This window comes from Poeciliopsis prolifica, unplaced genomic scaffold, assembly GCF_027474105.1.
Source record: "Poeciliopsis prolifica strain line A6 unplaced genomic scaffold, Auburn_PproV2 SCAFFOLD009, whole genome shotgun sequence".
Classification (NCBI taxonomy): Eukaryota; Metazoa; Chordata; class Actinopteri; order Cyprinodontiformes; family Poeciliidae; genus Poeciliopsis; species Poeciliopsis prolifica.
This window is the reverse complement of record NW_026562384.1, coordinates 11529238-11667833: the sequence shown is the minus strand read 5'-3', so window position 1 is coordinate 11667833 and position 138596 is coordinate 11529238. Positions and strand designations below refer to the sequence as shown.

General features: G+C 37.6%; 2 protein-coding genes across 11 annotated transcripts; one reads left to right on the top strand and one right to left on the bottom strand.

Annotated features, from left to right (window-relative positions):
• Nucleotides 1–18022: 18022 nt before the first annotated feature.
• LOC129362977 (dedicator of cytokinesis protein 2-like) lies at nt 18023–130544 on the top strand. Of its 2 annotated transcripts, XM_055034832.1 has the most exons (52): nt 18023–18236; nt 21933–22010; nt 33625–33708; nt 34897–34937; nt 35048–35103; nt 35186–35282; nt 35373–35521; nt 35740–35875; nt 37077–37234; nt 38654–38735; nt 38912–39047; nt 39733–39808; nt 40042–40118; nt 41816–42066; nt 42307–42405; nt 42563–42635; nt 42927–43030; nt 46422–46620; nt 48318–48415; nt 48519–48608; nt 48865–48965; nt 50489–50623; nt 52491–52599; nt 52919–52989; nt 54743–54849; nt 68913–69055; nt 74584–74679; nt 105766–105864; nt 105951–106045; nt 108220–108298; nt 108407–108507; nt 108788–108846; nt 109803–109951; nt 110191–110276; nt 110480–110636; nt 113880–113920; nt 116558–116648; nt 117276–117386; nt 117908–117997; nt 119411–119515; nt 119717–119858; nt 121435–121516; nt 121671–121755; nt 122102–122188; nt 122977–123153; nt 124133–124216; nt 124315–124452; nt 125525–125652; nt 127969–128173; nt 128326–128431; nt 128977–129125; nt 129491–130544. In XM_055034832.1, the coding sequence occupies exons 1-52, from the start codon at nt 18101–18103 to the stop codon at nt 129551–129553; spliced, it is 5691 nt and encodes a 1896-aa protein (XP_054890807.1). In that variant the 5' UTR covers nt 18023–18100; the 3' UTR covers nt 129554–130544. The 2 variants fall into 2 exon arrangements, with proteins under 2 accessions (XP_054890807.1, XP_054890808.1); XM_055034833.1 differs by lacking the exons at nt 18023–18236; nt 21933–22010 and adding an exon at nt 32198–32423.
• On the bottom strand, nt 68931–126883 carry LOC129363018 (uncharacterized). Of its 9 annotated transcripts, XM_055034911.1 has the most exons (10): nt 126795–126883; nt 120450–120514; nt 115460–115555; nt 115230–115350; nt 108595–108666; nt 85555–85768; nt 83891–85465; nt 81364–81438; nt 76754–76974; nt 75119–76577 (listed from the first exon to the last, which is right to left on the bottom strand). In XM_055034911.1, exons 7-9 carry the CDS (start codon nt 85429–85431, stop codon nt 76791–76793), a joined length of 1800 nt encoding a protein of 599 aa, XP_054890886.1. In that variant the 5' UTR covers nt 85432–85465; nt 85555–85768; nt 108595–108666; nt 115230–115350; nt 115460–115555; nt 120450–120514; nt 126795–126883; the 3' UTR covers nt 75119–76577; nt 76754–76790. The 9 variants fall into 9 exon arrangements, 6 of the variants coding, with proteins under 6 accessions (XP_054890884.1, XP_054890886.1, XP_054890883.1 ...); XM_055034909.1 differs by lacking the exon at nt 75119–76577 and adding an exon at nt 68931–69037 and having other exon boundaries at nt 83891–85768; XM_055034908.1 differs by having other exon boundaries at nt 83891–85768.
• Nucleotides 130545–138596: the final 8052 nt, after the last annotated feature.

The window sequence follows — 138596 nt, the reverse complement described above, 5'->3', positions numbered from 1 at the left end:
AAAAACAAAACTACTCGGAACAACAGTATGGAAACGCAGATCCTATTATGTAAACTGGGTTTACAGTTCTGACACTCTGAACGATTAGAAACCTGGTTTTGCTTTTTTATTTATTTTTTAAGTAAATAAACATGCGAGGGAAGGCGATCACAATCAGTAGGTCGCCAGAGGCTGATGATCTACAGCTGGTGTTACTGAGAGAGAGGAAGCAAACCTGGAACCACAGAGCAAAATGAGACACTTCAAATGGACGAAAACGTGTAAAAACCAGACAAAAAAAAAAAAAAAAAAAAAAAAACTGTAAGAAAAAACGGGACTCCAAAGTGTTTTGTCCAATATGATGGACAACACAATGTCGTCCAGCTCTGTGTTACAATAAGAGTAAAAATCGACAACAAATACATTGGATTGATGTTAAGAAAAATATCACAAATCCTCCACGTAAATTAGTCTGTATTTTCCACGATTTATGATATTAGAGGTGACTGATTTTCATATGCAGCGGTCAAAGGTGTGATAATAACATATTTCAAATCCAAACGTATTAATTTTTTATACATACGTGTTTATTTATTTTTTAGGTTTATTTATCTGCGGAAATTGCCTTTAGGATGAATTTGCCTTCACCTGAAGGATTATTGTACGTGACCACAGACCAGGCGTCCCGTTCAGTGAAGAGGATTGGTGTTGATGATCTGTAACAATCCAGAGATGTCGAAATGTTTTGTTTCACCTCACAGCCCCACGTCCTGACACCTTATATGGATTTATTAACAGTGGGGAGAGTGCCAAGTCCGGAAAAGCCCCAAAAGTACATTCGGCGTTAAGCCGGTCTTCAGGTCATCTTGTTCAGAGCAAAAATATTTAGTTTCTAAAAAAGCCGCAGACCGCACGAACAATTGCAGAGACATCAATCCTCCGTTCTAGTTTTTTCTTCCTTTCTTTCCAGAGGCAATATAAAAGCTGACACCCTGATTCCGAAAGTCCAAAAAAGAAGCGACAACAAAAGAGTGAAAGAGTGCGATTTGTTTGAGAAATTACCACTTGATCTGCATAATCGGGGGGTTCGGGGCTGCGGCTCGGCACCCGGGGGCTGCGTTTTTATTGCGCGTCTCCTCGCCGTTATCAATTTCAGCGGAGCGCCTGACTTTTTAAAAGGAGGGGACGAGGCCGGCTGCCTCTGAATAATGAATGACACGCTTTTATATTGTCGCTAAAGTGCCCGTGATGTTACAATATGAAAAGGCAGCGGTAAGTAATAGTGCATTTAAGGGGGATGTAGTGTATTATTATGATGTAAAAGAGAAGGCGGGAGAGGGAGACGAGCGGAGAGCGGCACCGGGAGAAAGGCGGAGATTGTTTTATTACAATAAGAGGAGATGAGTTTGCCTCGCAGCGAAATGGGGACCAGTTAATGAAACTTTACCGCAGCTAACGATTCCCCCCTCCCCTCGCTCTAAAAACCTGCCCTTATGAAATATTTAAACTATTTAATATAGGTAGTATTAAGCTGAAAGACACTTGCGTCGGCCATATGACAGCATTTACAAAGCTGTGATTTTTTAATTTTTCTAACTTGGGCAAACAAAGCTTTATACCGTCCAGCTTCCCTTCAACTCTTCCAGCAAAAGTCGTATAAATCTGCTTAAAAGCGCGACAGGAAACAGGGATTTTACTCGTTTCTCCGTCTTTTCTCACGGAGACTCGAGCCCGTCTTTAATGGGTGGGACGACCAGCCCTCGGTGAAGGAGGGATAGTGTTTCATATTGACATGCTCAGTGGGATTGTTGGATGAGGAGAGAGCAACGGGATCCCCCATCAGGGACCGGACAGGACTATCATCATCATCATCATCATCATCATCGTCATCATCATCATCATCATCATCATCATCATCATCAGAGGCGGTTCTTGCATGAATGCCACCCTGGTCACCAACTCCCCCGAAACACATGAACTTCCCTCTCAAACAGTATTTGAAGGGGGTTGGGGGGGTGATAAGTTAAGATGTAGTTTATGTAACTTTTGAAAAAACTTTAGGAACAAAAAAAATATATAATTATTTGCTGGTGAAATGTTTCCCAAGAATTACCATTTGTTTGATGTTTTTTTTTTTTTTTCGATCTCAATGTGTTAATGTCAAAAAGATACAGGAATAACTTTTTTTGTGGGTTTTATAGAACAAGTGATAGTTATAAAAAAAATATACAAACCACATTTAATGTCTTAAGATTTATTTCTGCATAGAATGGATCAGTTTAGTACAATCGTCATTAAATGTTTCCAAGATTAACAAATGTTATCCAGCGTTCAGCTATATTTTACATTGAGCAAAGCAACGTGGAAGTTGTGTCAAGGCGGGGGATGGGTGCTCTTGCTTCCTCACTGACGAGCAACTAAGTAAAAGAAAACCCACATTGTGTGCAATTGATGTATTTCCTTTTAAAATGGTGCCCTGAGAGAGCTTTATCACCCATATCAAAAACCAACACAGTTCATCAAGTATCTTCCCTGGGCTGCTACTGAAAGACTGGTGTGCTGCTCCGCATGCATGGACACAATTCATCTGACAGACCGTTAAAAGGCAGAAGAAAAAAGAAAAAACACCTAAAATGTCACCGTAAATGTCACTTATTTTGCCTGGAAGATATTAAAGGATTTTAATTACCAGATATGAAGGTTACAGTCCCTAAAGAGTCTCTTTATTGGAGGAGATATATTTTATTCCTCTCTAAAGGACAGATGACAGCAAAAGTTTAGCGCTCAATATGTTGCAGCAGCTTATTGTAAAAACAGATTATTTATTTATTTATTTATTTATTTATTTATTTTTAAATTGTTGGGTCTTTGCACATATTCACATTCAAATATTCCCTGATGGGTATTTGTTTCACTTCACATTGCATTCTGGCTGCTCATGAGGAAGAATATGCTTCTTCTCTGCGTGAGAGCATAGACCATGTTCATCTGTCTGATGGTTGAATGCATGGCTGCCTCTTCACGCTGGTTAAAAGTCATGGAGGGAGGGAGAAGAGGAAGACAGCAAAAAAAAAAAAAGGAAGTACAGTCAACCACACAGAGGTAAATTATAGGGATGGACGAAAGCAGAATCGGGGTGGCTGAGTCTGGGATGTGAAGGAAAGAGTTAAAGCATTACTGATGATCATTTAGGGATGATGATAATTGAACACATGGTTTGAGTTTGGACACAAGGATTCCCCTCAGAATTGTCTCTTCCTATTTGTGGACGAGTTAACCTTTGTGTTATCGGGCTGTGAGTGCTAAGTAAAAGTTTTTCTGCTTTTCAGTCATCGATCCGACACAGAAAAGCATTCGCAGATATCCTGCTGACAAAATGACTGATGTAATCAATTAGTTTGTTATTGCTTTAATTGCATATGAGTGATTTATCTCTGAGAGAGGGCTTTGGAGGCAGGGTTTGTGTTTAAGAGCAGCTGATTACTCCCGAACGCCCCAGTCATGGAGCTAATGTGTTAATTCATTACTGCTTGTAGTCAGCTGCATTGTGTCAGAGCTGCAAGCCCCGTCTCCCCTCTGCTTGTGTCCTCCCCACTTCATAAAAGGCGATTATGCTGCATGTTGCCCATTCTCTCCTGCCTCTTGACCTCCTCACCCCTCCTGTTGCCTTGCCTGCAGGGTGCTCATGCAGGGGAGTGAGGGGGGAGGAGCGGAGGACCAGCTGCTACCAGCTACGATGCTCTGGTGCCTGGCAGAGAAACCTACTCCAGTCTCCTGCTTTGCTGGGCCTTCTGGCCCCTAAGGGTTAGATTTTTTTTCTCTTTTTTTTTGAGGCGGAGGGGGGAGTCTCATGCCACCAGCTCCACCTGTCTTGCCCCAGGCACAGTGCGACCGATTAGGCACACAGATACACACAGTACCACGCTTTTCAAAAACCAGCTGACTTCAAATATGTCATTAACTGTGGTTTGATCCAGAGTCTTAATCTTAAAGGTCACAAAAGCTGCACAAGCCAAGCAGAAATGCATCATTTAGACTTATGCACAGTGCTTTGCAACAGTTTTTGTGCCCCTAAAGCAAATTTTACACTTAGTAAACACAAAAAATTTAACTGCAGCTTATTTTATTTCGATTTTATGGAACACATCAATATGAAGTAGCGTATGATTGTACAGCAGAAGCAAAATATACATATTTTTTAAATAAAGATGTAAAAATTTGGTTTGCATTCATATTCAGCATCCACTGTCTTTGACAACCCTGCATAAACTTCAGAGTGAGTGATTGCCATTAGACATCACCTGAGTTGACCTATGTGTAATTCAATTTAATTATAAATACAGCAATTCTGTGAAAGCCTCTGAGTTTGTTTATATTTTTAGAATGTAAGGCTATACTTACATGACACAGATACTTAGAAACCACGAGCGCCGCCAGGAAATTTGGGCCTTCTGACAAAAATTAAATTGGACCCCCACACAGCTGCTGTTACAATTTTTTGAGTCTATCTGACCCATAAAAAGCGACACAATTTTAAAGGCTTGCAACTGCCTGCTTTCTGATAACAAGCCAATATTTACTGCTCATTAATTTAACCTCCAACAGTCCGCATACAGTATGCAAGTACGTTGCTTACATTTTTTCTATTAGTTTTAGATTACTGAAATCCCCTTGTGCAACAGTCAAAAGCAATGAGCAAAATACACATGAAGCAATCTATATTTCTCAAAATGGTATGAAGTTGCATTTTATTCAAGCTGCAGCATAGAACTTTAATAAAAAATATGTTTTCTCCATATTTGTTGAAGCTGTCACCATGTCACCAGGCTATGCTAGCCGCAGCATAGCGCAGAGCGAGGGGGAGGAAGGATGAGCAGCCGCACGAGATTGTGATTGACAGCGCTCCAACTCTCCTGCCACTGATTGGTTGTTTCGAACACTTTGAGGAAATGTATTTTTCAGTTTACCCACCTCTTTTGGAGAAAAACTGAGTTACAAATTGACACTCTTGCATTTTTCTGTCTCTTCCTCTCTCTATTTTACATTTTTTTTGAATACCTAATTTTCTTTTTTTTCTTAGCAGCATAGTAACAGCCACAGTGGTTCGTGTTTTCTAGTGACTGTTGCTGAACACCGTCACCGTAAATCTCTCCAAGCTGGAACCATTTTATGCAGATCCAGGGAGGTTCAGGGCAAATACGGATGTGTGTTTTTTGGTCTGGGAGTGAGATCGTTACATTTTTACTGCTAAAAACAATCTTCGAAAACACAATATGATTAATTTTGTAATTGACAGGGCCCCAATTTATTTTTAAATTTCTATAAACAAAAAAAATAAATAAATAAATTGTGGAGGGCCCCCTGTTGTTCAGGGGCCCTTTGAATTGTCATAACACCCAAACCCCCTGCCCTCCTAAACGACGCCCCTGCTGGAAACTGTAGGTATTTTTTCTGATGTTTGGGGGAAATCAACATCTTGATTCAGCTGTGGCTTTGTCATGCCAGGCCACTAGATGGCGCTGTGGGTGTTGTGGAACGCACACGAGCATTAGCTTCCACCTCGGTAACCCGTCTCCTTCGCCCCTGGACGACGTGCTCATTTAACACTTATATTTTTTCATCAGAAGTTGTGCTAAACCGAATAAGTTTTGCAGCACAACTAAAGAATATTTTACCTGCCTGTGCATGCGTAAAATAAACCCGGCAGCCGTGCGTGCTGCTGCAAACGAGCAGCTGGATTGCAACAGACATGCTACGCTTTAAATGAAGAGCATCTTGTGAACGGGGCTAAAGTGTACATAATTTGAAACAGACAAGCTGGGCAAGGAGAGCGTCAATGAGAGAATCAACCCATTACATTCTCTGGAGGAGATGCAGTAAATTCCAGCTCAGGTGGGACAATCTCTTGCTATTATATGTACAAAACCATAGATAATGGAAAACTTTGCATACATTCTGTGTTTGTTTTTGAACCATCAGGATCTACCATACAGTCATGAACAGTTTTTAGTATTGTCTTGTAGATTTGTATTGTTGCTGTAGGTATGCACAGTCAGTGTGGTCACATAAATCTGGGATCCCCATGAATATCAAATCTGCTTGTAAACATGGGTTAGCAGGCTGGTACCAATAACTATTGTGACAATAGAGAGTATTAGAAGGTATGAATTAGTCCTAATTGTCCAGATCAATCTAAACATTGATTGGTGGTGGAGGGATCATGCTATGGTACTTTTCATTGTTTTGCTTCTACATCACAAATATGTACTGTTTTGTGTTGAACTGTGACATAAAATCCTAGAAAATACATTGAAGCTCGAGGCCATAATGTGACAAAATGTGAACTGTTTGGGGATACGAACACTTTTGCGAGGCCGTGTATATAAACTGATTTTCTGCGCACACTAAGCCGCTGCTCCCACACACAGGAATACTCAGAGGCGCTTTGCTGAGAGGCGTGAAAGAGCGAGAGCTAAGTGAGGCCACTCCAGAGTGCTATTCTCTATATTGATTTCCCATTATCAGACCCTTAGTCCCTGTGGAGTCATTAGTGCCGGGATCAAACAGACAGACAGAGAAGGAGACTAATACCAGTCACTTACAGCAGCACAGGGAGATCACCTTACCTCCCTCCGGGCTGGAAGGCCAGAGAGGAGCAGAGGATGAGAGGAAACGAGTAAGGGAGAGAGTGGGGGCTAGTGGACGGACGAGTGCAATGGGCCAACAGATGGAGACGGCAATGTGTAGAAGGAGAGGAAGAGGAAAGAGGTGGGGTTTAACCGAGGAACAGTCTTGGACAAATGGTAGGCAGACTTTGATCACTTTATTTGGCGGAAGTATCTTCTATCTGCTCTTGTTTTAGCCAAGCCAACTAAAACGGTTTGTAGTTGGCTCGAACCAAAAGTTTTCTATGTCTTCAATCCCAGACTCTTAGACAGTGCAGCCAATATACTGGCTGAAGCTCCTTTCTGTCAATAATTTTACAGTAAAGATGCAATGATGAATGGTTTTCATGTCGCCAGCAGCTGTCCCCTCACCAGAGAGACGCTTAAAAAAATAGAAAGCGCAAAAGACGAATATGAAAAGTGAGATACTCATTTCGGTCCCTTCCGTCATAATTTCTGCGGATGTATTTATCCTCCAAGGACTTGATGGCAACAATGAATTTGTAGTTTGAATCAACACCATCAATCTTGTTCACTTCTGCCTGCCAGCGAGCTCTGAAAGCGCCGGTCCACACACCGAAACACAGACTGATACACGCACACACGTGTATACACACACACACACACACAGCTCAGATGGGGGGTGACCCTGGCCTGACCCCCCTGCTGACCCCCAATCTGTTCCCCAACCTCACACCATGAGAGACTGAGGCACACTGGGACAAAGCTCAAAGACGCACACGTACACAGTTTGGCATCCAGTGCGGTGTGTTGATCTGATGGATATCTCCTCAGACAGTGCAGCATGAGATTGTGCATGTGTCTAAGTGTGTGTAGCCTCTGCCCCCTCCTACTGGTGTTAATTGATTCTTGGTGTGCTTTGCTGATTGGTGTGAGGACCCCTAGAGGCGGGCCCAGTCTCCACCAGTGGCCCCCCTCCCCATTTGAGTAGCACCTTAGGCTCACACACCCGCTACACAGTACACACCACACAAACATACAATATGCTATATTTCTAAATATACATGCTGTTTGTCTACACGGTCCTCATGCACATGTGTTGATCATACCAGTAAGAAGTGGTGATCATACCAGTAAGAAGTGGAAACACACACATACATACACTCATGTCTTTGAGGGGGTTTTCACACTCTGGTAAAGAGGAAGCTGGCTGGCATACACGAGCAGATTGTGGCTCAAAGGAGATGATCTGCACAGAGAAAATGGGCATCTTAGAGGTGATTCATGAACAGCAAAGGTGGATGAGCATAGGTGTGTGTGTGTGTGTGTGTGAGTGTGTATGGGAGAAAGAGAGGGAGCGAGCCAAGAAGACAGTAAGAGAGATGAATCTCTGGTTATTAATTTCCAGCCGCGGCCCCTGGGTGAGATGTTAATATAGGGCTGATTGTGACTAATTTCTTATTAATTGCCATCAGCGATTACACAGTGGCCAGTAATGTGGCTAATTTGTTGAAATGAATTTGGTTTTCTGAGGCATTTTAATTGCTGCAGGTGGGCAGCACGCTCTGCTCGCTGTCACTTTTGATTTTCAACAGGAAACTTTTGAAGGCATGCAGCTGCTGCTGTGTGAGTACCATGTGATTTATGCAGCATAGTTTTAGTACGTATTATTAGTCATACTGACAAAGCACAAGGAAATACATTCTTAGTTTTGTCTTCAAACTAAATGACATCAAACATAGAAAGATGCTTTAGTTCAGTATTTTCTGAAATAAACATGTATTCATTGTCTTCTTAACTGAGATTGGGTTGCTGGGCTAACAGATCTATGAAGGAAACCCAGATGTGTCTCTCCCCATCGACACCATCAATCTGGGGAACCTGAAGGCATTTCCAGGGCAAAAAGGATTGCTAATCACACCAGTGGGCTCCAGAAACAGAAATTAGAAAACACCTGGCCTGAGATCTCCCCCCAGAGGGACGAGCCTAGAAAACCTCCAAAGGGAGGCGCCTAGAAAGCTTCCTGAACCCTCCAAGCTGACTTCTTTCAATCCGAAGAACCAGCGACTCTACTTCCAAGTCCCTTGAGTCATGAGCTTCTCATCTTATCTCTAAGTCTGACTCCAGCAGTCTGTGGAAGAAGCTAATTTCTCCTGCTTGTTCTTTTGATTGTGATTCATATCTTATGAGGGTCGGATTACTTGAACACTGGTAAATTGAGAGCGTTTGTTGGTGCCTTAGCTCTGTTTTGTAAGTTTGAGGAATCCTCTAATTTTCTTCTGCAGCTATTTGGGGATACCTAAACACTTCCTCTCACAAAAGCATAACGGAGTAATATTGTGGAGTGTCAGAAATAGCAGGAGCTTCTTAAAGAGACAGAGGTCAGTTTCAAGGCATCACATTTGGTTAAATGTTTATTATACAGTGTTTTTATAAAAGCTGAAGGTAACGTAGCTAATTGATAATGCTATAAAATGTCACTATGCGTCTGAAAAATACATAATGCTGCCCCTATAAATAGAAATTGTTTTGTTACATAGCTGAACGTAATGGCTAAAGGATGCCGAACAATATAAAGTTTTTTATTCAACATGACAACATATGTCATACAGCTTACATTTTAATTATGGTGACATTATTTATATGAATGCTCCAGTTAGCTTTTCACAGACCCTGGACACTGTTCATTGCAGACTATTGAGATTTATTACAGGATGTAAAATCCTTACCCAGTGTTGCACTCATTCTCTCTGTGAACTCTCCTTACTGTCCACATTCAGACCATTGGATTTTTATGTTTTCAGTTATAAATCAGCTATGGTTTTCTATCACTGTATCAAATTTTCTACATGACACATAAAGAGAGTAACAGTGGTCTCTGCTCACACACTTTTATTGCATTCCTTCAGAACATACAGAACTTAGGGGAAAAGACATTTTCTTATAATGTTCCTTCTACTTTGGACAAACTACAAGACCTGAATCTGGGCAGCTTACTTTAACGGATGAGTTTTAAACATGTAATAGGAGAATTGGATGGCTGCTTCTGTTCTTAATGTTTTATTAACACTGAATTATGTTTTCTTTTTTGGTTTTAATTATTGATTACATGAATGGTAATGACCATGTTATGTTTTAACATGTATATATGTTGTGTACACGTATATATAAAACACATCGCTCTTGGAGAACTTACTTCCTAAAAAGATTTATTTGTTACATAAAGTTGAAGTAAGTAAGACAATAGGACTAAATGTCAAATATATGGAATCATGAAGCAATGCAAATAGCAGTTTGTTGCACCTCAGATTTTTGAGTTACATGAATTCGTTAATAGATAGGAGTCACTCATGAAAGAATACATTTTTATAAACACTTTAGTTTTCTCTTATTCTGTATTGTCATATTGGTGCATTGACCTTTGATGAACATTAGTTTGCACACACTTTAAGACAATTGACTAAGCAGCCTTTTAAAAGTAAGTAATCCATAGATATTTTTATGAGAAATTGTAAATTACGTGAGTATTCAGCTTACATGGTCAGGGAGAATATCAAATTTTCAGCTTCAGCTGAAAAAATTATTTGAGATAATTAAGAGCATTCAGAAAGTTTGCTGCTTCAAGTTCATCTGTGATTAGAGTTGAGACAGAGGTGTAGTCAAATGAAGCGAGACCAAGTTGTTTTGGCTACAAATAACAGGATTATATATGAGACAGAAAAATCTAGGCACTTAATCCCAAGAAAAGTTGGAAACATCATCCTTTTGGACTCCTTTAGTGTTCATGGAAATTTACGAAACTGACAAATACCACGGTGAAAATTTCAATAATTTGTTTTGTAACTTCAAACTCAATTTCAAAAATAATCATCAGATTAGTTTTTTAGATAAATAACTCAAACTTTGCCTGTCTCAGAAACGAGACCAGTGCAGAAACGTAACTAGAAAAACCAGTCCCGCGCTCTGAGATTAATGTGCATGATGACTGAATGTAAACTTTCTTGTCTGTGCAAGTGCAATCGTTTCTCCTTTTCTATTTGATGACATACATGCAAACAAATCCTCGCAGCATCATTGTAAATGGCCCTGATATCTTATTCATCAGGTTTATTCGTCCTCCTCCTGCCGTATTTCTTCACACGTTCACAATCATTACTGCTGGGATTGGCGGTGGGGGTTCGGGGTACATTTAAGTTGTTGTCTTTGTTTGTTGAATGTTTATAGCTTCCGTTAGCACAGTCTCAACGACCACTGAGGAACCAGTAGATACAAAATCCAAATCCTCCCATAAAAGAGGAGATGCCCTCTGGGCAGCCATAGCTCATAGTTGGCCTGATTTAGTGGCAGCCAGGAATCCAGGCTTGAATAAAGACAGAGAGAGCGAGGGCAGAGTGGGAGAGATAGAGGAAAAGATAGCTCCCTGCGTGATAAATAGCCCCGGCTCCCTCTATTGCATTAGCCGTCCAGGCCGATAGATTGCGAGCCCAATAGACCCAGACGTATGCGATTGGTTTCTCATATAAAAGTTGCATATTAAATTCCTCCACAGGACTGTGCCCCCCAAGCATGAAGGAGGGATGGGAGAGATGGGAGTTAAAAAAGCAGAAAGTGGTGAAAGAAATGGAAGAGCAAGAAAAAGGCTTTTTATGAGAGATGAAGCGAAGGCAGACTTGGGGAAGCCTGAGAAGAAGAGGGAAAGCTAATGGCAGCAGGAAAGTAGTTTGATGGTGGAAAAGACAAATGGTGATGTCATGTATTTAATAAGTCCGTGGATATTGGGCGATGAGTGCGACCGTACGTCCATTTAATCAGTATTGCCTCCGAATGAAGATTTCTCTCCTGTTTTGTACACGCCCTCTCTTCCCTCTGTACTCAGCCTTCCTCCACATGCTAACGACCCCTTTAATTGTTTCCAAGCTCATTAAGATGCTGCTGTTTTAATAGTAATTAATCCGTCATTTGCCTACATGCAAACACAGGCCACTGAGGTTTGTTCATTGCTGTTTCAATACACTGATAATGCAGTGGATGATTCAAAGCAGATAATATCCTGCTAATTTAGCTCATCACTGTTAATTGGTTGTTAAGTGCCTTTAATTACCAGGCAGGCTTTGGGATTTGGGTGTGCAGAAAGACAGCGTTCGCTGCGATTGTCCCTGCCCGCCTAATGAATCTTGAGTGAACTTTGGAAAGTGAAACAAATGACCGAAGAGGATACACACTCTGACCCTGTTTTCTCTTTCATATAGGCTGATTTCTCTCCTCTTTCCTTCTCCTTTGTCCTCCTGTCCCTTCCTCCATCTCCTTTTCTCTCTCCATCTCTTCCTCCAGATATTATTAACTCATTAAGTTTTTTTCATTATTTTTAATAAAAGATGAGTTATGGCTTTAGCCTCACTGTGGCAGCACACCACACCCCTCCTCTCTCCCTTTCCTCTTCAACCATTTACTCCCTTCCCTCTCTGCTCCTCCCCATCCTCCTCCCACCCCCAAGTCCCTCCACGTTTGTGCCTCGTCTCTCGGCCATGTTGCACGCCGTCTCTCTGATGCGTTTGACCCCTGAACTGCGGCTTCTGACCTCGACGCTGCCTCTTGCAACCTTTCGTCCATCTCCTTCACTTTCGCCACAGCTACACCCGTCTATCAATCATCTCTCTTTCTCATAGTGCTGAGCAGTCTTTAGATGGCATTCATAAGATTTATGATTCATGATCCGCTCTGTTTGTGTGTGTGAGAGAGCGAGCGTGTGTGTTTGAAGAGAGAGATAGTGGAAAGAAAAGGGGATAAAGCGAAAGACAGACTAGAGATAGGAAAAAAGTGTCTTGTCGATGACACAGAATAATGACAATATCCATGATTGATAGCCTATCTGGAGCGAGTCGGGTGTGTGCGTGCTTTTTGTGCCTTTGTATGTATGCGTATGCTGCTGTGTTTGCTCTACATTCATTGGATGTTAAAGAAGCAGTGATGAATGGTTTTCATGGGGTTTGAGATGTCAGTGGTCACAGGAAAAGGGTGTCAAGTGACCAGGACTGTCAAGGGACAGGGTATTATTTTTCTTGCAAAAGAAGGAGAAGAAGAAACCTGAATCAATTTGTGGCAAATAAGAGCAGTTAACCAGCGTCCACTTGTCTTGTCCTCCATACTACCAGCAAAATTAGATTAAAAAATCTTTTTAAAGGCTCTTATTACATTTGGCTTTGGCTGTTTTGCTGCTAATAAATACTCACACTCCTCGCATCGATGGAAAGAGTTGTGTATAGTAATCATTCTTCCTTACCCCTCCGAGCATTATTTTGGTGTGAGCATTTAAGGAGAAAATCAACAGTTACTGTGCAAGCGAAAGCTGCAAAAGAGGTTCCTGCAGGCTCTGCACCAGAACCAAGTAAAACAGTTTTATTTTTTAATACAATTTTCTGTTTTGGTCGATAACGAATATATGTGACATCAATACTTAAATATTTGCACCCAAATAAATCCAGGTATGATATGAGACCAAGACTCTTTAGAACGAGAAAACATCCTACCTGCATGTTTTTCTAACACATTTGAATATATGAATATTTATTATTGGAAAAAACAATACAAAGCTAAATAGAATTCCTTTTTGCAAAGTTCTGTAACTGACTATAAAAACAAAAAATTTTATAGAACATTTTGTAGTTGTAAGGAATAACTCAGGACACCCTCACAATCATTCTTTTATATAGACTAAAATTACGCTCAAACAGATGCTGATGTGCATGGTCAGAACATTGCTAGTCAGCATTTTGAAGGGGATTTAATATTTTAATATTTAGACTTTTTGTTTGATAGTGAACACCACAGTGAAACAGTCGATAGTGAGTGAAGGACGTTTTAAATAACTTCCAACATAGCCAGGCCTGGTGATTCAACCAGGTTCAATGTCAAAGCAGACTGCAGGATGCAGCAAGATGTCCTGAAAACCCTACAATTTCATTAAGGCACATAACAGCAGACTCTTGGAATGACCAATATGAAAGTGCATGCCTGTACAATCACAGTGATTGTTCAGGCAGACTTTACTTGCATTGCCTCACAGAATGCAAGTAAAGTCTGTCACATCAGCCATCTAGAGACCACTTCAGGATTGGAAATGGATGTTTTAAATAGTCTCCAATCAAATCTACATCCATTCTTCAATTGCAAAGAAAACACAGGGCATCAAGTTCTGAACTGAATGCTGCTAAGATGTCACACAAAAAGTGACGTTTATCCAGTTTATGTTTATCTGTTTACAAGTCTGCTGGAACTCCAACTCTGAGAGAGATCCTATTTTATGTTTCATTTTTTTATATTTGTAGAATATATTTTAGTTTGGCAATCTGGAAGTGACATTCATTTCATGTTTACAGTAATCTTTATGTTCACACAATGTCTTGGCACCTGAAATTTTAATATTGGCTGTGTGTGTGATAGAATTGTATGTGTGTGCATGCGACATTTATTTTAGGTTATTTTGCCTTTCCTTTTGAAAGCTGTTTTTATACTAGTGCAATAAAATAAATCATCATCTATATGAACAATAATTAAAGAAATATTGTGTCCTAAAATCTAGAATAAAAAAATAATCACCTGTATTAAAAAAGGTTTTTTATCTTAAATGTCAAATTTGAGTGTTTTTTAAGATTAGTTTCTTGAAATATGCTCACATAAAACTAGTAATATAAAATACATGATCTTTTACAGTATATGTTATTGTATGTCTCCAAACAGTTCCTCAAAGGAAATAAGTTACTGCTTATGTGACATTTTCAAGTAACATTTTCAGATGATATGCTATTTCTGTCACTCAAGTTCTAAGCAAATACATTATGCTCAACATCCTGCATTACCATCAAACAGAGTATTTCAGAAATTTCTTCTTTCTTCGTTGTGCCTTATATATTTATTTTTCATTACTTGTTATTTAACAGGAAAAGGCGTGTACTAATTTTTTTCACTGGTAGTGTTTATATTTCAATTCTATGCATACATTTGTCAACTTTGTACAATAGTAGGAACAAGAATGTGTGAGTGTTGGTTATAATTTCACAAAATGAGCACATTACACACATTGCATGCTACAGATTGAAATCACGGGCCAATTTACTGAAAGTCTCTTCATTCCTTTTCCTTTCTTATTGGGTGATTTTCATAGAACATGCAGTTCTTGATAAATTTCTCTTTCCCAAACACTCTTTCTAAGTTCAAGATGCGGTGCGTCATGAACTTAGGATGAAAAATGTCCACTAGTTAATGAATGTGGTGATCCATAAACTGGTGCCATTTGTTCCTGCAGAGCTTCAGTACTTTCTGTTTGCCTTCCCGCTGTGAGAACACGTTGATTCTTACTGATGAGGTCTGGAGTTGTTGAGGTCTTGGGTTCTCTTGTGGTGGTGTTGAATCCTAAAGGAAAAAGACAATAAAAAGGTTTCTCTATTCATAGTAATGTACCACAAAAAAGATGAAAATAAAATAGAAGCTATCAAAATAGAAGCATCATTAAACAACCTAATTTCTCTGTGAACCATGTATTTCCACTGAGTCATGGCAGTGCTCAAAACATTCAGGATGTATTTGATTTATATATAAATCTAGGTTCAAACATAACAGCTGAAAGAAGCATATTGTGTGAGGAATTGTGCTAATGCTGAAATGGTCATTAGTTTAGAGGAGTCAGTGTCCATGATAAACCATTTGAATTAGTATTAACGCTTCACAGACTATTGCAGAGTATATATAGTTTATTTTTTGCATAAAGCCTCAACATCAAATGTGACTCTAAAGACATATTTGACTTTAACAGCCATTGCTTCAGAGCAAAAAATAAGTCAAGGCTACTGACTCTACATAGCTGTAACTAATACCTTGAAACTGATAGAGCAACTCAAAGTAATGCATACTTCCAAACTGAAAGACACAACTAAAAACCTGAATACTCTGCTTTACATATTTATTCAGACTGGAAGAGTCAATACTTTGTAGAATGTGAGGAGTGGATTTGTAAAACCACCTTCTGAAAGATTGATCTGCTGTGGAGCTTTGTACTGTGATGGTAAGAAAAAGAAGTAAATCAAAAACCAAAGTTCTCAACTTAAAGGCCTATTGTCATTCATTCATTCATTCATTCATTCATTCATTCATTCATTCATTCATTCATTCATTCATTCATTCATTCATTCATTCATTCATTTCAACACTCACCTAGAGTCCTGAGATATGAATCATAATCAAAAGTACCATGATGTTCAAGTACCTGAACACTGAAATGAACTCCTCACTATTAGGTGAGGAACTGTTAGGGCAAGAACTGGTTCTGTAAAGGGTTTGGACATCTGTTCAGGATGACTCTCTTTAAAAACATGACCCACTAGGACAATACCCTCGGGCTAATCCAAATTTTACTGGAGAGACAATATATCCATTCTGGGTTGGGAATGACTTGGGATCACACAGAATAAGGTAGAGAATGCCACGAAGAGAAGGGATATCTGGATTTTTCTACTGGACCTGTATAACCAGTCATCTCATATCAATAAATAAAAAAGAATGGAGGTTATGTGTAAACTATTTGATTTCCTCTTTACAATTGCCAACTATGTGTTAATCTGTCACATACAATTCCAATTAAAGGTTTTTATTGTGACAAAACAGAATAATGAACAATAGTTATAGAAACTAATTATAGCTGTACTTATTTGCTTTCTCCAAACTTTTCATAAAATCTTTGCAGGGGGAATAAAAACAAGCAGTAAAACTGGATAATAAGTGCTGAAAGCAAATTTTCTTGGCCTAATAAGCATATTGCCATATGGCCTAGTGCACTGTGGATGACACAGCAAGGATCTGTGTCACAGTTCATTTGTTCTGGGCAAGATATGGCCTGTGGGGGCTATAGTGATGTCAGTATGTGCCATATATCTACTTACATGTGGCATTATGGTTGGTTCTGCTGTGGCATTGAATATGTGGGGGGTTGTAGCGTCTCCGTCCATCTTCGTCTGTCTGTTGCGCTTTTTCCTCAGGCTGACTGATGCTGGATCAGGGGTGTACAATGGGCTCAGCACGGCACTGGCTCACTGAATATAAAGGGATGACACGTTCACATAGAAAGCTAAATTAACTTTGTGTTTTACAGAATGGTAGAATAACTCATAAAATAGAGCCAATCTTATTGTTTCAGTACGCCCCCCCCCCAATTGAGGGCCTCTTTAATGCATGACAGATGCATTAAACATTATAGGATGTCAATCATGAACTAAGAGTTGAAGTTTAATGTAAATACACAAAGTTCCAAAAGCCAAAAAACAAATTACCCCTGATTGCCACTGACATCTGTGGTAGCTGTGCCATTTGTAGGCTGAGTGGTTGGAGCACTTCCTCTGCTGCTCACGTCCTGAAGCATGACATTTTGAGATGTTATTGCTTCTGTACAGGAGGCAGAGCTGTGACCACACAGCAGTGTCACCTCTGTGAGCTGCTTTCGGGCTAAGAATTGAAAGAGGAAAGGCAAAAATAATTGTAGGAGAAAAACATGCTAAAACAAACACTGCATAATCTGACTAAAGATGATGCTATTAGCCAAATTTAAGAGCTTCGAAGCAGCTGCATCACCTGCTGTAAAAGTGGGAGAAGATTGCTGACTTCTCCAGTCATTGTATGTAGGGAAACGGCATTTCAGTAGATGAGCATAAGCTGACCTGAAGTCTTTGTTTAAGGCTCCGTAGATGACAGGGTTGAGGGCTGAGTTGGCATACCCCAACCACAAAACAATAGGAAATTCTGGTACTATGCCAGGGTCTGGATGCTCCTTGAGACCTAGCACTGTGAATAATATGAAATAAGGCAACCAACAGACAACAAAAGCTCCAATCACAGCTGCCAATGTCAGTGTGGCTTTGTGGTCTCGCAGTGCCACAGCTGTCACACCAGAAACCAGGGTAGTACTTGTGGAGGGGCTGTTCCTGCAGTTATAGCTGGTGATGCAAATAGGTCGGGCACTGATAATTCGCTTGGCCTGTGCCCGAGCAATGCGAAGAATTTGAAGATAGATCCAGCACATAGCCAGCAGAGGCAAATAGAAGGTGAGAAGAGAGTCTGTGAGTACATAAGGCCTGTTCAGCTCAAAACGACATCTCCTCTCAGAAGCCCAGGGCCCGTGATTCTGCACCGTCCCGTTAACAGTGTTCCAGCCCATCTGGATTGGCAAGAAAGACACAGCCACTGACACTGTCCAGACACTCACCAACGCTATAGCAACTCTCCATGGCAACACCAGAGAGGCGTATCTCAGAGGCCTGGTCACTGCCAGGTACCGGTCCACGCTAATGGTGAGCAGTGTTAGGATAGAGGCCGTGCACAGCATGACATCCATGGAGATGTAGAAGTTGCAGAAAACTGGGCCAAAGGGCCACTCATCACTGAGCTGGAGGAGAGCAGAGAATGGGAGGACCAAGAGGCCGAGCAGGAGGTCTGTCACAGCCAGTGACACAATGAAGCAGTTAGTGAGGCAGCGGAGGCGTCGTGAGGCGCAGACAGCTAGACACACCAGCACATTACCACCCACAGTCAGGAGGATGAGGAGGGACAGGATGACACCCAGCATCACTTTTGACAACATTATTACTGGTGCGTCACTGGAGACAACGGAAAGTTTCTGCTGTTGAAGCTGATTGTGAACCCCAGTTTTATGCTGTGTCTTTTACTTCAATGGAAAATGCTCACTCTTTAGGAAGTACAGGGACATATACTAGAAGTTTCAAGTTGACAATGTAATTTTAAAATCTTTTGTTGATGCTTCTTAGGTCCCTTTTTAAAAAAGATCTTCCAAGCATGCTGTCCTTTCAGCTTTGGCTGTCCACGAACATGTTTATTTCCCAGAAAAACACCTAAAGAATCTAATGCATGATATCCTCTTTTTTTCCAAAAACTTTCATCCCAGAGTAAAGCCGGGTAGTCAGCTTTCCCTTCTGGACAAACACTGGAAGGTGCAACCTTTTTCCTTCTGTTGGCTAGTTGTCAGCGTTGCCTTTAATGCCATTTTCTGCAGCTGTAGTGACACCTAGTGGACAAAGATGATAAGTACAGTTAGCAAGAGAGGTTTCTTTGAATCTTGTTCCATTATCAAATGCAAATTACATGGCAATTTTTCCCACTGAGCTATATAATTTTCTGGATTAAAAAAGCCTATCAAATATTAATTTATAGTAATCTGTGAAGGATGTTACACATCTGCATTTAAATTACATTGAAAACATGAAAACTCAACAAAACTAATGCATTTATAGAATGTAACATATTAAAGTTTGACATGCTGAAGAAAAATCAATTTTACAGCAATCAGTGAGCCATGTGGTCTGCAGGAGGTAGATACTTGATTACCTCTAATGAGAAAGCTTGGCTAATCAAATATGAAGGGCTCATGGTAAAAAAATAAAAAAATAAAATATCAGACACCACAATCAACTGGAAGCAAAAAAACATGATCAAACTCCAGAGAAGGCATAGATTGTCACATACTAGAAGTATTGATAGAGTCATCAGAATGGCTTTTAAATAAGAAAAAAAAAAAACAAGATTGTTATAAAAAATATGTGGAGGCATATTTACACACATTCAGTCATTCAGTACTAGTGTGCATTGAAATCACAGAATTCACAGAGTTTTTCTCACATATATATTTATATATAAAAAATAAAAGACTGTGTCCTTTAAATGCAAATGAAGCCAGGAACAGGTGTTGATAACAGATGAGTTGTGTTCACTTGTGTTTCCAAGTTGTATTACATTTAATCATTGAGCGCTATGCGTGTAAGCATTCAGTGACGCTCGGTCGACATAGTGGTTATTGAGAATTTGATTAAATATGAAAATTTAGATGAAGTGGGGAGTGTGTATGGACATGCTGTGTATATGGACAAAATTTAACCTTAGAATATATCAACCTTGCTCATGACAAAACATTTTTTATTTATAGATGTGGTTTCTCAATAATCTTGTACCACAACGTAAAAAATTATTGGGATTGTTAAAATGCATTCAGGCTCATACAGTTTTGTATATTCATCCAACTCATATCCTAGCTGCTTTGTAAGCACTGTAAATAGTGCTTACTGTATACAGGGGCTTCTCTGTAAACAGTGCTTACAGAGAAGCCCCCTATAGGCAATTAGCTACTGCATGAGCAGGTTTCTTCACCTAAACTTGAATAGCAGCTATACTTTTTAATGCAAGTTTTGTACTTTGCAGTTCTCTTTTGATAATCTTTATGGACTCCATGTTGTTTTTTTCATCCTACCTTATAAATAATTTAATTTGTCCTGATCATTCATCACTGATTGACCCTTGCGGCAATTCTTGAATCCACGTTAAGGTCGGATTCAAGAATTTTCTCTGGACAAACCTGCTTATCTTTTTATCTTTCCATGTTTTGTCATAAGAGTATAAAAACCTCTATTTCTGGGATAGCAGTATTTTATTTATTTATTTATGTTGCATTTTTTGTTCACAGTTGTCATGTCATTGTTGAACCTGAACTACACAGGTTGGAATAAGGGAGGAAAACAGTCTTTTGCTATGGTGACATCAAATTACTGTGGAACCACAAAAATGATATTATTTGGCTTCCTACATGCCTAGTTTGATTGCTTCAATTTAGTCTTGCTGTTCTTTCAATATGTTGAATAGAATAGAATAGAATTCAACTAAGTAATGACCAAATCATGAGCAGGCTGGCAGATTAGAAAGTAATAGCTATGGGTGGTTTAATCAACTACTTTTTTAACTTCTTGTATGAGCTTCAGCTGTACTGCAATACTAATGCCAGCTTGTGTGTAACAGGGTTGTAACAGTGACTCTCAACATGTTTTCTAATTCATTAAATTGTCTATACATTGTTTTGTTAGTATCTATAATATCCATCACTTCAGTCAGTGAGATGTGGTCTTTGCTGACTGCTAGTTGTTTTATGTTCTCTGCATGTGTGCTCCTGATGCTATGTGGTCCTATTGGCATCAATCAAAAAAAAAAAACTCCCTGCCATGACATTAATCAACCGCTCTTTCCCTTCAGTATTTGTTCATCTCTTCTGGTCATTAGGAGTTGATTGATTGTGTTAGATGTTTTTTTCATTAATGTTAGCTAAAAATGTCACACTTGAACACAAGTAGAATTTGAAATATGCCTAAGATTGAAAAGTAAGCATTTACCTTCCCTCATTATTCTGTAAATATAAATACAATTTTATGCCAAGTTGTGGTATCAATAGACTCTTATTAATTCCACTTAAAACATGCATTTTTTACCACATTTTAGGGAGTCATAAGATTAGTGATGGCTGATTGACCTATTACTACAAATAAACATAACCTACAGTCATTTGCCACTTCCTAAGTCTCCTTGGTAGTATCAGATTAGACCTTTTTTTTGTACTTTAGAAATGTCCCAAATTGTTTTAGCATAGAAAGATCAAGATATTGGAGAGTGTACTCAGAGATTTTGGTCCATTTTATTATGAAAGCACCACAAATATATTCTATTTCAGCACATCCCAAAACTTTTGTATTGTTTTGAGATCTGGTGACTGTAGAGGAGGTGAGTGAGCTTGTTGTGATGGTCAAAAAACTTGCTTCTAGATGATTTGAGCTTTGTGACAAGGTCATTAGAAGATGGGTAATAAAGGTGTGGTCATAAAGGGATAGACATGATTAGCAGCAATGCCTGAATTTCCCCACTGTGGAACAATACAAGATAGTTTAGTGGCTGTGGTTTTAAACCAGGGCTCAGTTTGGATTAAAGGGTCTGAAGAAATTATCACCATACAACACTAAAGTCATCCTGAACTGTTTGATGCCATAAAGGATCAACCTAAGTTTTCATCATCACCAATGAAATCCAGGTTCATTGGACCAGGAAATGTTTTTATCTGTTAATATCCATTTTTATAAACCTGTTTGAACTGTAGCTTTAATATAAATTCAAATAAATTCAGTTCACCTTATTTACATTATAACATTGTAACAGGAGCACAGAGAAGGCTGCATATAGTTTAGTATTTTCACCTTTGTTAAATTTCAGTGCTAGATGAGCAAGGATATTTAATCTGTGCCTGGGAGAATATCTTTGAGTCAGTGATTGGTGGATAAGCTCTCTTTCTCTTGTTTGAATATGTATGTAGGTTTGGTACAGACAAAAGAGATGGACACCGACTTCCTGTCACGACAAGATGAAAGAGGTTTAGACATGATTAAAGTATCATCTCAACTGTATGACTGTACTGCCTTACAGAAATCTGAACTCTTCTAATCTTTGTCTTTTTCTGACCAGTTGGAGCATTTGAACATCTTCCAGAGCAAACACTGATCGTCCAGCAGCCCACCAGAGCTTTAAGAGGGGCTTGCAAATGTAAGTAATGACGGGGACATTTTATCTGGGAGGATCAAAGACTTACGAGGCACATTTCAACAGTTTTCATCATCAAAATGTTTCTTTCACTGTGAGCCCATTTTCAAAGTTTATGTCTTCAACATCACACACAAATAGCTCCTCAATTATCCAAGTTTAGAATACTGTGTAAGATACTTCAAGTATCTTACACAATAATATAACAGGGTCATATTATAATATTGAATAAGGTGCACTATGTGTTTCTTACTTTCTTCTCATTCACCATTTTTATGTTGGTAAGTACATTTTCTGCCATGTTTTTAATCCAGTTAAGATTTATTTTAATATTCTATCTCAACCAGACTCCCATCTGAATATGATGAGTCCAAGTCTAAAAGAGGGTAACAAATATCTTGCTTTTGTTATATTCAGTGATATACTCCTGTCAGACTTACTTCATTAAAAATAAAATCAAGTGACTCATGCTGAGACAATGTCTTTGCGCTGAAAAAAGGCAAAATGAGAAAAACTGATCGCTTATTTACGCTTGGCTATTTTAAACCTGACAATCTGATGTTTCTCATGAATGTCTTATTATTGTTGTCCCTCACAGCAAACAGCCACAACTGTCACTCCGTCTTTGTAATCACATTCAGGCTCACATGGTCACGATGGTCCAGATGGACACTCTCGCACGACCAGTACCATATGTTTGGTTAATGGGTTTTAAGGACAGTAAGAGGCTTGAAATAAGTGCTCTGTTTTTCAGGAAACACAAAGGCTGCGTTGCTTTCAGAGGTTTCCTGAGGAAGACTGTTTCATGTTTTTGCATGACAAAAAGATATCTTTGTGATTGTAGTTGTAAGATGTTCTCTGTGGTCTGACAGCTGAAATTGTTTCCTGGGTGTTTTTCCCTATGGAATCAAAGTTTTGTTTCAGCTGTCAATAATTGTCAAAGGTGTACACTTTTTCCCAAATCAATCTTTCACATGCAGTAGCATGATGTATCACCATCATTGACCATGTTCCTTTAATGGTTACACTCATCAATTACTTAAGGATATAATGTTCAAAATGGAGAAGAATCTCAAAAAATAACGTGAAATTTTAAAGCACATTTTTTATAATTACTATTTAACAGCTTCCTTTGCTTTTTGTCTATCCTCCAAAAAAGAAAGATGAAAATGAGCCCAGTAGGTTTCATTCGGCTTTATGGATACCCCTGCTGCTCAGAACATCTCTGGTGAAAAAGAGACCAATTTTGTGTAAGATTAAAGGCAAGCTTGAAAAAGAAGCAGCAAAAAGAAACAAAAGTCTGCAGCAGTGACGCTTTAGATCATATAATCCGAAACTGGAGTAATGAGGTTATTTATTACTCAGATTGGATCCGTTGCTTAAATTTTGGGATCATGCATCCCAGGTGTACATCCTTTGACTCTTTATGCTTTTAGCTTATTTTACAAGCCTGATTGGGTTTTATGAAATGAGTATTGAAGCAGTATCTTGTCTCTTTAGCTCAAAACTTTATCAAATGAGTCCTATCTTCTCTCACAAGTGTAGAGTAATTTGTCTGAACATGTTTATGTTGAATTAAGAAAATGGAAGTTAATTTCACACTTCGCTGATATGTCAGTCGATTGGGAAATGAACTTTTCAATTCCACTCAGACTCAAAAAACAGGAAAACAACTTTTAAACTATTCACTATACAATTAAATTTTCTGAAGACAATGTGATTGCTTCAAACTGTACTCAAAATGAAATAGTTTCTGCCATATTTGCATATTAAAATGTTCACACGGTAGTTTACTTTTGGTTATGAGAGGTAAGCTGCAAATATGGGTTCATATAAATCAAGATTTAACAGCTGTAAGACTGAAAAAGTTATTATGAAACTTACTGCACTTTAGCTATACAAAAGTATAGATAATATAGAGTTCTAAGAAACAGAAGTGGCTTTAGGTAATCAAATATTAGCTTAAGTTCTTATTGTAATGCTGCTTGTATAGGTCTATAAATTATGAAACCATGTGGTTTATCAGATAAACTATTTATTTATCCAAATGCATTTCAACATAAAACCAAACATCATGTTCCTTTTTCTCATTTGCTTCTATAAACTGGCCTTCTGCTGCGTTGTGTGTGCTACTGTTACAGAGTGTGTGTGAACGCGTGTGCTTGTCTATGTGCCCACATCTGTCTGCTTGTCTTTTCTTGAGTCTCTGGCGTAGAAAGAAAAATGTCTGGGATGGTGGGTTGCTTAGTAACCATTGTGTGTTTTGCCCAGTGTGAACTCTGGAAGTGTGAAATTGAAACACGTTGAGCAACGCGTGTTTTATCGGAGACCAAGAGGGGGAATCTAACAAATGAAATATTCATGCACACCAACAGCATGTATTTGTCGCACACACAGATGCGCTAACGAGTTCAGAGCAGGTAGGGATAATTGATTGGCTTCAGAGTGTCAGTCTTACTGCACTTTGATTATTGTAGTAATGAAGAAAGCTTCCACAAAAGCTTCCCGCATAAGGACTTTTAGTAAAATATGAATGGAGAAAAAAAAAACAGATTAAGCTTCAACCTTTCTCTTCTTACTGCACTTTAGCTATACAAAAGTATAGATAATACATGTTGTATGATCATACAAATCTGTATGTTTTTGCTGCCTTTTTTAAAGAGATGCTTCCTCTAAAGAGCTCAGCTCAACACATTACACTCTGACCGTGTCACGACACTAAACCACATCCTCCCAACATTTGACTGGTTCACTGCAGAGTCACATATCTTTCTGAGACGGGTTTAGTCTCCACTTTCAGACATGTAATTCACTTTCAGTATCTATGCTGCAATAAATACTCAATCAGGACATTCGAAGAATGTTGACATGGTAAGGTTCCAAATCAGACAAACCAAAAGAAGAACAGCAGCCTAGTGGTTTACTAACCTGTTCTCATATTGGCCACCTGACACAAACAGCAATTCATGTTCTGATGTTCAGTTCTGAAGGTTCCCCTTTTGTGTAATGTGTCATACATGTGCTTTCCTAAAAGGTATTTGAACCTTTGAGCTCATGTTTTCCCAAACCTTATTGAGTTAGTATGTAACTAAAAACTATGGAAACATTTAATATGTCTAAAAAAGGGGATAAAGGAACAACAGTCCAGCATGGTAAACGGTTTATTAAGCATCTGTTATTTGAATATTGGTAAAAATGTTGGGAACTGAATTCAGAGATCCAGTCTGCTCAACCCACTTTGTCGTTTTATTGCTTCACATAATTGACAATCACAAATTAACAAAGCATTTAAGATTTGAATGAATAGCAAAAGGGTTGCTCTGCCTTTTCATTTTCCCGTCTGTTTATTTGTATTTGCTCCACCTTCTTGTTCTTCTATCTTTCATAGATGCTTGCAATACATTATGCTTCTATGTGTACATTTTGTAAAAATCATCCAGAGATTAAAAGTCAGCCCATCTCCTAAGAAGTTTAAAACTTGTTTTTTCCCTTCAATAGCTTCATTACAAGAATATACAGACTGAATGTTGTAATTATCTCATCAAACCACCCTCTTTTGTGCATGTCTATTTTTAGTTCTCTTCTGTGTAATTCAAATTTGTACACATAATACTTTGAAAAAGGCTGACAAAACAAGATAAATAAAATCATTAAAATAAACCCAAGCTATAAAATAAAACAGAAACCTTGTTTTACTGGTGTGGCATTTTCACACCAGTTTCACAAATGGAAATCTGTGAATCTAAATTCACATCACATCATTTTCTCAAAGACACCTTTAGGTTTTTTGAAGTGAAATATTCTTAAAAAAAAAAAAAGAAATTGTGTTTTGATTTGAGTATTCCTGAGAATACTCAAATCTAACCACAGACTCTGACCTTTGTCTGCATCTGCATTTGAATACAAATAAAAATGGGAAGCCTGCTGAATCTCAGCAAGTGAAGAAAGAAAAAAATTTAAGCTTTTGTTTTTGTGGATACAATTTAGGAAATAATAAAAACGACATATCACAGATTATTATTGGAATCAGTTGTAAAATTATTGCAGTACATTTATGTGAATTAGAAAATAAAATAATGAAAAAAGCATCCTGATGCTGTTGTACAAATGAGGAAAGGCTGAGAAACAGAAAAGCAATAGCAGGACAGTCCTGCCCTCCATCCGGCTGTTCAAATCTGACAACACATTGTGCATAAACCAATCGACAAGCATGAATGTTTCTACTCACCTCGGGGCTGCTTTTCCCTCACTGTGCTGAGACTCCTGCTACTCAGTTGCTCTCCCAGAGAGAACCACAGTGTGTCTCATGGAGAGTGTGTGTAATGGGGGCTTGAGAGAGAGAGAGAGAGAGAGAGAGAGAGAGAGCGAGGAGCAAAAAAGTGCCAGGAAGGATCCTTGAATAATCCTCTCTTTCTCTGTGTAACTTTCGCTCTGATTTTGCTCTATTGTTCAGATTTTACACATCTCCTCGGATAATTTGCTTTGGCTAGGCTTGAAATAGCTTACTCATTTTTCCTGCCATTTCTTCAAACCTGCTTGTGCAAGCTCCAACAATTAAGCAGGGTCTCTTTGACTATAGGCTCCTTACTATTTTTATCTTTTAATTCAGGCAATTTGCTATTTTCAAGTTCTAATTTAGGTGCTGGGGAGCTGAGGTCTTTGGATTTACATGAGTAATATCTTTCCCCTCATGTCTTATAACACATATAAGTGCACTGTAAGCTGGAACAATTGTAAAGAATTTGGGACATATCTTTGAAAATCAGTCACAGTTCCAAGGTAGTGATGTTAGCAATAGAAAGGTCCTTTTCCTGAACCTTTCAATCTATTTTTCATGCGCTGACGCTAGTGTTGTGACGTGCCTCCTTTTTTCTTTTCTTTTCAAAGACGATTCATCTTCAGACCTCAAGGCAAAGTTATCATTTCTCTTTTTATTGCCTTTGTCCATTTTTCTCACTTTTTTCTTATCATTCCACCAGAATGAATTCAAGCTGAACAAAAAATGTCTAGTTTGAATCCAACCCCTTTCTGTTCGTGGTCTTGTTCAGATCTTAGCTGAAGGTGAATTAATTAATGCTTTCTCTCTTTTTTTGTCACCCGCGTCTCTATGCCTTTATCGTTCCGTCAGTCCATCTCTGCCAATTTCTGGAAGTTTAGCTTTTCTGTGCTCCTTGAGACTTCTCCTGTGAGTCTTAATAACAAGGTTTTAGTTTTGTTCTGCTGCAAAACCCTGAGAGATAGCCTATCTTTACCTCACATTTCTTTATTCTCAAATACTCAGAGGTTTTCCTACAACTACCAGGTTTCTCTCTCCCTTTCAGAGGTTTTTCTGGAGTTACCCTGCAGCATTCATAATGATATCATCATGAGTGTCGAATCCATAGTGAGTTGCTATATGTGACGAGAAGAGCACCTTTGATATATCAAACTGTGACATACATATGCTGCATCTGTAAGGGTGTTTGTGACTTCTTTTTGGGATATTCTCTGCTGTGAAGGGTTTTTCTTTATAGAGTATCAGTATAGACTATAGGAGAACAAACAAGAAAAAAATGAAAGTGTAGGAGTAAGAAGAAAGAAAATATAGTGAACAGACTAAGAAACAGAATATTTTGGAAGTATTTGTTCGCAAAAATAGTTAAAGTGGTCCCAGAAGAACGTCCACTTTCTATGTCAGAGACTTGCAAACATATCCACATCTTCCCACGTCACAGGCACAAAGCTCAGTTTAATATATACAGATTTTATGCAAAAGACCAACATCCAGTTTGACGAACACCGAAGTGAAAGGAAGTAATGCATATTCAAAAAAAAACAAAAACAAATTTTGCAGAAGAAAATCTAAAAAGTAAGGCCTTTGTCATGGAGAAGTGCTTATTTTGTTGTAGAAACAGCAAGTGTTTTGGGGGTATATAGTTTCACCCAGCTTTTCTTTTCGTCAATGTTTTTATAGATTTTGAACAACATTTGAACATCTCCTATTCACAATCTAAGCTATTTTTACAAGTTATTTTACATTTAAGATAGAACCTAAACACAGTTTTGAAGGTTTAATAAACCATTAAATTTGTACTTCTGCTGCTTTTTATTGGTGAGTGCATGTGAATGTATTGGAGTAGTGGATGCCACAAAAAGAAAGTCTTACAAAATGCCATAACTCTCACAGTTTCTTCCACCTGAGCTATGGATCTTTGTAGGGAATCTTTAGAGTTACCTGGGACTTTGTGGCTGTTCCTGTGATCAGTTCTCCCCTTACCTGGCTGGCCTCCTTAGATTAGGTCTGTCTTGGTCGGTGTGCAGTTCTACTATTCTTTTTTCTGTTTTAATCAACTGTGTAGTGTTATCTGAGAGATTGAAAGCCAAACTTCTCTGCAGCTCTATGTCTGTTTATTTCTTGATCTTCATAATGCCATTTGTTCACTAACAAACCTCAGACACATTCACAGCACTTGATTTATGTTAAACTGATGTTATATTACATATTGATGAACTCCATTAATAATTTTATATTGGACAGTTGTGTGCTTCTTTCTATTGTATGTTAAAATTTTAAATGTGAAACATTTTGAAAAGACATGCATGATTATTCATACTTATGAATGACTTTGTGTTAGTCTCCCTCATAAAATCCCAATAAAATGCTTTAGTTTCAGGGTGTAACATTACAAAATGTCAACAAGTCCAAATAATATGAAGACATTTATTAGGCAAGGTTTTTTTTTTTTTTTTTAAAAAACATAATAAGGCTTTATAAAGCAAAAAAGGATTGATGGCTCCTAAAGAAAGGTTAAGATTATGGTTTCATTTATTTTCTTTTTGCCCTCTTTTCAGTATAAGCCTCAAGCAGAAAGATGATGACAATAATAGCTGTTTTAAAGGAAAGCTCTTCAATATTTCTTTTATATTTTATGAGAAAAATAACTGTTTAGTTTCTATTCATTGCTCTATATAAAAAGTGCAAAATTAACTTTTTTGGGCAAATCTAATTAAATCCATAGATGTTGTTCATAATAAGTCAAATAGAATGAGACAGATATATTTCCAAATATAAATATAAAAAAGTTTTTATATATTCCAGCAACTGTGGTGTCAAGGATGCTCTCCGAATGGGATGGTTCCCTTGGTAACATGAACTGAAGGGGTTCAGAGAAGATACATTTTAGATGAAGGAGCCTTTTCTTTGAAATCTCAGAAATGTATTTGAGCTTCATAAATAATTCCCACAACAAGCAAAATTAGAACCAAGCTAAACTTTCATCTTAGATCCATGCTGCCCAAGACATTGATGTCTAAGCATGGAAACTGAATCTTACTTTAGAAATGATTCTTCATGCTGAAGAGACGCCTCCGTGCATAAATCTTAAATGAAGACAGTGTGCGGTGAACAGGGTTACTAACAGTTAAAGCTTATGCATTTCCAGTCTGCGTTAGAAGGTGTTTTTTCTTATATGTATTTTAATTATTTTTGGTTTAACCTATTCAAATGTACCATCGACACTCTGAATGAAATTAAATGTGCAGCAAAAAACTGTGGCAGACAAAAGAAAACAAATAATAGGCTTGTTTGTAAGAAGAAAACATCTACATTTTATTTTGTGAAAGGTTCCATATTAAAAAATAAATTAGTATGGCCCATTTGGATGTAACGAAAGAATACTATTAATAAGATTTGGAGTTAGTTGTTTTGCTGATTACATAATCTTGCAGATCTGTTTTACTCATTAATGAAAGTTAATTTTGTAATCATTTCATGTACAAAGCTATCATAAAGAAAATATTCTCAAAAAGAAAAAGTAGCTCAGTTTAAATATTTCCATTTTGTTTTTACTTCTGACAGAATTAGTGAGTTAGTTTGAGCTTGAGAAGTGTTTGCAGGTTGGTGTGTGTGTCTTGTCTCATTCCACGGTGTGAAAAGCAGATTCAGTCTCCACAGCTGAAACTCAACACTCATCAGAAGGACCCTGGTTATTTAGCATGTCCAGTTCCCTAGTTATTCCTTCAACAATAACAAAAATTAGAGCTGTTGTAAAAGTATATTTTAGTAATATAATTTAGTATATTTAGTAATCTAATATTTTTACAGTTATCCAAGGATTTGGATATCTCTCTCTCGCTCTCTCTCGGGCCCATTCATACTGTCTGCTCCAGATCCGTGGCGACCTGATTCCGACACCACAAAATCTGTCGTAGTCCAACCATCGCACTGCAAACTTAAACAATCCTGATTTCTCCCCGAGACCCTCACAAAACGCTGCACAATTCAACACCACACTGCTAGCTCTACACAACTCATTGGTGGAAGTAAGAGCGCTTCCCACCATAAATAAACATCCGGCCGGAACACGGGCCGCTACATAATAAAGCATAATTTAACGAAGCTTCGAGTCAGATAGAGTTTCCTCGAGAAATTTTAACTGTCGAAGTACTCGAATCATTCGAGGAATCATTTCAGCCCTAAAATAAATAAAACATAGGTTCTTCTTTAGATGTCAGTTTTCTGTGCTTCTGTAACGTGGTCCCTTGCTTCGAGGGTTTGTGTGGAGATATTCTGTTCAGTTCCTTTAATCTTTCTTCTTTTTCCTCTCTTAGCCCTCTTGGTGACATGTTTCCTGTTTTCCTGACACTTCCCTCACTTCACTCACCTGCCTGTCCACCCTCCAATATGTCACTGCAACTCAGCGCCAACCTGGAAGACAAACATACTCCACCATAAATCAATCTCCTACCAACCTCAGTCTCTTTGGATAAACTCACCTCCATCTTGGGCATCAAACTTTTCATTAGTAAGACACTGTTTCTATTCACTTCTGATCATCACCCAACTATTTTAATATCAATAAATATTAATCACATACCTCTCTCCTGCTAGTGCCATCCTAGAATCTGGTGCCAAACCTTGAAGAGTCATATCCTTGAATATATTTTGTCATAAACTATTAAATCACCTCCTGTTGTCTTTACTTGTTGTTTTCACAGAAGTCTTAAGTTTTAAATATAAAATAGTGTGCATCTCAGTTCTTGCACACACCTCATCCACTTTGATAATTGCAATTCATTTGGTTGTTTAGGGACATTGTCTATGTAGAAGACCCTTTTGCATTTGATATAAGCTGGAAAGTTAAAGTTAGTCAGACGTCAATATTTCCACATAATATTCTGTCAATGCCATGCATTTGCTAAAGTGCACCAGTGTCAGCCAAACACCCCGAAACATGACGCTTCACTTCCCCATGGGGTGATTTTTTTTTTCAAGCTTCCAATCCTCCCCTTTTTCCTCTGAATGTATTAATGATCATGGTGAACCAATTTGTTTTGGTTTCATAAGGCCACAGTCTCCAAACACCAAGGTCTTTGTCTCTGCAAGCATGTAAAAACCGAAATCGATCTTTTTTTCTAGCGCTTTTGCTGTGTAAGCAACCCAAGGTTTCTTCTTTTCTGGGGTTATTTTTGTCCCAGGATGTAGGAGTCATTTCACTGTGTTTCATCACCTGTAGTCAACATCTTCAAAGGCCTTTTGCTTTTCTTTCTGGGTTTGATGCATACATTTCACAACTAAACCCTTTCATCTTTGGAATCCTGAGGAAGGCTGGGTATTTCCATTTTGTTTATAATTGTTTAAACAAATTAGAGTCACCTTTAGGCATCTGGTATTGGTAAAGGACGAACACGACTTGTTTCTCAATTCTCTACCTGAATATTGAATGCTCTAAAAGGAAAGAGTACGTTTGAGTTGTCGCTTTAGAAAACATCCGGAGATTTGCATCTGCTTTTTGAAGACTGTTGTGAAAATCTCTCATTATTCTGGCATTTATCAAATAGAGTTAATTTTATAACACTAACTTCTCCAGTAAGTGAAAATACATGCTTTTTGTTTAGTTCATGTAAACTTTAACTTAACTGTACTTCCGAATATGAGCTGGATCTACTTGTATCGTAGGATTTATTGAGGTTACATGTGTTTTTTGCAATACTTAAATAAATAAATAATTTAAATGGGCTGTACTGAGTATGCTCTTTTGGGATAATAACCTGGCACTGTTTATCTTTTAATACAGTTGACATCAATGCTATTTTTAACTCTTTGGTAACTGAGCCTGGTTGATGATGTTACAGTCAGTCTAAATTAGCTATCTGGAGGCACTGCATAAACCTGGGTGTGACTCCACCTTGTATTCTACCACTTCCTCTTAACCACTCAGAGGCAGGAAGCGAGAAGAGACAGAAGAGGAAGAAAGTCTAAAGGGGTAGGGCCTGCTGCTTTCAGTTAAACTACAAAAAATGTGAAAGAGAGAAGTTTCGAAGAGAGATTAAAAAGGAATAGAATCAAGCAACATTTATGAAAGTTGTTCTTGTGGAGCAGACTACATGAAATCATGGCTCCTTGGACAAGGACTACAACAGAGCGGTATGGTGTAGGTAAGTCAAAATAAGGTCCTCAATTTGAAGTTTCTCTGCGTGTGTGTGTGCGTGCGCAAACTTTGCAGGTACATTTTGATGTACAGACTTATTGTTTTACTGAAAACTGCATTGTCCAAAGAAAACAAATTTCTGTTTAGTGAATATGCTGGTGCTTAATGCTTCAGAGGTCTTCAGAGTTCAACATCCTATTCGACTCCAACCTTAAAATTTGACAACTTGCATAATCTACAACATTGACCTCCAGTTAAACTTAAACCGGAGTTGCAACAGAAGGGCAATGCTTTTGAGAAGAAAAATAATCTTTGCTTGGCACATAATGCAGCAGAAAAATGAATTCTGGGAAATTGTAATTGTAGCTTGAAGGAAGACAGCAAACATGATCTCAGTACGGTTTAATATGGCGGCTCTTATCACACTGTTTCCATTAGATATGCAATGATGCTAAAAACTTGTCAAGGACACAGATTTTTTTTTACCTCAACTGGACTGAAGTGACTAAAAATGAAAATATTTTTGCTGCCGTTACATTGATGTATTAATTAATAATATTTATGTCGTCAGAGGAGACGGTTAAACCTTTCACTAACCCGGTAGTGCACCTTTTAGCCCAATACTAACAATGAAAGTAACATTGAATGATGGAAAGCTTTGAGAGTACGGTTGCTGCAGCATTGAATGTACAAAAAAAAGTTGGTCTACTTCGTTTGTGAGTCGAGAACACAGGAAGTGGTGCTATAAGGAAGGAAGTTTATATGAATTTAAAGTTGCAAAAGCTGAAATGTGCATCAAAAGTTAATGTGGAAGGAATGCTGACCATATGTTCCAACACAGAGCTAGCATATTTTAATTGTATGCAGATTAGATTATAGTAAAATACATTATACGCAGCCTGGGAGGGAAGCTAATGCTAATGCTATGCATTAGCACGTTTAAGTCTTGCACATCCTCAAACACATGTTGAGCAGTTGCTTACAAAGACTGAATCTGAAACTGACATGATTGCATTGTATTGGAATTAATTCAACTTATTTTATTCTGTGCACATAAAGTGAAAATCATTTTTCTTGTGAAGTACCAGAAGATGCTCTTGTTGTGGATTTGAACTGAACTGTAACTAAATGTTTCTCCTTTGGGCAATTTGGTATATCGTTTCTTCAGACAACATTACCATTCATGACTGTAATTATTTTGTTTTTAGTTAAATGGAACTTTGTTGGCAAAGGGGAGAAGCAGCTGTCCCTGGAAGTAGGAGACACAGTGCACATCCAGGAGGTCTGTGATGGTGAGTGCTGTTACTACTGCTCCTGTCCAGTCATGTTTTACATTTGTTTTTGTTTTTTTATTGCCTGTTAAAAGTATTCATTAATAATAAAAAATATTGCTCTAAAGTAGTTATATCCAACTCCAGCCCTTGAGATTTAACATCATTCAACATGTAACTCTCCAGGACTGGATTTGGGCACCCCTGGTCTAAAGCATGTTTGTTCCTTTTTAACACCTAAATATAGTTTGTAAGAACTATATTACGATAAAACTAAAATATCTATTGGCAATTAAAAACAAATGTCATAGCATGTAAGCAGCCGATACTAATATGGCAAAAATTCACATTTTCTCTCACGGTGTGTAAACAGTTTAATTAGGACTCAAAGATTTGAATGCAGAATATTGCAGAGCAATAAAGTTATTTAACACTTAGTCTTATTACATACAGGAAGACATCAATAGGATAGACGTTAAAAAGCACACATGACATATTGATGAGAAAAATGAAAGTCAGGAAGATTCTGTGTTATTTAATTACAGCCTCTAGAGTTAGTGAAACAGATCAATAGTTTCTAATGTGTTCTAAACTTTAATGGTATACCAGTCTGTCACATAGCTGATCATTATGATATTATCAATTAAATGCCTTTTCCCAGATAAGAAAAGCAACACCATTATTCAGCTTTTTGGCAATGTGATGATTTTGAACGGTAATTACTTTATAAAAATCTGATGTTTTGGTCGGTTGTATCATATTAATCCTGTTGGAAGCATCTAATAGACATGGATTTTCTGGTAGTAGTTTGCGATGTTTGCTGATAGTCAAGTATTTTTATAAATTATAGACATAAACAATCATTAAATTCTCACTTACATTTACATTTTATGGTATTTCTTTTGGTAAATTACACTGTATTTCAACTGAGCAATATATATTTTTTTCTGATAAAGGTGCAATATATTGGGGATATATTTTTCTCAGGATATGGCTCCATTTTCTTCCCAGAAAAAATTTGGACACAAAATGACCAAAACTGAAAATATATAAAAAGGTCCCAAATATCTAAACACTAGAAAACCACAGAGGGAATGGCTACTTTCATGCTCTTATTTTGGTACAAATAAAAACAAAAACCGGAAACTGAGAACACGCTATATATTGTTTTTTATGCAGTTTTATGATGATATTTCGATTGTCTTTCAGGGTGGTACAGAGGATACCTGACAAGAAACAAAGCCCAAAAGGTAAGCCTTGTGCATCTTAGCTACATAATTTACAGTAACACACTTGTTGACATTGAAAACTTTCACTGACTTCCTACTTTTGTGTGTCTGTCTTATATTTCCCACTCCAGGGAGTTTTCCCTTCAAGTTTTGTCCATCTGAAGGAGGTCAACATTGAAAAACGAGGGTGGGTGGATTTGACAGATCTCTTGTTAAACTTAGAGATGTTTACATGTGTATCTAATGTGCCTTTGTTTGTGAAACTTTAGAGATGAGGAAATTGTGACACCTGCTGAGATGCCTTTGGTGAAAGAGGTGACCACCACACTGAGAGAGTGGGGCACCATATGGAAGCAGCTGTTTGTGGTAAAGAAAACCAACAACAAACTTTTACAGTTGTAGTTTTCTTGTCTTTGTTTAGTTTCAACAACATTTTTTTTTCCCTGTCTGTTTTAGAATAACAAGCAGGGATGTGTGAAGCAGGTCCAGAGGCTGATGTGGGACTTGATGGAGTGGCGTTCCCAGCTCCTGTCTGGGACTCTGCCCAGCGATGAATTTAAGGAGCTCAAGCAAAAAGTTACTTCTAAGATTGATTATGGCAACAAGTGCGTCTACACTGATAATCATTATAGTTAACTTGTGTTTTATCCCAGCTTTTACAGAATCTGTGAAAGGTGTCTGTTCGTCTTTTGGTCTTATCTCCTAATTACTCTTTTTGTTCCTGCACATCCATTTTCTCTACAACTAACTGCCTTCCTTTGTAAAACTACTTTCTTCACCTTCCATCGAATCCACCTTCCTGCTCTTCCTTTTTTCAATGAAGGATCCTTGAGCTGGACCTGGTTGTTCGAGACGAGGACGGGAACATCTTGGACCCTGAGCAGGCTAATGTCATCAGCCTCTTCAGAGCGCACGAGGAGGCCACAGCCAAAATCAATGAACGCATCAAAGAAGAGCAGGTAGAGAGCAGAACGTGAAGGTTACGGCAACACAAAGGGTTCAAAAGCTGTGACACTAATGTGATTTGTTTTATGTCCAATCATTTATTTATTCTTTAAATGGGGTGATTTCTACAAACATAAAACTGGATTGTACTTAGATTCAATTGCCGTTTTATCATTTAATCCCTGATGTCCTTATTTTTGTGTGAGAAAGGCGTGACAGTGAAACTCTATCTGTTCAAAGCCACAGATAATAATTGAGTTATACTTCTTATATGTCAGTCATCTGCCAGCTAAATAAATTAAGTGTCAGCTTGCTTACAAATTGAATTAACTTCAGTTTCACTCCATCTAGATATTTTACATCTCACCATTGATCTAACTACTAATTGAATTAAGAAGTTAATGTCATAGGACTTTTTTTACTCAGAGATCGTCCTCTTGCTTGCTCAAATAAAAAGCATGTACTATGCAGCTAATTTATTTCAAATTACAGTGACTTTAATGGCAAACAATCAGGTTTGTCAGTTTTGAGCTACAATATCAGCCAGCCTTGTCAGAACCTTTGATAAAGATTTGTAAAAGCCTTAAAATTAAGAAAACTAATAAAGCTTTTATTGTAGTAGCAAAGTTTAACACTGAAAAACCCCCAACTCAGACCCTTTTTATAAATAAATACATTCATGATTGAGAATGGATTCAAATGTCAGAGAAGCAAATTGCTCTTCAAAATGCTAAAGAAAGGAAACATGCAGTTTAAGAAAAGTTATTCATAACTAATGAAAATACAAGAAAATAGACTCTATCTGCATACCAACGATTTGTTTTGAACACATGCTGGAACAAATACTTTTTTATTTCATCACCACCAACATAGACAGGTAGAGTTTACTGAATTCTACACTTTAATAGAAAATGTCTGCTTTTGTCAGATTGAGCATTGTGCAAAAAAATGCACAATGCTCAGGGTGGTCTGGTGCAAAACAAAGTATGAATAGGTGGGAAAGTACCTCATCACAAAATTAAAAGTGTGTAATTACTGAAGCCAATGGAAGAATTATCCCAAATCTATGACAAAATGAACACAGAAGGTGTATCTGGGAAACGTTCTATCTTGAAGAGATGTTTTCTCAAAAATTGTAGCAGAAGATTGCAATGCTGCAATAAAAGATTTAAACCCAGATTTGTAATCATATTTTTATTTATGTTTCTCCTGCAGTCCAATATCCAGACAGATCACAGTGGGATCTCAGCACGAATTCAGTCGTCCCCCACCCACAGCCTCTATGTTTTCGTCAGGAACTTTGTGTGTCGCATTGGAGAAGACTCTGAGCTTTTCATGTCCCTCTATGACCCAGTCAAACAAACCATCATCAGGTATCAGTGGCAGTTCTGCCTCAACTTTGCTTTCGACAAGAGGAAATGTTTTGAAAATATTTCTGTCCAAATCAGATTGGTTTCAATAATTGATATACTGTAAATTTGAAACCCTTCTCTTCTATAAATACAAAGTGTTTTCTTTCTTTTTTTCTAGAATTTTTATCTTTGCTTCAATATCTTAGTTGTGTAAAGCAGATATGAACATTCATGCAATCTACACACAGTTTTTTTCATTTTTTTTTCTATGTTCTTGTTTGCATACCTTGCCTTCCTCTTTTTTCCTTCATTGTTGAGTGACTCTAAATTATGACAATTTGCCAAAAATAGGCATAAGGAAATTAAAATTATAGGCCAACAGAAACTGAGTGGCAGGACTGTATGGAGCCTGACAGAGCTGATGTTAAGCCCCGTCACTCACTGTCATGCTGAGTATATCTGTGTCTCAGCCAGAGTGGCTGGAAGTATTGCGTTCGACCTAAATCAGTCATCGCCTTTTCAATACATTCCAACTACTATAAAATTGTTCCTTCAGTGTCTGACCATTTGTTGAAGGGTTTTATTCTCTTTCATCTAATAGGTTTGGTGTATTTCTTTCAACTGACTTTGAGTCAAAGACTTTTTATTCTTGCACTGGCTTCAGTTTGTTTAATCCTTACACTTTTTATCTGTCCACTTCTGCAAGAAAGAAAAAAGATAATCGGTATATATTACCTTGTGAAGGTTTTCACATTTATTGAACTTTTTCACATTCCAACCACAAACGTTTGTATTTTTTTCAAAGGTTCAATGTGATAGATAAGAGCACAATAGTGCATGATTGTGAAGTGAAAGGAAAATCAGACCGATTCTAATCTTTTCAAAGCAATAAAACTCTGAAAAGTGTGCTTTTGTCTGAGACAGCACTGTATAGAAACATCTTTCAGTGCGATTGTAGCTACAAATGTTTTTTTTGGTGCAGATTTGATAACCTAGAGCTCCACCAGACGAGCTGCAGTCGCAAACAGCAAACACACAGTGGAAGACGCAGCATTTTTATAACAACTGGCGCTAACATAGTTTTTTGATTGTGATCAATGTGCCAGAAAATTGCACTTTAGGCTTTATGGTGTTTTGTTTCCCCTATATTTGATCTGTTTAAGTGTTGAACCATAAAACAGTCATTTTCTTCATAACTGAGCATTACTTTCTGTTGGTTTATCAGAAAGCATAAGATAAATAAAAACATAGAGTAAAATTGAAATTGATGACAAAAATTAACAGGAACCTTATAGGGTGTCAATACTTTTTTAATAAGCACATATGTACACATATGTGTTTCGAGGTCTGTAAAATAGTTTCTACTCTTTATGTAAAATTATAACTGAACATTGATGCAGATTTTATGTGGACCTAATGTTTTTTTTGTACTTTTTGCAGTGAGAACTACTTGGTTCGCTGGGGCAGCAGTGGTTTTCCAAAAGAGATTGAGATGCTGAACAATCTGAAGGTTGTCTTCACAGTAAGTGGCCACAGGAGTGCACTGTTAGACCGTTTCTTAGCTTGGCAAGACGCTGCACAACATGACAATGAATGAACTTGTTACCTGTCAGAGGGTTAGATTGTTGTCTTATTTTTCTCTCTGGCTTTTCCCAGAGAGGTTCTTTTGCTTACTTGTTCTCTGTCTTTGTCCACCAGGACTTGGGGAACAAAGACCTGAGCAGGGAGAAGATTTATCTGATCTGTCAGATAGTGAGAGTGGGGAGGATGGACTTGAAAGAAGCAAACAACAAGAAGTGCACTGTGGGCCTCCGCCGGCCTTTTGGGGTGGCAGGTACTTCAAGTGGAGACAGTTGACTTTGTTTTGGCCCAAAGCTAAAATGATGTTTGTTTCCAGTGTTACACATATATCATAATAGTAATGAAATAACGGTTTAATTTCTTGAAAGTATCCTTGTCTATGTATAATTGGTATTCCCAGACATATTACAACAAATACTGATAGTGTCACTTTAACCTTAGCAAACTAATGCATCAACACTGAGGTAAGAAATATTCAAGCATATAGATCAGTCAATAAACTGTTCTTCAGGGACACGCATGGACATTTTAGTAACCTTTTGCTTAAAAATGAAGCATTATACTTAAGAAAACAGCAATATGTTTCTAACCTATTTAATAATAGAATAACTTTTTCTGTTGTTTTATTATCTGTTCTGTCGGCTAGTATGACTTTCATTACTACCTGCAGCTTTTCATTTTTTTTTAATAGGGCAAAAGTCTTTTGAACAAGTAACATTAGAACATGTAGCATGATTCAAATAACTAAAGTGTGGTGTTTTTATTTTAAATGACCATTTAACAACACTGTTGTCAAACGATTTCAAAAGAAAGCAGCTGTGTTTTTCTCAACTACTCCCTGTTAGTCCAAGGTGAATCTGTCATATATCAAATACCGCTGTGTATCGTTTGCTTTGACTTTTCTCATCAGTAACACATTTATTTTCTCTTCTTGGTAGTGATGGACATCAGTGACATCATCAAAGGGAAGCATGAATGTGATGAGGAGAAGCAATTTTTCATTCCCTTCTTCCCGTACGTTCTATTTCACCATTACTGCTTCTTTTTTTCTCTGTGTCATATTTCTACAACCAATAAAGTATCTACTCAAAAACTGTTTCTGGGTTTCTGGATTTCCCTAAAGATCCTTCATGTTGTTAGAACTGAAATGTTGCAGTTTCGTGCTCTTGCAGCTGTCAGCACCCACAAGATTTAAAACTGATTTTTTTGTACATTCAACTATTTCTTTTGTGTATATTTGGTTTCAGGGTAGTGGCTGAAAATGACTTTCTCCACACCTTGCTGAACAAAGCGACAACATTGCGAGGAGACAGTGGCGGCCAAGGTACTGTTCTGCTCTAACTGGATTTTTCTTTCTGTTATTTCATCCATGTGAAGCGTGTTTGCAGCCAAGACGTCCACAGGTCTGTGTGCTGCTGTTGCTTGTAGCAAGAGAAATCTGTCAGTCACTGACTGACATTTTTTTTCCTGTTCTTCTGCAACAGTGTTCATAGATCTTTTGTTTTTTCTTTAATCTTTATTAATCCCATCCCCTTTTACTCTAAGCTCTGCTTTTACAACTTTAATTGATGACACTGTCATGCTCTAGGGCAATTTTGCATGTTACACCTCATGCTTTATCTTCCTCTGGTACCCATTTGCTCCAAGCATAGCCTAAATATAGTGGGAGCACCTTTGGCCACTACATTTCAGGTTTTAGTATTACATGCCTCTAATCTCTCCTTCTCTCTTCAGAATGCATTTGTTATCACACACACACATTTGCACTCTAACGCACATTCCTTACATAGTAGTGTATAATTTTTATTACTCTACTTTTTTACAAAAAAAAAAAATCAATCGTATTACTTTTTTAGTAATGTTTGTCTGATGCCATCTGTAAATGTTCAGAAATTGTTTTTTTTTTAGCACTCTGATCATTCACATATATATTATTTGCCCCTGCTGCAGAATCAATGCAAGTGCTACTTAAACTTTGCACCAATGAGCCATGTCAGCATTACTCAATCCTGTGATACCGACAGTATGCAAAAGCAAGACTCACTTACCCTTGAATGCTGAGTGGTTGATCTAAAAACTACTCACACTGTGCACATCACACTTTGATTATATCACAGATATATAATAAATTAGCTCAGGCTCACTGAAAAACTAACTTAATTTAAAGTGTAAGTGCCTGTGAGATACATTCTTCTTTCCGATAGAAATGCACAATGTAAAACAATAGGACATTAAAGTGACCCCCATAATTTATAGAGGCTTCACAAAATCCACTCCATTCACTCCTTATGTTTTAAGTTTTGACCCAGGTAAAGTGTGTTTAGACATACGAACTACATGGTGAGATAAGAAATGAGGGGACAGCAATTTATTCTAGACCTGCTAAAGTGTTAAATAATAGTTTAACTCGCATGCCGTAACTTTAGTTTGTTTTTGAAATAATTTTAAACTATGTTTTGATACAGGAAGCTGCATATTTGCCTGACAATGAGAGAACAAAACCTGTTCTTTCTCTGTTGTTTATTTTAAACCAGTTTGAATTGACTGTACGATGTACAATTAAAATGTTTTGCTTTCTTCAGTTTTGTTGATTTTTCTCTTTTTATTTTTTCCTTCTCACCAGACTGAAATCAAATATTTCAAGTTGCTTTAAAAAAATCTTCTAAAAAAAATTTAAGTTCCATGGCAACCATCAACAGGGTATAGTTGTTGGTTATTTTACTGACAGTACCACAAGAAAAAAAAAATGTTTCTCTCCTCTGGATTGTAATTCTATGATATTCCATTCAAATGCTGTGTAATCATGTAAAAAACATAAAATAAATTTCTTTTTTATCCAAACTTTTAGCTTGTGAGTATTAACATTTTGGTAGGATTATAGTACAACTTTGTTGAAGTTTTATGCTGCTTAAGTCTCATAGTTTCAAAAAATTTTGAGGCTTTTTTATGATCAATGTACTCATTTAAATACTCAATTATTTTAAATGACAAATTTCATTCATCTCCAACTTTGCTCTTCAGGATTGTGGGTCACCATGAAGGCTCTGGTGGGCGACATAGTTCAGATTCGAAAAGAATACCCCCACCTGGTGGACCGCAGCACAGTGGTAGCGCGCAAGCTGGGCTTCCCGGAGATCATTATGCCAGGAGACGTCCGGAATGACATCTACCTCACCTTGCAGGGTGGTGACTTTGACAAGTACAACAAGACGACACAAAAAAATGTAGAAGTCATCATGTGGGTCTGCGACGAGGAGGGCAAAGTCATACAGGTGAGCAGGTCACATGTTAGTGGACATGAACTGAACGATTTGGTTTGTGTGTGGAGCAAATTGAAGCTCAGACTGCAGTTGCAGAATTATGTGTCATGTATTATTAGCAAGCAGTAAACAGAAACATCTTTATCCCAGGATGGCAATCTATCTAATGTACATCTGCTTAAATAGACAGATGCTGCAAAATAAAATCTGACACATTACACTGACATATTTTTCCTTGGCCTGTTTTCATAGAACTCCATCTGTCTGGGAGCTGGGGATAAAGTGGTCAGTGAATACAGGTCCGTCATCTACTACCAGATCAAACAACCCCGCTGGATGGAGACCGTTAAGGTGTGTGCGTGTTGCTCACTGCTCTCCCAGTCACCTATTTAGGTCCCTTTGAAGTGACTTGCTCTATATCATTTGCATTTCTCACTTCACTTTATTTCATAGGGCCTTAGAATATAGCATAGTATTACATTCTCTAATAACATGAGATGTCCTACAGGTGACAGTCCCTCTGGAAGAAATGCACAGAATTCATCTGCGTTTCATGTTCAGACACCGTTCTTCACAGGAGTGTAAGTAGCATCCAGCACCCGTCTGCTTTCTCAATGAGATCAGCGTCCCTAACACTTCTCCTCCTCCCCGTTCCCTGGAGCATAATGCGATACTGAAAGCACCTAATGATTCTAACCAATTTGCAAAATGACCCATGGCATCATTACTCACACCTGATTATTCAAATGAGCAGTTTTCCTGTCTATGACGTTAGAAGTCTTCACCCTTCTTGCTTTTGTTCCCCTCTTTTTCCTTCATGTATTTTTTTCTATTTTCTTTTTTTTTTACACATCTTACTCCTTCCTCTACAGCCAAGGACAAAAGTGAGAAAAACTTTGCGATGGCATTTGTACGTCTGATGAAAGAGGACGGGACAGTTCTGCAGGATGGACTGCATGACCTTATTGTCTTTAAGGTGGGACTTTATTAAAGATTAAACAGACACAGGTCTTGACATATGAATGCTGCACAACAGTTCACTGATAAACATGTTCACTTGACATTGCTTGTTTTGCAATAAACCAAATACTTATGATTACCTGATAGCGCTTCAGTAAACAGAATGTGTTTATTTAGTGCTCATGTTGCCTCAGATTATGATTTAACGTATGGTAAGGAAAGGGTAAGATAGCTTTGTCTTCTATCCAGACTCTTATTTTATTAGTTTATTAGTTACTCTTTAGCTTATATTTTAGAAACTGTGGAGTACTCACTATTTACATGCAGAAAGTCCAATTATTGCAACCCAGAAAATAAATTAGAACAAAGTTAGAATCTAGAAAACATTCTTCCAGAACAAGAGTATTTAGTTTTTATTATTACTTAGAAACTGTGGAGTACTCATTACTTTTACAAATTAGAGTCCACAGAATACTTATACTTATCTAACATCCCAGAAGTCCAGAAGATACTTACTTACACTTATTTAGCAACCCAGAACAGGGATTCAAACTTAGAATCCAGAAAAAACTACCTTAGCATCTACTTTTTAGACTCCTATTCTAAAAAGGAGTCTAAAAAGTAGAAAAGGAATTAGACCACAGGACATTTACTTATTCTTATCTCCCAACTTTGAAAAGGAATATCTAGTTTATTTACTTTGGATCAACATTATTAGCTTTTTCTTTTGCTCTTTCCTTTAGTTCGCTGTTTTGTTTGTATTTCCTTTTAAATTCTATGAAGCACTTTGAATTGCCTTGTTGATGAAAATGTGCTATATAAATGAAATTGACCTTTTTACCTTTATAAATGGTCAAAACCACCCCTCCTTATTATGGATTCTTCAGTCAAAGATAAACAAATGATGGACAGTTTTATTTGCATGTTTTTAATGTAAATAAAGAGAATAAGCTGAATAAACTTAAGTTCTGCATTCAGACCTGAACTGCCACAACAAATCTATTCAGCAACATCCTTTAAAGGATTACCATTTGAAACTAAGACAGACAATATGGCAAAAAGGTTTGATGGCAAGACTTCGGTCTAATCATTTAGAAACATTGCTTATGAATTATTTAGTGTCATGTTGTGTAATCACAAATCCTTTGTGGCATGTCATCACCATGTACGTGCACCTTAAAATCAGGCATCCACTCTGCATTGCCTTCATATCAGTAAAGGAGCAGGACCTCTGTTTCTTATACACTATTGAATCTTTGACACAAAAAATTAGAGATGTTCTTTTGGCCAAAGGGAAACTAACCAGCAAAATAAAATTGTAATTCAATTTAAAAAATCATACGGGTGTATCCTCTCTTGGATACAAATGTTCTGGTTTTCTTTGAATTCATGAACCAAGGACTCTCCCGATTGGTACACGATGCTTTGTGCTAGAATATAAAACAACTTTTTTGTAACTATTATTACTTTTCATACACATTACACTCATTACATACGTTACGGACAAAACTAAGAAATGGGTAAAATTTTAAACTTTAACAACATAGTCCACGCCTCAAGGAAGCAATTGCTTCTCCATAGCCAAGAGCCCAGATCTCTGTACAAAGTGAAGTACAGTACAAGGACCTGGTTTTTATCTGTCCATTTATTACTTCAAGTTTTTGCAGATTATGCATCTGAGCTACATTAACTTGCACATATTTATTGAATAATATGCGACCGGTGAAATAAAAGTTGAAACCGAAAAAAGGTTTTCACTAAGGGACTTCATAAACAGCTGAAGTGAGCAAAACCTTCTGCACACATCATGCTTGGAAAAAAAGTTGTAAAGCTAGTAAAAACATTTTTGTAATGTCACTGCAGTGATAAGAGTCATCAAAGCAGAACTAAAGATATAGTGAACTTGGACAGGAGATTATGGCCTCACTGACAGGTTGAGTGAAGCCAAATAGACTTCCTGTTAAATGAGCCTAAGCTAAGATTGAATCACCATATTGATTATGTGTCAGATGCAGTGAAGATTAATTACTCATGATTCACTCAAATACCAAATGGATGGCCCTCCTGTGCCCTCTTTGGCGATTATCTCTCGTTATCCCTACATTCCTTTTGATCTTTATGCCACTTTTGGCTTCTAGCTCTTCCTCTGTGCTGCAGTGGCCTGGTTGAAGCACACTGCCGGCGGTGAAATAACAGAGTTGTGAACATGCGTTGTTCTGGTCAAAGTTTTCTCTGTAAAAAAGTGCGTGTGGTTGCGTTTTTTTAATTTTTTATTTTTTTTGGCAAAAAACTTTCTTGCCTTTATTCATAAACAGTATTTGAATACCTAAATCATCATCTATGATGTTGTATTTTCAACATGTATTTTTTTTTTTTTATCTAGGAGCTTTTTTAAAAGTTGACAGGATATTTTCATGTTGAAAAAATGATTTCTCATTAAAAGTGAACGTGCAAGAATTAGTGTTCAATCAGTGCATGTCCTCTTTTCAACAGTATCCTGTCTGGCAGTACAGCAAGCATAAATGTTGTCCGAGTGCCAATAAGAAGGCCAACAGTTTTACTTCCAGAAGTGATTCATTACGACTATTATTGTGATTTTTCATTTTATATATATATATATATATATATATATATATATATATATATATATATATATATATATATATATATATATATATATGTATGTATGATAAAGTGATATATATCTATCTATATATAGATGTCTATAGATATAGATATATAGACATCTATCTATATATATATATATATATATACACTACAGAAAGTAAAGAGCATTCCTGGCGGTGTGAAAAAATAAAGAGAGCAATGCAGAAAAGGAGAAAGTTAAAAAGAAATAAAAAAATAAAGAGACACAAGCAGATCTTCAGACATTTAGAGAAAGAGGAGGTAGACGTTGTAAGAAGACCCCAAAATATCTATTACACTCTCATTTAAAAGACTTATTACTGTGGGTATCTCTTTGCATGCAACAACTTTATGAACATTATGATTGTTAGCTCAAATGAAAACAATTTGTTAAATTCAGATTGGAACAAGAGAGACTGCAGTCCCTAAAAGATAATGAGAGCAAAACTACATTCCATGAAAAACATCTATTCTTGATTTCAGTCTATTTTTATTTTACTCTGAGAAAAAAATAAAGAAATAGTTGAGACATTATTACTGCAGGTGACCTCGGTCGTGTTTTGTGACTTTTAATTCAAAACCTCAAGTATTACTTCAAAACTGAAAATTCTGACTCTTGTCTTTTTTTAAAATTTAACCAAACAGAGGATAAATCATTCTTGGTCCAGACCCAGAACACCATCCATCATGTGGCCTCATTACCAAAGTTACAGTAAATCACTATTCCGTGTAATGGATTCAAATCTACATTGTCTTTCCAGGGAGACAGCAAGCGCATGGAGGATGTGAACTCTTACTTGTCCTTGCCCCCGACCCGCAACCATCACAGTGACACCCACAAGGGGGCAGGGCTGAGCCGCAGCGCCAGCAGCGTGTCTGGGGGTGGAGGCCTATCTGTGAGCTCCAGAGACAGCTTTATCATCTCCACCCTGGTCTGCTCCACTAAACTCACCCAAAATGGTACATGCAAGCGTCGGTCTAGACATGCGTGAGCTTGTGGCAGCAGAGTCAATTAAACAGGCCAGATATTAGCAGCACAAAGGGTGCTTGAAATTAAAGCTGACATGTCACAAAACTTTAATTAACACCTTTTTTCAATGAGAAAATATGGCCAAGCCAAGACAATGAATAATCATCTGGCTGTGAAGATGGCAGAGGTCAGAATCACTGCTTCCAACAAAATTCTCTTCAGGTCTGAGGGTATAAATGATTAAAACTTCACTTCTGCTTGAAAGTCGAGTGGTAATGTGATGCAAATGTAGGGCTTGAATGAAGAAAACATCCAGCCAATTAAAACTGAGAGAAACTAATCGTGACATTCACAGAAAAACGGGTACAGGATTATGGTATATTTGTGTTTATATGTACCGAAGATTGTAACATTGAGGAGTGTTGGGCTCTTGTCTACAACTCCCACTGATGCAGCTCCACAGGCAAAATGCATTCACAAAAAGGAGCTCATCAACGAGTGCTTAATTGCACATCCACTCCAGACAGAGAGGTGCATCAGACACAGGTGCAGAGCAGCAGCTGTTCTCAAGGAAGTCAGTCCATCACTGTAATGAACATTATCCTGCAATATTAATCACCTTTACCTCATTCACAAACACACACAGACGCTGAGGCCTTGATACTCACAGGGTTGTTCAGGGCCAACCTCCAGATGTGCAAGCTTGGCGTGGCGTGTCAGAAACTGTTGGACCGGGAGAAGAGTTTGCTCTGATGTAGCAGACAGAGAAATCTGTCCCATGTCAAACACTAACATATTTAATGACTGAAAAATGGGGTTTGGATGCTCAGGTGTAAACACAGACAGAGACATGAAGCAGAATGTTTGCTGATTAAATGCAAGATGATTGGCATACAGTAATTGAAAAAACTTGTGCAATTACCAAACATTTTTTCACCTCATTGCAGGTTAAAATTCTAGAGGAATTTGTTGAGCTAATATGACTTTAACTTTTCCATATGTGCCAAGACGAGAGTAATTTCCCATAGACAACGTTTTAAAAAAACTACCAGAATGATTTTAGATATTATATCTGCTGAGCAACACAAGCAAACATTATGTGTGAGTCTCTCATTAAAGGTAAAGGAGCAAAGGATGTTAACATTGTTTATGAGAATAATAAAAGTGTATTGCAGTGTGTAGCATTTATTTTTGTTATCGTTTATTACCAGAAGTATTGGCAGTAAAGGGTACTCTGCGGTTAGTCGGGCTTTCTTGAGGACCAGGGTTGGGAACCACTGGTGTAAATATTACTGGCCTGGAAGCATTGGAGACGTGTTCTTTGAAGCAACAAATGCCTCTTGGGCTTGCAGTCCGATGGACAAACATGCATTTCCTGCAGTTATCAGGGGAACATTATTTGTCTGACTGCACTGTATCAATGTGAATCTTCTTGTCTTCCTGTACATCCTGTACAACTTTAAAGAAAAAAAAGTTAATATCTACATGTAAGATAAAAAGAAGCAAACTTCTGATTTTATTGATTGTCGAGCAATAAAGTCACCTTACACATCTGGAAAAGTTTCCCAGTGAGTTGAGAAATGCCTTTTTATCATTTCAAGTTTTGTGCAGCATTATAGACAGTATATGCAGCTACCTTCATACAGGAAATACATCTGACCTGAAGATATTCTGTTTGTGATTTCAGTGGGTCTATTGGGGCTGCTCAAATGGAGAACGAGGCCTGACAACCTGAAAGAAAACCTGGAGAAACTCAAAATCATTGATGGCGAGGAGGTGGTCAAGGTCAGTGCTATGAAAAATCAAGAAAACCCAACATGTCTCTGGATGAGTGTGTATACCGGCATGGGGTGTGTTTTCCCATTGGCTCTGTTTTGTTTGCATGTAGTTTCTGCAGGACACTCTCGATGCCTTATTCAACATCATGATGGAGCACTCTCAGAATGACGACTATGACATCCTTGTGTTTGATGCCTTGGTGAGTTTGCGGGGTGTCTGCTTGAAGGGCACACATTTTGCCAGGTATGGCTCTGAATGTGTGACATGTCGACTCAAACAGCAGGATTCCTTGACAGGTTGTTTGGAGCCTAACATCTATGTACCCATCTTTTTCAAACAGTCTTGTTTGTCAGATAGTTGTACATAACTCTTATCTGGCTTGTAAACGTGTGCTGCTGCTGTATGTGAACATGCCACTAACTCTTCCTCTGGATTGCATATTTTTGCCTTGGCAGATTTATATCATCGGTCTGATCGCTGACAGAAAGTTCCAGCATTTTAACACTGTTCTGGAAGCCTACATAAAGCAGCATTTCAGCGCCACACTGGCCTACAAGTAGGTTATTTTTGTGCCTCTTATGTGTTAGTTGAAATAGATATTGTGCTTTTTATCTGCAGCCATGACACTACCAGTAAACCCTATAAGAGCAGCAGATCTTTAGGACTCTTTACTGTTTTTATAATACTGATTGTGCAAATAGGTCAGAGCACAGGACAAATAAGTTTAGTGTCTGCATTTGTGTTGACTAAAATACATATATAGTTTTTTTTGTCAAACTATAATTATTTATTAAAGGATGATGCTGATTGATACATTTGTAAACCTAGCTTTTGTCTTTCACCTTAGTTGTGCTGATGATTTTATCACAGTTAAGGCCCTTTGGATATTTTCATTATTTTTTGTGTATTTGAAGTCCATAATGATCTTATTTGATTCATCTAATGATGCTAAATATGAATGTCAAAAAAGTGTTATGGTTGATTACTCAGTAGCCACCTGTGCTCGACTATAGAGAATCTGATGGTAGAAGAAAAGTTAGATGTTGATGCTGCATCGGCGTCATCAGACTCACTTTGTTGCTGTCAAGTGAAATGTTTTCTGTGCCAAACAAAAGGAAGGCAGGAATGTGTCTAATTCCTGCCTTCCTACTCGGTGTTTCTGTTTTTACACCTGGCCTCACCACATTTTTTCCCCCGTCTTCCTCATGGCACGTATTTCTTGTCTCTACCCCATTTGAATATCCGTCTGTTGGCATCAAAACGCAATGATTCCCCTACTTGTGTACTGTGTTCACCCGGTTTTAAAAAGGTCATCACAGTTTATTGCCTGTTAGCTAGGAGGCTGTTATGTAAAAGTCTTTAACTCCCTCACACCACATTTTAAACTGCTCTAAAAAAGAAGAAATCCTCTTGCTCTGCTTCTTAAGCCAGACGTATGTAAACAACACTAGATGGCATTAATTTGAGCACAGTTTTTAGAGCCTTCATGATGGCAGCAAGCTTAAGTCACAGTTTATTATTGAAATAGATTGTTGTTTAAAAGGATGAAGGAGTTGTGAACAGGTGTGAAGGTGATTCTCTTTTTTCCATTTCTTGAAAATGGAGCTTGACAGGCAAAAATCTTGACCTTTTCTACTCCCACTGCGGATATATGTTTGCATTTTATGCCATTGGGATGTCTCAGGAGGGGTGTTTGCTGGGGAGCTTTAGGAGGTCATAAACTCTGTGCCTCCCACACCTCTCGCCTGCTGCTCTGAAACACTGAAGTATTTCTGTCTGTGACTAAAGACGCCTGTAGGGCGTACATTTGTTGGAGAGATTTCTTTTTTCCACAATGCCTCTGAGCTCAAATAAAAATGTCTTAAGTCTGACAGGTACATCTGTGGATATATGGAGAACTTTTTGGATTTTATGTCAGTTTGTCTTTTTTTATTTTGTCTTTCTGTTTTGTGTCTAAGAAAAAAAGTTAGCTGGTGGTTAGCTTTTTAAACCTCAGAACATAAGGAAATTAATTTAAAAAGAAAAGTGAGTTGATTTGATTTATGTCTGTGCATCTCTGGCTCTTTTATTCTCACCCAGAAAGCTGATGTCAGTGTTGAAGCGGTACCTGGATGTGTCTAGCCGTGGAGAACAATGCGAGCCCATACTGCGAACCCTCAAAGCCCTCGAGTACATCTTTAAGTTCATTGTTCGATCACGGATGCTCTACTCCCAGTAGGTTCTCCATTTTTCTGCCAGCTATTCTTGACTATAATCACTTCATATTTTGTTCTTCTATTATCAAGAATATAAAATACAAATTATTGAATATACACAGCACCTTTTGACCTTTCATTGTTCAGGTAATAGTGTTTGACAGCTCTGAGACATGATGCTGCTGATAACAGCACTAATGTTGCTAATAAGCATTGATGACAAAGTGCAGCAACCAAATGAAAGCTAATCTCAGTGCAGGACTGTAGCCAGAAAACAAATGTTCTGCCAGGGGAAGTGCTCTCTCTGTGCTGGGAGAGCTTCCAGAACCGCATCATGTAATAAGTGCAAACACTTTAGTTTAAATCGATAGGTCTGCCTTTCCTAGTTATGACGAAGGGTGTTATGATTGTGAACTGCAGAGGGAGTATTAGGCAATGATCTTTGCAATTCTGTTTATGCATATATGTGAGGCAGGAAGCTTTGGAGTTGTGCTTTATTTTCAGCAGTCCACCTGTGTTTTACCATCATCCCTCCATTATCTTGTCTATTTATTTGTTTTTCCATTTATCTGCCTGTCTATCAGTCCGTCTTTCCTTCCTTCATTCATCCCTTCTTTCCTTGTAGGAATACTGTTTTTACACATGTAGGTCACCACTTTTTTGCTTTTATATCAGAGATGTGTATTTCAAGACCAAATGCGCTGGGTTTTATTTCACCAAATCTAACCTGACAGTCATGTTGTTCCTTTTTGGATTTTTGTATTCCACAAGCATATTTTTAATTAGACAAAGGTTATTTTCTCCAAGATGCAGCTGTTTTAGCTGACAGTGAAAGCGTAGTATTAGTCCACATCCGAGTGCGATAACACAAACACTGACCCTGATACAACCGGATATCTCTCTAAGCACCCCGTTAAACACAGATAGAGTTCATGGATTAAACAGGACAATGCTTCTGTAATCATAACTATATTCTGCAAAGAGCCCAGTGATAATACCTCTGTGCATTACTGCTTAATCTCACTCCCCCCATGCTAAATTCACTGTGAGCCACTAATCCATCCCTCCAGCTCTCACAATTATAATTAACAAATGTGCAGCACAACTGAGTCACACAAAGATAGTGAGGAGCAGGAGGGATGGAGAGATAGATTAGAGGAAGACTTGCTAAGAGTTGGTGGAGGAGAAATTTAATAGATCATGACCAGAATGGCTCTTTAAACAGATTGTAAATAGCAGCGACAAAGATAACCCAGTTTCTTATGTTAATGGTTTTTGTCAACGCAGCGGTCGGTGCCTATAAATATTTACCTTTTACCTTGGCAGCATAATGTCTTGTTAGCATAATAGTATTTGTGCCTCCCCGTTGTGAAATGTAATGCACCGAATTACATGTTTTGCTATGTTGTATAATTACTCAGGCGGTCTGACTCTGATATTGTCTTTCCCTACATACTCAAGACTTTAGGTGTGATTTTGGTGGCTGATTGCTGTCGTTATCGAGGTAGCTCTGGCTCTGCTGATTATTATCACCATCTGGATTCCATTTAGGTTACAGAATAAAGCAGAGATGGAGAGATAATTTATACTTTATAGAATAAACAAAGAATTTGAAGTCTTCTATGAGTGTACAAGTGACTGTACATTTGTGGTGGTAGAATCCAGATCCAGCTCCTTCTATTTTCTCAGTATGTCTTTCCTTCAAGCTTCACTTTCAATAAATATTTAGCACATCTTTTGTTTGCCTTATCCTTGCCTTTTAAAAGGATTGGTACTCTAACTCTTCTGTCTTTCTGCACTCTCCCCTTGTGACAGATAATGTTTTATTAAGGTTTTTGTGGAAGATTTTTTGTTGCATTTCCATACACTCTCTCCTGCCTTCACAGGCTCTACGAGGGGAAGGAGCAGGCTGAGTTTGAGGACTCGCTGAGGAGGCTTTTTGAGTCCATCAATAACTTGATGAAAACTGACTACACCACCACCCTCCTGCTCAGGGTAATTACACGTCTTCAAACTTTTCTGTCTCTTTCACTTTTACTGCATTTCCTGTCTGTCAGTGTGTCACCTTTTCTTCATTTTCCCCCTTCTGGTCTTTCCTGATTTTGACAACATCGGTACTCAATTGCTTAAAGTCTTTCCCCTTCTGACTACTTACATCAAGATATTGAAACAGATCCAGGCGCAAAGCAGCGTGGCGGGGAAATGAGATGGATCCATTTTTTAAATGCGAAACGAGCCTGTTTGATGACAAAGTCACCTTCCACAGGGGGCAAACCAGTGATTCTAATGGGTTTTGGTTTGTGTGTGCCATCAGGTTGCTGCTCTGAAGTACCTGCCAACAGTACTGCATGATGTTGAGAAAGTTTTTGATGCAAAACTCCTCAGGTGAGCTCACTGTTAAAGCAAAAAAGCATACAAGTTGTTGAGGTGTGTAGATGAATGGGATGTGTGAGAGCTGTTGGATTTATCTTAGTTTTGTTTACTGACCTCTGCTCACCTCATTCACCCACACACCTCTCAGTGCTTAAGCTTTACCCCTTTTAACCAGGAGATATAAATCTCATCAAACTGATGCAGAAACAAGGAAAAAGACTCTCAGCTGCTGTGCTGCCCTGTCTGAGTGGCCTTTGCAACTTTACACTTCAATTCTTTTTTTGTCTCATAAAAAGCTAGATGACTTGGAATGACCTACTTGACCTCTTCTCGAACCAGAATCAAACATTTATTGTACTTTTTAGCCACAAAATGGCATATTTGCCCATTCCCCCTCACCTGTTATGCAGTTTCAGCTTCATATTTTTTAAGCATTTCTTCATTTATCCTGTGGCAGCGCAGCAACTAATAGGTCCATTTTCTCGGGATGACCTTTCTACGTTACAGAAATAAAATATTAACTGATGTTTTCAGAACTATCTGCGTAGCATTTTCAGGCTTTTTGTCCTTATAATTTATCATTTCACCTTTCTCTGACCTGTGTTTGTCCTTTTATTGGTTGTACATTATCTGTAGCCACCTGTTTATCTCTTGTAGCTTCAATATTTTTTTACTACCTGCCTCACAGCCATACACAATATTTCAAAGATACCGAGGTGCAAAGTTGAAAGTCGGGACATCTATCCTCATATTCTGTCATTCATTTCACCATTTCCTTCTTCTGTACATAAATCCTCTTTTTTTTTCTTACTTACTTCCTTACCCTCTCATTCACAAACCTATCAGAGCCATCTATACTTGAAAGTAAGGTCCCGGCTGTATTTTTGATAAGCTGATTTGCCCCAAGCATTTTCCACAACCAAACTGTTTGAATTACAATCACAGTGCAGGAGGTGGACATCAAAGCTTTCTTATATCCTCTATAGATCCTACACATTGTAAACTTAGCTGCAGTCTGATCCGCATGGTGCTACTTGCAAATATTTTGTCATCTGTGCCTGTGTTTTATTGTCCTTTGCTTGGCATTTCAGATTTTAATTAGATTCAGCTCAGATTATTAGTGGGCCTGATAAGTCTCAGATGGCCGTCTGTGCCTCAGCATGTGCCCATGTCATCGTACACACATCATAACATTTCTGTTATGAAGAGTGTGTGTTTTATTATTTCACACTGTTAATAAAAATTATAGCATGTCGACTGGCAAAAGATGAGAGGAGCAGGGAAAAACGGAGAGAAAGAGAAGGGACAGACATGTTTCTGTGGTTTGAGTATTCAGTCTTTTCTAAGTAGCATCACGTTGACCAAACAGGCTGTCTAACCTGTCTAATTATTGAGAAATTGAATAAGAGGTGTTGGCTCCATTAATGCTTCGGCTCATTTGTTTTTATGCGGCAAACGGCGTTTGCCTTATGGTTCTGGTTCATGTTCTCTATGTTTTACAGGTGTTTCTTTAAGTGGATTCATGTTTTTTTAACCTCTAAGGTCAGATGACTGAAGCTGGAAATATTAACAAGGTGGCTAAAGTGCTGATCTTAGCTTTGTGCAAAGCATTGGCAGACTACTTAGACAAAATGAAACATACGCCTGAATGCAAAGTCTAAACAAATATGAATTGTTTGCGCCAGATATTTCTAGGAAAACAAACATGTGTTGCTGTTTCCTCGTGTTATTAATTCTCCTGCCATCCATTGCTTTCTTCCCTCAGCAAACTGCTGCATGACTTTTACTCTTGCATCCCACCTGAAAAGCTCCAGAAACAGAAGGTTTCCTCCATGACTGAAATCGTCAGCAGCCAGCTGTTCCAGAAACAAGGTGCGTCTTATTGTGTTGGGTTGTTTGTTGCCTGAGCAGTTCGTTCTTCAATTTCAGCAAGCCTAACCCTGCTTGGAGAACCAGCTTGCTTCATGTCAGAAAAATGTTAGCTGATTCTGATTTAAATTCCAGGAGATCTGTTTATTCCTCGTCACATAATTTGTACATTTGCAAGAAAAGGTCTGTGAAACATTATTATTATTTCCAACAGAGCAGTTCAAAAGTGTGCCTCAGCATGTGCCCATGTCATCGTACACACATCATAACCTTTCTATTATAAAGGTGTGTGTTTTATTATTTCACACTGTTAATAAAAATTATACCGTGTCGAGTGGCAAAAGATGCTTTATGAAGAGTAAAAATGTTTTTAGTTCTAAAACATTGTCTTGTCCATGGTTATTCTGAAGGCTTAATGTTCCATTTTATTTGGGGACTACTCAGTCAAGCATCATACATAAAGGAGGATGAGCACTTTGAGCTAATTCATAGCTCAAAATTGAGCCATATTTTTTGTACAGCATTGCTTTATGGCTTGCATGACCCAAATTCATCTGCGCTTTAGACAGAGAAATGGACTCATGTTCAACTCTGTGAACATTTCATTTTAATTGTAATCAGGTTAAATATTCAAAGCTATTCTTACCTTGAACCATTTAAGTGTCATAAATGAACAAACTGACTGTATTTTAATGAACTTTTTCTTTCTAAGTTAATAAGAAACTTAGGATAATTTGAACCAAATTTCTGCCTCTTTGAAAGAAAACCCCATTATCTAAAACATTTGTCAGTCTTGACAGACCTGGAACAGAGTCCATGAAGCCCTAAAATCGAAAGAGGGCAGAACAAATAGAGATTTTATTAATATACCTACATGCATATTTATTTCACTAGAAAGAAATCTGAACTTTATACTTTATTTTGTACCTGATTGGAACATTTATTTAACTCAGTCTTATTTTCACTATCCCAGTTTTCACTGCATCAACATTAACCATCTAAATTCATAGATTTTTATTTTAGTTCACTTTATCAAAGTCATATTTTCTAAATCTAGTTTCAGTTAAACCAACCTTAAGCTATTCTTCCACACGATCTTTTTTTAAATCCAGATTACAGACGTTAGATGTTTATATTTCAACATAAAATTTTTAGGACTGTAAGGTTTACCCTCAGCCACATCACAATCAGAGAAATGTGCCCAACTTAGGTACCATCTTATTGCAATCAGTCCAAGTGGCACTGTTAATCTTGACCTTCAACTGATGGTAAATGTCTCTATCTGTGATTAACCTGTCTGGAGGTTAAAAATAACAGACCTGAGCAGAGATTTAAAAGGCATCAGTAGCTTCTAACGTAACAATTTCTGATTTTTGCATCATTCTAAACTCTTGTGTGGACCTTTGAAATGTGGACTATTCTAACACATGTGGTAAAAGAATATTAATCTAATTTATCTAACTGGTGGTCTCTGTTAAGGGAGGTATATCATCTATTGATTGTAAAAAAAAAAAAAAGGGTAGGACGTGTTTCCAGAGCCCTTCGTTTCGACTTTTCTAAACCTGTCTGATTTTAGACTACAACTGCCTTATTTTAGCACATTTACAAGAGATTTTTCTTATTGATTCCAAACCTTTAAAGCCTGCCATGCATCAGTGATTCCCTCCTCTCCCTCACAGCCTCCTTTTAGACCTGTTAAAGCCATTTAATTTTCTTGTACTGAGCTGATAAATTGTTGTTTTCCCCACTGAGGTCCAAATAATGATGGATGAGATCGATTAAATGTTGTGATGTTGTGTACACAATAATTGGAACAATAATTTGACTTCTTTTGAAGACTCTAAAGGGTTGTGGTCGACAGATGTGTCTTAAAACAGAACCTGCTCTGTGCAAGATGGATTCATAGAAAATCTGATTAACTATTTGTGCTTTGTCCATGACTGCATCTCATTGTTTTTGTTGCGGTGGTTAAGGTACAACTGCACTGAGGGTTTTTGCTAGACTGTCACTGCAACCCAAATTTGTAGCTAACATGGGCCAGAATATAGTTCTTTGATATTGATTGTGGCTCAGATGATTGATTCCCCAGGGGTACAGCACTCTGGCTTGCTGTCAAAATGCTCTGACTTATACTCTGTCACTGAAAACAGAGGGAGAACGAAAAAGGCAGAGAAAAGATATACAGAACAAGGAAAACAAAAATCTGCATCAAACTGTCCATGAAGCTATCAAAGTGCACATCAATTTCGGCTAACCTTAAAGTATTTTATATTTTAAGATACTTAAGACTTAAGTAAGCAAAACCTGGTGAATGACAGATTAGATGGTGATAAAATGATGAAGGGAACGGTGGGGAAAATGGATTTGCAGAACAACAAAATAAAATGAGGAATGGAGAGCCAGTGGGCCAGGCAGATGAACAAGGAGTTAGATCACAGATTAAGAAAAAAGAAATAAAGGAAACGGGAAACATAATCCTATGAGAAAAACAGAAAGGCATTTCAATTGTAAATTGTTCATTTCAGATAGAAATACCATTTGAACTTTAAGTTTTGAATAGATCCGAATGTGATAAATATGATAAAGTTTTTGCATACCTTTTCTAAATTTCTCATTTTTGTAATTCAAGCTGTGCTTGAATGAAAAATAATTAGTCTGATTTAGTGATGGTGAGAAAAAAAAAAGTCTTTTAGACATAAAGTGCATAAATATCTGGTTTTAACTGTAAATGTGATGAACATGAGTGACAGAAATGTCTGAAATTAAAAACAGTTCTTGCTAATGTCTCAACAATGTTTATGACACAGATATATACCAAGTCATAAACTTAAAAGTAATTACTTTAAAAACATCTGAAAAAGTTTTCATGTAATTCTGGGATTTAGTAAAAGCAAATTATTACATACTGGTAAAATTGTTGTGTTTCCTATTTTATGACAACATGTGGCTCCAGCTGTGTATTTGTATCACAACACTTTGCATTTTGGGTTTCATGAGTTGAAATCAATTAATTTGTGATAAAGAATGAACAGTTTTTCTGCAATTTTATTACATTTTATTCAAAACATACTAAATAAAAACTATCTGCATGACTGGAATTTGCTGGTTGGTAGCAGCTGATATCATGCTGCTTTTCCTGCATGTTTTTGTGCATTACTCTAATTTATTTTTTGTATTTGTCTGCTTTTTCCATTTCAGTCCCATCTTTCCCAAATGAGGGCTGACACTCAGTCTAATTGAGATGCATTTTAGTGCTGGGATGCTAATCAGTAGGCTTGTATAGTCACATACCCTCCGTTCAGCAGACAGAGTATATGCAGCAGACTTAAATTACATATTTATAATAGCTAATGGCCTGGTGTCCTATCACTGCACAGTAATACATATTTAATATCCCCACCTGTCTGTCCAAATAGACCTGCCAAGCTCACCCTTCAGGGAGAAATATCGAATCCACTGACTCCTCTCGCTGCGGAAGGGGATGCTGTGTTGAGTAGGGAACAGTTGCTTCATCAGATTTGACTCACCAGTTTGTTTTTCCTGCGCTCGTTTGCTGTTACTGCACAAGTTCGAGAGGTGTTTTCTCGCTGCGCGTGTCATTTCCTGCCAACTACTTGCGCGCATCTTTTTGCAAAATCTTAAACAAACGCTAGGTTTTGTGAGAAGTGAAGTGTGGAAATAAAACACATCCTGAATCAGAGAGGATTTTGTTAAATATCTGTGAAAGTCAGAGTAGTGCAGCTCCCTAAATAACATATGTAGCATTATCTTAAACTTCTATATTCAATTCTTAATTTTTTTCAGCAGTTAAGTTCAAGAGTATCTTTTATGTCTATGTGGATTCATGAATGAGTTGATTTTCCCCTTTATTCCAGTTTTAAATATTGATACCTCTGTGTCCGTCTTATTAATGGTATTTGCTCCTGTGCTTGACTTTATCATGACCGGTTTTATCCGGGGGCAGAATTTGAAGAGATTTAGACTCTTTACCCCACACTCACTCAGAAATGCTCATTGGACTTATTCAGCACACGCTCCAGGGATTAAAAGTCTTGGCAAGCACATAGTGTATCTCCACACAGACATGCTCAATATGTACATGCTCATGCCAGTCCACATGCGCTGACAGACATGTGCATCCTGTCATGTGGGTTAATCTGGCTTTGAGACCAAATTAAATTCACAAGGCGCATTATGGCTCAATTCGGGCAAATTATCATTTCATCAGGCAATCACTGAGACAGATTGAGAGCATCAACTCTGATGAAGTGAAAAAAAGAACGAGAGATCAAGGAGGACATGAAGTAAAGGCAAAGGATGAGTCAGTTGGTTTTTTTAGCCTTTCTGCTGAACAAAGTGAGTCAAAGTCTGTCCATGCAGTGTTTTTTTCTACAGTCTGCCTTGTAAAAACATGAAGATGTTGAAAACAAATTGAACATAATGTAAGACATAGAAATTGTTGAAGATATTTAAACAATTTGACCCATCACATGTTTTGCCTCATTATACCTTCAGCGTATAATATAGTATTTTTTGACAGAGACACACAAGGCAGTGTCTGACTTTAAAGTGGTTTCATTGTTTGATTTATTTTTCAAATAATAATTTGAAAATTGACAGTTTGAGTCAAATAAGTAGTGAAGCAGCCAATACTTTGATCGAGCTGCAACTACTAGACCTCAAGCCCAGTGTGAAGATCTGTCAGTAGGAAAAATACTAGTCATGTGCTTCACAAATCTGGCTTCAATAGATGAATGACAAGATGAGAGAAAAATCATATAAAGTTTACTTTGGTAACAAATTGATACTCGTTTCTCCCTGAACACACTACTCCATCACTTTCCATAATAGTGGCAGCATCATGCTGTTGGAACAGCATCATGGAAGGCATAATAAGGAAGGTTTCTGTTAGACAAATTCATCGGATTAAGAGAGCAGCTGTTAAAATGCCCTTACAAAGCAGCAAACAGCTATTTGAAGCTGCTGGTGCCTCTGGAACCTCAAGGTGGGGGATCCTCCAGAGGATTGGGGAGCATGAACCTACTTTTTGGGTATCCCTAACCAATGCTCACAAGTAGAAACGGTCGCAGTGGGCCCAGCCGTACATGAAGACTGATTTTCAGAGTTGTTCTTTGCAATCCTGGATGGTCCAGATGGACGAACTAGTGGATTGGTGGTGGATGGCCACCACGTCCCAACATGGCTGTGACGTTAGCGAGGAGGTCGTGGAGTCATTTTTTGGGCCTAAATCATGGGGAGAGAGAGAGCTGGTTGGCCCCTTCAGAGCACTTGAAGGCGTAAAAATGACCTCTGCAAACTATATGGACTTTCTGGCGGATCACTTTCTTTCATGGTTCCAAAAGAAGAGCCGTACCTTCAGTAGCACAATTACCTTCATGCATGAAAATGCATGATCCCATACTGCAAGGATTACATACTGTGTCATTGGAGTTTCCTCAAGCAGAAGATCTGAGGGTGGAATGCAGTTCTGGGAAAATTTGGAACAGTGCATTTTGAGTTTTTTTATTTTGGAAAAAATAAATACTGTTCTCATGGGGAGCTTTGTTCAGTAAAATTATTTATACTGTAATAGTTCACTTGCATAATAATTTGGAACACAGTGTGAAGATTAGGTTATGTTTGTGTTGGAAAGAACAAAATGTTTGATTCCAACTTCCTCCAGAGAAGGTGAAATATTTAAAGAGATATAAACACGTTTGGGAATCATGAAAATGTCAGTGTCAAACTAACGCAAAAAAATAACTCGTATTGCTGAAAAATTAGATCCTGGCTGCATTAAAATGTTTTTATCTTTTATCAATTAATATAAAAGGCAGCAGAGTCATTACTTGAATTGCTTTTGTTCTACTGCCACACATCACAGAACATTGTTGACACCAGCATGTGTATTTCCCCTGATTTAATTACTTAGTAGAGGTGTACAAGTGCTTGATGAATATGGGTGAATGATGGACTGTAGAGTTATTATCTTTCAGGATTTAATCATTGCTGAGTGTTCACAGTTGTGCCTGGTTTCTCAATCAGCAATATCGATATGTCACTGTGGGCTGCTTCTTTGCTCTAAAACAGCAAAAAGTACAAAATGAACCTACAACTTTGTGTGTTCTGCCTACAAAAACATAAATCTTCAGTACTCATTTTTATCAAGGGACATTATGGTTGTGATGTGCTAAATCTAAAGGTTGAGCTTATATCTTAGCGAGTTTATGCAAGGACCTCAAGAGTCTTGCAATTACTGTGATGTATTTCTAGCACTTGCCATATCAACGCAGCAGCTTGAGCTGTAATTTCAAATCTGTCTTCTGAACTGCAGCAGTGAGTGTGTGGGCATGAGCGTATGTAACAGGTTGCTTGTTCGTCAGAGAGCTCTTCAGTGCATCATGGTGCATTTGTAAGTTGAAATCAGAGCTAGAATCACAACACAGAAGTCAAATTACAGTCCCTGCAGGCTGTCGCAAATTACTTCTCTTTACTCTGTCACTTTTTTCTGCTTATGAGCTGACTTGTATTTAGTTGACTTTCTATTTTCCCTCCTTCCCTATTTTTGTAGTAAATGCAGAATGACAACATATTAGCATTTTCTGTGTCATTGCATGGTTCAGGTTACGCACAGACATGCATCAAGCGCGATGGCAAAATCTACAGAATCGTAAATGTAAATGACATTCAGGTAGTGACATATTTGCAAAAGTCTATGCTGTGGCTTGACAGCAGACGAGCCATCTGCTGCATGTGATTTTAAAATGTTGCTCAAGCTGACCCAAAATAGCTGCACTTATTGTGGAGCTTTGGCTTGATGGGCTTAGAAGGTTAATGAGAGTGGAAGAGGTAGTGGCTGTCATTCAATCTCTGTAGAGACCTCAGTTCGGGAGGATGTGATCGGACAAAACGAGGGATGGATGAGACTAATGGAGTAAAGTGAAGGGAGTTTAATCATTTTGGAAAATGCCTCTGCCTCACACCTTCCTTCCGTCTCATTTATATTCTTGTTGCCTGAGCCGTGGGGTGATTTCAGTGGAAACTGAATGCAGACAAGGACAGCAGAGGGACATGATGTGGGAACACACTTACCCATAATTCATATGGTACAGATGTGCAAACGTGTCAGTGTTACACACAGATGGAAGGCAAAGTTACGCAGAGCTCTGTTTTGGTCTGAAGCTGTCTTAGATCAATTTCTCAGCTTAGAGAAACGCATCGTTTCTGAGAGTGCTAAAAGCCAAACGTCCCACTGGATGCTCACTTATTGTCCAACAGCAGCAATAACAGACAAACTGGATCTACTTCACTAATATATCATGAGCAGAGATTTAGGGCTTGAGCATAAGTACTTCGCCCTGTTATTCAATCAGAACACACACAAAGCTGGATTTGATAAGAAAGATCAGATACAGGCTTAGCTAGAGCCAGCAGCTTTGTGGCATAATGCTTTCTGGTTGTGAAATAAATCAACTCATCTGCCAAGGCGTTGACTTGCTAGATAAATTGAATTCATCTACTACTAACCCACTTTGGTCTAGGTTTAAATAACTAATTATACTAACAGAGTTAATGGTATCAAAATATTGGTATTTAATAGATTGAATAGAAAGACTGAACAATTAAAAGGTGGAGCTTTTGATAGACAACTTGCACTAAAACAGGTAAATATATTAAAACCAAAATATCTCTATAGTTAAACTGTTTTACATTTTGACATTGTACAACTACATAGTTTCATGTATTTTATTGGGATTTCATGTCACATAAAACAGAATACATATAATTCTCAAGTATTGGTGCAAAGAAAGCCGTTCTATGAAGGCCTGTGAACATTTTAATGAACAAACAAGATCTAAAAGACCCCAAAACACACCAGATAGGTCAGAGGTCATTTGTGGAAACGTTAAATTAATGTTGTAATACATTGAGAAATATCCCAAGCTTAGAAAATACTATTGAAGTAGAAGCTGTCTCCTATCAATTAGCTGAAAAGAGAGTGTAACAAACTACAGACCTAAGCTGACAGGCCAGCCTGAGGAAAAAAAATAAATAAAGAAGACCAGTGGCTCGTGATAAAAATGGAAGAGCTGAAGAGATCTGCAGAATATGTTGACAGAGCAAGTTCAACAAATTAGATCTTTTACAGAAGAGCTTTAAAGCAAAGTCAAACATGTTTGCAATTTGCTACAAGCTGAGTAAGATATACAGAAAATGTGTAAAATAGTAATCACATGAGACCATAAGTGAACCTTTCAGCTAATTGCAAAACACTATGTGGAGTCAAAATGATCACTTCTTACCAGGCCAACACACTATCATTAGAGTCAAAAATGATGGGTGGATAATGCTGAGGGGATGCTGCTCTTCAGGGAAGATGGATGGAGCTGAAAACGGAACAATCATGGATGGAAACCTGTCAGAGGGAGCAAAAGACCTGAGCTGAGTGGAGAGGTTCAGCTTCTGGCAAGACCATAACAAAAAATATGTCTATCTCTAAAAGTAGTTGTTTTAAAGCATATTATTGTCTTAAAATGAACAACTGATCTAAATCAGATTTGCAATATGTTTTTTGTAGTGTGTTATTAATCTAAGCTAACCATTTTGGAAATATTTTGCAAAAGTAAAAAAAAAGAATAATTGTCCTGAAATTCAAAGATGGCATAATGTGAAAAACATGACAGTAAATCATGACAAACAGCTGTTTAATTCAAGAAAGCATCCTTTGAAGTCACTATTGAATATGATTCTGCTGTCAGCGTTTGGTCTGCCTAGTCTTATCAACATCATAGCAGGAAATGCAGTAAAAAAATGTTCTTTAAAGCATCATTGCCAGTTTGTATTAACATCATTGACTTGTTTGCAGTTTTAGGCAGTTCCTTCACAAAACAATATAATGTCCTCCGTTAACATTCTAAGCCATATTCTTTTTTTTCTTTGACAAATAATGCATGTCAGTGTCAGCAAAGTCTACAAACAGATGAAATGTGTGACTTCAAATGCAAAGCGGCACCTTAAGATGGTGCAAGGGGAAAAGTAAGAAAGGAGGGAGGAATACAAATGAAAAATGGAGGGAGAATGGATGATAGGAAACACCCACAGTGACATGAAAGAGACATTTAGTCATTGCAGAGCGAGACGACATTTGGCATGGTCCCATCCCCCTTTCAACTCAGAAGATTTACTTGTCGTTGTGCCTCTGAACCTCCTCATTATCATCTTTCCTATCACTCTATCTTTCCGACAGCAGAGAACGACAACCAAAGGAGGGATGAGACAGGGATGGAGAGACAGAAGAGGGGAAGTCTGATTTACATACCTCTTAGAAACTGAGATTGCATCTCATTATTGCGTGCTATAGATTATTGTGTTTGGCAGCAAAAAAGGTGAAAAAAAAAATGGAAGCGAGAAGGAATGAGCTGGCTTCTGAGCCATCAAAGCTCCTCTCTGTGTGTGGCGGCAAGCCAGCACAGGCGACTGTCTGCCATCTCAAACTTGGTAACCCAAACACATAACCACACATTCGCACATCAAGAAACACATCCAAGCGCTTACACATCAAATCGCAACAAAGCACCAAATCAGACACAGACAGAATGATTCAGACTGGGCACAATACGCTGGAATTAATAATCACCATCTGGGCTTAAGGTTGAAAAAATAGACATTTTGATTTGAATGTAAATGAGTCCACAAGGTTCTGTTGGTGTAGGCTTTGTCCTGCATAACCGCACCTGTGTGTATGGCCTTAATTGTGCAGTGATCTGTGCAGATACACACCGGTGTGTCGCCACAAGCACACGCATACAATTTATTGAAAGCCAGAAACGAGTAAAATTCATTCCAGTGTTTGAGGCAAGATCCTGATTTCCATTTATCTGTCAGAGCAGGTTGGCAAAGCTTTCTTCCACCAGCATGGCTGAATTGATTTATTGCGCTGTTGCACCACAGGCAATGACCTGCAACATGTAAGTAAATCACACAGGCGAAAGAAACATCGACATGCTGGAATGTTTTAAAGTGCATACATTAGCGAATTAACTAATGCTCACTTCAGTTAGAGACAGAGCACAACGCTTTCTTTAAAAGTTTATAAATATAGACAAATATGTGACAGACTAGCAAACTGTCCACAATGTATCCCACCATTTGAGAACCATTATGAAACCATTCAGGATTTGAACTGGCATAGAAAATAGGTGGATGTTAGAATGTGCACCGCTTAACTAGGTTTCAGTACATTCTAGTTGACAGCACTGTTGCCTTGCAATAAGAAGGGCCATATGTTTAGATTCGTTCCAAAGTCTTTATTGGCGAAGTTTGGATGTTTCCCCTTTAAGTGGATATATTTAGTGTGGTATTCCTGTCCAAGAACTACAACCCAAAAAACGGTTAAACTGACTGCCCTAAACAGCTCTGTGTTGTGTGTGTCTGTGTTACACTGTGATGGACTAGCATCCTGTCCAGAGTGAACTTCTTCATCATTGCCTGCTGCATATTTGCACTGACTAGCCTGTGACCCTTTAAGATTGAGTCGGATTAGAAAATGGAAGGATTGATGTCAGAATTTGGGTCTCTGAAGTTGTAAATGGTATGCATGTTCATTTGTTACACCTTGAGGGTGGGACCGTTTCCTCACCCAGTCACAGCAGAGAAAAACATCTTATATAGAAATGAAGCATTTTCTAAGTCTTGGTTCTCTGCATGAGACATCAGCAAAACCAGCAGTTTTGCAATTGTAGAAATGGATAAATTAGCTGGGTGAAATAAATAAATGGACAGTATGGATCCTTTCTATGAGTGTCTATGGAATGTTCAACCTTTTTTATATCCTGGTTTCTCCCTTTTATTGCTCCTCACTACACAGGTTAAGACTCTTAGAAAATCTCTGTTTTTTGCATCTTTGCATCATTTCATAGTAGTAGCCGTGGGCCTGTGCAAGTAGAGTTTAAGTTTGTAGGATCAGGATATACAGACTGCAGTCTTTTCAAAAGAAGTTGCAATTGTCTTCAAATATATTGTAAACCACCTACGTTAGACAAAAAAGCATTTAAAAATACTTGAGATTGATAGTATGTTTATTGCCACTTTGTGAAAGAAATAATTCCCTAGCTGGTGGTTGAAGGCATTAATTTGTTAGTAAGAAAACTTTCTCAAATATTACTTATACTCTTGAATCTCAAATCCTTGCTAATCACAGGATGTCTGATATAAGTAAATTAAAAGAGCATTTATAAATTATTGGTTCTGTAACATTCAGAACAGCAAGCATCTGAGGACAGCTTGCAGGAAATGTTTTTGATTGTTCAAACAAGCTTACCATAAGTTTTGGCGATGTGTTATTAACATTGCTTGTTAGAATAATGAAAAATGCAAGTTCTCACATTCTGTATAGGCTCTGTCTTTGTTGAGCTGACTGTGAACATAGAAATTACAGTGGTGCATAATGTTTCTACTGCAGGTGAGGGCTGCATGATTGTAAAGCATAAATATTAACCAACATTATGCTAATCAACTTTGAAATCAGTGTTTATTGGAGAAAGTGGGTCACTGCAGTCCTTGTTCACGGCTACTACATTTTTGTTGTGCCACATAATTTATTTTTCTACCACATTAAGATGTGTATTAGTCATTTCAGCAGTTAGTCAGCACACAACAAAATAAAGCTGACTTTGAAAGCTTAAAGTGCAATCACTAGTTACATATAGTATCCGAGGTTTGTTTTCTATTTCCAGATCGCACATTCGTGTTTAATTGTGAGAAGATAAAATTTCAACAAGAGTTGAAATTGAATCGGCTGAACAATCTATTGTTCAAGTTTGCAAAATAAGTTGTTGCAAATAATTTCTCCCAAGTTGAAACGTTGAAGAACAAAATGTATACATTTAGAGGTCCCGGTATGTAGCCTTCATACACACACTCTTCAAGTCACAACACCCCAAAAGTAACAACTGGGTTTGATTGTTATGTCAGTGTAACTGAAACAGGTGGAACAAAACATCCAGGTCTGTAGATTCAGAGTCAGAGTCCTCTGAAGGCCAATGGATTAATACTTAAGCTCAAAACAACAGTGGCATGAAGCACAACCCACTGTGTTGTATCTGGAAGGGCAAAAGATGAATTTCTGTTGTGGTGGATTAACCAGATTTAGCAGGGCTTCTTGGTAAATACTCAGCTGGTAGCATCTAAGGCATTAGCTGCTGTCGACAATTACTCATCCAGGAGAAATACCTTTACATAATTGAATATGGAAATGTCTGTCTGTCTATGGATTTCATATAAATTGTTTCAGTCTAAATTGAAAAATGTACAGAGTTCGTGGGTAGGGCTTGCAGTTCTATTGTTCTAGCTATTTAGTTGTGCTTTTATGTTATTTTAAAATGATATACATCAGATTTTTTTTCTGTCTCTGATCGACTTATTTAAAATTATTCCCTACGAGGTCTTGGAGGTCTTCAGCCAGTCATCCATTTTCTGATCCCTTTGTGATTTGCTTTTATGACTTTGGGTTTTTGAGATTAGTTTGTGTTGAGGGTCCAGCAGCAGGCATGAAGGCTTGGCTCAGTTAATAAAGAGCCTAATGAGCATGAGCCCAAATGAGCTTTTAATGGTCTCTGTCTACCTAAGGCTGCAGAAAGAGGCATGGGGTGGATGATGTGAAGTAACAGAAAGATGGAGAAGGAAGACATGCAAGGGAGGGGTCAGGATTGTGAGAGGGATCAGTTATTAATAAACACATTGGGAATATATGTCATTTCTGCTTGTAAACCGATAATAAATATTTTCTGCTGACAGATTACATTCACACTCTCTCGTAATAGGCTTTAGTTCTGCTGACTTCAAAAAATATTAAAAGGATAGCCTTGTTAAAGGAGCATTACATTCATTTCTACTGGCAACAAGCTCTGCAGTTCTTGTTTACTATAAGCAGGTAGTACATGAAGGCAGCTCTTAATGGAAATGGGACAGTTTTTTTCAGACCTCTTGGGAGACTATTAGCTTAAAATCTGAACTCTATGGCAGCTGTGGATAAAGGTTGCAAATAATGGAACAAGTTTCAAAATATATAGAAAAGTAGTTTCTAAGTCCAAAAGGGAAACCTAAATCCAAAGCTGCATTTAAAGAAAACTAGCAAAGAAAGAAAACTTTGAAGAAACCTTAATGAGGGTCTTGATGTTGACCTTAGGAAACTACTTTATTCTGGTGCACTGGTGAATAATCTGAACACCCTGAAATCAAACACTCATGCAGTACCATACAATTCTTGTTGAGGAAATTATGGAAATATTACGTAAAAATAACGTGAATTGTGCCAACACCAGTGAACAAGCCTAGGAGAAAATATATGGCTGTCTGGACTAAATATCAATTTTTTTCACACAATTCAAGGGAAACATATTGTAAAACTCAAGACGAAGAACCAAAAACTGCCTCACAATTTTTTATGTGTAAAAAAATTTAATTTTTTCAAACCCAAATGCCTGTTGTGTTTATATCCCTTTGCAATAAAAAAGAAACAAATCCAGGACAACTAAGTAAACCTCTTTATTATAACATTTTATTATAAATATTTTCTACTTTTCTAAACAGTGAAACAGAGAGCACAGTAACAAAGTGATGCCTCTACTCTGAAAACTAATATTTGTCCAAGAGACAAAGAAAGAAAACACTGTTAGACAACTGAGATTAATGTGTTGACTTTGGATTTGACAAAGGAGCAATTCATGTCCACTGTGACATGAATTGAACCATTAATACTTTTGATTGATACAGCTTCATTGTGGAGTCTGGAGGTAGATTTGATGTTGCTCTTCAGAGTCCAGTGGCATCATTATTCATGGCAATATGGTTTCACCTTCTTCTACAGGTGCAGCAGCAATGAATGTAAATGATGGCTTTGTGTACTTGAAAAGTTTTCCTGAGAGAAATCAGTTTAGATGCAACCTTGTGTTTCTGCCTTTAAATATTCTCCTTTGCCCTCTCTCTCCAGTTAGAGAACTTCTGTTGTATAAGTTGTTTGCTTATTGCAAAATTATCGTTTAACATTTGTGCTTGTGTTCTCACAGAATGCCGTGACGTGTTGTTACCCATGATGCTGCGGGAGCTGAGTGGTGCACTGGCCAGCATGGCTGATGGTCCTCATGACGAGAGGAGAAACAGTTTGGAGCTTCTCAACAATATTCTGGAAGTCCTTAGCAGAAAGAATGCCGTAAGTTACAAAATGGACAATCTGTTTGTGAAATGGACATTCCTAGCAGACTCGGTAGCTCCGAATATAAAGCTATTTGAAAACATAGTGGAGTAAAGACACAGCTAAACTGCAGAGATAAATTCTCTCAGCCAGGAAGCGTTAGATCCTGTTGCGTTTACTACGAGCCTCTGGAGAAACCATTTGGATAAAACAAAAGTTTCACTTGCTTTTTCTTTAGTTGTCAGTGAGTACAACATCCTAAATGGTCACTTGAGATGTGCTCAGGTTACACAACAGCAACCAGCAATAAAGCCAAAGTGTATATGGTCCTGACCTAAATTTAATAATAGATAAGAAATAAGATTAAAAAAGTGTGCTGACAGCCACAGTTATTAAAGCTCCTGTATCTGCTGACAGTAAAGGTAGATCAGCGAACATAGCTGAGGATTAAATTGGGTCTCTGTGTGCCTGATTTAACCTTAATTTCAGATATTAGCGAATGTTATCTGGCATGTGGATGTTTCTGTGATATTTGTCACATCATTCTTTTTACCAGTGGATCGATTTCACATTACATGTACATTCTCGATGCCAGTTTTGTCTTTTCTTGTTTTTCAACTAGTTGTGCAGGAAGGAGACTTCAGCTGCCCTGGACCAATTAAATCCTTTGGTCTTGCACATGTTTGCATGTGATATTTTCAGACAAATCAAAGTCAGCTCTTGAACTGAACACCTTCAAATAAACATACAGGCAGACTTCCATGCAAAACAAATACATCACCAGCATCTCGATGAAGGCTCTTTAATTGCCTGTGCAAATGGCTGACAGCCTGCCTAGACTTTGAAGTGAGGATATGTTTTTTTTTGGCTCTTATTTATTCGAATGTGCTAATGAAGCATGAGTCAAGAGAAGAGACGCACTGAGAGAAGAGAGCAAATTTAATAAATGAAATGGAGTGGAGTTTATTTGATGAGATGCATAAATAAGGGCAGTTGATGATGATATCTTGGATGTGACTATAAAAAGCAAAAATGCAGGAATGTACAAAAACGAGATGCAAAGTTGTAAAGTGAAGATGAAAACGGCCTGCTAGTGACAAGTCAGTAAAATGTCTGTACATTTGTCTTGTCTGTCTAAATAGAGGCAATATTTTATTCGACCTATGCACATGCTGTTTGGAGTAAAAAAAACGTAGGATGGAAAAAACAGGTAGAAATATGAGAATAAACAAAAGCAGAGAAATTGGCCCTCATTTTCTTTGTTTTTCACGGTTCATTGTTGCTCACTCTGGGTGGTACCTAATTAAATTGTCACACTGCAAATGTCCTCAAACCACATAGATATTCAGAGAGAAAAACAAAAACAAGCACAAAATTATTTGAAAGACAGATGCTTGTGTCTGCTAGTGTTTGCCTCGAATTTTTAACTGTCTTTGTCACTTTTGCTTGGCTATGCTGATTGCTAGCATGTATGCACCAAAAAAAAAACAAAACAAAACGACAAAAAAAGCAAAAAACAAAGGAAACGCACAGAGAATAACAAACATGGCTTACAAGAGCTTTCTGGTTTTCTTTTACCACAAGCCTAAAAACAATTGTCTTGTTAGAGAATAACTAGTTCGGAGAGTGAATAAGAACAGCAGTAGAGTTGAGTTTGAGCAGCTTTTGCAGAATAGTGTGGACTTGCACACTCATAATTTATATTATGAGAGTATATTTGTGTAGTGCAAGCTTGTCCTAAGCTTGTAAGTCAGAACAAGCTTAATAAGGTGGATAAACCACTACTTTTTTATTGTTTATAAAAAATAACCATGTGGCTTTTCTGTGGAGTTTTCTTCAACCACTTGGGGGTTCTTTAGCAGAAAGTGAATTATTGGAAGTCAAAATTGGAAATCATGGAAGAAAGTACTGATTTTCATTTAGAGCAAATACGACGGAGAAATATTTTCAAACTTGTACCCCCTGATCAAGAAAACAACAGGAAGAAGTTCATATGATGCAGCTTTTAAGTTGAAGGCAGTACAGGTCGATAGCCGCTGCACATAAGCTTGCCGTGAACAAATCCATGGTTCGGTGTTGGAGATGCAGGGCTGTGTCCTTAATAGCAGATGTATTCAGATGTATTCCTGTGGAAAGCCAAGAGCGGCAGAGATACCAACGGCTTATAGTCGGGCGTGGCTTAAATATGTACGTTTCCGGTTTTAAAAAAAAACTTTGTTGGTTCGGCTTATAGTGAGGTGCACTCTGTAGCTCGGAAAATATGATATACTTAATAGTAAAAGAACCTTTTACAAAAATTCAGTTGCATTCCTCACTACATTACCGATATTTATAAAAGCGTTGAATGTCCATGCATACTAAGAAAAACAAACACTTTTAGTAAACCAAACAAAATACAGAATTATTTTTTATCAGTATGAATTATGTTTATGATAAACACGTGGCTTATTTTGCATTTTATGAAGGCACTTTGGGATTTGGCATCTCAGAAACCTTTATCCAAACTGAGTGCGTGTGTATTGTTGGTCATTTACTCAACCCAAACATGACTAATTCCAGGATTTAATGTAATAATTGTATTTTGTTGTTTTCACTATGCTGCTTGTGGGGCCATCAGATTTAAAAATTATAAGAAGCATTTTATCTCTCAGTTCTCTTCCAGCTCTCTGGCTGATGGTAGAGAAAGTCTTTCCAATAAGCCAGAATACCTACAGTGAGCCAGAAAGATTTACTGATTTATTTAGACATAACAGCTGCTCCTCCGCTCTTCCAAACGTGTGTGTGCAGGACAACACAAACACACACACGCAGTTGTTTATCTTGCACATGCCCCTGGGCAGTGAGTCAGTGCTTTTAATGTAGTTTAATCATATCTACCTAATTCTCGTCAGGCGCTTCAAATTTTCTGCCGGCATTCTGGCACACATGTACAAATATATTACAGAAAAGTAAACAGATGTTTTTTGTCTGTGTCTCTTATTTCTGAATCCTCCTTTTTCATGTGTTATTGACCAACTCGTGCAAGGATCAATGCACCTATAGTGTCAATACAAAAAACATAAAAAATATCTTGGTCTTATCTTCAACTAATATAAACTGAAATGGAAAAGAAAGCATGCCTGATGGCAAATACTGTTTGTGGAGTCTATGAATAATAAAACTAATCTTATGGTCAAGTTATCCTTAAAGGCATTCAAATCCCTTCAGCGGTGGCTGAACTGAGCTATATTTGCACATAGAAGATACATTTTTGCTTTCACTGATGTGTTTCATTGTCTTAGGATATTACTTCAAGTGCAAAATCTCCTTGAAATAGTATTACTCAAGCAGCATATTACTCCGTATGTCACCCCCAAAAAAAGTTTTAAGAGAAATTGGAATTTTTTTTATAAGCATTTTTTACAAGATCTGAAATTTTGCCCCCCAGTTACAGCCACCTTTACTCCAATGTCTGTAAATATAATCCAGAGAGTCAATAGCCCAAAGAAGTAACCTAATTACTAAATGGAGCCCACCTACGTTTAACTGAATCTGGGCACAAATACAGCAGTACAGTGAACAACTCAGAGTTTCTTAAAAAAACGTTTGTGAGCAAACCACATCATTAACAAGATGGTGATACAATTTTAGAGGTACTTAAAGCTTAGATTGCAAAACAACATCCCAGGTTTTGAACATCTCACAGAGAGACTATTAATCTATCTTTCAAAGGAACTAGTGTGACACAGTGCAAATCTATCAAGACAGAGAAACCTGATAGAGCAGGCAGAGAGAACAATGACCTCAGACGAAGACAAAAAACCCAAAACTACCAGGTTTTAGTCTTAGTGAAAGTCATGTTGGGTGTGATTGTGCTGTTGATAATAACCTTGGATCCATCCACGCTGATAATGCGATAGCTGTTGCGTGTGCTGTCGTAAAAATAAGAGACAGTGAATTTTCCCACAGATCTTCAAGTCATTTAACCGAACAGTAGCAATGAAAAAAACATTGTTGTATGAAAGACCATAAGAAGTCAAGTTCCGACAAGAAAACTAAATCTGCACAACACCCCGAATTCAACTTACACGGCTGCGGCAGCATGATGCAGTGTAATGTTAGACCTTTAAAAAAAGTGTCACAATGTGTCATTTTACAATAATAAAAATAGTTCAGTAGTAGTATTCACTTAAATTTTGAAGATGTACACTGAATATTTAAGAAATGCACTTAACATTTGATATTTCTAAAGATTATTTTGTTTTTTCCTACTTATATTTTAGCTTGTATTGAGTTTACTTAAACCGACAAACACCCTCTTACCATAAATAAGTTATCTCATCAGAAAAATAAAAAGGCATGGCTAAGGCTTCTCATTGAAAATGTTTCCCTCTGTGGAGAGGAAGGAAAAGAAATGTAACAGGAAAGTCAGTTCAAAGGAGTTAAAAATACAGTGAGAAGAAAAATAACCTGTGCAGAAAATCCACATGCATGAAATTCTAAAATCTTTTTCTGTTCCTACCTTCATATCGGTGTAATTATTCTGTTAACGTGCATTTGAAAGCAAAATTACTTTTATGTTCCAAATGACAAACATCAAAGTTTATTACGTTACAAATAATAAACAGTTATCTTCTTAATTGTTTTATTTGGGATTCAAACTACATGAATAAAGCCTGAAAAGTAGCTTTAAGGTTCTAACTTTGTGGAAACCACAGAGTGAAAATGGGAGCATATACCAACCAATTTTAAACCGAGTATTAACAAGTACTTTGGCTCCAGACGTGGAGACAAAATTTAAAGTGAAATTCTGCAGACCCCTCTCAGTACTTAATCTACATATGTTTATTAGGTCTGAGTTAAAAAGTGTCAGCACAAAATGGAGAGAGGAGAAGTTGACCCTCCCAACCTGAGAGGGAGTCGCTTAGGTTTATTGACTATAAGATGAAGTGGGAAGATGGGATTATGAATTGAGATTGACATGAAGAGCAAAGAGATCAGCTGCATCTGCTGCATAAGTTTGGTGGTGTATGACTCGGTGATCCCCATATGTCGCTCTGATCTGACAAATATGCTAAACCTACTGCTGACAACAGGTTGAAGATAGCTAATAACAGAACCATACTTGGTATGCAGAATGCATCTGTGCAGCCGACATGAGGATTTTTCATACAGCTTTGACAGATATTATTGAGATCTTTGGAAAATGCCCCCCAGACATTTTATGTACCTTGTGCATGTGATTCTGTGATCCTTGTTGCATTCTCTGGAAACTCACACAGACTTATCTGACTGGATAAAGTTCTACAATGTGAAGTTATTTGTAGTCAGTCCACAGTGGCTTATTTATCAGGAGCTCTGGTCTGATAGTGTTGAATGAACTATAATTTGAAAAGTTGACTAGTTTAATGTCTTTAGAGTTAAAGTCACTCGTTGTTTTTAGTGTTTGCTACACTATTCTCTGTGTGTTTTTGCAGTTTTTGTTCACTTTGGTTTATTTTATAAATCTGTATTTTCTTGGCCTTATTTTTTTCCCCTCCCTTTTTTGTTTTATCTGTTTCCTTCAGGGACAAACATTTAAACATATCCAGGACATAGTGGTGTCTCTGCTGCGGATAATCAACCGAACCGTGATCACAATGGGCCGAGAGCACGCACTGATTGTAAGTACATACCACCATCCTTTTCTCCTGAGATATAAGGTTCCTACACAGTCTGGGAGAAACTGGAAAAGGTGGAACTTCAAAAAAGAAAAACAAAGAGTGCAAAAAATCTCTATATTGCTCCATAACCATTGTCTAAATATGTTGTCCATCCATCTGTTTATCCATCGGTTTTATGTTAAAAGCCTGCACTCTCTGTCATGTCTTTATTATAAACGTTATCATAGTTTAACAAATAAAGTCAGAACTCTAGACATTTTAGACTAGAAAAGTGTAGAATACTGATATTCATGGTATGATGTAGATTGGCTCTACATATATTAATGAAGGACGGCTTCTTATTGTTTTGTGTGAATGTTTACCTTAAAAAAAATACTTTCAACTATTTGAGGTGTAAGATTCATGGTCTTTCTGAAACACAAAGCATGGTCACAGCATCTTCTGTTCAAAATACACGTTTTATTGGACATACAAGTGGAAGATCAGATGAAAGGGCTTTGCTGCAGCTCACGCACTGAAGTTACAGATTATAAAATGACAGGGCGTTCTGGATATAGATTGGATAATTAGTAAGTGTGCTGTCATCCAGGATTCTAATTGGTGGCAACTTGTCAGCCAGAGGATGTTGAAGTAGGCTTTGTATGATTAGTGATTATGCCCTCAATGGCTGGGGAGCAAGCATGGTACAAATTATGTGTAAGACAAAAAGTAGCCCTGTTTTTACATTCATGAACAACAACGTAGAGCTGTTGAGGATTTTACTACTTTATGTATTTCTTCCTTGGTAGATTGTGATTCTGTTGTCATATTACTAAGTGTGTCATAAACTCTCAAAAAAAAAAAAAACTCTAAATTTAACATGGAAAGTTTAAACACCTAATTTTTTTTTTATATAAATTTTGGAAAACATTTCAATGCATAAACAGATAATCCTTTTGTGCAATGTAAGCAATTCAGGAATATTCAAACCTCAACTTTTAGTTTGCCTCTTAATCTTAAACCAATGGCAGCAAATTGGCTTCAATTGAATAAATAATGATACAGTTTTACATTGTTAATGCTGGCTAGGTTTTAAAAGCAAAGTGATTGGTGGTGTGGATCAGAAGTGGAATAAATATGGACTTTATGCAGGCATATGTGGCAAAGTTATTTCTAGTGATTCAGTTGGTTTATTGGAGGTGTAAGTCAGTGCTCATGAACCTGTTTCTGTGCAAGGATTTGTATGCACAGTTTGTGAAACTCCTTGGAAAAGAAATTGAGTTTGAGCAGAACAAATTTCCATTTTGGATGAAAAATAAGAGAGAGAGAATAAATCACTCTGTCAGCCAGTGTTGACAGATTTTTTTTTTTAATTATCTGACACACTTGTCAGTCTTTCAACAACTGCCTATCACATTGTCTCTTAATATATTCTGAGTGCATTTTCCATTATGCTGTTGATCCGTTGAGCAAGCGCTCCGTTTCCAGATGGGTCGTCGGCTCGTGTTCGACGACACGCCTCTAGTAATTCAAGTGTTGCTACATTCACATTCCAGAACTTCCAAATGAATATTCCAGGCGGTTTAATTCCTGGGATTAACATCAAGTCTTTCCCTTATTGCTGTGACAGCCCATTGATCTGTCCATCCGTTCAGTCGGCCAGGGAAGCCATTTGATATCAGAGGTCCCCAGTCTTTCTTAATTATTCTCTACAACTTTGGTTTAAAAACAGCATCCTTACTCTAATTTCAAGTTAGTTGAGAAATTATCCCATGAAGTCTTATTATTATTATCCCAAGCAGTCATCCTCTGGAGCTGAGGAAAAATCTCCGTGGCTATTATAATCTATTTTCCTTTCCATCTGTGTTTATTCATCTGCACTGTTACCATGAGATTCTGTCAGGCCTTAGGATGAGCAGCTGTGGAGGGACAAAAAATCAATTTACATGGAAACCTGTTGGAAAGAACATTTCAGTCGGAATCTGATAAAACTCTCTGCACATCCACATGAAAAAGTTGCTTTCCTCTGCAGCAAAATATTTTGGTTCATATATATATATATATATATATATATATAATCAATTCCCTTATGCACCTGCTGGCCAGAAAGGTGTTTGTGATTTCCATGACTGTTAGAGCCACCAGAAACACTTCTTGCGCAGTTTCTTAACACGTGCCTTGGTGCTTGGGCGGCTGGAGGACAATGGAGCTGGCAGGGGCTTGGTCTGAGTTGGGGCAGGCACATCATATTCACCCTCGAGGGCTTCAATCACCCGTTGGAAGCGTCCCTCCTGCTGTCGGAAATCATGCTCCACGCTGGAGGAGGGAGGCAGAGCAAGTGGGAAAGGAAAAAAGAAGAAAAAAGGTTTCATTTTGAGGAGTCAGTATATTCAAGCTGAATTTATTTCTCAGAAAATTACACTGCATTTAAACTGTGGAAAAAAAAAAAAAAGATTAACTGAGAGATATTAAGAGACGTAAAACAGCAAAGCAAGAAAGTCTTTGTGAGTTGAAAATATGGCGGCAAAATGCTGACAGAGCACCAAATAGGGTTGCAAATTGTATTTGAAATCATGTGGTGCCTTTAACGTAGGATGTATGCACCTTCTGCACACACCCATGCTTTCAAACAGGTCTTAACTCAGCACTCATTTCACGTCCAGGGTATTCTTCTGCACTTCATGCACCGTAGATCACAGACTGGTGAGGTGAGAGTGGGAGGAGAATGAAAAGGGGGACTGCAAAAGAGAAGAGGGGGACATTTGCACAATGGAAGAGCTTAAGGAAAGAGTAAGGGAGGAACTTCTTTGCTCTTCAGAAGTGTTCAAAGCAGACCCTCTTGGCCTTCTTTTTCTATGCTCTCATTCCCCCTCCCCTCTCTGGTCGCTCTCTTGCGCTCTCTTTTTCTGATGTGTCCGTTGCTGCAGGTCATAATGTAGTAGTCTTTGAGCTTCCAGCTTCATTTTGGCGACGGTGTTTGTGTGTGGGCGGCTGTGTGCTGAGCCGGATTAAAGGGGTGGAGCTGAATAGGGCTTGGCATCTGGAGTTAATGAGGCACATGATGAGGCAGAGAGAGCAGATACGACTAACCATCCTTCCCTCCTCCTATATCCGAATGCCACAACACAAATACCCACTGAGAAACACTCAGCATAAAGGCAGCGACGCGCTGCTCTACTGAACAGCATGTACAGTATACATCCCACAGCTAAGTAATGAGGAAAAGTGATGCTGTGAGATATTTAAAATAGATAATGTGGAGTAAATAAAATCAAAACCCACTGCATAATAAGTAACATAAAATAAATTGAGGATCATAAGTGCCAACAGAGATATGGACAAGTAAAAGCTCACCTAAAGAGAGTTTAGTGATCGAGTTAGGAAGGAGGAATATTTTAGTAGAAGTTAAAGCTCTACTGCCCACAGAGGAAGTGAGACGTCTTTATAAAAATTTATATCTACAATATCCAAACTGCCAATATACACGGATACTATTCATGGATAATTTACCATACAAAATACAAGAAGTGCATCACCAGACCAACATTTAGTTGGCCACACTATATCATGAGTCATTTTGCTGTTTACAATTTAAACCATAAATTCTTATGCAGTACAAAACCCTCTAGAAACCCACTGTGTTCTAGAAATACTGTACAGAAATAGTAAACTGGATGAAACACATCAAGATCTGCCAGTTCCTTTGCTGCCACATATGTTTGCATCAAAGGAACTGACAAATCAGGCTAATTGTAACATTACTACATTTGCTTGTTTTGACTAAAAAACTCTCTAATCTCTTTTAAAATGAGGAGTGTGTCATGCTTTCATTTGACAAAGGAAAAAGAGGAAAACTTTTAGAGCTTTATTATTACAATACTCCTTTAATTAGCATTTCTTTTTTTACAAATCATCAAACTCCTTTGACAGTTTGTCCTTTTACTTAGTCCCAACAACTTTAAAACTTTATTAATGATAAATTTCAACATTTAGAGAAGTAAAGTGTTATGCCAGAGCTGATTTTGTGTGACTTCATAGCGATTTTAACCAAACAGGGATGCAAAGGAGAGAGTTTGAGCATGACACAACAAAAAATCATGTCATAATCCATTTTTATTTTTATTTCTCTTAAATAATATCCAACAAGCTGAATAGAGAATCCACATCATTCCATCACACATTAAGGAGATAAATACATGTAGCTTTTTCTCCACTGACTCTGGCCCCAGTAACTACATATAAGCAAATAAAGTCATTGGTTGCACTTAATTTATGAGCTAATCATAAATTAGCCTGACTATTGCCTCAATGTGCTACTCCACTTGAAAAATAAATCTTGCCTACTCCACATTCTGGACTTTCTCCCCTTGACTCAGACTGTTTTTGGATTTGTGACCAGGCCAATCAGCAAACAGGAGGAGAAGTTGTGAGACTGCCTCAGGAACTTCAGCAGGAATTAATTTGATTTGACCATCCCTGACCACTTCAGGGGTGCCACTCTGCTTAAGCTAAACATAAAAAGGGTTGGAGTACAATAGGGCCTTGTTTTAACGCGTCTTCCTTCTTTATAGTCGTACTTATTAAATTAGAATATGCCTTTCATCAAGGCTTGCTTGTCAGTTTTAGAGAACATTTAGAAAAATAATCCTTAAACAGGTATTAAACATAATCTTCATTAGCTTATATTGGTGTATTGACAAGTTTTTTTTATTGTTCTAATGTAATACTCTAATCTTAAATGTCATGATGCTTGAGAAATACTGGAAAAATCTGAAATATTTAGCAGTTCAGTTGAAGTAAGGGTTAATGGGTTTGTGCTTCGGGTGTATAGATATCATACATAATTTATGTCTCCGCAGTACTTCACTGCTGAAGGAGAAGAAAGTGACAGTAAAAATTTGATTGGTTGGTTTGCAGAAGAGCTTGTATATATTACATGTGTATTTATGTTTCGAAAGCTATGGATGAGATTGATCGTTTCAATTTTTTTCTCATAGCATAAAGATTCATACGAACTGACGGCTGTAAATGATCTCCTTTAGTCCATGTCAAAACCCTACTTTTGCCCAATGCAAATCATATGGATGGATGCCCCAGACTCTAGTTATTTTCTGCTTATAGGTGTATTCTGCTATGTACTTTCCTTTTTGCTCTGAATTTCCTAGCTTTAATAAAGCCGCTACTACCTTCTCAATGAAATTGCACATTTCACATTTTTTAAAATAAGAAAGTATGTTTCTTTCACTGAAAAAACCCCCCCAAAAAACACATTAATAATAATGAATACCGAGGAAAAAATAGTCATTGGGTATATGGCAGCATTTTTCGTATGTCTTTAACTAAAGTGCCTTGTTGTCTCTTTCTTGAATTGATCGGCGTTTACGTACTTCAAATGTGTGCGTCTAAAAGCGAAGTGGAACTGAAGAAAAAATTAAACACATTAAAAGATATTTGAACTCACCTGCTTAATATTACTTACATTCTATACTTAGTGGACGTTTTGAGACAGACCAATCAGCTAAGCAGATATAACAATAACCAAATTTGGTTGTGTTTTTAAGCAGTAATTTCTTATGTCATATTTATTTATTTTTTCAATGTTTTCTTAAGTGGACTTTGCGCTCAGTGCATTTAACAGTTCCCTAAAAACTGTTTTCCCGACCTTTTACGCTGTTTTATCAAATTTATTACCATTTCACTGTCTGTGAAAATGCCTCTGGAAGTTGTGATTAAATTTGCTTACAGAAGCTTTTTGTGTGTTTTCCATTTAAGTGAAATGTGTCGTTTAAAGTGCAGTCACATCCTGATTTATATTCAAAAGATGTTGGTTAGTCTTTCTGATACTTGAATGTTCTGTCTTGGTTGAGGGAATTAAGCCAGCAAAATACACTTTCATATTTGAGGAAAAAAGAAACCTAAACTGTAGCTGTCTTGGAGAAGTTCATGGTTTCAATTCAATCTAATCCTCATTAAATAATTATTTTATCAGCAAGTAATTCATTTACAAATTATCCAAGATCATGTGTGTTTTATTTAATGTAGCTCGGATTTCTAATTGCATATCCATATTATATAAACATACTTATGCTGTAAGTCCTGAAGGGAATCCAGGCTTGCAAGTAAATTGTTGTTTTGATTGCAAACTAGCAAAATACACTTATAAATACAGGTGCATTTGTCTCAAGCCTGCTGTGATTCCGTAAATTTATATTGGTGTCAAGAATGCCCCAAAGATGAACAGATGGAATAATGTTCATTATAAAAATATGTGAATGAAATGCAAGATTTGATGGAGGTGAACAGAGAACAAAGCACAGAAGATGTTAATGAGCAGCTTCAGAGATTACATAGAACAATCACATTACTTCAGTAGTTGAGTTACATATTTCATGGGTGTAGATGGAAAGATGCAGCTTTTATATCCCTCCATATTTTTTCTTTATCCACAAAACCCATTTTCCTGGATAAAATATTTTCCTCTAATACACAGCTTGCATTCATTGAGGATCACTTTAGTGAAGTCATGACTTTCTTCTTCCTTGTATCTGAAAATTAGAACTTAATTAGTCATATGAATGCACTGAGACACTGGAGAGAAATGAGAAGTGAAGAATTAAAAAGCTAAGATAAAAGCTTTCAGGTAATTTTTAGTTATCTGTCCTTGGGATATAATATAAGTTCAGTTCATTGATTTGTATTGGTTACCTGTAAATGATGCAGGCTGTCTTCTGGCAGGTGGGGCAGTTGTTTATGTCTTGGCCAGTTCTGTATGAGCTGCGACTGCAGAAACAACACATGTCAACAAACATAAACACATGGAAAAAGAACCATGAAGCATGCTGTGTTTGACAATGGTAAAACAAACAGTTTTTCCTGCAGTGTTTTCCTATTTAAGTTTAGACTATAGTGTCTAACGGCGTCTTGAGTATTTTCGAGTGATGTCACATTTGTTAATTTGGTTGGCCACTGGTGCCCATAGCGTAACTTATAAAAATATAATGCTGCACTTCTTTATGCTGTCTTTTAATGCAATGCAGATGAAAAAAATGGTGATGGTGGCATGAAGTAGGTTATTTCATTAATTTATCACTATTAAAAGTTACATTGTCAAGACTGCTCATGTTCTAGATCTTATTACTTCCTATCATAAATGTTTAATGCTTAGTTATTGCCAATATAATTTGAATTATTAAATAACTGAAAACAATGTGATGGTAGGTCTAGACACTTGTAATTATGTTTGGAGAATATCAGTAAATCTTGTCTCAAGATAAACAAATGACACAAGCATAAAATGCAGATGTTAATTTATTTTTGTTTTTAAAGTTGTTAGATCTATTTAAAAATACAAAATCAAATAATTAAACCTAAAAAAAATATTTAAATATTATCACACAAACACACTGTGTTACCAAGTGTACACAAGGACACAGATGTTGTTAAGCTGATGATCAGTGCCATGTAATTAAAAGACTTTGTTTTGCTGAGATGCTTTGGTTGGCCTTTGGTTGAACTGATTAGATGAAAGAGTAACTGATTTATTTTGATAAAATTGACATTTCAATTACAGTTCTGTTGCAAGAAACAGTATCACTGGCATCATTTTTCTCCTAACAACCTTTTATCAAAGACAACTGCACTGAAGTATTTGCTTTAGGAAAGAAAATAGTACATGAAGCAGAGCACAGCAGTAACCTTTAAGCTCAAATGACGCTTTTATCACAGCAGTCCACTTGCAGTGCTGTCATTGCTGGTGCTGCAACAGATAGACACAGACCCTCCAACATGGTGGTTCTGCTCGGTTGTTCATGTCTATCTGACACTCAATTCCCTCCCTTTGTGTCCTACTGGCTCCCATCGTTCTGTCTCAGTCTGCCTGCTAATCTCAAACTTAACCAAACACACACACACACACACACACACAGACACACCAAAGTGCACTGATTCATGATATTAGACAGGGTAAGACAGCTTAAACACTAGGTTTAGGAGTCTTATAGAGCAGCTTGATCATTAATTGCAGGGTAATCTTATAAGGATTAGTCTTGGTAATAACCCATCTGTTAACCAGAAGGACATGCAATAAAAATGGCCTAAGTACATGTGAAGGTGAAGATGTAGCCATTTCAGCAGTTGATGATTTGCAAAGAAGATTGATCAGGACCAAATGTCTATTTACGTAGAGGAGTGATCTGCCAAAGTAGAGACTGATTTGACCTTAAGTTCCCTTAAGGTCAAAGATGCATTTTAAAAATGCATCTTTCCTCAAGGTAAATTTGCTTCTTTTTAAAACCACTGTGCTAAGATTGTACTATGCAAATGACACACAGGTGAACATAGCTGAACAATTCATTGAACACAGAATTTGCTCAATGAATGTACATAATTCAGTGTCTAAATTTGATCTTTCTATAGAAGTGGTATCCAATAGTAACACAATAACTTCTCATTGTAACCCAAGGTAGATGGTAAAGAGGCTGAATTGATTAGAAGTAAAGTTATTCACAGCTTTGAGACAGAGATGTGCTTTACATGCGGAACTGTGAAAATGCAGATGAGGAAAGAACTGACAATATGAATGAAGTGGAGTGAAATGTTGAGGTGGAAGATAAACAAATTGCATGAAGCAATTTGAACAGTAGGAATCAAGAATTTGCAGATAAACAGGAAGGGATTATTGTGCTTTGCTGGAGAATCATTGTTGAGCTGTGGCTGCTGCTCTAAATGGTGAATAAAATGAAAGAACAAGGGAAAAGGATTCTAATATTAACTAAAGGTAAATAAGTAAGTGACTCTGTGAGATTGATTCAGACATTTAGCTTGTGCATGTGCATACACATACATACACAGATTGACTATTCTCTACAGACCTAAAATTTTAAAAGCTATTCCAAAACCTTGAAAGCCTGACGGTATAAGTTGCCATAAAAAACTTAAATATACTCTCTTCTCAATCTTTTGCTCTCCCTTGACAATATATGTGCCTCCGATATTTACTCTTTTATCACTCTACCCCACTCCTGCTTGAGCACCCACTCTTGCAGTGAATTCCTTTCATTTTTCTTTTTCTCTATTATTGACTCCATCTCTTCCTTTCCCCTCTTTTTTATTGCCCAATCTTTATGCATTTTTGCCCTCCATTTCCTTTTGCTCTTTTTAAGTTTTTTTAAATTTATTTTTCTTATCTCTCCCTTCTCCTTGCTGTGTACTTTTAGAGCCTCATTGCACTCACCCTTCGCTTAAAGCTTTGCTCTTCTCCAGGTCTTGAATCACATTGAGAAGCACCTTAATCTTCTCCTGATTGGACTGAAGGTTCTCCTCCACATTTTGTAGCTGTCTCTCCAGCCCAGGTGGCACATTCACTGCCTGTCCATCTATAAGTCCTCCTGGTGCCCCATTACATTGTGCTTTCATATGAATCTGACAAGGCAGAGTGTTGTCATCAAATGATTTGCTCTTCTGCTTTGTGTCCTTGAATTTTATACGCCCTGTGGATTGCTTGGGTGACTTTGTGGCCTCTTGGTTTTTGGTGTGTGCTGCAGGTGTGGTTGGTTTAGAATGAGTCACTTTAGGAGAGTGTTTTGGTGGGAGAGGTGGGTTGCTGCTGGATTTTGAGTCACTGAGAGGGGAAGGCGTTTGAGACTTAGAAATGTTGCAGACTGATTCATCTGTTTTCTGGATTTGACCCTGATTGTGATTTTGTTTGTCTGTTGGTTGTTTTTGGTTTGCCTCTGCATTTTGTGTGAGAGCTGACGTTCCGTCTGTGTTGGAGTGTGTGTGTGTTTCTGATGTTTGTGTGGCTGAGTCCTTATAACAGGTAAAGTCTGCTGAATGTGGCCTTGTCTGCAGCTTTGAGTCTTTTGTTTGGTTATGAGTATGTGCCGTGTGGTTGAACTGTGAACTGTGTGTTTTTGGCATGGTGTGGGACAACTGGCATATTTGAGCTGTCTTTGCTGATGTGGGCTGAAGTGGGTTGGCTCTGTCTGTGCTTTTGGAGCAAGACTGAGAACTCAGCGCAGCAGAGGCTTTTCTTGACTGGGTGGGGGCTACAGATGTTTTCCGTGGTGGATTAGGTAAAGTTTGACTTGCTGTTATTTGATTGACTGCTCTCCTGCGACATGCACCTGTGCACTGCGTAATCTGCGACCGTCTCCTCCCACACGTCACACATAGACGTTGTGGCGAGGTTGCCATTGTTCGACAGGGCCGAGGTGTGGTCGCATGTGCAGCTGAACAAACGCTTGCTGTCTTTAACACCGAGCGATGGCCTTCCCCTCGCAGAGATTGCACCCTTCTCTTTTCCTGTGCAGGCTCCTTGCTTTCTGTAGATTCACTGCAAACGCCTCCCACCAAATCTGAAGCTACTACACTCCCATTTATATACCGAGTTGTCCTTTTATCTTTTTTGTCCTTCGGGTTTGTTTGTATAGTCCTGATCTGGCAATAAACTCCACTGCCCGACCCTTGTGACCCCATGTCGTCCTGCGTAAGGCTGTTGATTTCGTTCTGAGACGTCTCTTTGGACAACGGCAGGTTCTTGCTGTCACTTCTGATAGCTCCTCCTGTGTCCGCTGCCAGTGATTGTTCTGTCGCCATGGTGAGGGACTGATGCGTTGTGGTCTGTTGGCTGCAGTGTCGTTTGATAGAGGGTAGAGTCCGCAGTCTGGGAGATGTCTGCACCCCAATGCTGCAAAATGGACCCCATCGCCCCCCAGCCAGAGGAACTCCCAGCGCAGGCACCGGATTAGTTGGATCTGCCACTCTCCTGCCCATGCTCCTCTGCAGGTTGGCTCAGCCCCCGGAGGAGCTGAAAGGGATGGAGGCAAGCGGCGACATCAGCCAGCCTCTGCAAGGTTATATCCAACAGAAAGGAAAAAGGTTCCAGCTTTTGTTTACCAAAATAAATCCGAGTGTTGCAGAGGCAGATGAAAAGAGCTTTGTATAGACGTTGTTGACAGGAATTCAATATCCAATAAACTCTGGGGATTCTTTCATTATTGATCTCCTTCGAAGTTTAGTCAACTCTGAGTGGACATCTCTGTCAGAGTATTTCTCACTTTCTGACCAATGGCCTGCAGGTGATGTCTTCTTTGGGCATTCCTGATTAGTTCTAAACAGAAAAGAAAGAGAGAAAGGAAATAAATGAGCAAAATAAAATAAAAGACAGAGGTAATAAATGGTAAGACTGGAAAGAAGATATAGACATTAGGCACATTAAGCACCTTATAAAAGCTTCAACTACGACTGACTGCTCCCACTGACCAGATCAATAGAAGTCTATTAAGTTCTTATAACCAAGGAGGTGAGTTGGATTTATAGTGTTAAATTTTTATATTTAATTTGAGAAAACGTGTAGATTTCCTTGAAATACTTCAAAAGTTTGAGTGCATTTCTGGTGGTTACACACATACTTGATTTGTTCATAGATGTTGGTGCAGTATTTTATCACATTGTTAGTTGTGTCCTGCTTGCAATATACAACATCAAATATGGATTAGTAAATAAGAGATTCACAATCACCCCCTGGCTGTGTTACTCCCTATGTAAATTTATTTGTGCTTTTTGGTGTTCATGACTTTATGGCAATAATTGAGTATGTGCATATTTTTCTTAATCCTTGTCTCTAACAAAGCAAATTACAAAGTGGAGTCTTTTAATCAATTATTAATTAAATTACAAAGATAAAGAGAAATAGGGAATAGAGCTTCAATATTTATTTTTATGGCTGAAGTTGTAGCTCTAAATATGTATGTGGTGCTTATGGAAAAAATCGGTAACCGGAAATAGTCAATGATATGGAACTGTCTGTTTAGGAACCCCCAAAATGTGCTGGTGTTGATATAGGTTTCAGTCTTATATAGGTTTCCTTTGCCTTTCTGATACAAATAAAACAAAGTATTGAGAGAAAATTAATTTATCTTTAGAGTAGTCAGTACTTATCGCAGCATCACACCCACTAAGGTATAGATTCAAGTCACCATAACCATCAACTGAAGTTCATAAACAGTGGTCAATGTTTCCGGATCCTCTTTCTCACAATAGTATGGTCAGTTTAAATCTAAAAAGTTTTACTTTATTCAGGCCGTAAAAGCAAACATTCAAACTCTATTTGTGTTTGTGCCATCCATTCATCCATTATCTATATCTACTTATCCCCTCTGAGTTGAAGGACAGCTGGTGCCTATCCCACAGACAATTGAGATAACACACATAGGCACCAGTAGAACATTCAAACTCCACACAGAAAGACCCCAGGCCACTATTTGAACTCAGGACCTTTTATGTCCAAAAGGCAACAATGCAGCCAGTTGCCCAACTGTGCAGGAACATTGATTATTTAAAAAATGCATTTTTGCAGTCTTCAGAAAGGTAACTCAGATTTGTGTGGGGCCACATTGTATAATAGAACTGAAGAAAATATATTGGTTTTATTACCATAAACTAATTGAGAAAACAAATGGAGACCATTTGACTGTCCATATTGAATCGGTTCTGTATTTAAGAGCATTGGATAGTGATTGAAACCTAATTGTTTCAAGAGCTTTCCTTTGGGTTAATTGAATCATGGTGTAAGGCAAATTTAGCTCTTAGTATAATTGGCAATTTAGAACATTAGTATTCTGACTCTGTATAAAATAAAATCCTTATTACATTTAAAATGTATTCAAATTTATGATAGAAAACAAATCCCCTTTGTTGTGCGTCTCTTCTGATCATTGCATAACAAAAGTCACCAACAATTGCAATTTTGTACTAACATTTTTTTCTATTACTATTTACTTAGGATCCAGATGATTTATTTTCTGATAGACAAAATGGCCACATTGACTCATTTTGTTCAGCATTAAAATCTCTAGGACTGAGGATAGAAGTGCTTTCTTAAATGTTCTCAAAGTCTAAGTTTGCGGAGAAAATGAGGACAGGATTGAAGAAGGATCTTTTGCACAGTACCTGGCGCTATGCACACATTTGTAAACAACAAGAAAGAAGATCAACCAAGAGAGAGAAAGAACATCAGACAAGTCATTGTTGAGTCACAAGTTTTAAAAGGACTTTCTTAGTTCAGAAAAAATATTCTCTTTTTGAGAAGATTGCTCTTGAAGAGGAGCTACATACAGACTTAAATATTTAGTTGGTCTATTTCACTTGCTAAGTAAATATTAAGTTTGGAATTGTTACATTTATAAATGTATGGTCGATATGGTAAAGATGTCACTTTGGAGAGTAAACTCTCTATTTTTTTTCCCCGCTCTTGTGACAAGCTAAATTACCCAAATCATTCCAGTTATTTTTGACTATGCAGCTGTACAACAGTAAACCATAGTTATCCAGACTGACTGGCTCTTAGTACTTTTAAGATGTTTTTTTCCACCAATGCTAGTATTTTCATGAAGACAAGAGTTGCTTTGACACAACATTACAACTTAACAATAATATGCAGAAGAGATTTGTTGATTGTTCCTTAAACTGGGAAGCTGTGTTGTTAGAGGAAATGGAACATTAATAGCTGGTATTTTATTATTTTAATCAAAGTGCTGGACGATAAAGTAATAAAAACACATCAACAGTATTTTCCAAAATTATGAGCACAATTTTAAGAGATTGGGAAGAACAGAAGGATCAGAAGAGATGAAGAGTGGTGGGAACAGACAGATGGAAACATATGATGTGAGCTAAAGAAGAGAAGGGACATTTTGTCCAGCTTCAAAAGCAACACTCACAGCAGTAGAAACTTAGAGGCATTGTTTGATTATTTATATATTAACCTCCCTCAGACATTATTATAAAGTTGAGGGAGAGCTCGAACTACTTATTTGTTTGAAGTCATTTGAAATTCAGGATTGCAAATCAGTGGTGTGGAGTCTTAGTCTTACTGCAGATAACTTGAAAATGATACAGTGGGTTCGACCATCAGTGTTTCAGTATCCTAACAATATCTCAAACAGGTAATGCTTGATGTTAAATTTGCAGGCGCATTCTGTGAAATAAGAAAATAGCTTTTTTTATGCAATATTGTGAAGCATTGCCCCAGAGATGCTCAGGTTATAGAGCTAATAAAGAAGCAGTATAATGTTTTTAAACTAAAGACAAAAATTGAGGCTATTTCAGAGGCATTATGTAATTATACATACAGTATAATACATAACGGATGTAAATCTGTTTAGGTTTTGCAATAAGAATAAGAAATCTCGGACAAAATGTTTTTCACGTATCATGGTGTTTTGTTTTTTTTACATTCTGTTCAATTAAAGTCAAAAGTATTAAAACAGATTTAACCTTTAAATTATTAAAAAGTTAGTAAAATCATAAAACCTCATACAAAAAGCAAAAAAAAAAAAAACAAAAGAGAGAAAATAGGAAACATGGAAACCAGGTCATTCATTTTAAATATCTAAAATTTAAATTCAATGTACACTGTTTAATTTATTTTGTAAATAAGACAAAGCAATTTTTTATTCATTGCATTTCAGTTACTGCATTACCTTAAAGTTAAATATTTTCTCTGACATTATTGAGAAAAATAAGCAAACTTTGTCGAACAAATAACCTCAAGAAGATTTTGAGGTCTTACAGTCATTACAAATATTTTGTTATTAATTGACAACATCTAACTGTCACTGACTGCAATGAGATCCCTTGGAAGCTCTTATGTATTCAGAATAAGGGTCATGCGCGCATCCTTCCATACCAAAGCCTCATTATGATTTCTAGAGACTCATTTGAAAGCCTGATGTCTTCATGCTGTTGAACAGAATGACAATTACCACTTTATTTTTCTTTTTTTTTTGCTGCAAGTGAAACAAATGTCAGATTCTTTAGGCCTTCAGTTTTCATTCAAGAGTGCAATATTAAATATTAAAACTGAATTAATACACTTCATTGTGAATGCTTACATACCCCAGGGTATGTAAGCACACAGGGAGCAGTGTAAGTTTAGATTGTGCTCAGTTTGCATTGCTCTACATCCTGTACCTGCAGATTTTCAAGAGTTGGGCTAGTTGCATGTTACGCTGTGGTTATTGATTCACCATATCTTCCATAAAACTGATTAAAGCAAATCAAGGTGATCCCTCTCTAACAATAGACTGCAGAGGCCTTTGGCCAGAATACATCCCTGGAGAGTCACAGTGGAGCTTAAAAGGGTGCACAAGACAGGTTTTTGTGATTTACAAAAAGACCATATGCAATTGGCCTCCCTGACCAATTTCTGTTTAATAAATTTTATTGAAACTTCCAGTTTTTATGGCGTTTTCCCACATTTTTAAATAGTTTGTTTTTAAGAGTTTTATGGTATATATTTCTAATTTGTTTTCACTGATAACTTGGTACAATCATGTCATCTTAATTTTTTGTAACCTCACTATAAATTATGACTTGAGCTAAAGAATTATTAAAGGTTATTCAAATTCACCATAATTGATGTTATATGTGCAATAGATAATCTAATTCAACCAAAAGTATTTGTTTCATCTCTGTGTCCAGAATTATTATTATTTTTTGTCTATTTCAGTTTTTTTTGTGCAATTTCTCCAGAATGGATTTGCTTAAGTTATGATTTGATTGTACAATGAAGGTGAGAGCCTTTAAAACAGTCACATCACTTTTGAGATGTGCTGTGGAAAGATTTTTCTTATTTGTTTACTAAGCAATCCAAAACTACGGGGTGGATGAGATGAGGATTGAGATGTGATGCTTGCCAGTAACAATTTGCAGATGATAGCTATCCAGTGGGAAAAAGATGATGATTGCTAACAGAAGAAGGCTTTGTTTGCATACTTGAAAGAAAATGGACAGGTGTGTTAAAATATAGCTACAAGATTGGGTTTCATCTTGATTATATGAATGGGTGACAGTTTTGTAAGACGTAGCTTAACTCAGTCGAATGTAATTTCTTCACTGCTTTTTTTTGTTGCTTCAGCAGTTTCACATGAGAGCAGAGCCCTTTCTTCCACAAAGTTTCACCTCCCTTTTCCCTTTCTGTGTTTTCAGTCAGCCTTGTGTGTGCACCCGTTTGTTTATGTGCGTCTGTCTCAGATCTCACTCTTCACCTCCGACCTGAGGGCTGTCAGGCAGAAAGAGACACCATGTCCTCAGAAATCAGTGTCCGTTCTTCTGTCATTCTCCATCTTTCTACCTGTGACTCCTTTAAGTCCCATTAGATAACCCCCGATCCTCCTGTCACTTCATCATTACCCACTTTTGTTGTCACACTTTTCCACACAAGAGCCATCTTTTCCATTTCTGTCATGCTGTCTGTAAAATGCTGTTTTTCTCTATCGTCTCCCTCCGTCTCTATATTTAATCTTAGTCTCTCGCCCACACTGCACCTCGTGCTGTGCTAAATGAACAGGGAGGAGAAGGGGAGGAAACACTGTCAGTTGCAGGATGAAGGTGGGCTACAGGGAGGTGAACAAGGGGAGCGAAAGGAGCATAAAGGTGGTGGAAGGATTACAGATGAAGAGCAGTCACAAACTAAGTAAACTGAATGTGTCGCCCTGCATTTATCTTTGTCAAACAAAGACATGGATCAGCATGATTTATTAGTATGTTGTAATCCATGAGATGTGTTTAGCATTAAATAATATAGAGAAATGACCAGATAATAGAGATGCACAAAGGGGAAAATAATAAAAGAGAGGGATAAAAAATCCAAGATGTGCTGGCAGAAATCAATACACACCACAAGTATGTTTGAGCATCTGTTTCCTTCCATGCAAAATCACTCAGCCTTTAAACACCGCAGGGAGCATCTTGACAGTGCGCTGCTTTTTATGACATCGCTTTGCAAACACAATGAGTTTAATTTACCAGTTGGTGGCTTTGCATTTTTAAAGAACTGTCTACAAAACGGCCTGTGTAAGCGAGGCCCTGTGGTCTTCAAGCGTGTGTGAGCACACACCTACATCTTTGCAGTGGCAACAGAGCAGTGAATGCTCCAGCGAGTCGAGTCCCCCTGTCATTTCAAGGTGAGCCTCATTTTTCAACAGCCGATTGACAGGCTTTCTGCGTGTGCGTTTGTGTGTTACGGTAACTGAGATTTTGCTTTGCTTCTCCCAGTAACTATCTCTCACCCACTTGCTGCCAGAACAGAACAAACACAGCAGGATACTGGCCCTTTGAGACAGGGTGCATGCTGCAGTTTGGGTTGTGCAGTCAAATCTTCCCCTTTATTTGTCTCACAATTGAAAGCAACAGGGGAACTTTGTCACTTTTGCCACGTGACAGACATGGACAAATTTGATAAACATCTGTTAAACGGCAAACAATAAAATTTTATTGCAGCAGAACCGTGTACTGAATTATCCAGAGAAATTCAACATTTAATTTGGGTCGGTGTGTTTATTCAGTGTGGAGGGAAAAATAAATGATTTTTAACAACGCTTCCAATGCCAAACATATAGTGTCCCTGCTGTTAATACATTATGTTACTGTGATTGTCAGATTGGGATTTATTATTCTCCTTTAGCAGCTCATGCAGTTGGACTATAGAGACAAACAGATTTGTGTCTATTTTTCTTTATACCATCATAGTAGATTGTCTAGAATCCTGGATTTGGATCTGGTTTTCTGTTCTCCTTTCAACGCCCTCTACTGGACTTTTTATAGGATTTAGATCTGGGGATTAAAATGGGCACTTGAGAAGTTTGTTTTTTTTTGTCTGGTGACCCATATATGTATTAATTAGGCCATATCTTTTGGGACATTGTTTTACTCAAAGACACCAATTTTTTTTTTTTTTTTTTTTTTTTTGCTGAAACATACCTTACTGGAGAGAAGGCTCTGATCAACTCTCAAACCTAGGATTGATTAGGAGAAAGGGCTGTGGCAGCGTGGGACAGTGGACCGATGTTTACCCTTTTGGAAATTCGGAGAGGTGGCAGTTCACTCCACAAGCCTTTTGTGGGTCTCAATAAGGCTTACAGCCATGATCCTGTCCTCAGTTGGGTGTGCTGAAATCTAAATGTGGCCTTTTCTCAACTGGCATTTACATCGGAGCCAATACAGTAGGGCCATTCATTTTCCTTGCTGTTAATTGGCTGTACCCCCAAGAGCAGAAAAAAGGAAGACTATAGATGTTAGATCCTGGCTAAGATGGTTTCCAATGTGCAAATTAATGCATATTGAGGTGATACAAGGCACATTAGTTGTTTGAACTAAAATATAGACAGTAATAGGCATTTGAGTCTCAAGTATTTGCAAATTTTAGCTATCTGCGCCCGACTGTGGTTCCTCACCCCAGCAAACACTTGCTGTCCACTGTACAACATAATTATAGTACAAAAAGCATCATGCATTCCTAGGTATTTGGAAAGTAAACTTCATTTTGTCTTATTGCAAGACAGTTTGAGTTTTTGAAATATATTTTCAAAGAAACTCGGCATAAAGAGTTGTTCCACGATAATTATAAATTGGAAACTGGTTAGAATGTAAACAGCTCCATAAACATGCCTCAACAATATGCATCCAAATCCAGTTACTCTTTGGCATTACAACTTTCCTTTAAAACATGTCCAACTATCTTGGGCAGATGTTGCAAGCTCCCTGGGATGTCGCAACACGTCTTCAGACTGTCCTAATGCAATCTCTCACTGAGTCAATGATGCTAAGATCAGAGCCCAGTGGGAGGTTCATCACTTCTAGCAGGACTTCAGGTTCGATTATTGACTTCAGGGTGTTTTGAGAAAAATTTGTTACAGGAAGTGATGATAGAGACATTTTTCAACAAGCTAAACATGTGTTCATCTTGTTCTAACAAGCATAAAGAACAGACAACTGAGAAAAGTATTTATATCTCTATAGATTTCTTTATTTTTATTTTTTATGATTGCACTAATTCTGGGATAAAATGACAAACAAATGTTGACAGGCAAAGTCACTGTCACTGAATCACATTAAGAGTTATTATCTTAATATTAAGACACAGTGGTATGGTGGCAAACCTTTCCAGGAATTGTTAGCCTATTAGAATTACTCTGAGCATATAAATGACTCATTTAGGAGGGAACAGAAGAACCAGTATAATATCTGAAGCTCTATTGGCGTTGTCGCTTTAAATAAGACTGTGTGTAAAAATATATGGATAAATACTAGATTAAAAACAAAAAAATATCTTTGTTGTTGATTTTATATTAGTATTTGTGTAGTATTTTATTAGCAAAACTGGTGTTTTAATTGAAAATGTTTATTTTGTTGATTTACAGACCCTGTAATTAACTCAATTGACAATTTGAATCGAGTCCCAACAGGAAAACTAAATATATATGGAAAATATAAGGGTGCATGACTAAAAAAAAAAAAAAAAAACTAAAATCTTATTCAGGAAAAATGACATCCAGGATTTTAGAAAAAGAGTATTATCCTAACAGTCAAACATGGTGGCAGCAGTTGGATTTTGCTGCTCATGGGTTGGATAATTAGCTGTAACTGATTGAGCCATGCATTTTATTCTCTATCAGAAAAACACAAAGCAAAATATACAGCCATTCGTCAAGGTCCCTGAGCCAAACTGTCTTGCCAATCAAATGATGCCAATCAAAAGCACACGAGTAAGTCCCACATTTAATCTTTAAAAAACAGAAAGAAATGAATGGCTTGATCAATGTCCGGTCTTGTATCCAATTGAGGTTCTGCGTAATGACCTTAAACTTGCCTTTCATGCTTGAAAGCCCTGCAGTAGGGCATAAAAAGCACAAATGCTGTTAGAAAATGGTGCCAAAGTTCCCTCACAGTGTGTAAATGACTCATTGTCGGATATTGCAAACAGTTCATGGCAGATTTAGCTGCCAGTGGTGGCACAAGTAAGTTCTAGATTTGGTGGGCAATTATTTCTTCACACAGGGTCAGGCTTTTTTGAGCTTTTTCCCCTGAATAAATGAAAACATGATTTAAAAATCAGTGTTTTGTATTTACTCTGGTTCTTATGCTGTCTGCTTGTGTCTTAATGTTCAAAAGTAATAACAATTGCTCCTGCAATGAACCCCGGCTCAGCCACAGGTTTGTGTGCAACGTTGCAAAGGTAAAATATGTATGCTCTTGATCCTGGATCGCTGCTTGCTTTTCTTGCTGTAATCGGCTGCTGATCTCGTATGTTTTTAAGTGTTACGCTGTGGCATTTTGTTTTGCCTCACAGAAGCACAAAATCTAGTAAAGGTCTTTGAAAGGAAATAGGAAACTGGCTCAGCCGTTTCTGAGGCTGGTTTCTTATGCATTTTAATTGCGTCCAGCTGTATTGTGTAGTGACAGTGCACTTTAATCAGCATTTTAAGTGAAGAGCCAGATGCCATAAAAAGGTTAATGTTCATATCACAAGAGCCGGCTGTCTCTGTGAAGCACAGATAGTAAAATATGGCAGAGTCTCTGTCTAAAACTCTTAGACTCCAACATGCAACATAAGAAGTTAATGAGTGTTCAGAGACTCATGTCCTCTAATCCTATTTGTCTAACAAATAAGTGAATGAGTGTAAGTACCATTGCCACCCTTATGTCTGTATGGTAATGTTAACAGTAAAATGATAAATGTCTGCGTGCATGGGGGTTTAGCATGACTTTTTTTATTGTTGTTTGTATGGTATGCATAAAAGCTGGAAATAAATACAATTGCAGCCAAGTAAAAAGTAAAATGTTCTATGAGAAATCGTCTGACTAGAACAAACAGTCCAGCTGGGCGTCCTTCTAAAAATCTTGTGTATATATTTATATTTAGCAGCATCCATAAAAAAAAGCACAAAAAAAAAACCAGAAAGACAAATTGAGAGGGATTGCTTTTTGTTTTTCATATTTGCATCAGCTCAGAAGTTATATAGGGTTGAGAAGTCAACCCTATATACTGGTGAAAAATAATTTCCAATGTGTTGCATTTCAGACATGATAAATAACTCCTCTATAGTCACTGAGTCCAATGTTCCACCACAGGTCAAAGGTTAATGCTGCAATATGCTAATTCTATAATGATACACAAACAAACTCATTATCATCAGTTTTATAACAGATTCAGAGCCTTGTTTAGCCACCTTTTATGAGATGGAATTACGAATACAATTGCTTGAAGAGCAATGCGCTATTTCAATTGAAAAACCCTCAGAGACTCCTGACAACAAACAAAAGAGCATTTAGAAAAAGAGACCAGTATTGGCAAATCCATCTAGTGGTGTGATTCATTTGTTTTGTTGCTGGCTGGAGGAATTTATGTGCTGTGTTGGTTGAGCAACAGAGCAGAGAAACAAAAAGCTGAATATTTATGAGTTATTCCCAACCAAATATCCAATAATGAGAGATAAGCTTGATATAGTGAAGAAATCATTCCAGTGAGTTAATACGGAAAAACAAAATGTCCGACTTCAGGTGCACAACCAAATCACTCCCTTATGGTGGTTTGTCAGATGTGATGAGTTTTTTAAACCATGCTTTTATTATTTCATCTCAACTCTCAACATTTTCACCTGCTTTTCCCCTGTTTTGTTCTTTGACAACTATGGAAAATCAAACTTCTCTTAAACATTTTATCAGAATTCTGTGCCAGAGAAAAAGCTGCACAGAAACAGATTAGAAGCAAATTCTGTATTTTTCCTTTAGACAGTCTTGAAAATGACCAAAACCAGTAACACTTGATTTATGACTTTCTCTTATGCATCTATGGTGACCACACCAGCATCTCACCCTCGTTCTTATCTTCCTGCCCTTCTGACTTCTCAGCCCTTCTCTCTTTTTCCCTGCATCTCATCTGTGTCTCGTCACTTCATCACAGTCTTTCTGGCTAACAGAGCGGTTAAAGTTCTGGCAGCACACACAAACGCACGCACGCATACACACTCACAATGGCACGTTTTTTTTTTTTTATTCATCCACCTTGTCTCCCTGTCAGTCCTCTTTTAACCTCCATTTGCTCTTTCTCTCCATCATCCGCCGCTCTCTGGAGAGAAGCAACGGACTGAAAGCAAATTCAGGCTTAATGTCGTCACCTACTGATGAGGTTTGTCAGGTGTGATCTGCATTAAACTCTATTCAGATTTAAATTTTCCACTCAATCTGTTCTATGTTATGTTTGACAGTGTTGTATTAATAGACAGGTAGTTGACCTAATTTATAATTAGAAAATACATAACTTAAGTTCGGTTACATCAGAAGTGTAATAATATTAAATGTTATTGACATAAAACAAGTAAAAAATGTGACGGAAAACAAACTTTTATATGTAAAAGTTTTAATTATCCTTTTATCACTTATTTATTTTACTTATTGATCTTGATTATTTTAAGAAATGCCATTATTGGAATATCACCATTATAGCAGAATTATCTATTTTTTTTTATTATTTTATTTGAACTCCTCTAATCAATAATCACCAGCTCCAGTCTATAAAACAGTTCTCTCTCTCTTTTTGGTCATTTTGTTAATTACATCTCATCTCAATCTCATTTTTTTTTTCCTGGTCTGTGAACTTGTCAAACAACAATTCACTTCTTTAAATTTAACAAAAATCAGCTGATGATATTTCTTTCATCTCGTAATCAATTTTAAATGTAAAAAACTATGTTACCACTATGTTAGTTTTATTCCTTCACAGGTTGCAGCCGTTTGACTTGAAAATTGATATCGGTCAAAATCAAAATCAGCAAGTTGCGCATAAATATATGATTTTGGCCTGAAAAAATCAGATTGTGCTTTAGAACATGTTTGGTGCAACTGCACATTTTAAGAGAGTCTCTAGAAAATAGAAAAATTACAGCAACAGTCATTATCAAAAGTCTCCTTAGAAATTAAATGGACAAAATCAAGGAAATGTTCGGATAAAAATGTGTATCCTCTGGGCAAAACTGTAAGCAGAGCCAACATTGACAGCAGAAGAGCTTGTAATTTTCTCTACTGCAGCACCATTACACTGTGCTGGAGCAATGAATAAACAGCAGATCTTTCTACATGGAAGAGTGAAGCTCATCTCAATGAAGAGTCCAATTTGCTAATAAAAATGAAGAGTCCAATTTGCTAATAAAAAAATTCTGAGGGAGTGTTTATGTCAAAGGCATGAAAGTGAATTTGGAACTGAGCGTTTTGCAGCAATCAACAAATAACTGGAGTAAAAAAAAAAAAAAAGAAAAACAACTTTGACAGCTCTTGAGTATTAGGGAAAATACTTCTCTAAGGGGTTTTGCAGAATCGTGCGTCAGAGAAAATGCTGTGCAGATAAACAGATTATCAGCAAATTCTGGATTTGCACATCATGCAGTTAGTCAGGAAAGTTAGAACAATCGAAAGAAAGCGAAAGAATCTGTCACTTTTCAGTTTAACATGGTGTTTGAACAAGTCTAGGTTTTAGCTCATACTGTATCCAAAGCTTTTTAAAATACTTCTCCTAACTGAGAATGTTACAGACATTTTAGGGTCACAGGTCATATGCCCAGACTGCCTCTGCAGTACATTCGCATGTTACCTCATGATGTACTCATCGTCCTGAAAATCATTTGAGTGTTCATTTACCTTGGGTTGTGCTAACATCAACAGTAGCTGCTAAGTGCTCCAACCATAACTTGAACAGTAGGATTCACTTACTTACATTAGTAGGACATGAGAAAGGAAGACACGTTGCTGTGATGGGGCCACATTAACTGGATTTATGTCCCCAAAGTCAAAGGTTTACTGAGACTGCACACATCGCAGACACATTAGAGTCCACGAGTGATTTTAAAGCTACTCCTGCTGCCCTGACGACCCGTTCAGTGGCTTTCAATAATAATTAATAAACGCACACAGGCACACACACATAAAGGTTTAGAATCCTCAATAAAAGCTAAAAGAAACATCATTGATATTGAAGGACATGCAAAATAAACACCCACTGAGCGCAAACACTGTACGCAAACGGAAACTGATGGATTCATATGCATCGAATCCTGCTGTTTCAGATGGATGGGATTTCATTCCTACATACTTGCAGTGAAGCTCAGTGTTGATGTGATCACATAACCTTCTTAATAAAAACACATTAATGCACATTTTAAACTCAACATATAGGTTTTGTTAGAATAAGCAGACCAATTCAGAAACGACTAACTAAAAAACTAAACAGACACAAGTCAGACATTGTTTTGTGCTATTTAGTTGTACAGTACAGATTTTTTTTCCTACTGTTGGAGCTGCTTCCAAACAGTCCCAGATCCCTCCATTCAAATATCCAACCAGCGTTTTTAATCTTAAATGAAGTGCTCTGAAACGGAGAATGTTCCTGAGAGGGTCAATACAGTCCTGGATATAAAAGTACCTTATAAGCTTTTATGCCGTCTCTCCTCTATAGACATTCCACTCCACACTTTGTAATATTCTCTAACAGCTTTCTTTGCTCTTGTTTCAGATTCACTTACCGTTTCTTATGCCCCTCTTTGGTCAGCATGCTTTTCCTCCCTCCTTCTTGGTGTGTCTCTTTTGTAGCTGGTAGTCCTTTAGTCTTCGCCAGCGCTCTCTCCTCTCCTCTCTTGACTCTTTACCGCTCTCTATCTCTCCCCGTCTCATTCTGACGCTGCTGATCCTCGTGGAGCCCAATGATTCTCTCCCTCCCTCCCTCTCTCTCTTCGTCTCTACCTCTCTCTCATTCTTCCTCTCCTTAATCGATTTCTATCTCTGCTTCTACCTACTGCAATTTTCTCTAACTCTTGCATATGTCTGTTTTTTTCTTAAATCTTGTCACTTTGCTACTAGAACCCCTTCTTTGACTCAATCTTTTCTGTTTATGTTATTCTTATTAGAGGCTTATCCCAATGGAATGCTGTAGTTTTGATGGAGTTCACAACATCAACCGTGGCACAAGAACGGACCCAGTTAAACTTTGGCAGCACAGAAATGTCTGCCCCTGGGAGTCGAGCCAGGAAACACACACACACACACACACGCACCCCCACACACACACACACCGAAATGTGCACTGTTGCTTGGGTCTCTCGCTTTATTTATTCCTTTGCTTTTCTGGCTGAACAGTCTACTACTGCTCACTTAGTGACTTTCGTGTACTGATACGTTCTCCTAAGCTCTCTAGCCTCCTTTTTGCCCGATTTCTGCCCCTCATCACCATCCGATTTTCCTCTTTTATTATTGTTCCTTACACACACCTAATTCTCTGCCTTAGCCTTTCCTGCCACTCATCCTGCTTTGATCTGATCGTGTGTCTGTGCCAACATTCATTCCTGCTACGGATGACATCACTCTTTCTTCTGACAGTAAAAAAGATGGCAAAAGTAAACATTGTGTCAGCCTCAAATTATGCGTAATGATGATTACTTTGTCTTCTCAGTGTGGCAGAAACTCTCTGATTGCTAATTAATTTTCTCGTTTGTCTTGCATCGTAAAAGGCTGAATTATGAAATAGATCTTTAGTTTTTTTTTTTTTTTCCATTAAATTTTCAAACATACTCTGAACACATCTTTCGGAATGCCTCAGTTTCTTGCAAAACTGTTTATAGCCCTTCAACTTTGTCCACATTTTCTTAACCTTCTCACACACCCAATAATTTACTGAACACTGAAAATTAAATCCAGTGAAACCAGCTCCCTTCAGAAGTCACTTAATTAATTAATATTGTCAATTTGTGTGTAGTTCAGTAAATACAGCTGCTCTGTGAATACTTGAAGGTTTGTAAGAGACCATTAGTGTATAATGGGCATCAGTGAATCCACCAGACAAGACAGGGATGAAGTAGCAGAGAAGTTTGAAAAGGGCTTGGGCTATGAGGCAATCAGACCATTCATCTGAGAAACCAAGAAGTTGTCAGTATTTCTGCAGGAGCTGCAGCTTTGGTGAGAGAATTTGTTCACAGCACCGGTCCACAAATCAGATTTTTAATGGAAGAGTGGCAGGATTTTTAAATTTGTTAAAGAGAATAATGTGAAGTCATTTCTTTGGTTTACTGCAAACAATGTAAAAGATAAGATCCCCCGACAATCAATGAAAGCATGGTGGTGGCAGGTCATGCTTCGGTTTGCTTTTTTAAAAACAGGAGCATGGTGGATGAAAGTGTGACCAAGACTGAAAATGACTGAACTTGACACTGCTGTCAAGACCAGGACCACAGCCCTTTATGTACAGCTAGCATTGTGTGTTAATCAGTCATGTTAGAATAGAAAAAGTCATATGCAAGACTACATGACTCAACTTACACAGATGCTCCTCATCCAGTGTAAATAAAAATGTCACATTTTTCAGATTTGTATTTGTCAAAATCTTGAAAAACATGATTTTTGTTCCAGTTCACAGTGACAAATTCCTTTGTTGTGATCTACTCACATAAATTCTCAACGAAATGTGAGAAAACCCTAAAATATTTCAAGAATGAGCCTCTTCTAAGACGAGCCAGCTGAAGTTGTCAGTCTCTAAATGTATTTATTTATTAATGTTTCTGGACTTTCCCAACATCCTGAGTGAGGTTTCATGCGTGTTACTATTCACTGAGTGTTTTTTTTTTGACGCAGCATCCTCATGAGTGTCTCTGGTGACCCCCTCCCCATCTGAGAATAACCAGTGATATATGCGCCACAGCAAAGTGGTTGACTCACCTTGTGTTCTGTTTCCATTGACCTCTAGTAAGAGAGAGAAGAGCTCCTGTACGTGTGCTTGTACCGATGTAAATGGGGTTGTGCATACACATGCAGGCTGAGCAGCAAGAGGGGTTTGATGCGAGTGATAGCTCTGTTAGAGCATGGTCACAGCTATTTGATTCTGGAGTGCAGGATGAGAGGAGAAGGATGTCATTGTCAAAGACAGAGACAGAGAGGGAGGAGAAGGAGTGTGCTGTCTTGGCTGGAGGAAGAGAAAAATCTCCTTATTTTAGCTTGAAAATATCTCATTCTATCCCATTTTTCTAGTCCTTCTGTCCTCTCATCTTCACTCTTTTATTCCTTTCTCCTTGAACTCCCTCCTTTCCTAGCTTTTCTCCCTCCTATTAGTATCACCTGAATTTGTCTCCTTGTACTTTACTCAGGAGGGGCAGAGGGTGGGGGGGAATGAGGACACATTGATCTGTTTCCTTACCAAAGCGCTATGTTCATGTTCATGCTCCAAATGCAAAGAGACGCCGTAAATCTTTGTCTCAGACAAATACTCACAGAAGCTCTAATTAAACCACCTGACAATCCATCTCTACCTCTAACCCCTTCAGCTTTATATGTCACCCTCTGGATCTGGGGAAACATGCGGGCTCATGTGTGTTTGTGTGTAATAGAGCGAGGTCAAAGACGAGTGTGTGTCTGTGGAGCGGTGCCGCAGGCTCCCAGTGAGGCTTTTTTTTTTTTTTAGGTGTTCTGTTTAAAAAAAAAATATTGGAAAATCACAGTTGTGAGCCATGTAATGATTTCCCACCTGGGAAGAAGCCTCAAATGGAGCAATAAAGGATGGAAGATGGAAAGAGAAGAGGAAAAGGTAGAAAGGAGACACAATTCAAAACTAGTCTTTCTGCTTGTTAAAGCAGAAAGACTGCTTATATGATGTGTTATTTTAATGCTTATTTTAATGCTTATTTTAATGCTTATTTTAATGCGTACTTTACTGACTCCTGTATTCAAGTTTAAGCTGTGTGATGACTTACTATCTTAAGTTTAAATGTTTCGTACACAGTGTGAAAATCACTCTCCTTTTCAACACTAGTAGGAATCGTGCTTGTCCATGAGACACACATTTCTTTAGGTTATAAACTCTTCCTCCTTAGTTTTAAGTTGCATTAATTGTGATTTAATGTCCCTTTCCCCTTTTCCACCACTTTCGCAAATTAAATTAAAATAAATCCAGGAGTATGATTGCCTTTACTCAACACTGAAGTTTGACGGAATAAATTTTAAACATAATTTGCTTATTTATTGGTCAAGGTGAGGAAGAGAAGGTTTATGAAAAAACGCTGCAACAACTGCATATTTTTAAACACGTAGTTAGTTTCTGGCTGGCTGGATAGATGGATAAATGCATAAATAGACAGACAGACAGACACAAAAAAATTATTGAATTAATTTTGCCGTATAAGTAAAATTGAACTTCAATTGTGTATTTTGAGAAAATATCCATGTGTATTTACTCAGCCAGTAAAGACTAGCGTGCCTCACTAGTGCACTGATCTGTTTCTAGCTGGGTTGTGTTTCTAATTTATTTATTTAGCTTGGTTTAAATGTTTTATCATTTGGTGCAGGAGCATGAAAGAAGAGTCAATCAGCAACTGTAAGCTGGCAGGTGAAACATTTACTCAAACCAGTCAATTTAAAGGATAAACATTAACATTTACATGTGCTAATTTCATCTGTTCAGCATCAAATGGGATTTATACAAATACATCTGCACTTCACCATTGCTGTCCACACAGCGATGGCCATGCCAGCACACATTTCCACTTTTGCCTATCACTGTGACTAAAAGTTTTCTTTCTAAAAAAGTTTTTCAGCAGTTCAATTATACCCTTTTGCTAACTTTTTCCTCAGTACCACAGTGAGGCTTACATATTTATATATTCCTGTCACTGCTGTGTGTAAACTGATACCAAAATATGTCGTTATGTTGTAAAATTCAACCAATTTCCACCATAAAATGTAGTGTGCTCTCTGGCTTCTGGGGGTTTGTACTATAGTAAAGTTGAACTTTTTATTATTTTTCTTTTCATTTTTGTCTATATTGCAGACATTTTTCAAGGAACTGTAATTTTAAAGCAAGTTAGAAATTACAACTTTTAATACATTTTAATAAACTCTGGGAGGATGGGAGTAAAGGACATTGCCTCAACAAGCCCTGAAATCCCTCTTTGTCTTTGTGACACCAGTGACGGCTTTATTAATATACAGCTGGAAAATGTGCTCTCCAAACTTTTTAGCATCTCCTTGAAGGTGCTAATGAAACACATTATTTAGAGCGGAGACAAACAGTTTGCCCCCTTGAGCATTTAGATGGAGTTTTAAAGGAGACTCTCCTCTGATAGGTCTTCAGAGAATAGTAATAACAATGAAATAGGACAATATGGCCCACGACCTGCACTTAAATTTGCAGACATGCACAGGCAAACACACACAGAGCGATCATGAAGGCGAAAATCCTCCATCAAATAATATCGGTAAGTGACCAAGTGCGTGGGTGGGTTCCTAATCTTGTTAGTGTTCAGTGGCTGCACACTAAAGAGGAAACGATTGAAAAGAAAGGCAGACTGAGTTAATTGTCCCGTTCAGTCCTGTCTATAGATGCTGGGTATTTGGGGGATGGTAAACACATAAAATTGTATAATTAGATCAGACTCCCACAATAATGTCTTTGGAATGGACAATCACAGTGGAGTTAGGTTTTAAAGCCAGAAGTTGATTATATTAATATCACCACTGAGTTTTGAAATCAAATTAAGGTGGTTGAGTAACAGATATGTCCAGTAATTAGTCAGTGCTTACATGTCAGATTAAAATGGTCTCCTGGCACATTTAATAGGGGAGCATGCAGGAGAGGAGAAGTAGAGAAAGAGAAGAGAGAGATAAAAGATGCGAGTCTTCAGAAGTGGTCTCTAGCGTCACTAGATTGCAGAAGTTAGCAGGAGAAAATGGTTTCTCATGCACTAAGTTCAGACAAATTCCTTTTAGAATCCAGGAGTCTTCATATCCTGTGACATATTTATTTAATGAACCTTTTCATGTAATTGAATAGACGCTCTAATGTCAATTTATGGATCTCTATTTGATTTATTATTGTAACAAGTTTCCGGTTTTCTCCTTTAGAGTAAAAGGGAAAAAAAGCATTAATTATACAAACCCTACTTATTTTGATGCGACGGGAAAAGGTGAAAGCTGTCACCGCAGTGGATGCCGTTCATCTCTCATCCTCAATTAGCCATCCATCATCTCTCTTCTCTTTTGCTTGCTTCCCTTTTTTCCTGCCAAATCTGGTGGATAATTTCCCCCCCAGCGCTGGCATGCAGAAATACCTGTACATCTGTGGGGCTCTCTGAAACAGATTTGTGATCTTTATGTGGTTTTGAGTCAAAGATCAGGAAGCACTCGAGCAGAGGAAGAAGACAGACAGATAACAGCAGCCCCAAATCAAGGCTTTTGATTCTGTGCTCCTGTTTATGTGCAGATGATTTCCAGATTAGGTGGTCAGAATAATTAATCACTATTTACTGATAATTCAATAAATGAACATATGTCCAAGTAGGGTTAAGGTGACCTACATACCACACTAGTTATATTTTTATTTTTCATTCAAATGTTCATGAAGAAAAAAAACTAAAACATAATTTTCATAGATGTTTTTTTTTTTTTTTTTTTTTTTTTTTTTTTACAATTCAGTCACAATATGGTAACAATCACATTTTAGCTTTGTGATAATGTAATAACTTACTGACTTTATGTAATTACTAAAATAATTGCCATGCAACATTGGAATATGCCAACACTACTGGTATCCAATTGCAGTCGTTTAAATTCAAAAAGACCATTAAATATGGATATGCCAAATTTCACTACTAATGCAGAAAAAAATCTTGTTGCAATTGCATTGTCTGGATAATATAAAATAAAATGTCAAAGTATGTGTACACTACTGTAAAAAATAAAAAATAAAAAAATTAATGGAAGCTATGATTTCATTTCACTACATAATGTTGTTGTTATCTAGTAGTAGTTTTAAAACTGTTTTATCAGCTACATAATATTCCTTTTTGTGACCATATTCACACCAAATTGAAATTCGGACAGCTTTAGTGCCTTGTGTGTTTGACTCTTATATAAACCTCCGATAAATCTTCCCTCTATCTCATGCAAGGCAATGAATGTAATCTAGAAATAGAAAAGACTGCCAGTCCCCTTGGCAATGGTTTTGTTTGTTTATAGCAATTATGATAATTTGGGAATAACATTTAGTTGCCCTCTTGTTGGCACATGTAGGCACTTTAAAAATAACATCAGGAATAACACGTTTTCCTGCTGAGACTGCCATCCTGCAGCACGATCTCGTTGACGCATTTTGACTGGAATGCTAAGTGGCAGAGCTGGTCTGAAACAAGATGGAGCGACAATTTTCTTTTTCAATTCTTGGCTTCAGATGAAAACCTTCAAGACAATTAATGTTGCCTTTTCCAATCTTTCTCTTTTATTTTGTTTTACCTCTTTTAGTCAAGAGTTGTTGCCTGCATGACAGCTATCCTGAGTCAGATGGATGATCGTCATTATGCCACGTACATAGAAACCTTCACTGGAACTACTGAACTCGTGGTAACTTCACACACACGCCTCAAAATTTCAACTAGATTGCTTAATGTATCATAGGAGGAGAATCACTTTTTTCTCTTTAATCGCAGGACTTCCTGATGGAGTCCTTCCTGCTTTTCAAGGACCTGATTGGGAAACATGTGTATCCCTCTGACTGGATGGCCATGATCATGGTGCAGAACAGGTTGGTACTTCATAATTAGCAAAACTGACATGCTTGCATTTATTCAGGGTCTAGAATTTGGACCATGTACATGGTGAGATCCCTTTATTCACCAATACGTTTGCCAGAACAGATCATACATTTTTTCAACAACACTGCCAAAATCCTTTTAGCCAGTGATAAAATTAAGACATTCTGACCTTATTCATTCACAAAAATACAAAGCATCTTTCGGTGGCCCCAAAGCAATGGGGCCCCTGGCTGCATCCCCGGTAAGCCCGTGCTAAAATCCGGGCTTGGACATGGCGCTACATCTTAAAGGACTGTCAACAACCACAATGAATTGTTCATCTGCTCTAACCCACACTGAGATGAGTTAGAGATAGTAAAGCTGGGATCAGGTCTGTAATGATGAAAACGGCTGATGTGACAAATACGCTGGTGTGCGCGGACTGATAGAGCAAAAATCTATCAATGAAAGGAGCCAGAGGGGAGGCTAAAGCTGTGAAGCCAATAGGTAGAAGAGAGAGTAAAGTAGAAAGAACAGCTCACTCTGTAGACTGGGGCTTGGGAAGAAGTGTGCAAATATAGCATTTGATCGTCCCACTACATAGAAAATGTAGGAGGAGGGGGAATGAGAGGGGATGTCATTTGGCTCTGGATAATGATGATAGATAGTGTTTGGGCCAAAAGAGGCTGGAAGCAGTTTCTCCTTAAGTTCAAAAATGCATTAAATAACATCTCACTGATACCTCTGCACTCATTGTGTCGAGCTGCTGTCATGCTTCTACTGAGATAGAAGAATAGCAATAGTTTAAAAAATCCCTGAAAAAGCAGTTCACAATATGAAATGCCATGAAATTCCTTATCTAGAAAAAAGCAGTTTTGATGCATTGTACCTTTTTATTCATTGGATTCCTTTTTTTCTCACACCAGATTAGTTTTCTTGTTGGTCATTGCAGTGCCAATGTAAAGGGTCACATCCATTTATCATGGAGAAAATCTTCATACATCTAACAGATTTAATTAATTTCAAAAGTATTAATTGGCTTCACAAGTGTATACAAGATAATTCAAAAAATGTAATGCTAGTCTACTTAGATCCAAAATTAGTTTTTAACTGTACTTTGTATATTTGCAAATACCAAGATGGCCCATACGTTTCACCCTCAGCTAAAAGGTCATGTGTAAGCGTGTTCAGGAACAACCCAGGGATCACCAGGACTCAAAGCTGCCAGAATCTCAATAAAAGTAGAAGAAGCATCATTGTCACTGTGTGCAGTGAAGCATGTGTTATATCATCCTGCACTGAGAAGGTCCTGACCAATAAAAAGTAAACAAAATCAAGCTCAACTGGAATTTGTAGCTGCCTACATGAGCAATTCCAGTCCCTTCAGAGAAATGCTTTATCATCATTTATTATCATGGTGCAAAGATTGATCACTTTGGACACAATGATTAAAAACAAGTATATTTGATGAATCAACGTTTTGCGTTTAAACTTAAGAAAATTATACTGACAAGTATGGTAGACGTAGACTCATATGTTTTAAACACCCTCTAACGATACCTAAACTCAACAGTTAAATGATTTAAACTTGGACACCAAAACTTTTTAACTGTAAGGAAGATTCCATCCATACAATATTAAAACATAAAAAAAAAAGATGGTTTCATGCCTGGAAATTAGGCAATTTTAATAAACCTCACCTTTTCTGATTCCATCTCATTCCTTCTACTTCGCTTTCTGATCGAAAACATTTTCAGTTTCCTTGCAACTGACTGATCAGCATTTCATCCATTAGAGGAAATCTGCATTCATTTAAACTTGTGCTCTCACTTCCTGTCTGCACCATTGTAAGAAAAACTACTCCTTTAATATTTTCTAGTCTTAAGTTTCATGAGGAAAACAATCATCTCATTCCTGAAAAAAATGTTTAATGTATAACTTGTCACTGGCTTATCGACACGCTGCCTTTTGTCATTAATAAAAAGCAGTAATGCTCGTCCATCTTAAAATTTCCACTTTATTCACAAAATTTGGAATTAGTTAGCAAAGGAAAACAAAAATAAACACATTGTGTCTAGCATTTTAATTAAAAAAAATGAGAGTACCATAGGAAATATTCCATACCACAGTTGGATTAAAGAATATAACATGAATATATTTATTTTTAACATTGAATTGTCTGTAGGGTGTTCCTGAGAGCCATCAATACCTATGCTGACACAATGAACCAAAAGTTCCTGACTAATGATGACTTCGAAGTGCAGGTAATTGTATACACAGTATATAAAAATATTATGCAGCTGTGATCATTTTTCTGTTTCACTGTTTAATGTGCTTCCTGAATACTTTCTCTGCTTTCTCTGTCTCCATAGCTCTGGAATAACTACTTCCACTTGGCGGTGGCATTTATTACTCAAGAGTCTCTGCAGCTTCAGCATTTCTCTCCAACCAAAAGGAACAAGATTCTGGTCAAGTGAGAGTATAAACATTTAATTTCCTCCTTTTTACCACATCTGCGCCGCCTGCGCTAATGGCACTACCCATTAAAAGCCTTTGTTACCTGTAGACAGGAGATCAATTCAGTTGAGGTAGAGCAGCACTGCATTATCTTTCCTAAGGGGATGTTCAGTTTCTGAAAGTGGAAATAAGTATTGATTAGGTAATTGTTGCAAACTGAGGGGATGACTTTTCTTCTCTTATCAATTCATATGTACTTTCCCTTTTATTTTCACTCTTACACATTTTTCTTTCAGATATGGAGATATGAGAAGGCTCATTGGCTTTGCTATACGTGACATCTGGTACAAACTTGGTGAGAAGCTATAATGAATTGTACAATGTTTTTACAGAAGGTTCACAGATTTAAATTTAAAGTCCAGAGCACTCAGGTGATTCTGCATGCTAAAATGTGGTAAATACTGTGAAAACCAGAGTTAAAAGAAAAGGGGAACACTATTTTTCAGAGACTCAGGGAATTAGTTGAAAGAAAATAAAAGTGAACCAATAAAGACCACACAATGTATATTGGGTTTCTTATAGTTTTTTTTTTTGTATTTTCTTTGTCCTTCTTTTCCACAAAACCCCAAAGCATGCTAAGAACAAGACATAGGATCTCATCCATAGAAAACATTATAACTGAACTCTGTCAAAGGTCTAGTTCAGGGCTTCTTAAACTCAAGTTCAAAGGTCTAAAGGTGATTTCAAGATAAGATCAAAGGCTCAGAAAACCATTTTATTACATTTTAATTTAAAACACACAAGCAAAAGCAATGACTTTATCCCTGCAGGTGTTTTTTATGGCATAGTGCTAAAGGTTTTCACAGCAAAGGTTGTAAGCACTTTAATTATCTGAGTAGTGTAAGTTCATATTTAGGATTAGTTTTAGCACATTCAAAATAGGTGATGTGGGCTTCCGTTTTTCTGGAGATATTTCTAGCATTTATGGTGATGGTGATGAAAGGGATGATTAAATGAAAGTTTGTAGAAATTCAACGCAGTCTGTTTGCTGATGCAGCCGTCGCATACAACCAGAACTCCAAAAGCACAAATGCTGCTCATACATATTTATATTTATTTACGCTTTTGTGGAACTAGTAGAGAAAAACGATTATTAAAAAGGCAAAAATAACTATTTCACAAACAATTAGAATTTATCATTAATTTGATAAATCACATTTCTGCTATGATCTTTCTCTTTTTTTGTGGCACTGAGAAATGATACAGTGATTGGATATCCTTAATTTCTCTGCATGTATTTGTCTTTTGTAGGAAGCCATAAGATCTGTTTTATCCCTGGGATGGTGGGTCCAATCCTGGAGATGACTTTGATTCCTGAGGAGGAGCTCAGAAGAGCCACAATCCCCATCTTTTTCGACATGATCTCCTGTGAGCATGTCCAGTTTGGAAACTTCCAGAAGGTGAATAAGCACTATGCATGAAAAAACATTCAGGAGTCAAAGTTTCACCACCATTACAGTGAGCATAACAGAGAAATGTCTGGACAGGTTGGAAACCAAAAGCACGTGCACATAAAATTACTACACTGATTTCCTGCAATGTTGAATCTGAATCTGAATCTGATTTGCCTTTTTTTGTTTCCCTCTCCCTAATTTATCCACTCTTTCTTTTCCAAACCTGTACTTTTTCTTCCCAACAGTTTGAAAACGAGATCATCCTGAAGTTGGATCATGAGGTGGAAGGTGGAGGAGGAGATGAACAATACATGCAACTTCTAGAAACCATGTAGGACTGAGTATTTAAGCATATTAAATCCAAAAATGACAAATAAATATTTCAGCTTAAAGCATATATTTGCTTAGAATGAGCTTTGCAGCCAGTATTGTTTTTCTCTGTCAACACTAGAGAAACACAGAAAGCTAGCAGCACTGAAAAACAAACCCTGTTTCAAATTGTTGATAATTAAGCTGCTTATTCTCCTCTACCAGCTTGTTGGACTGTGCGGCTGAGAAATCCACACTGAAGCCACAGGTGCAGCACTTTGTCTCTTTGGTTAAGGGTCTCCTGACTCGTCTCCTTGACTACCGCACCGTGATGAGTGATGACAGCCGCAACAACCGCATGAGCTGCACTGTCAATCTTCTGGTTAGTAAAAACACCGTTAAAATAAACCCCAAGGTATTGGAGATGTCAGTGACTTGCTTTTGAAAAAGACCTATAAGCATATTAGTTCCAAGAGAACAACTTGCCTGTAAAAGGTGAGCTAACCTGGACTTAATGCTGTGATGTTAGAAACTATATTAACTTTTTTTTTTACTCTCGCTGTATGCTTTCAGACACATAAAAAAAAAAAAGAAAAACCCAATAACTGCTGATTTTAACCAAGAAATGTTCACACATTTATTCGCACGGTATTTGTGTTTATGTGTCTTTGGAGATAGTGACTTTGTTGCATGGAAATAACAAAAAATTATATTTTTTTACTTCATTTTTTTCCAAAATATTTTTCATATGCACAATGGGGAGAAAAAAAATCTGTAAATGGGCGAAATTACCATAAATATTTTGGAAATACATTGAGCATAAAAGTTCACAAATAGACAAATCCGTGACTACTGAATCAAGAGTCGACGGGTGTTCACTAATGGTTTATTTAAGAAAAAATAACAAAACCCTACCTACAAATGTTAATTTTTTCGCCTTTGGTTGAGAAAATTTTGATGAAGTACTTCCTGTAACCATCTAAGAGACTTTTTCATTGTTTTCAGTTTTTAATTCTCAGCCACTTGGTTGATTTACCAGATTTTTGGAGTCTTCTTTTTGCATCATGTGGTCTGCTTTCAGTGTGAAATTATTTCAACATCAGACCTGAGTATTCTGGCAGTTGTTTTAAATATTCTTCACTTTTATACTATTTTCCATACAATAGAATAGTTGTTTTCGTGTTCTTTTCATAGCTCCTTAAATCCCTTACCAGACAACTTCAGACTTCAGACAACTCTTTTGATCTCACTGTGGTGTTTACTCTCACTTTAACAGCTAGGAGCACACCAAATGAAATGTCGGAGGTTTAAACTCAAATCAAATTCAAAATGCTTGGTATCAGTGGGATTGTGCGCCTGAATAAATAAAGAATTTTCCTGATTTATTTCCCTCCATAATTGCACCTTTTCTATAAAAACAAAATCCATTTGGTGATTTTGTTCTAACATTACAATGTCTTTTATAATGATTTTTTTTAATTAAATATATCTTTACCTCTTTAAATTTTTGAGGTGATTGATCTAGAAATAGTTTTCAATCTTCAGCTTTAGGCTGCTTACAAAAGATTTCATCATGGTGTGCACTTATTACATGTTTCCCTTAAGACGTCCATTCAAATGATTGAATTCAATCATCTCACAGTTTGTCATTTTTTATTCAGAATAAATAGTCTCATCAAACTATGCCTTCATTCTGCTTCTTTTAATATGTCATTAATTATCAAACTGAGAAATAAATCTTACATGTGAATCCGTGCATCTGTGTTCACATGTTATGTTGCAGTTTGTAGAAGAATGCTGCTGGGAAATGGCAAAAGTATTTAGCTTATAGCTTGTGGCAGTTCCCCATTAGATATTCTATTTAATTTATTTCTTGGGCTGAAAAATCCTTTCTCCAGGCTAGCAAGCACTCTCACATTAACACCCCACCCTGTGCTAACACACACAATCACTCACATATTTGTTATTTGCCAAGCCTCCTGATGCAGATGCATTTTCAAAGGAACAGAAATGTACTCCTAAATGTAAAGGCATTCATACACCTCTGGCCAAAATATCCCAGTCGAACTCGCATATAAAAGTTTCAGAGGCATTTTTGTGCCATCAGCTTTTTTCCAAAGGTTTTTCATGTTCCAATTTATTGAATGATTTGTGTTAATTTAAAAATAAATAGCTTCGTAATCCAGTTGACAAGTGATTGATTGGACATAAGAAAATCCGCTTCCCCTGTGTCTTAAAACACAAAGGTTTAAAAGTAAAAAAAAAAAAAAAAAGCACAAAGGCTTCCTCAAAGCTTTGAGTTCAAATTGCTTTGGAAAATATGAATCTCAGCTAAAAGAGAAAAGAAAGAAAAAAATATTAGAGATGTATAAGGCTTCATTATTATTTGTTTATTATGTAATTGTAGGCACGCTTGTGTTTCTGTGTCTGCTCCGGTGGCCAAGCAATGACATTCATTGCCAATTTTACTTATGTAAAATACTTTCCATTTATAGAAAATAACAAAATGTTTGCACTAATCTATGACTACACATAAAAGCTTCAAAATACTGGTGTGACCTGTTAACCTGCTGTATCTCATGTTTGATCTGATTAAAGCAAATCAAAAATATTTCGAGCCACTTGTCTAATCCCATTGAATGTTTGGAAATTATGTGCCAAACATTGATTGGATGTGTTACCTGATACATACTGTGGCTGTCAATCCATCCATCAATCCATCTATCAACCAATCTTTCACATACATTTTTGATCCATTAGTTTGCTCATTTCAGTTATATAAATTTAGGGGGTGAAAAACTGAGATGGGATGCTTCACCTTTTGTGTCAGCTGTCACGTCACTAAAAACAGACATGTATAGTGCCTTCATCTCTGTAAATGTAACCCCAAAGACCCTGTCAATCTCCAGCTCTGTTCTATCAGAAATGACGAAAAAGGCACTTAAACTGTCCCTCTTGAGGCGACTTCTCTTTCCCGATCCAGAGTGGGAAAGCAACGCTGTTCCCACTCTGAACTAATGTTCAGTCTTGGAGGTGTTCATTGTTATTCAGGCTGTTTAACATTGAGTTGCAAACGCCCCCCATTGTATTTTATCTTGAAAAAGAAAAATGTGATCTGATACAAAAAAAAAAAAAAAAAAACAGCAGACTTTATTCTTGGCCCTGTTGTTGAAAGTATACCTCACAAAATAGGCTTACTGAATTCAAATAGCCCAAAACAATCAGTGTCTAAATGTCTCCATAATTCTTCCAATTGTTTTAGCTTTCTTTCATTTTGCATGTTTGGTGTTGCGTATGTGTGTGTTTACTGTGTGTCTCTTTCGCTAATAATGAGAGGTGGGGTTAAATCAGTTTGTTCCACGTCTCAGTTCTCTGTACATGTCATTAAACTTAATTAAACTGGGAAATACAGATACAACAGCACATAACAACATTCACAATACCAGAAGAATGCAGTGAAGCACTCGTGCTGCAAGACACCGTTGGACAAACTCGCAATGCAGAAATGCAAAATTACAAACTCAAACTTTGTGCAGCTCTCTAGAATTTTTGTGGATATGTTTTTGGGTAAAGCACACACTCAAAATTCACTGTAAGTCAACTTCTTCCTTTCTATTTTCTGCAGAACTTCTACAAAGACATCAACCGTGAAGGAATGTACATCAGGTATTTGCATTATGTTCTTGATTTATCCTAAAATGCTTTAAATGTTGGGCGTCTGTCTCGTAAAGTCTGCATGCATTTGAAACTTCTATGTGTGTGTGCGGTTTCCTAATCTGACAAGGGATTATATGAGTTCTGCTGAATTAATGTCAAAATCCAGCGGATCAGGTGGTGGTCTGACAGAAGAGAGAGCACACATGATGAGCACCAGCGAGGTGTAAAGGCAGAGAGAGGCAGCATGTTTGCAGGGGAGAGACAAAAATGACTGAGAGAACCAGACTGCATAGTTTATGTCAGGTCATGTAGTTCACCTTGTGTTTTCTCCTTTTTGTTTTTGTAGCCTTTTTGCTAGAAGAGTTGACTAACTTTAATTCTTCCTAAGGAAGAAGAAGGGTTAGTTTCAGACAAATGAAACTTGAATTGAACTAGGAGTGGACTGATTCACAAAATCCATGTTTTGATCTGGTTTGCAGTTTTGGGTGCATAGTTTTTGCATCACTTCAGAACTTCCATGGAAATTTGCCTCATCGTTGTGATAGTCTGAGAATAAAACAGTCTGTTATCCTTCAATGTGGAAGTGTTCCCTATTTCAAACTGCTTTTCATTTAATGGATAAAATGGTTTTAAAACTAGATCTGTTGTGTCAGGCTTATCAATTCCTTTTTCCGTCTCTTCAAAAAGTTTGGGAATTACTGAGTTGCTATCAACTCAGCAGGAGTGAATATTACACAGTCAAACCATGCCAACTTCTTTCACAAAGCAGATTAAAGACAGCAGCCGCTGACTGAAAAAAATGCTGAACATAAAAATGAATAAAATTAATGGAGAAAGTGGGAGAACTGAACTAAAAAAATATTTGAAATGAAATACTTCAAATGTACCATAAAAGTAAAAGTAGCAGCAAGAAAACACAACATAGACAAGAAGAAACTCAAAATAACAACTTCTACTGTGTCAAAAGAAGAGACCTTTTGATTTACAGTAACATTAGTTAAAGACATATTGAATGTACTAAATGTTATAACAATTATACAGAAATACTACTTATGCATTCATAATATTTTTAGAAGTTTTTTGGTAAAGTAACCCACCAGGGTGTTCTAGTAGATTAGAAAATAAGAGCCACCTCACAACATATCCAACTACCACTAACATTTGGTCTTCAGGCCAAGTCTCCTCAGAGGACCTGATGTCTTTTAATAACTCGGAAGCCTACTAAACCTTGAATAAATAGATAAAAAATGCAAAGCAGAAAAAAAGTCAGTGCTGTGCTTGCCAGGGGAGTAAAGTTATGAGCAAACAAGAAGCTCACACACAGTGCAGGGAGACAGATGCAGACAGAGCCGTGAGAAGGATGAGGAAACAGACACGCATACAACGAGGAGAATCATCCCCAGTCCCAAGATCTCGCTTGCCTGCGTGTCTCTGGCTCGCTACAACACAAGACATAAATGAATGATTCATTAGCAGTCTACCGCAGACATTGATGAAATGTCGACATCATTTGTGTTGTAGGAGAAAAATGTAAATAGAATGCAGTACAGTAGGCACGAGGATCCTCAGTGGTGTTGCACAGATGGCAGCAAATGTAACTCAACCAGTTGCTCCAGCCAGCAGGACGACTCAGGTCATGTACATCTGAAATAAATTCAGCAGAAATATTTGTGTCAATGTAACTGAGGAAATCAAAGCAATGAGGCCTCGTCTACCTCAGTAGGTCAGTGTTCATGATTCAGAAAAAGACTGGATATATTGTGCAACCCATGAGAGAAACATATAAATGCTTGTTTCATATCCGCTCACTGTTATCTTTATTCCGTGAGCTTTTAGGAAAATATTTACAAACTAATAAGACTAAAGAGGATCTTTTTGGAAGGTAATACAGCACTTCAGACAAAGCAAATAATCAGTGGAAGGAGTAGCTTAGAGTTCTGCAGACTTCCCTTAATTGATGAAATTATGAATGCTGAAATCTGTTATGGGGTCAATACTTTTTCACAATACTATAACTATTGGTATATGGGCTGAGGCAGGAATTTTTTTTTTCTTGAAAATATTCATTTCCACATGCCTTCTGCCCTCGGACCTAATCATTCTTGTTTTCTTTCCTATTTTTTCTCTGGATGAAATAGGAAAAAAAAAAAAGACACGACAGATATGTTTAATAAACAATGAAAAATCTTGCTCTTGTTAACTAAAGCAGAGTTGCTGTTTGTCTTCTACTGTCTGGACCCAAACAAACTACTCAAAATGTTTTTGTCTGTGTTTTTTTTTCTCTTAAAAGCACTTTTTTTTACCTGCAACCCACTCATAATGCACACAATGTTTTACCTCTGGGAGTCCCAGAAACATTTAAATGACCATTTCTATTCAAGTGGCGCATCTTACATTCCGTCACCTCAAGCGTAGAAAAGACTTTGTCATACTTATAAAAAAGATACATTGTGCCTTGTTTACATATGCATACTCTTGAATGACCTTGTGGTTTGCTCATATCATAAGGTTTTGTGTGTGGAGAGTAATGCTGATACCAGCTGTGCACTTTGGCTAATTCTTCATTTGCAGATGTTCATGCTGCCCAACACTGGCATCTAGTGGCGTGATGTTTAAAGTAATTTCTCTGGCTTTGTGCGTGTTTAGGTATCTGTACAAATTACGAGACCTTCACCTGGAGGGCGAAAACTACACAGAGGCTGCCTACACCCTTCTGCTGCACTCCCGGCTGCTCAAGGCAAGCTGCACACACACAAACACAAGAGGATATGTTTTGTTGTGTAATGCTGCACCCGCTGCCTCGCTCGGCTTAATCACTTGTCTGCCTGCAACAAATGAGAGAGTTCTTTACTTGCTGATAAATGGTTGCTACGTCGCTGGCCTCCAAATGATGAAGCCCTGAGGTTAGTTTATGGCTCTGCGTTGGCCACTGCAGCCATATCACTATGGTGATTGATGTAGCGCACTTGCACAGTGATTGTGGTTGTGCGTGAGCAGATGTGTGTTGGACGGTGTTTCACCTCTTTTGTCCCCTAATTATTGTTACGGGACGTTTACAAGCTCACAAAGGGGTCGGAGGATTTTCTTTCTGTGCTGTGCTACTGCATCAAAGTAGAAAAACTCTACAGGGTTTTTTATTTTATTTTATTTATTTATTTATTTTTATGAAACCTAGTTTGCCTGCATGGAAAGTCATTCACATTATTAAAAACTTAAATCATTAAAACATATGATGCAATTTAAAGATTTAGCAGATGTATGTGGATGTTTTGACATTTATCCTGTATATCTCGGTTATATCACAAAAGATTAATTCGATATCATCGTCAAAAGTTGATGGATAATATGTCTCTTTCTGGTCCAGTGGTCTGATGACATGTGTAGCCCCCAGTTTGAGTTTCATGGCTCTCAAACACAACGACAACTCAAAGAAACTCTCTATGACACCATCATTGACTACTTCGACAAGGGCAAGGTTTGTACTGACGCCCATGTATGCAATTTACTATGTATGAATAGTATAAGTTATTATTTCATACTCTTTAAGACTTAAGCAATATGTTTAAAGGTTTCCAATAAGTCACATGTAGAAGTTATTAGGCCTGTTTTTCATAAGAATTATAAACTCTGCTTCTGTATATTAGCAGGCAACAGAAAGTTAGTACTTAGTACTAACTAATTGTACTTAATAAACCTTTACACTTTAGACAAATACACATTGTAATTTAACAACAGCTTAACAATGACTAAGCTCTTTATGTGTTGTCACAATACAGGCTCCTTTGTATTCAAGAAGCTAGTTATGTCTAATTATTCACCCATCATTGTCAGTAGCTTTGCAAATAAATAAGCAAATCTTCAAAAGAAAAAAAAAACAGCATGAAAACTGTTCTTTGCTCTATGACAGAAAAATATAACTTCTCTGAACTGAGTTTATCAGCAGATCGTCTTGAAACCCACTGTTCTGTTTCTGTTCTTTGTCTCTTCGTGTTTTAGATGTGGGAAGAGGCCATCACTCTGTGCAAGGAGCTTGCAGAGCAGTATGAAAATGAGATATTTGACTATGAGCTACTCAGCAAGAGACTGGTAATACATCAAAGCTTTAAACCTCAAATCAGTTGCACAGCAGTCATGATCAATGGTTTGGCTGCTTCTCATATCCCCAGCTGTCTTCTGTTTATTTTCTTTATTGATATTTACAATGTTAAATATGAAGGAAACAGCTTTGAAATAGTAATGGTTAGATTCTCCACAGGGTGTTGCTTGTTCAGACTGTGAATTAAAGTTTTGAGAAACTGAGCCAGCCTCTCAGGTTCATTTAGGTCAAGAATGTCGAAGTCATTTTCATTTTTGGCCACATCAAGATTATTAATGCTCTCAAGGGCAAGTTGGGCCAGAATGGATTGATAAAACTCAAGGACAAACTGTTAAAATATTAATTAATAGCTGTCTCTGCAATATATAATTACTTTTTAACATTAAATAATATTGAATATTTTTTTATCAATCCCTCCCAAATTTTGCTAATTGTTTTTGTGATTTCTTGCAATCAAAATCACAGATTTTGCGGTGCTAATTTTTTTTTTTAAATATTTGCAAATACGTATGACGTTTAAGTCAGACTAAGGTAACTCAGCCTTAGCTGATCCCACCGTCAGTTAGCGTCATTTAAACCAAATGCTTTTGACCATTTCTTTTGGAATATTGTCAAAGATTCAATTTTGTATTTGTGTAAAAAAAATGCAGAAATCTATTGATTTTGCATGAATGTCCACAATCACGGAAATACAAAAAACTGCAGGGATTGAACTATGTCTAGAGGGCCACTTAAACTTATCGGGCTGTCCAGATTTGGGCCACCGACCTTGAGTTTGACACATGTGATTTAGATTGTACAAACGGTGTGGTTTACAGCACATTTGCCAATTACACTAACACCTTTCAGCACCCATGTTGTTCATGTAATAGATTTCACTTTTGATTGGACTCTAAAATTATGACTTTTGCTTTGGAGGTTGTTACTAATTACCATTTCAATCACTATTCTTAACCCTCTTGAAGCTGCATTTAAACCTGCTGTGATAGTATTTTGTGTAACTCCTGTTTCTTATCTCGAATGCACCAGGTCACATCCTAACTTGTAGCTTCTTTCCTCTTGTTCTGTTACTTCCCTCACACTCCATATATCTCACCGCTTCCCAAAGAAAACCGCACATTTTCCAACAATGGAAAAAACGACTCCTTCTCTCCTTGTATGACTGCAGCGTTGGCTCTCTCAGCTGTTGCTGAATTTATGTGGTTATATAAATGACAGACATTGCCCTTGGATAAGGTGCTGGGGTTTTTTCTGCATCTATCACCCTCACAGGTCCAGCATTCTGCTGATGGTAGCTTTGTCATTGGCATGAGCTGATTAAACTGCCCTGACTGCACACATTGCACATCTGAAACTCTCCCCCCGGACACATCCTTGGTTTCTCTCTTTATCTCTCCCTGCAGGAAAAACAAGCCAAGTTCTATGAGAATATTATGAAGATCTTGAGACCTAAGCCAGACTATTTTGCAGTGGGCTTCTATGGACAAGGCTACCCTCCTTTCATCAGGGTTTGTAGTTATATGTCTGGTCCAAATCACTAAAATTAAGGGGTATATCTTCTTTTTTGTGTGTTTTCTAAAAAAGAAGCTGTTAAATAATGTAAATGCTGTAAAAGTGAAATTTAAGTTTGTTAAGTTGTTATAAAGCCTGTTTTTTTTTTTTAACAAAAGTAGCACAAATATCTTTGTGTTATTTTCTTCCTGCTTTAGAACAAGGTGTTTATCCACCGCGGTAAGGAGTATGAGCGCAGAGAGGATTTCCAGAACCAGCTGATGAGCCAGTTTCCCAGCTCTGTGCGCCTTAACACCACCACCATGCCGGGAGATGACATCAAGAACTCTCCACTGCAGTGTATCCTTAAAGAAGCTAATCTGCTTTAATCTTCATAAGTGCATACAAAGCAGGGAATATAAATGGAACAGATCGGCTGCAGCCTTCCAAGACCAATGAACACAGAAATGCACATTTAATGACACACTGCAGCTGTGTGGTACTAATAAACAATTGGGTCACTGAAGGAGCCTGAATCAATATCAGTTGATATTGAATTAGGAATAATCTCTTCATTTTTATGAACCGACATGAATTGGCGGGTTTACAAAAATCTGTAACATGTTGTATTCAAACACAACAAAATTGCCACACCATAATATTCTTTAGTCTTTCTTTAGGTCTCATTCATCAGAAGGGACAGGAAGAAATAATAATAAATGACTTATGTAAATGTACCTAGAACGTTTCCATGTACTGTTATGTTTCTAACAAGAATTAAAGGTGTTGAGTGCATTTATATTTTGCCCCCAATTAAAAACAATTGATTGAAGATTGATTATTTGGTGTAATTTACATTTACCTGTCTATATATATCTAGCAGCATTTTACATTGATAAATTCCTCACTGCAGAATGACTCAAACTAAGTTTTATTTTGTAACCAGCTTACTGTGTATTGCAGACTTCTGCCCAGGTCCCTCTTGAAAATGAGATCCAGATCTCAATGGGGTTTGCCTGGTTAAATAAAGGGAAAAAAAAGTTTAGTGGAAAGGCTTTTTTTTTTGGCCGGATTTAGGACAATCCACCCAAATCTAAAAAATATGGCAAATTTGTATTTCAAGTAATCCATCTTTCCTTCATCTTGAGCCTCACTGTGTACGCTAAAAAACGATTCATGATACTGACACCACCATGTTTCACTGTTGGAATCTGTGTCCCCCCAACACTGAGCCTTTTTGCATTTTCCCCAGGAGAATAGCATTTTTTACATGTTTGCTCTGTCCCCAATCTGCTTTATATTAAACTCTCAACTGGACTGATTATGGCTTTTTTTTTTTTTTTCCCAACAATGACTTCTTTCCTTCTTTAATAAAAGTCCCAATGCAACTCATGGGTGTTTATGAACCAGTCCAAATACTTTAGCAAGATCCATTGTCAAACACAGCACACCGAGGAGTTGGAAAAGTTGAATTGAACTTTTTCTCTCTTTAATATAGGTCTAAATAAACCAGGACAGACTGAGATCCCGTCCCTCAGGTCTCAATCAGAGGTGGTTTAGGAATTGCTTTTAGGTCAGTTTGCCCACCTTCTGCTGAGAAAGCATTTATCTCCCCAAGACTAAGATTTTGAACTTTGAAAATGCAAATATATGTTTTTGTTCCTGAGATATGAGCACACATTTTTCATGCTGTCTTTAGGCTATATGGAGATGTATTGTTTTATATCTGATAAAAAACTGTTTAAAAGAAAATAGATGCATTGAATCTCTTGGTATGAGGTCTGTTACTGACCTGAACACAATTGTTTTTTGCATTCTTATAAATCTCAGCTATAGAGCTCAAATAATATACATTACATAAATCAAGGCGGCAAAAATATAGAAGGACGGTGTGTGTCACATTCAAGGTATTGTTTTCCTGAGCATTTTTAACCAGATATTCAGTGTTTCACTGTGCAGCCAGTCCTGGAGATCCCTCCTCGCCTGAAAAACAAGCCGGTCCCTGACCAGATCATCAAGTCAGTGCTATCTAACAACTCATTTCAATACAAATAAGTGTGCATTTTTGCGAACACTCATATTTCTGACTATAGCAATTTTCTATGTCATTCTCTTATTTTTCATGCTTTTATTTGGTTTCTTATTTTCACCCTGGTCTCTGATTCTCTGTAGCTTCTACAAGTCCAACTATGTGCAGCGTTTCCATTATTCAAGGCCTGTGAGGAAAGGACCTGTGGACCCAAACAATGAATTTGCTGTGAGTTACTCCTTGAAAGTCGATTCATAGCCTCGACCACTGGGACTGTGAAAGGATTTCAAGCGCTGTTGTAAATTTGCATTGTCTTCACTCTAAAAGAAAGACTTCTTTGCTTATTGGATAACAGTTCTATAGCGACTGCAGGCTGCAAAGTACAGAATTAGAGGTACACAATTAGAGGCTGTTTAAATATTCCAGAAGAGCAACTGAGATAATTAGATAAATGGAGGGGGAAGTGTTTAAGAGTTCAGACTGTTTTTACAAAATATAGTAAAGTATTCACAAGGGTCAGAAACTTATTAACAGCTTCTCCTCTTTTTCTCTCCTCTGCTCTGCTGTGTTTCAGTCCATGTGGATCGAACGCACCACTTTCACCACGGTGTATAAGCTGCCCGGGATCCTGCGCTGGTTTGAGGCTACAGATATAAAACATGTGAGTCTGAGGGACATGTGGTTTCACTCTGTGCTTCACTTTAATCATGTTTAAAAGTTACCAATCATGCTTCCTTGAAGGTTAGGATAGATCTGCCTATTTTGGTCAACAGTAAATCCAGCTGACCAAATGTGCTGAAACTTAGCTTGTGTTGCTAGGTGACAGGCTGGGCTCTACTTTGGTTGCCAGGTGAGGCTTTGGACTTGGCTCAGGTTGCTAGGCAACAGCGCAGTGCCAGTCAAATACGACTCAACAACTGGAGGGTTTTGGAAACGACTCATTTTCCAGTGATCAAAAAAGTGTCTAGGCATTTTTTTTGGTAGCACTTCTTTTTAGAAGCAGTAGAAATCCAAGTGGAAGTAGAAAAATATGCAGTGCATGAATTATGCAAAATATCCTTTGCTATATGTTTCTCAAATTACCTTCCTGATTTTTGTGTCACAAACATGGTGGCAACGGACCTCTGTTTTTCCACAACAAGAAACTATTGAACAGTATACAGGTTACATCTCTATTACATCTCTGTACAGGGCAGAAATAGCCAGTTAACCAAAGTATTTTAAATTAAGGACAAATGCAGTTTTGGTCTTTTAAAAATACTGAAGTTGGCCTTCAGTTCAAGGAATGTAAATCAGATGACTACTGCTCTTCCCAAACCCTCACCCCCACAGAGACTACTGTCCCCTACAACTTGCCCCCGGGGCAGTACATTAGAAAAACATACTTTCTTCATTAACAACTTTCATTTGCTGATTTTATTTTCTCTTTCCATCACGGTCTGCTTCCAGACTACTTTGTCTCCACTAGAGAATGCCATAGAAACCATGGAGTCCACCAATGAGAAGATTCTGACCATGATCAACCAGTATCAGGCTGACTGGAGCCTACCCATCAACCCACTCTCCATGTTACTCAATGGGATTGTGGATCCAGCTGTCATGGGAGGCTTTGCTAAATATGAAAAGGTATTTCAAATGCTCACTTTTATCATTTGATCATGAGTTACTTCAGTGGGTATAAGTCTATATGAATTTTAGCCCTTGAGCTTTTTAACATTTTGCTGCTGCTAACATACAAACTGCTGTGTGTTTCTAGATGATTTGATATGACAAACACAGAATAATGCATGATTGTGATGTGAGATCTGACCTGATTGATACTGGAGGGAAAAGAACGCGCTAAGATTTCAGACTCTTAATCCTGAAATCTGGAGGAGACATGCGTTCGGGACAAGATTTTCAGATTTTTATTTGTAAAAACATTAATAATCATGAATTATGTTCCTTCACTACTTTATTACTTTTTACTGGCCAGGCACATAGACTAAATAAATGCATATAATAATTCATTAGATACATTTTAAGTTTATAGTTGTTAATGTAAAAAAATTAATTAGGTAATTAGGTATAAATACTTCAACAAGACAATGTAGAAAATGATTTGGTTTTAATTGCAGTCTGAGAGTCAAGAAAAAATTACAAAAGCAAAATATGAAGCTAGAATGTTTTCTTAAAAGTGACTGAGCTTCAGGAGTTTGGCTGTAGATCAAAGGCAGTACTGACAACAAATTAGTATGTCAACTCTTTACATTGTCCTGACTCTTTAAAAACTATTTAAAGAGTTGCCTCAATCTGTTATGTTGCCCATCGGGTCACTGATTGTTTGTGACGGGTCACAGGAGCTTTAACTCTTCCAACCTGGGCCAGCGGTCTCCAACCTGTGGCTCCTGGGCCACACATGGCCCTTTGGTCCTTCACTGTGGCCCTTATGAAAGAATTTGACAAATTTTGCAGCCGCTAATTTTGTCAAATATGTTTCTTCCTGGATAATAGCTTGTGCTAAAATCAGTACCTTTTAAATTTAAAACCCAACATTTCAATCTGCTATAGGTGACATTTTATGAGATATTCTTTAACCAAATCCGGAATATTTGTTCTCCGTCAGGCATTCTTTACAGAAGAGTACACTCTGCAGCACCCAGAAGATCGAGAGAAACTTCTCCGGCTCAAAGACCTCATCGCATGGCAGGTACTGAGCACATTCAATCAAATATATGGACATCCACCACGTTTGTGGTCTTGGTTCTGTATATGTGTTCTGTTTACATCATAAATTTTCATGTGTAGATCCCGTTGCTCGGTGGAGGAATCTCTCTGCATGGGAAGAGAGTAACAGACGACCTGCGACCTTTCCATGAGCGCATGGAGGACTGTTTCAAACAACTGAAGAAGAAAGTGGAGAAGGAATATGGTGTGAGAGAGTTGGTAAGAGTTAATTAGAAGCAATATAAAGGGAAAAGATGTAAAACTACTACTTGTGAAATCCACAAGTCTGCCCCTGGAAGGCTGGTTGGAAGAGTTGCTGTAGTGGAAATTTATAATGAAGTTGTAAATTAGTCTACTCAGGGAAACTACTATAAAATATTCTTTAAACCTCTTCAGTGGTGCAGTAGTTTAGTTTTGTACTTTTTATATTTCTCTATGGCCAAAATAAAGTTGAAGTGATCTTACTGGATTGAAATATCTGACCTCTATAAGAAATTACATTAATATAGAACAGTTGTCTTGTTTTACTTAGTCACAGTTTTCTGTTATTTAATTTTCAGATTTCACTGTACATTTTGGCATAAAAATTATTCTTGCTTTACACCAAACCCTTCTTGTTGTTCTTATGCCCTGGGATTTAAACCATATGCTCATCTGAACCAATTAGGGCAACATCCAGGAACTGTTGCCCTAATTTTACTATCAGACATTGATGTTTGGAATGGTAGGCCATGGATTGCCTCTCTAATTATTTATCATGTACATAGCTTCGAATGACCCTTTGCTACAGTCCATTGCATCCTCCTCCTCATGTTTTCTTTTTTTTTGGGATTGTGAAAGCCTTGATTTTAAAGTTAAGGTCAGAGTTGGGGTTTCTTTGTCGCAGTTCTAGCTGTTCATAACTTTTTATTAATCTGATTGGAAACATGGCTGTGGAAATTGTCTCATTTGACGGTCACAAGTTCTCAATTTTTTTTTCTCATTTTGTACGATAGAGTGCCAATAATGTGTGTGTTAGAAAATATTATTTCTTATTCTGGGATTTGTTTCATCACACTCCACACTCTGATAAAAAAAATGTATTTAACAGGTTTTGTAAAACTTTCTTACACACCTTTATCAAGAGTGGCAGTAATTTAAAAAGTTTTAAGAAAAATATTTTAAAAAACAATTGAGCCACTATGTGATTTTCTGTTTTCCATAAGAGTGTTTCTTGTGAAGGTGAGCTACCATGAAGGTCCCCCCTTTTATACACAATCAGTACTAAATATATTTCTCTGTGTCTCTGCAGCCAGATCTGGATGAGAGAAAGTCGACTCGTCCTCGCTCAATGCTGCGCTCCTTTCGACAGTCCATCATCTCCATCTCTTCACTGCAGGGATCTGAATGTGGAACCCCAACCAAGGCTCATGCGGACAGGTAGAATAAAAGTGCACAGCTTTTTGACATTTAACCTGTCATCTCAAGCTGCAAAGATGCAATATTTACCAACAAAACAATATTGACATCAACACAGATAAATACGCTGCTAAAAAATATAAAATGAATACTTTTAGGAAGGAAACAAATCAGCTTGCAATGGAAAAATGAATCCATATATTTTTACTGATACAGAGTGGGTAATGTCTAATCAATCCTTAAAGAACTAAATTCAAAGGCAACCCAAAAATCTATTTATTGTACAAACTGATAAAATGATACTCAGTACTTTTTATAACCTCCATATCTCTGACTACATGCTTGCCAAGCACAATTGTATTGCAACAAGGCCTTGTTTCCAGAGCACCGTCCTCCCAATTCTGGACCAGGATGGAACCAGTTTCTGTGTAATCTGCAGAACAACCGGACCTGAACTGAACATGTTATGCCCCAGAGGTTTTCTACTAGATAAAACACAAGCTCTTTTGAAATGCTGCTTATCTACTTAAACACAAGAAATGTACAGTTTGGACAATTTTGCAAAAGTAAAAATCAGATGTTTACTTTGTGGCTCTTGGTTACCAGAAAACGTGCTCATCTCTTAGCAACAGATTATCAACAAATATTATTTTTAAAAAAACTAAGATTTCTTCTGCTTTTTTGAAATACTACTTATCTTATGCAATTGTGAAGTTGGTGAATTTTCCAGAACAGTGAAAATGTTTTTGTTTTGTCATTGAATATGTTATAAAACAAACATTAAACACAAAGGTAAAAATCTGATTTATACTTCATGACAGTTCGTTCCCAGAAAATGCACTTCTCTCTTAGCAACAGATTAACAACAGATATTGTTATTGTTCAAAAAACATAAGATTTCTTCTGCTCTTTTGAAATACTCTTTGTCTTATGCTGTTTCACAAGAATTGTGCAATTGATAAATTTCTCAGAAAAGGGATTTTTTTTTTTTTGTCATTAATGGTGACTATATTATAAAACAGACATTCCTCACTAAAGTAAAAATCTGATTCATACTTCATGGCAGTTCGTTACTAGAAAAAAACACTCATCTCTTAACACCAAATGAATAATAAATAATATTATTGTTTATAAAACATCAGCTCTTTTGAAGTACTGCTTACCTGCTTAGACACTAGAAATTTACAGCTGGGTACATTTTGCAAAATTAAAAATCTAATGTTTACTTTGTGGCACTTGGTTGCCAGGAAACACACTCATCTCTTAGCAACAGTTTAACAACAAATATTATTGTTATTGTTTAAAAAAAACACAAGGTTTTTCCTACTTTCTTGAATTACTGTTTATCTTATGCTACTTACGATTTGTGCAGTTGAATTTTTCAGAAAAGGGACATTTTTTTAATTATTTTAATTTTTATTTTATATATTATGAACATCTATATTCTATATTTTGACCAACAATTAAGTGAATAATTCAAGCGATCTCCTTCCATTAAGGCTGGAGAACTTGACAATCCCAAAAGACATGAAAATGATCTGCCATGTGGTTTCCACACAACCTCCAACATTGTCTTGTGTGTAATTGGCCATTTTTAGTTTTGCTTCAATTTAGGGGTAATGAAGAAACGGATAATGATATTTCAATGTAAATACACTCCATCTGCACGAGCAATCCTGTTACTTACTGGAAGTCTCCATGTGTTTTACCTCCTCAAATCATCACTTATCCCCACTAAACCAGCCATGCTGAATGATAAAACAAGCCTCATAGCCTCCTTCACAGCTCCTGACATCATTTCACATATGTAATTCATGCAAAAGGTGAATCTTCTCTCCTGTGTGAAAACAGAGAGCAGAGGGCTCCCTGGAGGAGTCACCTTCATAAAATCCCAGCAAAGTCCTGCTGGAAGTCATTCTGCAGGGTCTGTTAGAGATCATCCTGGTCCTAATGACAGGTGTGCTCTCCACCTTCCCTAGAGAAACTGCCTGCCTCACAGGCTGTCCTTCATAATTTGTGGGAAACACAGCAAATGTTGTGTAGTTTGACTATCATTGTAACCTCTGTAGAGTCGAGGTTTTGCCTCATGCTGGCAGTAGTATCGAAAACTTCCAACTTGTAAAATCATTCCTGTTGCCAGTTTTAATAACACTAAAGTTACTTATACTGAATAACAATCACCTCTGCTGCTGAGCGGACAAGATCAATATATTCTGAGTGTTGAATGGACTTGAGGCTACAGTCTGAATAAAGCGATCATTTAATTTGTCTTTTGAGCAGTCTGTATTCTAAGATGGTGTTTAATAACTTGCGCCTTCTTTGTGTGCCTTTATTAAGGGACATCCCTGAGTCACCAAATTCCTGGTCCTCCACTCTGCCCCGCTCCAGCGGTAGTGTTAGTGTGATCATAGGCGAGGAGGGCGTGGTGACGGTGGGGGATGCAGAGGTCAGACTGAGGAAGAGCAAGAAGAAGAAGAAAAGAAGCAGCATGATTCTCATCTCAGAGGAGAGAAGTAGGACGAGCACGCTGGACTCCAAACGGGTGAGTGTCATTGGCTGTAGAACAAGAGGACATGCATGTCAGGAGGAGGCGGTGAAAGGAAGAGGGGGAGGCTGAGTGTAAATACTCAAGCCAGAAAATTCAGAGCCTTTGCCGAGCTGCTGTTTGGTTTTCTGATCTCTGTCTCCCTCTAGCTGTCCAAGAAGCAGGAGTTCCGCAGCGACACCAACCTGTGTGAGCCAAACGACGAAAACGTGCCGCTGACCAACGCCAACTCTCGATCCTTGCCAGCCATCACAGGTAACAGAAGCACTGAATCATCGGAGCCTGGGCAGTGATGTCAAAACAGAATGTCATGGCCTGAGAGAAATGTCAGGCTGAAAAAAAAACAAAAGGACATGTCCACTGCTGGCAAGCATGGAAACGTGGCTCTGAAAAACAACACACAGCCAAATGTGAATCAGAAAAAAAAACATAGATGTAATGTTTTAGAGAAATGCACCAATACTGTCCAGTTTCTGTCATTTTATCACTTACATGACCTTGCACTTGTAGTGGTGCATCACAGCACTGTTCACTGATGCTCTGCTGGCTTTTTGCCATGTAGACAAGCTGAGCCAGCACAGGTGGCCATGTTAATACACTAACTGTGATTAGTACTGCTGGCCACAACTGAGCAAACACACTTCTCTAGCAGAAGCAGAGAATCATCAGCAGAACAGCCTCAAGAGCAAAAATGTTTTCCCAAAAGAATTTTACTGAAAAAGAAAAAAAAAACAAAGTAAATGCAGAGGAGTTGTTTTCAAAATAATAAAGCACCGAGTCGTGCTTCTTGTTTTCTGTAGGTCTGTCTTTATCTGTGGCTGGTGGGGGAGAAGAGGTGGATGCAGCCAAAACCAAGAGGGACAGCAAGAACATGTCTGCCTCCGGGACATCTGACCGAACAGCAGACAGACGCTCCAAGGGAGTCATTAACCTGCTCTTCAAGTCCAAGGTAGACAAACATGACAACACGTTGAATCATTCACAGTGACATATTAATTAGACATTTGCAACCCGTAAAAAGCATTTAAGAGTTAAAGAGAAGCTAAATTATTCATTAGCTAAATCAATTGGACAGTGCCTTGCAGTGCAGGACATTATTACTGTCTTCACCCATTTCTTTGAACGCATCATTTGTACTGAGATCCAAACGTACTTTGTATGCATTTACATTTTCAGCTCTCTTAAATCAAAATTATTAAGTAAAAACAAAAAGGTGAAAGATGACCTTCTGTTCATAAGCATTTAATTTGATTGCATTTCACCTCCATTAATGAAAGTTCTATTTACATTAAATTGTCATGCTTGTTTTAACAGAGCTCCAGATCTGAAGATCCAAAGCCCAGTGATCCAACCAAGGACGCTGACAATCATTTCTGAAATGTCCTTCGATAATCTTCTGTTTGCCTTATTCATTTATCTGCACATATTTTGCGACAAGGTTTAAAACCTCCTTCTATATCCAAATTTCCACATCACTCTCAGTCTGCCTATCATTCCCAGCATCTTTGTCACTTAAACGAATTGATTCGAACTGTCTATAAAGGTTTTTTTTATTGGGAGAATTTTTATTCCAGGTAGTTTGAATGACACTTCACAGAAGCTAAATGCCACCTTGCAGCTTTTGAATCAATTAATCTTCTACAAGAACAAGCAAACACAAACCAGCCACCGGATGCTGCTGATTAAATATCTTATACAGGTTTCAGCCCAGTGATGACGGACAGTAATGAGAAAGTGATAATTCAGTAAAGCATAAAGGGTACCATGTCCTCACGTAGGACTCTGAGCTGGAATAATATGGCAAACAGCTTTGATGCACTGATTCAACAAATAAGGAGAGAAAAAAAAGTCAACAGTGAGATTGATCTGCTGTGTTGTTTCTTTCATTCTTTTAAATCCATTTTACTTTTTTTTTATATGTTTGAGGTACTATTTGTGAAACATTTCTTTAAAATAAAGTCAGACTGTTGTACGTTTTGTGTAAACCAATTCAATATGCCGTGACGTTGCGTTCACTTGCAAAAAGTCTTCATACCCCTTGCACTGTTTCCTATTGTCTCATATTACAACCACAAAGTTTAACATAAAGTTTTTTTTCTTTTGCGTTAATTTGGGATTTAATCTGAAAGACCATCCGGGAAGAGCACATGTCTGCAAGGTGGAACGGAAAGGATGGGGAAATCTAAAAACTAAGGCATGCTTTTGCATTCAGCACTGCTGACATAATATTTTGTAGGAATACATCTTTACATGTGTTCCTCCAACAGCATTGTGCATCGACAAATTTTACTATATATTTTTATTTGCCCTAAAGCTCAAGCACAGTGAGATTAGATGAAAAGTAGTTGTGAACATGCATTTTTAAGTCTTTCACGTGTCACTGACATGTTCTCCTTGCCTGACCTTTCGGTTTGGTAATTAGATGATTTGGTATGTCTGTCCTATACTTTTTCCATTTTCCATTGATGGATTAAATAGTGCTCCACCAGTTGTTCAAGGATCCAGATATTGTTTTATAACTCAATCCTCCTTTATATTTCTCCATAACTTTATCCCTGACCTGTCAAACGTTTTAATATTTTTTACTGTTTGCATTTTATTTAGCAGTGTCAAGAGCAGAGTGGTGTGTAAAGAAATGTCAACTACAACATTTTTATAATTAAAATCTCAATAAATTCACCAACATTAGTGGCTATAACATTATGCTTTTACAAAGCATATTTCAAAGAAGTTGAAACCCAAAATTTTTATAATCAAGCACTAACCTCATTATCTACGGGCCTTTTATAGGACTTGTGACCTTAACAATACAGTGAGGGACTTTGTTTTCATTTACTTAAGCTTTCTACCCAGAGGTGAGTATGGTGTCCCTATTTTTTGTGCTAAAACTGTAGCTTGAAACCTTTGCTGTGTAAGGTTGTTTTTAGATTTGTAATTTGTTTCTGTGCTTGTAGATACCACTCCAGGGTTACAGTGAATAATTTACTCTGTGAACAGGACCATTAAAAATGAAACGGCAGCCCAAGATAAGGCCAGTCGGCAAGGACGATGTTGGTGAACCGCACCGCGTCTGAAGAGCTATTTTGGGCCAAAAGAAAAAAAAAACAAAAAACAAGCAACTCACTGGGTGGGGAGCAGATTTATTCCTTTATCCTTTCAAAGAAAAAAAACAATCTGGGAGACACCTGATGGCCCATAGGTTGGTTGTGCAGCTTAAAGTTTGGTACCTGTGGGTCGGTCCTGGCTTATTTTAAATCCGCACAGCTAAACCACTCAAAGCCCTGACAGATAGCGAGCAAATGGAGTGGGAAGGTTATTGGCTCTCATTCTGCCTTCTTAATTGAATTTAGTGACACTTTAGTAAAGACATTTTGCTCATTTGTTGAAAGGAGCGGACAGACAGCTGCGTTAGATGAATATAAATTAGTAGTCTGCATATTCAGACAGGAAGCTAATACCGCCCCTGCTCTGGTAAAGTGACATTAAGTGAGAAAATATAATTTCAGATTAGGATGTTTTAATGACGCATGGATTGGACGGGTATCTCACATTTGCCCTCTGGAGGTTTTATTTCCTCACGGCTCTCTCTTGGCTCTGTACTTCGGAAGTACATGTAGTCAGGAGGTGATTAAGAGCAGTCGAAGCATGGCTTCCCTACCTTATTAATGCTACCATTAGCTGCTTTCACACTGACCACAAGGCTTCGCAACAGCCAATTTAAAGTTGCAGAGTAGCCATTTAAAAGTCTTGCAAAGTCCTGCCCTGTGACTCCCTCGTCTGGAACATGGAGTTTTTGATTAAACCACGACACCAGTCAGTGATTTCACTGCCAACGACATACATCTTACAAAAATGATGGATAGAGTGGCTGGCAAAGTGGAACAAAATGCAGTTTATTCTCATAGGAAATAATGGTGGTGCATTGCTTCAGTGATTGTGACTGATCACCAATGAAATTATTCTGAACTATCTGTGAATTTATGAAAAAACAGCATATACACATATATATGATATGTAAAAAAAAATGTTATGGCAACATGAATAACAACCTTTATATGCAAGTAAAAATTCTTGTTGGCAGGAGATTTCTCAGGTAGCGAATCTATCATATATGCTGTGTTATAAATGTTGCCTCTGTCTTTGACAGGAAGGAAATTATTTCCTCCTGGCTCATGGCTTTTATTCACAAAATGTTTTTGATGCTGTAATTAATAAATGTCATATTTATGGATGGACATGACTGAAAAGCTGAAAACTGATGGATATTCTGCCTTTCTTTCTATGCCTGAGAACAGCTGCAATTAGCCCGAGTCCTGCTGGGTCTTCATCAGAATAAAGAACATTTGATGGCAGAAGAAAAGAGGTAGTAATTTTAATACAAAGATACAAAATTGTATCTGGTAAAATTTCAGCTAGCTTCAAGAAAATTTGAGATTATCCCTTTACTTTCAAGGTTCCGTCATAGTAACCTGAATGAGACCCAAAGCTGTAGTTAAATAATGTATCCATTAGGGGGCAGTAACACATAGCCAAAAAACTTTCAATTATTCCACCCTCCACATGCTGGTGGTTAATGTATGAAGGACAAGATGAAAGTCTCCAAAGGTACCAATAGGTTCTGCACAATGGACTGGTAATATTTGCACATAACAAACATAGATGATCAAACATGCCCTCAAGGTGTGGCGCAAGAGTCTGAGAGGTTAAGAAAGTGGATTTTTTTTCTGTCCAGAAAGTTTGAGTGTTTGTTCACTCTGGAAAGACAAGCTGTCCCTGTGGGAATTAAAGCCTCGGTGAGTTCTGACTTCAACCTGTGATTACAACCACAAAGCAACGTCAGCTACTGCACCATGCCATATTTCAGCACTCATCCCTGACAGGCCAGCATCATTTTCAAGTTTACACACATCTGCTACAATTTATAAGGATAACTTTTCTGTGGAGCTAGTGTATTTATGAAATACTGCTCCACTGCTGACCACTGAACCCTGCAGGTACAAACAACCTTGCAAGTCCTAACAACTTGTAATACCTCTTGAAGTTCCGGCTTAACTTCTGTCTAAAAAAAGAACAAAGGGCACAATGAGCGGTATCCTTTATGTTTTATACATGAAATGCATTGCAGCTTCTGTTTAACAGTCAAAAGGCAAGAATACAGTTAAACTCATGCATAAAGGGCAGTTGTGCTGTTCTTGCAGACTGGCTTTTCTCAGCACTATTTTGAATTAAGCCTCTCTTGTTCTTGCCAAGGTCTTAAAGTTTAATCTAGTGGTCTTTGGGGTGTTTGTTTAGGAGTGAAATGAAGGAGTTGGAGTCAGCAGCATTTTGTAGTTTTGTCCTTGGATACAGATCAAAGTGAAGCACACAATCTCCTCATTCATATTTTTAAGCGAAAATACAAATGTGTTTTCCCATATGTAGTGAGAGATTAAGTTCTGCTTTCTCTTGGAATCTGTTTTGAAAATTATAGAATTGTTTAATTGATAGTAGCACTCCTAACATAAGTGGTCAGGGTTTACATTTTCAGCCTCTAGAGTGCAGTGTTGAAATATTCCAGCGACAGACTCTCTCGATCGATTCTTGTCTAGCAGAAGTTGATGTGTTCGGAGCACAAAGTGTTGAATACCCTACAGAACTCTGTAAATCAAGGCAGATAACATGCCCAACCATCCTCGCCCTCAACTCCTTCAGTGTCAGTTTCCTTTCCTCCCCACGCCTCCCTGTAATTGCCTGACTCTTCCTTTGTCAACTCTTTTCCCCTCTCTTAACTCACTCTGGCCTGTTTTGCCCTCCCCAATGTTATTCCTTCTGCTCTCTCTAACAAACAGCTGATAGGGAAGCAGGCACCAGAACAGTAGTGTGAGTTTTAATGGGTCTCCCTGATAAAGCCCTATCTGACAGCTGATCAAAGAAAGCCATGTTGCTCACATTCCTTGGTTGTAAGGGGTCACTCAGAAGGTTGAATGAAAGTAATGCAAGAGGTAAAATGTCTGTCTGCAGTCTGTGCTCTATGCATGTCACATTTGCCTGTGCAGCACTGGGATTTAGGAGAAAAATAGTCTACAGATTCTATAGTGCCTCTGGAAAACAGAATAAAAGGTGAAAGGTACCATACCTCTGCAGTAACGCAATAAGAGCAGAAACTGAGAAACCTTTACCAATCATTTATGACTTTTACAAGAAGTGACTGTTTATAATCAGTGTAATTTACTGGATTGAAGTGAAAAAGCGATGTTTATTTTTAATATAAATCATTGCTTCATTTGGTTGTAGAAAGAAAGAAATATGTGTAAACTACCAAACTATCGAGTGCAAAAACAGGGAGATATGCAGTGCAGCACATGTCCCTGAAGAGCTGTTAACCCACAGCCCAGAGGGGTTATGGTGTAGAAAAGAAACTTTAAATAGACTGAAAAAATGACTCAGGCATTAAGTGTTGTAAACTACATGAAAAGGGTGTTACCTCTTAGCAGTATCATGGTGCAAAAGGACAGTAGTTCCGATTATCAAACCTTTTCTGGATGGTGTCCTGAGAAGGAGTGCCATTTTGGGATTAAGTGGTTCTCCTAAGAGAGTTCAATGGAAAACAATGGAGTAACCGATTGAAAAGCTAACATACTTCCAACAATTTTCCAAGCTCTTGTTAGAAATATATTTTTCTCAAATATCTGAACCTAAATTCAGTCTTGGTTTTACAGCTGGAATAACTGTCCAGCTCACATTTATTGTCTACAAGACTGAGGTCAGCACCTTCTCCTTGGTTCGATTGGACAGCTCACCAGCGGTTAGTCTGGAAAGGAGAGTCCGTGTCATCTTGAAGCTCGTTTCATTAAAAAGAAACTAACAAGCATGACATTCACAGGTAGCAGCAGAGTTTGACAGCAGCAGAGCGGTATCAGTGGGTTAGACATCGACCACGTAATTGGTGATGGTTCTATTGTCTGCAAGCTGACGCCGTGAGAGATTCCACAGGAGAGTTATTTGTGTGTATGTGTGATTTGTGGCACTAAATTCCCTATCAGATGTCTGGTTGGCATAATGATGATCATGATCTGTGTGTGTCGGCCAAACAGTGGCTCACGCAAAGAGGAAATGGGGACAGAAGTAGATGGAGGTGAAAAGGAAAGGATTTGTTTTGGAAGATAGAAAGATGCTGGTTTAGAATCAGGGATATATTTGGATTGAAACAATGTAAATACAATTACGCTTTAATTCAAAAAAGAAAAGTGTTTTGCACACACTGTGGGAAAGGAAATCATAAATGTTCCTTGCTTTCAGATTATGTAAAGTTTTAGAGACTGTTTATTACTTTCAGAAACTAGCAGGTCTAAACAATTTGGGAATGCTTCCAATTGGATAATTTACAACATTTGACTTAAATGAAGATATGTCTGTGAGTGTATTTCAAGGCAACGCCTCAGAAACACTGAGGTCTTCCTTGTGTGACATCTTCATACAATAATAAGAAATCAGCCAAGATGTTAGAAACAGAATCGTGACTTTTCGCAAGTTTGATTGATCTTTGGGTACAATTTCCAGGTCTCTGAAGGTCACACTCTACTGTTCAAGCAATTATTTGACAATTTAAGCAACATGGCAGCGTCTGTGCATCGTACCATTCAGGAAGGGGCCGTTTCTGCGTCAAGCAGATGCTTGGGTAAAAATGTATATCAACCTTGAGAAGATGCTGGCTGAATCTGAAACCTCACAGATTATATTCTGTAAAAGACTAAGGGAAAAAGAACTAATTCTTAAGTTATGTGTGGTTCCATGAAATGAAACTAAAATTTAATTTCCAACCACATAGGGAAAGGGAAATATTGCGCAATTCTTACAGAATAATATCAGAAAATCATGACGCAAATCATCCAGTTCAGAGTTCAAATCTTTTTACATACCGGGTTTTAAGTGTTGACTGCATCAACATGCTGCAAATGTGATATTGTTTCTATCTGTTTACATATATCTTGTCTCTTTCTAGTGTTAAATTAAATTCTCTTCCTTGTAAAGCTCCATTTATCTTCAAGATGTTGGATGCAGCTGTGCTCTTGTGTCTGCAGATTGCCTTCCTTTCCAGACCGTGACCTGAGGTTCCTCACTCTGTCAAGAGAAATGGTCAGCTTAACCACTAACGGTGCTCAACCGTGCTTGAAAACTGGCCTGCCGAGTTAAAATCAGGATTTGAGGGAGTGAAGTTGAAAGCTTTTAGTGGTATTGACAATCTGTAGTGTAAGATTAGTTGTCCGGTCTTTCACCTACATGAGTCTGTGTTCTTCTAATTCTGACCAAGGTCCTCTAGTCATCCATCGATTTTTAAAGGAGAATTATGAATGTGCAGGGAATTCGTGGGCGAGGGCGATGAGAATATTTCTTCTTCTTGTGAAGTTTTCCATTGTCATATATCAAAACATTAGCGAGACTGAGCTGCACGGCCAGTAGCATGAGTCTAGATTCTCAGACCCATGCATCTCAGAACATACAAAGGAATATACAAAAAAAAAAAACATTCATTGCTGCTGCAGTTACATCCCTCAACAGCTGAGGCATTTTTATAATCCATTTCTGATTTTTGTCTTGCCTCTTTTGAACATTTTCTATTCTTTTCTATTCTACTCTAACTTCTCCAGCTCATCCAGGGGACACCTGATGAATTTGTTTGTACAACGTTTCCAATATGTTCGGTTTTGGCTCCAAGTCCTCCTTTTGGGGGAAATCCTCCTTAGGAACGGATTCTGGCAAGTAACCCACATGACTTTGACTGGCTTCTTTCAATGAAAACAAGGAGCAGCTTTGTTCTTTACTTTTTTTCTAATACACAAGCAGTTTTCTCTCTTTCCTAACTGTTAGCCAAGCTTTTCTGCAGAGTTGTTTTCACAATCAAATTTTAGTTATTTCCCACAACTCTTGGCCATAAGTCAGGAAACATCAATCTAAATTAAAACGCTAATGTTTTTTGGGCTTTGCTTTTTTTTTTTTTTTTTTTTTTTTGTCCTGTTCTTCCTCATTCAGATTAGAAATGCCAGCATCCCCTCATAGATATAGAGGAAAAGGAGTTATCTTCTATGTGAAGAGTTATCTTCTATATCAGGAGTTATCTTCTAAAACACCTTCTTGAGGTGAGATTTTACTCACCTTCAAGAAGACAGTCCCAGAAAGAGCTGTATGGCCTGTGGGAATCAAAAATGATGTGCCACCTTCACCACTGACAACTTCAAGTGTAATAATTTAGACTGCTTGGCCTGCTTGGACCAACCTCACATCCATGCTGCAAATTTCTTGCTGCTTCCAATGGGTATTTTCTTTCTGACTCTGTAATCAATTTATTATGGTACGGTGAGTTTTAAGTTGGTTGGTCGTGTGGGTTTTAGGTTTCCTCTTCTTTCTTGTTCTATATGCTTTCTCCTGTTATTCTCCCTCATTAGATCCCCTTAGCTGTTCCAGTTTCAGGCTTTCGACACCCACTGCTTTCCGTCAGTAATCAGAACATCTCGCAGTCATCCAGCAATCACATTCCTCATGTCTCTCAGTTCATTGTCAGATCCTTTTGTTTCTAACCCATGTCCAGCTGCTAGTCTTCCTATTTGTAATTCTATTTCTATTGATTCTTGCCAGCGTTTTTGAGATCCTGCAGTTTAAACATTCACTCCTCCTCAACATTTGTTTTATTTTAATAAACTTAAAGAATTTATCCTGTGTGAGAATCAAAGTCTTTTGATGTGTGCTTAAGGGCTTGTGTAAAAATGTGGTCATTATTAGAAAGCAGTTCCAAGTTGTCATTAATGTAAAATGGTTCCAGTGACCCACTGGTGAAATGAGCGTGCACGGCCTGGAGGGAATTATCATGGGTATCTGACTGTCTGCTCTCTGATTAGGCAGTCACCACTAGAGGCCTGGTTGCCACAGTAACTGTCCTCTGTCACCTCATCGTCTTGTTCGCTTCCTGCTGCTCCTCAATATCTACAACCGTTTCTTCTCTTTTTAGATGGTTTTCTTCCTGTTTCTAAAGGAGAAATGTTTGCCAACACGTTCTGGATGTGCAAGTGTTTTAGTGTCTTTGTTTGTATTGACAGGAAGTGTTTGTGTAGGTGTGTGTGTGTGTGTGTGTGTGTGTGTGTGTGTGTGTGTGTGTGTGTGTGTGTGTGTGTGTGTGTGTGTGTGTGTGTGTGTGTGTGTGTGTGTGTGTGTGGGTGCGTGTGCATGTGTGTGTGTGTGTAAGTGACAGGGCAGTTCTCCCAGGGTGGCCATTGCTTTCCCTGTTGATGGACTGTGATGTCAATCTGTTGCAGCAGCTAAAGTCTGTCAGTACCAAACTGAACAGACAGAAGGGGGAAAAAAAGTCTTTCTCACATTATTCTTTATTATTATTTTTTTCTCTCACCCGAGTTTATTCATCTGTTTTTATTTATTTTTTTTTGTTGCT

Excerpts from the sequence above, each read along its gene's own strand:
- LOC129363018 (XM_055034909.1), bottom strand. The coding sequence starts at position 85,431 with ATGGGCAGGAGAGTGGCAGATCCAACTAATCCGGTGCCTGCGCTGGGA. Across the intron at positions 81,439-83,890 it reads AGCAAAGCTTTAAGCGAAGG|TCGCAGCTCATACAGAACTG; the intron begins GTGAGTGCAATG and ends TTGTTTCTGCAG. Across the intron at positions 76,975-81,363 it reads ACAGCCTGCATCATTTACAG|CGTGGAGCATGATTTCCGAC; the intron begins GTAACCAATACA and ends TCCCTCCTCCAG.
- LOC129362977 (XM_055034832.1), top strand. The coding sequence starts at position 18,101 with ATGAAGCAGTTAGTGAGGCAGCGGAGGCGTCGTGAGGCGCAGACAGCT. Across the intron at positions 35,522-35,739 it reads AAGATTGATTATGGCAACAA|GATCCTTGAGCTGGACCTGG; the intron begins GTGCGTCTACAC and ends TTTTCAATGAAG. Across the intron at positions 42,406-42,562 it reads GCTGGATGGAGACCGTTAAG|GTGACAGTCCCTCTGGAAGA; the intron begins GTGTGTGCGTGT and ends GATGTCCTACAG.